Source organism: Myotis yumanensis, unplaced genomic scaffold (genome assembly GCF_028538775.1).
Source record: "Myotis yumanensis isolate MYYU_CA2020_CCGP unplaced genomic scaffold, mMyoYum1.0.hap1 SCAF_2, whole genome shotgun sequence".
NCBI lineage: Eukaryota > Metazoa > Chordata > Mammalia > Chiroptera > Vespertilionidae > Myotis > Myotis yumanensis.
This window is the reverse complement of record NW_027223753.1, coordinates 106,095,296-106,239,474: the sequence shown is the minus strand read 5'-3', so window position 1 is coordinate 106,239,474 and position 144,179 is coordinate 106,095,296.

Below are 144,179 nucleotides of genomic sequence, written 5' to 3'. Positions count from 1 at the left end.
GACATATCTGGGCAATTTCAGGGACAATCTTTGTGAAATCTAAGACGACTAAACACATTCCCATATTGTTCTGAGCTCTAGAAGCGTGAATTGTTGAGTTTTATGATTAGATTCATTTAGAAACAATGGTCTTGAAACCGCAATTTTACCTGTAAACTGTATGCTCATCATTTCACAGCTCTATGATTGTGAGTTCTCAGTGTATTTACACTCTCCTTTAGATAATAAGGATCCATTTACTTTTAATTCAAGGGTTCCATAGCCGTATCTAGAAAATTTTAGGGACTATCAGTGAATTCTCAGACTAGTAACCACATTCCTATTCTGTTTTGAACTGTATAAGCTGAATTCTTGAAATTTTAACTAGAATCCTGTAGCAGTCTAGTCAGTGAACCGGAGTTTTAAATATAAACAGTGTACTCCGCATTTCCCAGCTGTTTGAAAGTGAGTTTTCAGGGCATTTGCACTCTGCTTTAGATATTACTGCTCCACTTACTTGTAATTCAACGGTTTCATAGACATATCTGGGCAATTTCACGGACAATCATTGTAAAATCTCAGACTAGTGAAGACATTCCCATTCTCTTCTAAACTCTATAAGCTGAATTCTTGAAGATTTTAACTAGAATCCTTAAGAAGTCTAGTCATTTAACTGGATTTTTAAGTGTATACAGTATACACCGCATTTCCCAGCTGCTTGAAAGTGAGTTTTCAGGGCATTTGAACTCTGCTTTAGATATTTCTGCTCAATTTACTTGTAATTCAAGGGTTTCATAGACATATCTGGGCAATTTCAGGGACAATCTTTGTGAAATCTAAGACGACTAAACACATTCCCATATTGTTCTGAGCTCTAGAAGCGTGAATTGTTGAGTTTTATGATTCGATTCATTTAGAAACAATGGTCTTGAAACCGCAATTTTACCTGTAAACTGTATGCTCATCATTTCACAGCTCTATGATTGTGAGTTCTCAGTGTATTTACACTCTCCTTTAGATAATAAGGATCCATTTACTTTTAATTCAAGGGTTCCATAGCCATATCTAGAAAATTTTAGGGACTATCAGTGAATTCTCAGACTAGTAACCACATTCCTATTCTGTTTTGAACTGTATAAGCTGAATTCTTGAAATTTTAACTAGAATCCTGTAGCAGTCTAGTCAGTGAACCGGAGTTTTAAATATGAACAGTGTACTCCGCATTTCCCAGCTGTTTGAAAGTGAGTTTTCAGGGCATTTGCACTCTGCTTTAGATATTACTGCTCCACTTACTTGTAATTCAACGGTTTCATAGACATATCTGGGCAATTTCATGGACAATCATTGTGAAATATCAGACTAGTGAAGACATTCCCATTCTCTTCTAAACTCTATAAGCTGAATTCTTGAAGATTTTAACTAGAATCCTTTAGAAGTCTAGTCATTTAACTGGATTTTTAAGTGTATACAGTATACACCGCATTTCCCAGCTGCTTGAAAGTGAGTTTTCAGGGCATTTGAACTCTGCTTTAGATATTTCTGCTCCACTTACTTGTAATTAAACGGTTTCATAGACATATCTGGGCAATTTCAGGGACAATCTTTGTGAAATCTAAGACGACTAAACACATTCCCATATTGTTCTGAGCTCTAGAAGCGTGAATTGTTGAGTTTTATGATTAGATTCATTTAGAATCAATGGTCTTGAAACCGCAATTTTACCTGTAAACTGTATGCTCATCATTTCACAGCTCTATGATTGTGAGTTCTCAGTGTATTTACACTCTCCTTTAGATAATAAGGATCCATGTACTTTTAATTCAAGGGTTCCATAGCCGTATCTAGAAAATTTTAGGGACTATCAGTGAATTCTCAGACTAGTAACCACATTCCTATTCTGTTTTGAACTGTATAAGCTGAATTCTTGAAATTTTAACTAGAATCCTGTAGCAGTCTAGTCAGTGAACCGGAGTTTTAAACATAAACAGTGTACTCCGCATTTCCCAGCTGTTTGAAAGTGAGTTTTCAGGGCATTTGCACTCTGCTTTAGATATTACTGCTCCACTTACTTGTAATTCAAGTGTTCCATAGACATATCTAGCAAACTCCAAGGTCTATCCTTATGACTTCTCATACTAATAACCACATTCTCATTCTCTTCTAAACTCTATCAGCTGAATTCTTGAAGATTTTAACTAGAATCCTTTAGAAGTCTAGTCATTTAACTGGATTTTTAAGTGTATACAGTATACACCGCATTTCCCAGCTGCTTGAAAGTGAGTTTTCAGGGCATTTGAACTCTGCTTTAGATATTTCTGCTCAATTTACTTGTAATTCAAGGGTTTCATAGACATATCTGGGCAATTTCAGGGACAATCTTTGCGAAATCTAAGACGACTAAACACATTCCCATATTGTTCTGAGCTCTAGAAGCCTGAATTGTTGAGTTTTATGATTAGATTCATTTAGAAACAATGGTCTTGAAACTGCAATTTTACCTGTAAACTGTATGCTCATCATTTCACAGCTCTATGATTGTGAGTTCTCAGTGTATTTACACTCTCCTTTAGATAATAAGGATCCATTTACCTTTAATTCAAGGGTTCCATAGCCGTATCTAGAAAATTTTAGGGACTATCAGTGAATTCTCAGACTAGTAACCACATTCCTATTCTGTTTTGAACTGTATAAGCTGAATTCTTGAAATTTTAACTAGAATCCTGTAGCAGTCTAGTCAGTGAACCGGAGTTTTAAATATAAACAGTGTACTCCGCATTTCCCAGCTGTTTGAAAGTGAGTTTTCAGGGCATTTGCACTCTGCTTTAGATATTACTGCTCCACTTACTTGTAATTCAACGGTTTCATACACATATCTGGGCAATTTCATGGACAATCATTGTGAAATCTCAGCCTAGTGAAGACATTCCCATTCTCTTCTAAACTCTATCAGCTGAATTCTTGAAGATTTTAACTAGAATCCTTTAGAAGTCTAGTCATTTAACTGGATTTTTAAGTGTATACAGTATACACCGCATTTCCCAGCTGCTTGAAAGTGAGTTTTCAGGGCATTTGAACTCTGCTTTAGATATTTCTCCTCAATTTACTTGTAATTCAAGGGTTTCATAGACATATCTGGGCAATTTCAGGGACAATCTTTGTGAATTCTAAGACGACTAAACACATTCCCATATTGTTCTGAGCTCTAGAAGCGTGAATTGTTGAGTTTTATGATTAGATTCATTTAGAAACAATGGTCTTGAAACCGCAATTTTACCTGTAAACTGTATGCTCATCATTTCACAGCTCTATGATTGTGAGTTCTCAGTGTATTTACACTCTCCTTTAGATAATAAGGATCCATTTACTTTTAATTCAAGGGTTCCATAGCCGTATCTAGAAAATTTTAGGGACTATCAGTGAATTCTCAGACTAGTAACCACATTCCTATTCTGTTTTGAACTGTATAAGCTGAATTCTTGAAATTTTAACTAGAATCCTGTAGCAGTCTAGTCAGTGAACCGGAGTTTTAAATATAAACAGTGTACTCCGCATTTCCCAGCTGTTTGAAAGTGAGTTTTCAGGGCATTTGCACTCTGCTTTAGATATTACTGCTCCACTTACTTGTAATTCAACGGTTTCATACACATATCTGGGCAATTTCATGGACAATCATTGTGAAATCTCAGCCTAGTGAAGACATTCCCATTCTCTTCTAAACTCTATCAGCTGAATTCTTGAAGATTTTAACTAGAATCCTTTAGAAGTCTAGTCATTTAACTGGATTTTTAAGTGTATACAGTATACACCGCATTTCCCAGCTACTTTAAAGTGAGTTTTCAGGGCATTTGAACTCTGCTTTAGATATTTCTCCTCAATTTACTTGTAATTCAAGGGTTTCATAGACATATCTGGGCAATTTCAGTGACAATCTTTGTGAATTCTAAGACGACTAAACACATTCCCATATTGTTCTGAGCTCTAGAAGCGTGAATTGTTGAGTTTTATGATTAGATTCATTTAGAAACAATGGTCTTGAAACCGCAATTTTACCTGTAAACTGTATGCTCATCATTTCACAGCTCTATGATTGTGAGTTCTCAGTGTATTTACACTCTCCTTTAGATAATAAGGATCCATTTACTTTTAATTCAAGGGTTCCATAGCCGTATCTAGAAAATTTTAGGGACTATCAGTGAATTCTCAGACTAGTAACCACATTCCTATTCTGTTTTGAACTGTATAAGCTGAATTCTTGAAATTTTAACTAGAATCCTGTAGCAGTCTAGTCAGTGAACCGGAGTTTTAAATATAAACAGTGTACTCCGCATTTCCCAGCTGTTTGAAAGTGAGTTTTCAGGGCATTTGCACTCTGCTTTAGATATTACTGCTCTACTTACTTGTAATTCAACGGTTTCATAGACATATCTGGGCAATTTCATGGACAATCATTGTGAAATCTCAGACTAGTGAAGACATTCCCATTCTCTTCTAAACTCTATCAGCTGAATTCTTGAAGATTTTAACTAGAATCCTTTAGAAGTCTAGTCATTTAACTGGATTTTTAAGTGTATACAGTATACACCGCATTTCCCAGCTGCTTGAAAGTGAGTTTTCAGGGCATTTGCACTCTGCTTTAGATATTACTGCTCCACTTACTTGTAATTCAACGGTTTCATAGACATATCTGGGCAATTTCATGGACAATCATTGTGAAATCTCAGACTAGTGAAGACATTCCCATTCTCTTCTAAACTCTATAAGCTGAATTCTGGAATATTTTAACTAGAATCCTTTAGAAGTCTAGTCATTTAACTGGATTTTTAAGTGTATACAGTATACACCGCATTTCCCAGCTGCTTGAAAGTGAGTTTTCAGGGCATTTGAACTCTGCTTTAGATATTTCTGCTCCACTTACTTGTAATTGAACGGTTTCATAGACATATCTGGGCAATTTCAGGGACAATCTTTGTGAAATCTAAGACGACTAAACACATTCCCATATTGTTCTGAGCTCTAGAAGCGTGAATTGTTGAGTTTTATGATTAGATTCATTTAGAATCAATGGTCTTGAAACCGCAATTTTACCTGTAAACTGTATGCTCATCATTTCACAGCTCTATGATTGTGAGTTCTCAGTGTATTTACACTCTCCTTTAGATAATAAGGATCCATATACTTTTAATTCAAGGGTTCCATAGCCGTATCTAGAAAATTTTAGGGACTATCAGTGAATTCTCAGACTAGTAACCACATTCCTATTCTGTTTTGAACTGTATAACCTGAATTCTTGAAATTTTAACTAGAATCCTGTAGCAGTCTAGTCAGTGAACCGGAGTTTTAAACATAAACAGTGTACTCCGCATTTCCCAGCTGTTTGAAAGTGAGTTTTCAGGGCATTTGCACTCTGCTTTAGATATTACTGCTCCACTTACTTGTAATTCAAGTGTTCCATAGACATATCTAGCAAACTCCAAGGTCTATCCTTATGACTTCTCATACTAATAACCACATTCTCATTCTCTTCTAAACTCTATCAGCTGAATTCTTGAAGATTTTAACTAGAATCCTTTAGAAGTCTAGTCATTTAACTGGATTTTTAAGTGTATACAGTATACACCGCATTTCCCAGCTGCTTGAAAGTGAGTTTTCAGGGCATTTGAACTCTGCTTTAGATATTTCTGCTCAATTTACTTGTAATTCAAGGGTTTCATAGACATATCTGGGCAATTTCAGGGACAATCTTTGCGAAATCTAAGACGACTAAACACATTCCCATATTGTTCTGAGTTCTAGAAGCCTGAATTGTTGAGTTTTATGATTAGATTCATTTAGAAACAATGGTCTTGAAACCGCAATTTTACCTGTAAACTGTATGCTCATCATTTCACAGCTCTATGATTGTGAGTTCTCAGTGTATTTACACTCTCCTTTAGATAATAAGGATCCATTTACTTTTAATTCAAGGGTTCCATAGCCGTATCTAGAAAATTTTAGGGACTATCAGTGAATTCTCAGACTAGTAACCACATTCCTATTCTGTTTTGAACTGTATAAGCTGAATTCTTGAAATTTTAACTAGAATCCTGTAGCAGTCTAGTCAGTGAACCGGAGTTTTAAATATAGTGTACTCCGCATTTCCCAGCTGTTTGAAAGTGAGTTTTCAGGGCATTTGCACTCTGCTTTAGATATTACTGCTCCACTTACTTGTAATTCAACGGTTTCATAGACATATCTGGGCAATTTCTTGGACAATCATTGTGAAATCTCAGACTAGTGAAGACATTCCCATTCTCTTCTAAACTCTATCAGCTGAATTCTTGAAGATTTTAACTAGAATCCTTTAGAAGTCTAGTCATTTAACTGGATTTTTAAGTGTATACAGTATACACCGCATTTCCCAGCTGCTTGAAAGTGAGTTTTCAGGACATTTGAACTCTGCTTTAGATATTTCTGCTCAATTTACTTGTAATTCAAGGGTTTCATAGACATATCTGGGCAATTTCAGGGACAATCTTTGTGAAATCTAAGTCGACTAAACACATTCCCATATTGTTCTGAGCTCTAGAAGCGTGAATTGTTGAGTTTTATGATTAGATTCATTTAGAACCAATGGTCTTGAAACCGCAAATTTACCTGTAAACTGTATGCTCATCATTTCACAGCTCTATGATTGTGAGTTCTCAGTGTATTTACACTCTCCTTTAGATAATAAGGATCCATTTACTTTTAATTCAAGGGTTCCATAGCCATATCTAGAAAATTTTAGGGACTATCAGTGAATTCTCAGACTAGTAACCACATTCCTATTCTGTTTTGAACTGTATAAGCTGAATTCTTGAAATTTTAACTAGAATCCTGTAGCAGTCTAGTCAGTGAACCGGAGTTTTAAACATAAACAGTGTACTCCGCATTTCCCAGCTGTTTGAAAGTGAGTTTTCAGGGCATTTGCACTCTGCTTTAGATATTACTGCTCCACTTACTTGTAATTCAACGGTTTCATAGACATATCTGGGCAATTTCATGGACAATCATTGTGAAATCTCAGACTAGTGAAGACATTCCCATTCTCTTCTAAACTCTATAAGCTGAATTCTTGAAGATTTTAACTAGAATCCTTAAGAAGTCTAGTCATTTAACTGGATTTTTAAGTGTATACAGTATACACCGCATTTCCCAGCTGCTTGAAAGTGAGTTTTCAGGGCATTTGAACTCTGCTTTAGATATTTCTGCTCAATTTACTTGTAATTCAAGGGTTTCATAGACATATCTGGGCAATTTCAGGGACAATCTTTGTGAAATCTAAGACGACTAAACACATTCCCATATTGTTCTGAGCTCTAGAAGCCTGAATTGTTGAGTTTTATGATTAGATTCATTTAGAAACAATGGTCTTGAAACTGCAATTTTACCTGTAAACTGTATGCTCATCATTTCACAGCTCTATGATTGTGAGTTCTCAGTGTATTTACACTCTCCTTTAGATAATAAGGATCCATTTACCTTTAATTCAAGGGTTCCATAGCCGTATCTAGAAAATTTTAGGGACTATCAGTGAATTCTCAGACTAGTAACCACATTCCTATTCTGTTTTGAACTGTATAAGCTGAATTCTTGAAATTTTAACTAGAATCCTGTAGCAGTCTAGTCAGTGAACCGGAGTTTTAAACATAAACAGTGTACTCCGCATTTCCCAGCTGTTTGAAAGTGAGTTTTCAGGGCATTTGCACTCTGCTTTAGATATTACTGCTCCACTTACTTGTAATTCAACGGTTTCATAGACATATCTGGGCAATTTCATGGACAATCATTGTGAAATCTCAGACTAGTGAAGACATTCCCATTCTTTTCTAAACTCTATAAGCTGAATTCTTGAAGATTTTAACTAGAATCCTTAAGAAGTCTAGTCATTTAACTGGATTTTTAAGTGTATACAGTATACACCGCATTTCCCAGCTGCTTGAAAGTGAGTTTTCAGGGCATTTGAACTCTGCTTTAGATATTTCTGCTCAATTTACTTGTAATTCAAGGGTTTCATAGACATATCTGGGCAATTTCAGGGACAATCTTTGCAAAATCTAAGACGACTAAACACATTCCCATATTGTTCTGAGCTCTAGAAGCCTGAATTGTTGAGTTTTATGATTAGATTCATTTAGAAACAATGGTCTTGAAACTGCAATTTTACCTGTAAACTGTATGCTCATCATTTCACAGCTCTATGATTGTGAGTTCTCAGTGTATTTACACTCTCCTTTAGATAATAAGGATCCATTTACCTTTAATTCAAGGGTTCCATAGCCGTATCTAGAAAATTTTAGGGACTATCAGTGAATTCTCAGACTAGTAACCACATTCCTATTCTGTTTTGAACTGTATAAGCTGAATTCTTGAAATTTTAACTAGAATCCTGTAGCAGTCTAGTCAGTGAACCGGAGTTTTAAATATAAACAGTGTACTCCGCATTTCCCACCTGTTTGAAAGTGAGTTTTCAGGGCATTTGCACTCTGCTTTAGATATTACTGCTCCACTTACTTGTAATTCAACGGTTTCATAGACATATCTGGGCAATTTCATGGACAATCATTGTGAAATCTCAGACTAGTGAAGACATTCCCATTCTCTTCTAAACTCTATCAGCTGAATTCTTGAAGATTTTAACTAGAATCCTTTAGAAGTCTAGTCATTTAACTGGATTTTTAAGTGTATACAGTATACACCGCATTTCCCAGCTGCTTGAAAGTGAGTTTTCAGGACATTTGAACTCTGCTTTAGATATTTCTGCTCAATTTACTTGTAATTCAAGGGTTTCATAGACATATCTGGGCAATTTCAGGGACAATCTTTGTGAAATCTAAGACGACTAAACACATTCCCATATTGTTCTGAGCTCTAGAAGCGTGAATTGTTGAGTTTTATGATTAGATTCATTTAGAAACAATGGTCTTGAAACCGCAAATTTACCTGTAAACTGTATGCTCATCATTTCACAGCTCTATGATTGTGAGTTCTCAGTGTATTTACACTCTCCTTTACATAATAAGGATCCATTTACTTTTAATTCAAGGGTTCCATAGCCATATCTAGAAAATTTTAGGGACTATCAGTGAATTCTCAGACTAGTAACCACATTCCTATTCTGTTTTGAACTGTATAAGCTGAATTCTTGAAATTTTAACTAGAATCCTGTAGCAGTCTAGTCAGTGAACCGGAGTTTTAAATATAAACAGTGTACTCCGCATTTCCCAGCTGTTTGAAAGTGAGATTTCAGGGCATTTGCACTCTGCTTTAGATATTACTGCTCCACTTACTTGTAATTCAACGGTTTCATAGACATATCTGGGCAATTTCATGGACAATCATTGTGAAATCTCAGACTAGTGAAGACATTCCCATTCTCTTCTAAACTCTATCAGCTGAATTCTTGAAGATTTTAACTAGAATCCTTTAGAAGTCTAGTCATTTAACTGGATTTTTAAGTGTATACAGTATACACCGCATTTCCCAGCTGCTTGAAAGTGAGTTTTCAGGGCATTTGAACTCTGCTTTAGATATTTCTGCTCAATTTACTTGTAATTCAAGGGTTTCATAGACATATCTGGGCAATTTCAGGGACAATCTTTGCGAAATCTAAGACGACTAAACACATTCCCATATTGTTCTGAGCTCTAGAAGCCTGAATTGTTGAGTTTTATGATTAGATTCATTTAGAAACAATGGTCTTGAAACTGCAATTTTACCTGTAAACTGTATGCTCATCATTTCACAGCTCTATGATTGTGAGTTCTCAGTGTATTTACACTCTCCTTTAGATAATAAGGATCCATTTACCTTTAATTCAAGGGTTCCATAGCCGTATCTAGAAAATTTTAGGGACTATCAGTGAATTCTCAGACTAGTAACCACATTCCTATTCTGTTTTGAACTGTATAAGCTGAATTCTTGAAATTTTAACTAGAATCCTGTAGCAGTCTAGTCAGTGAACCGGAGTTTTAAATATAAACAGTGTACTCCGCATTTCCCAGCTGTTTGAAAGTGAGTTTTCAGGGCATTTGCACTCTGCTTTAGATATTACTGCTCCACTTACTTGTAATTCAACGGTTTCATAGACATATCTGGGCAATTTCATGGACAATCATTGTGAAATCTCAGACTAGTGAAGACATTCCCATTCTCTTCTAAACTCTATCAGCTGAATTCTTGAAGATTTTAACTAGAATCCTTTAGAAGTCTAGTCATTTAACTGGATTTTTAAGTGTATACAGTATACACCGCATTTCCCAGCTGCTTGAAAGTGAGTTTTCAGGGCATTTGAACTCTGCTTTAGATATTTCTGCTCAATTTACTTGTAATTCAAGGGTTTCATAGACATATCTGGGCAATTTCAGGGACAAACTTTGCGAAATCTAAGACGACTAAACACATTCCCATATTGTTCTGAGCTCTAGAAGCCTGAATTGTTGAGTTTTATGATTAGATTCATTTAGAAACAATGGTCTTGAAACTGCAATTTTACCTGTAAACTGTATGCTCATTATTTCACAGCTCTATGATTGTGAGTTCTCAGTGTATTTACACTCTCCTTTAGATAATAAGGATCCATTTACCTTTAATTCAAGGGTTCCATAGCCGTATCTAGAAAATTTTAGGGACTATCAGTGAATTCTCAGACTAGTAACCACATTCCTATTCTGTTTTGAACTGTATAAGCTGAATTCTTGAAATTTTAACTAGAATCCTGTAGCAGTGTAGTCAGTGAACCGGAGTTTTAAATATAAACAGTGTACTCCGCATTTCCCAGCTGTTTGAAAGTGAGTTTTCAGGGCATTTGCACTCTGCTTTAGATATTACTGCTCCACTTACTTGTAATTCAACGGTTTCATAGACATATCTGGGCAATTTCATGGACAATCATTGTGAAATCTCAGACTAGTGAAGATATTCCCATTCTCTTCTAAACTCTATCAGCTGAATTCTTGAAGATTTTAACTAGAATCCTTTAGAAGTCTAGTCATTTAACTGGATTTTAAGTGTATACAGTATACACCGCATTTCCCAGCTGCTTGAAAGTGAGTTTGCAGGACATTTGAACTCTGCTTTAGATATTTCTGCTCAATTTACTTGTAATTCAAGGGTTTCATAGACATATCTGGGCAATTTCAGGGACAATCTTTGTGAAATCTAAGACGACTAAACACATTCCCATATTGTTCTGAGCTCTAGAAGCGTGAATTGTTGAGTTTTATGATTAGATTCATTTAGAAACAATGGTCTTGAAACTGCAATTTTACCTGTAAACTGTATGCTCATCATTTCACAGCTCTATGATTGTGAGTTCTCAGTGTATTTACACTCTCCTTTAGATAATAAGGATCCATTTACTTTTAATTCAAGGGTTCCATAGCCGTATCTAGAAAATTTTAGGGACTATCAGTGAATTCTCAGACTAGTAACCACATTCCTATTCTGTTTTGAACTGTATAAGCTGAATTCTTGAAATTTTAACTAGAATCCTGTAGCAGTCTAGTCAGTGAACCGGAGTTTTAAATATAAACAGTGTACTCCGCATTTCCCAGCTGTTTGAAAGTGAGTTTTCAGGGCATTTGCACTCTGCTTTAGATATTACTGCTCCACTTACTTGTAATTCAAGTGTTCCATAGACATATCTAGCAAACTCCAAGGTCTATCCTTATGACTTCTCATACTAATAACCACATTCCCATTCTCTTCTAAACTCTATAAGCTGAATTCTTGAAGATTTTAACAAGAATCCTTTAGAAGTCTAGTCATTTAACTGGATTTTTAAGTGTATACAGTATACACCGCATTTCCCAGCTGCTTGAAAGTGAGTTTTCAGGGCATTTGAACTCTGCTTTAGATATTTCTGCTCAATTTACTTGTAATTCAAGGGTTTCATAGACATATCTGGGCAATTTCAGGGACAATCTTTGTGAAATCTAAGACGACTAAACACATTCCCATATTGTTCTGAGCTCTAGAAGCGTGAATTGTTGAGTTTGATGATAAGATTCATTTAGAAACAATGGTCTTGAAACCGCAATTTTACCTGTAAACTGTATGCTCATCATTTCACAGCTCTATGATTGTGAGTTCTCAGTGTATTTACACTCTCCTTTAGATAATAAGGATCCATTTACTGTTAATTCAAGGGTTCCATAGCCGTATCTAGAAAATTTTAGGGACTATCAGTGAATTCTCAGACTAGTAACCACATTCCTATTCTGTTTTGAACTGTATAAGCTGAATTCTTGAAATTTTAACTAGAATCCTGTAGCAGTCTAGTCAGTGAACCGGAGTTTTAAATATAAACAGTGTACTCCGCATTTCCCAGCTGTTTGAAAGTGAGTTTTCAGGGCATTTGCACTCTGCTTTAGATATTACTGCTCCACTTACTTGTAATTCAACGGTTTCATAGACATATCTGGGCAATTTCATGGACAATCATTGTGAAATCTCAGACTAGTGAAGACATTCCCATTCTCTTCTAAACTCTATAAGCTGAATTCTTGAAGATTTTAACTAGAATCCTTTAGAAGTCTAGTCATTTAACTGGATTTTTAAGTGTATACAGTATACACCGCATTTCCCAGCTGCTTGAAAGTGAGTTTTCAGGGCATTTGAACTCTGCTTTAGATATTTCTGCTCCACTTACTTGTAATTCAACGGTTTCATAGACATATCTGGGCAATTTCATGGACAATCATTGTGAAATCTCAGACTAGTGAAGACATTCCCATTCTCTTCTAAACTCTATAAGCTGGATTCTTGAAGATTTTAACTAGAATCCTTTAGAAGTCTAGTCATTTAACTGGATTTTTAAGTGTATACAGTATACACCGCATTTCCCAGCTGCTTGAAAGTGAGTTTTCAGGGCATTTGAACTCTGCTTTAGATATTTCTGCTCAATTTACTTGTAATTCAAGGGTTTCATAGACATATCTGGGCAATTTCAGGGACAAACTTTGCGAAATCTAAGACGACTAAACACATTCCCATATTGTTCTGAGCTCTAGAAGCCTGAATTGTTGAGTTTTATGATTAGATTCATTTAGAAACAATGGTCTTGAAACTGCAATTTTACCTGTAAACTGTATGCTCATCATTTCACAGCTCTATGATTGTGAGTTCTCAGTGTATTTACACTCTCCTTTAGATAATAAGGATCCATTTACCTTTAATTCAAGGGTTCCATAGCCGTATCTAGAAAATTTTAGGGACTATCAGTGAATTCTCAGACTAGTAACCACATTCCTATTCTGTTTTGAACTGTATAAGCTGAATTCTTGAAATTTTAACGAGAATCCTGTAGCAGTGTAGTCAGTGAACCGGAGTTTTAAATATAAACAGTGTACTCCGCATTTCCCAGCTGTTTGAAAGTGAGTTTTCAGGGCATTTGCACTCTGCTTTAGATATTACTGCTCCACTTACTTGTAATTCAACGGTTTCATAGACATATCTGGGCAATTTCATGGACAATCATTGTGAAATCTCAGACTAGTGAAGACATTCCCATTCTCTTCTAAACTCTATCAGCTGAATTCTTGAAGATTTTAACTAGAATCCTTTAGAAGTCTAGTCATTTAACTGGATTTTTAAGTGTATACAGTATACACCGCATTTCCCAGCTGCTTGAAAGTGAGTTTGCAGGACATTTGAACTCTGCTTTAGATATTTCTGCTCAATTTACTTATAATTCAAGGGTTTCATAGACATATCTGGGCAATTTCAGGGACAATCTTTGTGAAATCTAAGACGACTAAACACATTCCCATATTGTTCTGAGCTCTAGAAGCGTGAATTGTTGAGTTTTATGATTAGATTCATTTAGAAACAATGGTCTTGAAACCGCAAATTTACCTGTAAACTGTATGCTCATCATTTCACAGCTCTATGATTGTGAGTTCTCAGTGTATTTACACTCTCCTTTAGATAATAAGGATCCATTTACTTTTAATTCAAGGGTTCCATAGCCATATCTAGAAAATTTTAGGGACTATCAGTGAATTCTCAGACTAGTAACCACATTCCTATTCTGTTTTGAACTGTATAAGCTGAATTCTTGAAATTTTAACTAGAATCCTGTAGCAGTCTAGTCAGTGAACCGGAGTTTTAAATATAAACAGTGTACTCCGCATTTCCCAGCTGTTTGAAAGTGAGTTTTCAGGGCATTTGCACTCTGCTTTAGATATTACTGCTCCACTTACTTGTAATTCAAGTGTTCCATAGACATATCTAGCAAACTCCAAGGTCTATCCTTATGACTTCTCATACTAATAACCACATTCCCATTCTCTTCTAAACTCTATAAGCTGAATTCTTGAAGATTTTAACTAGAATCCTTTAGAAGTCTAGTCATTTAACTGGATTTTTAAGTGTATACAGTATACACCGCATTTCCCAGCTGCTTGAAAGTGAGTTTTCAGGGCATTTGAACTCTGCTTTAGATATTTCTGCTCAATTTACTTGTAATTCAAGGGTTTCATAGACATATCTGGGCAATTTCAGGGACAATCTTTGTGAAATCTAAGACGACTAAACACATTCCCATATTTTTCTGAGCTCTAGAAGCGTGAATTGTTGAGTTTTATGATTAGATTCATTTAGAAACAATGGTCTTGAAACCGCAATTTTACCTGTAAACTGTATGCTCATCATTTCACAGCTCTATGATTGTGAGTTCTCAGTGTATTTACACTCTCCTTTAGATAATAAGGATCCATTTACTGTTAAATCAAGGGTTCCATAGCCGTATCTAGAAAATTTTAGGGACTATCAGTGAATTCTCAGACTAGTAACCACATTCCTATTCTGTTTTGAACTGTATAAGCTGAATTCTTGAAATTTTAACTAGAATCCTGTAGCAGTCTAGTCAGTGAACCGGAGTTTTAAATATAAACAGTGTACTCCGCATTTCCCAGCTGTTTGAAAGTGAGTTTTCAGGGCATTTGCACTCTGCTTTAGATATTACTGCTCCACTTACTTGTAATTCAATGGTTTCATAGACATATCTGGGCAATTTCATGGACAATCATTGTGAAATCTCAGACTAGTGAAGACATTCCCATTCTCTTCTAAACTCTATAAGCTGAATTCTTGAAGATTTTAACTAGAATCCTTTAGAAGTCTAGTCATTTAACTGGATTTTTAAGTGTATACAGTATACACCGCATTTCCCAGCTGCTTGAAAGTGAGTTTTCAGGGCATTTGAACTCTGCTTTAGATATTTCTGCTCCACTTACTTGTAATTCAACGGTTTCATAGACATATCTGGGCAATTTCATGGACAATCATTGTGAAATCTCAGACTAGTGAAGACATTCCCATTCTCTTCTAAACTCTATAAGCTGGATTCTTGAAGATTTTAACTAGAATCCTTTAGAAGTCTAGTCATTTAACTGGATTTTTAAGTGTATACAGTATACACCGCATTTCCCAGCTGCTTGAAAGTGAGTTTTCAGGGCATTTGAACTCTGCTTTAGATATTTCTGCTCAATTTACTTGTAATTCAAGGGTTTCATAGACATATCTGGGCAATTTCAGGGACAATCTTTGTGAAATCTAAGACGACTAAACACATTCCCATATTGTTCTGAGCTCTAGAAGCGTGAATTGTTGAGTTTTATGATTAGATTCATTTAGAAACAATGGTCTTGAAACTGCAATTTTACCTGTAAACTGTATGCTCATCATTTCACAGCTCTATGATTGTGAGTTCTCAGTGTATTTACACTCTCCTTTAGATAATAAGGATCCATTTACTTTTAATTCAAGGGTTCCATAGCCGTATCTAGAAAATTTTAGGGACTATCAGTGAATTCTCAGACTAGTAACCACATTCCTATTCTGTTTTGAACTGTATAAGCTGAATTCTTGAAATTTTAACTAGAATCCTGTAGCAGTCTAGTCAGTGAACCGGAGTTTTAAATATAAACAGTGTACTCCGCATTTCCCAGCTGTTTGAAAGTGAGTTTTCAGGGCATTAGCACTCTGCTTTAGATATTACTGCTCCACTTACTTGTAATTCAACGGTTTCATAGACATATCTGGGCAATTTCATGGACAATCATTGTGAAATCTCAGACTAGTGAAGACATTCCCATTCTCTTCTAAACTCTATCAGCTCAATTCTTGAAGATTTTAACTAGAATCCTTTAGAAGTCTAGTCATTTAACTGGATTTTTAAGTGTATACAGTATACACCGCATTTCCCAGCTGCTTGAAAGTGAGTTTTCAGGACATTTGAACTCTGCTTTAGATATTTCTGCTCAATTTACTTGTAATTCAAGGGTTTCATAGACATATCTGGGCAATTTCAGGGACAATCTTTGTGAAATCTAAGACGACTAAACACATTCCCATATTGTTCTGAGCTCTAGAATCGTGAATTGTTGAGTTTTATGATTAGATTCATTTAGAATCAATGGTCTTGAAACCGCAATTTTACCTGTAAACTGTATGCTCATCATTTCACAGCTCTATGATTGTGAGTTCTCAGTGTATTTACACTCTCCTTTAGATAATAAGGATCCATGTACTTTTAATTCAAGGGTTCCATAGCCCTATCTAGAAAATTTTAGGGACTATCAGTGAATTCTCAGACTAGTAACCACATTCCTATTCTGTTTTGAACTGTATAAGCTGAATTCTTGAAATTTTAACTAGAATCCTGTAGCAGTCTAGTCAGTGAACCGGAGTTTTAAACATAAACAGTGTACTCCGCATTTCCCAGCTGTTTGAAAGTGAGTTTTCAGGGCATTTGCACTCTGCTTTAGATATTACTGCTCCACTTACTTGTAATTCAAGTGTTCCATAGACATATCTAGCAAACTCCAAGGTCTATCCTTATGACTTCTCATACTAATAACCACATTCTCATTCTCTTCTAAACTCTATCAGCTGAATTCTTGAAGATTTTAACTAGAATCCTTTAGAAGTCTAGTCATTTAACTGGATTTTTAAGTGTATACAGTATACACCGCATTTCCTAGCTGCTTGAAAGTGAGTTTTCAGGGCATTTGAACTCTGCTTTAGATATTTCTGCTCAATTTACTTGTAATTCAAGGGTTTCATAGACATATCTGGGCAATTTCAGGGACAATCTTTGTGAAATGTAAGACGACTAAACACATTCCCATATTGTTCTGAGCTCTAGAAGCGTGAATTGTTGAGTTTTATGATTCGATTCATTTAGAAACAATGGTCTTGAAACCGCAATTTTACCTGTAAACTGTATGCTCATCATTTCACAGCTCTATGATTGTGAGTTCTCAGTGTATTTACACTCTCCTTTAGATAATAAGGATCCATTTACTTTTAATTCAAGGGTTCCATAGCCATATCTGGAAAATTTTAGGGACTATCAGTGAATTCTCAGACTAGTAACCACATTCCTATTCTGTTTTGAACTGTATAAGCTGAATTCTTGAAATTTTAACTAGAATCCTGTAGCAGTCTAGTCAGTGAACCGGAGTTTTAAATATAAACAGTGTACTCCGCATTTCCCAGCTGTTTGAAAGTGAGTTTTCAGGGCATTTGCACTCTGCTTTAGATATTACTGCTCCACTTACTTGTAATTCAACGGTTTCATAGACATATCTGGGCAATTTCATGGACAATCATTGTGAAATCTCAGACTAGTGAAGACATTCCCATTCTCTTCTAAACTCTATAAGCTGAATTCTTGAAGATTTTAACTAGAATCCTTAAGAAGTCTAGTCATTTAACTGGATTTTTAAGTGTATACAGTATACACCGCATTTCCCAGCTGCTTGAAAGTGAGTTTTCAGGGCATTTGAACTCTGCTTTAGATATTTCTGCTCAATTTACTTGTAATTCAAGGGTTTCATAGACATATCTGGGCAATTTCAGGGACAATCTTTGCGAAATCTAAGACGACTAAACACATTCCCATATTGTTCTGAGCTCTAGAAGCCTGAATTGTTGAGTTTTATGATTAGATTCATTTAGAAACAATGGTCTTGAAACTGCAATTTTACCTGTAAACTGTATGCTCATCATTTCACAGCTCTATGATTGTGAGTTCTCAGTGTATTTACACTCTCCTTTAGATAATAAGGATCCATTTACCTTTAATTCAAGGGTTCCATAGCCGTATCTAGAAAATTTTAGGGACTATCAGTGAATTCTCAGACTAGTAACCACATTCCTATTCTGTTTTGAACTGTATAAGCTGAATTCTTGAAATTTTAACTAGAATCCTGTAGCAGTCTAGTCAGTGAACCGGAGTTTTAAATATAAACAGTGTACTCCGCATTTCCCAGCTGTTTGAAAGTGAGTTTTCAGGGCATTTGCACTCTGCTTTAGATATTACTGCTCCACTTACTTGTAATTCAACGGTTTCATAGACATATCTGGGCAATTTCATGGACAATCATTGTGAAATCTCAGACTAGTGAAGACATTCCCATTCTCTTCTAAACTCTATAAGCTGAATTCTTGAAGATTTTAACTAGAATCCTTAAGAAGTCTAGACATTTAACTGGATTTTTAAGTGTATACAGTATACACCGCATTTCCCAGCTGCTTGAAAGTGAGTTTTCAGGGCATTTGAACTCTGCTTTAGATATTTCTGCTCCACTTACTTGTAATTCAACGGTTTCATAGACATATCTGGGCAATTTCATGGACAATCATTGTGAAATCTCAGACTAGTGAAGACATTCCCATTCTCTTCTAAACTCTATAAGCTGAATTCTTGAAGATTTTAACTAGAATCCTTTAGAAGTCTAGTCATTTAACCTGATTTTTAAGTGTATACAGTATACACCGCATTTGCCAGCTGCTTGAAAGTGAGTTTTCAGGGCATTTGAACTATGCTTTAGATATTTCTGCTCAATTTACTTGTAATTCAAGGGTTTCATAGACATATCTGGGCAATTTCAGGGACAATCTTTGTGAAATCTAAGACGACTAAACACATTTCCATATTGTTCTGAGCTCTAGAAGCGTGAATTGTTGAGTTTTATGATTAGATTCATTTAGAAACAATGGTCTTGAAACCGCAATTTTACCTGTAAACTGTATGCTCATCATTTCACAGCTCTATGATTGTGAGTTCTCAGTGTATTTACACTCTCCTTTAGATAATAAGCATCCATTTACTTTTAATTCAAGGGTTCCATAGCCGTATCTAGAAAATTTTAGGGACTATCAGTGAATTCTCAGACTAGTAACCACATTCCTATTCTGTTTTGAACTGTATAAGCTGAATTCTTGAAATTTTAACTAGAATCCTGTAGCAGTCTAGTCAGTGAACCGGAGTTTTAAATATAAACAGTGTACTCCGCATTTCCCAGCTGTTTGAAAGTGAGTTTTCAGGGCATTTGCACTCTGCTTTAGATATTACTGCTCCACTTACTTGTAATTCAACGGTTTCATAGACATATATGGGCAATTTCATGGACAATCATTGTGAAATCTCAGACTAGTGAAGACATTCCCATTCTCTTCTAAACTCTATAAGCTGAATTCTTGAAGATTTTAACTAGAATCCTTTAGAAGTCTAGTCATTTAACTGGATTTTTAAGTGTATACAGTATACACCGCATTTCCCAGCTGCTTGAAAGTGAGTTTTCAGGGCATTTGAACTCTGCTTTAGATATTTCTGCTCAATGTACTTGTAATTCAAGGGTTTCATAGACATATCTGGGCAATTTCATGGACAATCATTTTGAAATCTCAGACTAGTGAAGACATTCCCATTCTCTTCTAAACTCTATAAGCTGAATTCTTGAAGATTTTAACTAGAATCCTTTAGAAGTCTAGTCATTTAACTGGATTTTTAAGTGTATACAGTATACACCGCATTTCCCAGCTGCTTGAAAGTGAGTTTTCAGGGCATTTGAACTCTGCTTTAGATATTTCTGCTCCACTTACTTGTAATTCAACGGTTTCATAGACATATCTGGGCAATTTCATGGACAATCATTGTGAAATCTCAGACTAGTGAAGACATTCCCATTCTCTTCTAAACTCTATAAGCTGAATTCTTGAAGATTTTAACTAGAATCCTTTAGAAGTCTAGTCATTTAACTGGATTTTTAAGTGTATACAGTATACACCGCCTTTCCCAGCTGCTTGAAAGTGAGTTTTCAGGGCATTTGAACTATGCTTTAGATATTTCTGCTCAATTTACTTGTAATTCAAGGGTTTCATAGACATATCTGGGCAATTTCAGGGACAATCTTTGTGAAATCTAAGACGACTAAACACATTCCCATATTGTTCTGAGCTCTAGAAGCGTGAATTGTTGAGTTTTATGATTAGATTCATTTAGAAACAATGGTCTTGAAACTGCAATTTTACCTGTAAACTGTATGCTCATCATTTCACAGCTCTATGATTGTGAGTTCTCTGTGTATTTACACTCTCCTTTAGATAATAAGGATCCATTTACTTTTAATTCAAGGGTTCCATAGCCGTATCTAGAAAATTTTAGGGACTATCAGTGAATTCTCAGACTAGTAACCACATTCCTATTCTGTTTTGAACTGTATAAGCTGAATTCTTGAAATTTTAACTAGAATGCTGTAGCAGTCTAGTCAGTGAACCGGAGTTTTAAATATAAACAGTGTACTCCGCATTTCCGAGCTGTTTGAAAGTGAGTTTTCAGGGCATTTGCACTCTGCTTTATATATTTCTGCTCAATTTACTTGTAATTCAAGGGTTTCATAGACATATCTGGGCAATTTCAGGGACAATCTTTGCGAAATCTAAGACGACTAAACACATTCCCATATTGTTCTGAGCTCTAGAAGCGTGAATTGTTGAGTTTTATGATTAGATTCATTTAGAAACAATGGTCTTGAAACCGCAATTTTACCTGTAAACTGTATGCTCTTCATTTCACAGCTCTATGATTGTGAGTTCTCAGTGTTTTTACACTCTCCTTTAGATAATAAGGATCCATTTACTGTTAATTCAAGGGTTCCATAGCCGTATCTAGAAAATTTTAGGGACTATCAGTGAATTCTCAGACTAGTAACCACATTCCTATTCTGTTTTGAACTGTATAAGCTGAATTCTTGAAATTTTAACTAGAATCCTGTAGCAGTCTAGTCAGTGAACCGGAATTTTAAATATAAACAGTGTACTCCGCATTTCCCAGCTGTTTGAAAGTGAGTTTTCAGGGCATTTGCACTCTGCTTTAGATATTACTGCTCCACTTACTTGTAATTCAACGGTTTCATAGACATATCTGGGCAATTTTATGGACAATCATTGTGAAATCTCAGACTAATGAAGACATTCCCATTCTCTTCTAAACTCTATAAGCTGAATTCTTGAAGATTTTAACTAGAATTCTTTAGAAGTCTAGTCATTTAACTGGATTTTTAAGTGTATACAGTATACACCGCATTTCCCAGCTGCTTGAAAGTGAGTTTTCAGGGCATTTGAACTCTGCTTTAGATATTTCTGCTCCACTTACTTGTAATTCAACGGTTTCATAGACATATCTGGGCAATTTCATGGACAATCATTGTGAAATCTCAGACTAGTGAAGACATTCCCATTCTCTTCTAAACTCTATAAGCTGAATTCTTGAAGATTTTAACTAGAATCCTTTAGAAGTCTAGTCATTTAACCTGATTTTTAAGTGTATACAGTATACACCGCATTTCCCAGCTGCTTGAAAGTGAGTTTTCAGGGCATTTGAACTATGCTTTAGATATTTCTGCTCAATTTACTTGTAATTCAATGGTTTCATAGACATATCTGGGCAATTTCAGGGACAATCTTTGTGAAATCTAAGACGACTAAACACATTCCCATATTGTTCTGAGCTCTAGAAGCGTGAATTGTTGAGTTTTATGATTAGATTCATTTAGAAACAATGGTCTTGAAACTGCAATTTTACCTGTAAACTGTATGCTCATCATTTCACAGCTCTATGATTGTGAGTTCTCAGTGTATTTACACTCTCCTTTAGATAATAAGGATCCATTTACTTTTAATTCAAGGGTTCCATAGCCGTATCTAGAAAATTTTAGGGACTATCAGTGAATTCTCAGACTAGTAACCACATTCCTATTCTGTTTTGAACTGTATAAGCTGAATTCTTGAAATTTTAACTAGAATCCTGTAGCAGTCTAGTCAGTGAACCGGAGTTTTAAATATAAACAGTGTACTCCGCATTTCCCAGCTGTTTGAAAGTGAGTTTTCAGGGCATTTGCACTCTGCTTTAGATATTACTGCTCCACTTACTTGTAATTCAACGGTTTCATAGACATATATGGGCAATTTCATGGACAATCATTGTGAAATCTCAGACTAGTGAAGACATTCCCATTCTCTTCTAAACTCTATAAGCTGAATTCTTGAAGATTTTAACTAGAATCCTTTAGAAGTCTAGTCATTTAACTGGATTTTTAAGTGTATACAGTATACACCGCATTTCCCAGCTGCTTGAAAGTGAGTTTTCAGGGCATTTGAACTCTGCTTTAGATATTTCTGCTCAATGTACTTGTAATTCAAGGGTTTCATAGACATATCTGGGCAATTTCATGGACAATCATTTTGAAATCTCAGACTAGTGAAGACATTCCCATTCTCTTCTAAACTCTATAAGCTGAATTCTTGAAGATTTTAACTAGAATCCTTTAGAAGTCTAGTCATTTAACTGGATTTTTAAGTGTATACAGTATACACCGCCTTTCCCAGCTGCTTGAAAGTGAGTTTTCAGGGCATTTGAACTATGCTTTAGATATTTCTGCTCAATTTACTTGTAATTCAAGGGTTTCATAGACATATCTGGGCAATTTCAGGGACAATCTTTGTGAAATCTAAGACGACTAAACACATTCCCATATTGTTCTGAGCTCTAGAAGCGTGAATTGTTGAGTTTTATGATTAGATTCATTTAGAAACAATGGTCTTGAAACTGCAATTTTACCTGTAAACTGTATGCTCATCATTTCACAGCTCTATGATTGTGAGTTCTCTGTGTATTTACACTCTCCTTTAGATAATAAGGATCCATTTACTTTTAATTCAAGGGTTCCATAGCCGTATCTAGAAAATTTTAGGGACTATCAGTGAATTCTCAGACTAGTAACCACATTCCTATTCTGTTTTGAACTGTATAAGCTGAATTCTTGAAATTTTAACTAGAATGCTGTAGCAGTCTAGTCAGTGAACCGGAGTTTTAAATATAAACAGTGTACTCCGCATTTCCGAGCTGTTTGAAAGTGAGTTTTCAGGGCATTTGCACTCTGCTTTATATATTTCTGCTCAATTTACTTGTAATTCAAGGGTTTCATAGACATATCTGGGCAATTTCAGGGACAATCTTTGCGAAATCTAAGACGACTAAACACATTCCCATATTGTTCTGAGCTCTAGAAGCGTGAATTGTTGAGTTTTATGATTAGATTCATTTAGAAACAATGGTCTTGAAACCGCAATTTTACCTGTAAACTGTATGCTCATCATTTCACAGCTCTATGATTGTGAGTTCTCAGTGTATTTACACTCTCCTTTAGATAATAAGGATCCATTTACTTTTAATTCAAGGGTTCCATAGCCGTATCTAGAAAATTTTAGGGACTATCAGTGAATTCTCAGACTAGTAACCACATTCCTATTCTGTTTTGAACTGTATAAGCTGAATTCTTAAAATTTTAACTAGAATCCTGTAGCAGTCTAGTCAGTGAACCGGAGTTTTAAATATAAACAGTGTACTCCGAAATCCCAGCTGTTTGAAAGTGAGTTTTCAGGGCATTTGCACTCTGCTTTAGATATTACTGCTCCACTTACTTGTAATTCAACGGTTTCATAGACATATCTGGGCAATTTCATGGACAATCATTGTGAAATCTCAGACTAGTGAAGACATTCCCATTCTCTTCTAAACTCTATAAGCTGAATTCTTGAAGATTTTAACTAGAATCCTTTAGAAGTCTAGTCATTTAACTGGATTTTTAAGTGTATACAGTATACACCGCATTTCCCAGCTGCTTGAAAGTGAGTTTTCAGGACATTTGAACTCTGCTTTAGATATTTCTGCTCAATTTACTTGTAATTCAAGGGTTTCATAGACATATCTGGGCAATTTCAGGGACAATCTTTGTGAAATCTAAGACGACTAAACACATTCCCATATTGTTCTGAGCTCTAGAAGCGTGAATTGTTGAGTTTTATGATTAGATTCATTTAGAAACAATGGTCTTGAAACCGCAAATTTACCTGTAAACTGTATGCTCATCATTTCACAGCTCTATGATTGTGAGTTCTCAGTGTATTTACACTCTTCTTTAGATAATAAGGATCCATTTACTTTTAATTCAAGGGTTCCATAGCCGTATCTAGAAAATTTTAGGGACTATCAGTGAATTCTCAGACTAGTAACCACATTCCTATTCTGTTTTGAACTGTATAAGCTGAATTCTTGAAATTTTAACTAGAATCCTGTAGCAGTCTAGTCAGTGAACCGGAGTTTTAAATATAAACAGTGTACTCCGCATTTCCCAGCTGTTTGAAAGTGAGTTTTCAGGGCATTTGCACTCTGCTTTAGATATTACTGCTCCACTTACTTGTAATTCAAGTGTTCCATAGACATATCTAGCAAACTCCAAGGTCTATCCTTATGACTTCTCATACTAATAACCACATTCCCATTCTCTTCTAAACTCTATCAGCTGAATTCTTGAAGATTTTAACTAGAATCCTTTAGAAGTCTAGTCATTTAACTGGATTTTTAAGTGTATACAGTATACACCGCATTTCCCAGCTGCTTGAAAGTGAGTTTTCAGGGCATTTGAACTCTGCTTTAGATATTTCTGCTCAATTTACTTGTAATTCAAGGGTTTCATAGACATATCTGGGCAATTTCAGGGACAATCTTTGTGAAATCTAAGACGACTAAACACATTCCCATATTGTTCTGAGCTCTAGAAGCGTGAATTGTTGAGTTTTATGATTCGATTCATTTAGAAACAATGGTCTTGAAACCGCAATTTTACCTGTAAACTGTATGCTCTTCATTTCACAGCTCTATGATTGTGAGTTCTCAGTGTTTTTACACTCTCCTTTAGATAATAAGGATCCATTTACTGTTAATTCAAGGGTTCCATAGCCGTATCTAGAAAATTTTAGGGACTATCAGTGAATTCTCAGACTAGTAACCACATTCCTATTCTGTTTTGAACTGTATAAGCTGAATTCTTGAAATTTTAACTAGAATCCTGTAGCAGTCTAGTCAGTGAACCGGAATTTTAAATATAAACAGTGTACTCCGCATTTCCCAGCTGTTTGAAAGTGAGTTTTCAGGGCATTTGCACTCTGCTTTAGATATTACTGCTCCACTTACTTGTAATTCAACGGTTTCATAGACATATCTGGGCAATTTCATGGACAATCATTGTGAAATCTCAGACTAATGAAGACATTCCCATTCTCTTCTAAACTCTATAAGCTGAATTCTTGAAGATTTTAACTAGAATTCTTTAGAAGTCTAGTCATTTAACTGGATTTTTAAGTGTATACAGTATACACCGCATTTCCCAGCTGCTTGAAAGTGAGTTTTCAGGGCATTTGAACTCTGCTTTAGATATTTCTGCTCCACTTACTTGTAATTCAACGGTTTCATAGACATATCTGGGCAATTTCATGGACAATCATTGTGAAATCTCAGACTAGTGAAGACATTCCCATTCTCTTCTAAACTCTATAAGCTGAATTCTTGAAGATTTTAACTAGAATCCTTTAGAAGTCTCGTCATTTAACTGGATTTTTAAGTGTATACAGTATACACCGCATTTCCCAGCTGCTTGAAAGTGAGTTTTCAGGGCATTTGAACTCTGCTTTAGATATTTCTGCTCAATTTACTTGTAATTCAAGGGTTTCATAGACATATCTGGGCAATTTCAGGGACAATCTTTGCGAAATCTAAGACGACTAAACACATTCCCATATTGTTCTGAGCTCTAGAAGCCTGAATTGTTGAGTTTTATGATTAGATTCATTTAGAAACAATGGTCTTGAAACTGCAATTTTACCTGTAAACTGTATGCTCATCATTTCACAGCTCTATGATTGTGAGTTCTCAGTGTATTTACATTCTCTTTAGATAATAAGGATCCATTTACCTTTAATTCAAGGGTTCCATAGCCGTATCTAGAAAATTTTAGGGACTATCAGTGAATTCTCAGACTAGTAACCACATTCCTATTCTGTTTTGAACTGTATAAGCTGAATTCTTGAAATTTTAACTAGAATCCTGTAGCAGTCTAGTCAGTGAACCGGAGTTTTAAATATAAACAGTGTACTCCGCATTTCCCAGCTGTTTGAAAGTGAGTTTTCAGGACATTTGAACTCTGCTTTAGATATTTCTGCTCAATTTACTTGTAATTCAAGGGTTTCATAGACATATCTGGGCAATTTCAGGGACAATCTTTGTGAAATCTAAGACGACTAAACACATTCCCATATTGTTCTGAGCTCTAGAAGAGTGAATTGTTGAATTTTATGATTAGATTCATTTAGAAACAATGGTCTTGAAACCGCAAATTTACCTGTAAACTGTATGCTCATCATTTCACAGCTCTATGATTGTGAGTTCTCAGTGTATTTACACTCTCCTTTAGATAATAAGGATCCATTTACTTTTAATTCAAGGGTTCCATAGCGATATCTAGAAAATTTTAGGGACTATCAGTGAATTCTCAGACTAGTAACCACATTCCTATTCTGTTTTGAACTGTATAAGCTGAATTCTTGAAATTTTAACTAGAATCCTGTAGCAGTCTAGTCAGTGAACCGGAGTTTTAAATATAAACAGTGTACTCCGCATTTCCCAGCTGTTTGAAAGTGAGTTTTCAGGGCATTTGCACTCTGCTTTAGATATTACTGCTCCACTTACTTGTAATTCAAGTGTTCCATAGACATATCTAGCAAACTCCAAGGTCTATCCTTATGACTTCTCATACTAATAACCACATTCTCATTCTCTTCTAAACTCTATCAGCTGAATTCTTGAAGATTTTAACTAGAATCCTTTAGAAGTCTAGTCATTTAACTGGATTTTTAAGTGTATACAGTATACACCGCATTTCCCAGCTGCTTGAAAGTGAGTTTTCAGGGCATTTGAACTCTGCTTTAGATATTTCTGCTCAATTTACTTGTAATTCAAGGGTTTCATAGACATATCTGGGCAATTTCAGGGACAATCTTTGTGAAATCTAAGACGACTAAACACATTCCCATATTGTTCTGAGCTCTAGAAGCGTGAATTGTTGAGTTTTATGATTAGATTCATTTAGAAACAATGGTCTTGAAACCGCAATTTTACCTGTAAACTGTATGCTCATCATTTCACAGCTCTATGATTGTGAGTTCTCAGTGTTTTTACACTCTCCTTTAGATAATAAGGATCCATTTACTTTTAATTCAAGGGTTCCATAGCCGTATCTAGAAAATTTTAGGGACTATCAGTGAATTCTCAGACTAGTAACCACATTCCTATTCTGTTTTGAACTGTATAAGCTGAATTCTTGAAATTTTAACTAGAATCCTGTAGCAGTCTATTCAGTGAACCGGAGTTTTAAATATAAACAGTGTACTCCGCATTTCCCAGCTGTTTGAAAGTGAGTTTTCAGGGCATTTGCACTCTGCTTTAGATATTACTGCTCCACTTACTTGTAATTCAACGGTTTCATAGACATATCTGGGCAATTTCATGGACAATCATTGTGAAATCTCAGACTAGTGAAGACATTCCCATTCTCTTCTAAACTCTATAAGCTGAATTCTTGAAGATTTTAACTAGAATCCTTTAGAAGTCTAGTCATTTAACTGGATTTTTAAGTGTATACAGTATACACCGCATTTCCCAGCTGCTTGAAAGTGAGTTTTCAGGACATTTGAACTCTGCTTTAGATATTTCTGCTCAATTTACTTGTAATTCAAGGGTTTCATAGACATATCTGGGCAATTTCAGGGACAATCTTTGTGAAATCTAAGACGACTAAACACATTCCCATATTGTTCTGAGCTCTAGAAGCGTGAATTGTTGAGTTTTATGATTAGATTCATTTAGAAACAATGGTCTTGAAACCGCAAATTTACCTGTAAACTGTATGCTCATCATTTCACAGCTCTATGATTGTGAGTTCTCAGTGTATTTACACTCTTCTTTAGATAATAAGGATCCATTTACTTTTAATTCAAGGGTTCCATAGCCGTATCTAGAAAATTTTAGGGACTATCAGTGAATTCTCAGACTAGTAACCACATTCCTATTCTGTTTTGAACTGTATAAGCTGAATTCTTGAAATTTTAACTAGAATCCTGTAGCAGTCTAGTCAGTGAACCGGAGTTTTAAATATAAACAGTGTACTCCGCATTTCCCAGCTGTTTGAAAGTGAGTTTTCAGGGCATTTGCACTCTGCTTTAGATATTACTGCTCCACTTACTTGTAATTCAAGTGTTCCATAGACATATCTAGCAAACTCCAAGGTCTATCCTTATGACTTCTCATACTAATAACCACATTCCCATTCTCTTCTAAACTCTATCAGCTGAATTCTTGAAGATTTTAACTAGAATCCTTTAGAAGTCTAGTCATTTAACTGGATTTTTAAGTGTATACAGTATACACCGCATTTCCCAGCTGCTTGAAAGTGAGTTTTCAGGGCATTTGAACTCTGCTTTAGATATTTCTGCTCAATTTACTTGTAATTCAAGGGTTTCATAGACATATCTGGGCAATTTCAGGGACAATCTTTGTGAAATCTAAGACGACTAAACACATTCCCATATTGTTCTGAGCTCTAGAAGCGTGAATTGTTGAGTTTTATGATTCGATTCATTTAGAAACAATGGTCTTGAAACCGCAATTTTACCTGTAAACTGTATGCTCTTCATTTCACAGCTCTATGATTGTGAGTTCTCAGTGTTTTTACACTCTCCTTTAGATAATAAGGATCCATTTACTGTTAATTCAAGGGTTCCATAGCCGTATCTAGAAAATTTTAGGGACTATCAGTGAATTCTCAGACTAGTAACCACATTCCTATTCTGTTTTGAACTGTATAAGCTGAATTCTTGAAATTTTAACTAGAATCCTGTAGCAGTCTAGTCAGTGAACCGGAATTTTAAATATAAACAGTGTACTCCGCATTTCCCAGCTGTTTGAAAGTGAGTTTTCAGGGCATTTGCACTCTGCTTTAGATATTACTGCTCCACTTACTTGTAATTCAACGGTTTCATAGACATATCTGGGCAATTTCATGGACAATCATTGTGAAATCTCAGACTAATGAAGACATTCCCATTCTCTTCTAAACTCTATAAGCTGAATTCTTGAAGATTTTAACTAGAATTCTTTAGAAGTCTAGTCATTTAACTGGATTTTTAAGTGTATACAGTATACACCGCATTTCCCAGCTGCTTGAAAGTGAGTTTTCAGGGCATTTGAACTCTGCTTTAGATATTTCTGCTCCACTTACTTGTAATTCAACGGTTTCATAGACATATCTGGGCAATTTCATGGACAATCATTGTGAAATCTCAGACTAGTGAAGACATTCCCATTCTCTTCTAAACTCTATAAGCTGAATTCTTGAAGATTTTAACTAGAATCCTTTAGAAGTCTCGTCATTTAACTGGATTTTTAAGTGTATACAGTATACACCGCATTTCCCAGCTGCTTGAAAGTGAGTTTTCAGGGCATTTGAACTCTGCTTTAGATATTTCTGCTCAATTTACTTGTAATTCAAGGGTTTCATAGACATATCTGGGCAATTTCAGGGACAATCTTTGCGAAATCTAAGACGACTAAACACATTCCCATATTGTTCTGAGCTCTAGAAGCCTGAATTGTTGAGTTTTATGATTAGATTCATTTAGAAACAATGGTCTTGAAACTGCAATTTTACCTGTAAACTGTATGCTCATCATTTCACAGCTCTATGATTGTGAGTTCTCAGTGTATTTACATTCTCTTTAGATAATAAGGATCCATTTACCTTTAATTCAAGGGTTCCATAGCCGTATCTAGAAAATTTTAGGGACTATCAGTGAATTCTCAGACTAGTAACCACATTCCTATTCTGTTTTGAACTGTATAAGCTGAATTCTTGAAATTTTAACTAGAATCCTGTAGCAGTCTAGTCAGTGAACCGGAGTTTTAAATATAAACAGTGTACTCCGCATTTCCCAGCTGTTTGAAAGTGAGTTTTCAGGACATTTGAACTCTGCTTTAGATATTTCTGCTCAATTTACTTGTAATTCAAGAGTTTCATAGACATATCTGGGCAATTTCAGGGACAATCTTTGTGAAATCTAAGACGACTAAACACATTCCCATATTGTTCTGAGCTCTAGAAGCGTGAATTGTTGAATTTTATGATTAGATTCATTTAGAAACAATGGTCTTGAAACCGCAAATTTACCTGTAAACTGTATGCTCATCATTTCACAGCTCTATGATTGTGAGTTCTCAGTGTATTTACACTCTCCTTTAGATAATAAGGATCCATTTACTTTTAATTCAAGGGTTCCATAGCGATATCTAGAAAATTTTAGGGACTATCAGTGAATTCTCAGACTAGTAACCACATTCCTATTCTGTTTTGAACTGTATAAGCTGAATTCTTGAAATTTTAACTAGAATCCTGTAGCAGTCTAGTCAGTGAACCGGAGTTTTAAATATAAACAGTGTACTCCGCATTTCCCAGCTGTTTGAAAGTGAGTTTTCAGGGCATTTGCACTCTGCTTTAGATATTACTGCTCCACTTACTTGTAATTCAAGTGTTCCATAGACATATCTAGCAAACTCCAAGGTCTATCCTTATGACTTCTCATACTAATAACCACATTCTCATTCTCTTCTAAACTCTATCAGCTGAATTCTTGAAGATTTTAACTAGAATCCTTTAGAAGTCTAGTCATTTAACTGGATTTTTAAGTGTATACAGTATACACCGCATTTCCCAGCTGCTTGAAAGTGAGTTTTCAGGGCATTTGAACTCTGCTTTAGATATTTCTGCTCAATTTACTTGTAATTCAAGGGTTTCATAGACATATCTGGGCAATTTCAGGGACAATCTTTGTGAAATCTAAGACGACTAAACACATTCCCATATTGTTCTGAGCTCTAGAAGCGTGAATTGTTGAGTTTTATGATTAGATTCATTTAGAAACAATGGTCTTGAAACCGCAATTTTACCTGTAAACTGTATGCTCATCATTTCACAGCTCTATGATTGTGAGTTCTCAGTGTTTTTACACTCTCCTTTAGATAATAAGGATCCATTTACTTTTAATTCAAGGGTTCCATAGCCGTATCTAGAAAATTTTAGGGACTATCAGTGAATTCTCAGACTAGTAACCACATTCCTATTCTGTTTTGAACTGTATAAGCTGAATTCTTGAAATTTTAACTAGAATCCTGTAGCAGTCTATTCAGTGAACCGGAGTTTTAAATATAAACAGTGTACTCCGCATTTCCCAGCTGTTTGAAAGTGAGTTTTCAGGGCATTTGCACTCTGCTTTAGATATTACTGCTCCACTTACTTGTAATTCAACGGTTTCATAGACATATCTGGGTAATTTCATGGACAATCATTGTGAAATCTCAGACTAGTGAAGACATTCCCATTCTCTTCTAAACTCTATAAGCAGAATTCTTGAAGATTTTAACTGGAATCCTTTAGAAGTCTAGTCATTTAACTGGATTTTTAAGTGTATACAGTATACACTGCATTTCCCAGCTGCTTGAAAGTGAGTTTTCAGGGCATTTGAACTCTGCTTTAGATATTTCTGCTCAATTTACTTGTAATTCAAGGGTTTCATAGACATATCTGGGCAATTTCAGGGACAATCTTTGTGAAATCTAAGACGACTAAACACATTCCCATATTGTTCTGAGCTCTAGAAGCGTGAATTGTTGAGTTTTATGATTAGATTCATTTAGAAACAATGGTCTTGAAACCGCAATTTTACCTGTAAACTGTATACTCATCATTTCACAGCTCTATGATTGTGAGTTCTCAGTGTATTTACACTCTCCTTTAGATAATAAGGATCCATTTACTTTTAATTCAAGGGTTCCATAGCCATATCTAGAAAATTTTAGGGACTATCAGTGAATTCTCAGACTAGTAACCACATTCCTATTCTGTTTTGAACTGTATAAGCTGAATTCTTGAAATTTTAACTAGAATCCTGTAGCAGTCTAGTCAGTGAACCGGAGTTTTAAATATAAACAGTGTACTCCGCATTTCCCAGCTGTTTGAAAGTGAGTTTTCAGGGCATTTGCACTCTGCTTTAGATATTACTGCTCCACTTACTTGTAATTCAACGGTTTCATAGACATATCTGGGCAATTTCATGGACAATCATTGTGAAATCTCAGACTAGTGAAGACATTCCCATTCTCTTCTAAACTCTATAAGCTGAATTCTTGAAGATTTTAACTAGAATCCTTAAGAAGTCTAGTCATTTAACTGGATTTTTAAGTGTATACAGTATACACCGCATTTCCCAGCTGCTTGAAAGTGAGTTTTCAGGGCATTTGAACTCTGCTTTAGATATTTCTGCTCCACTTACTTGTAATTCAACGGTTTCATAGACATATCTGGGCAATTTCATGGACAATTATTGTGAAATCTCAGACTAGTGAAGACATTCCCATTCTCTTCTAAACTCTATAAGCTGAATTCTTGAAGATTTTAACTAGAATCCTTTAGAAGTCTAGTCATTTAACCTGATTTTTAAGTGTATACAGTATACACCGCATTTCCCAGCTGCTTGAAAGTGAGTTTTCAGGGCATTTGAACTATGCTTTAGATATTTCTGCTCAATTTACTTGTAATTCAAGGGTTTCATAGACATATCTGGGCAATTTCAGGGACAATCTTTGTGAAATCTAAGACGACTAAACACATTCCCATATTGTTCTGAGCTCTAGAAGCGTGAATTGTTGAGTTTTATGATTAGATTCATTTAGAAACAATGGTCTTGAAACTGCAATTTTACCTGTAAACTGTATGCTCATCATTTCACAGCTCTATGATTGTGAGTTCTCAGTGTATTTACACTCTCCTTTAGATAATAAGGATCCATTTACTTTTAATTCAAGGGTTCCATAGCCGTATCTAGAAAATTTTAGGGACTATCAGTGAATTCTCAGACTAGTAACCACATTCCTATTCTGTTTTGAACTGTATAAGCTGAATTCTTGAAATTTTAACTAGAATCCTGTAGCAGTCTAGTCAGTGAACCGGAGTTTTAAATATAAACAGTGTACTCCGCATTTCCCAGCTGTTTGAAAGTGAGTTTTCAGGGCATTTGCACTCTGCTTTAGATATTACTGCTCCACTTACTTGTAATTCAACGGTTTCATAGACATATATGGGCAATTTCATGGACAATCATTGTGAAATCTCAGACTAGTGAAGACATTCCCATTCTCTTCTAAACTCTATAAGCTGAATTCTTGAAGATTTTAACTAGAATCCTTTAGAAGTCTAGTCATTTAACTGGATTTTTAAGTGTATACAGTATACACCGCATTTCCCAGCTGCTTGAAAGTGAGTTTTCAGGGCATTTTAACTCTGCTTTAGATATTTCTGCTCAATGTACTTGTAATTCAAGGGTTTCATAGACATATCTGGGCAATTTCATGGACAATCATTTTGAAATCTCAGACTAGTGAAGACATTCCCATTCTCTTCTAAACTCTATAAGCTGAATTCTTGAAGATTTTAACTAGAATCCTTTAGAAGTCTAGTCATTTAACTGGATTTTTAAGTGTATACAGTATACACCGCATTTCCCAGCTGCTTGAAAGTGAGTTTTCAGGGCATTTGAACTCTGCTTTAGATATTTCTGCTCAATTTACTTGTAATTCAAGGGTTTCATATACATATCTGGGCAATTTCAGTGACAATCTTTGCGAAATCTAAGACGACTAAACACATTCCCATATTGTTCTGAGCTCTAGAAGCGTGAATTGTTGAGTTTTATGATTAGATTCATTTAGAAACAATGGTCTTGAAACCGCAATTTTACCTGTAAACTGTATGCTCATCATTTCACAGCTCTATGATTGTGAGTTCTCAGTGTATTTACACTCTCCTTTAGATAATAAGGATCCATGTACTTTTAATTCAAGGGTTCCATAGCCGTATCTAGAAAATTTTAGGGACTATCAGTGAATTCTCAGACTAGTAACCACATTGCTATTCTGTTTTGAACTGTATAAGCTGAATTCTTGAAATTTTAACTAGAATCCTGTAGCAGTCTTGTCAGTGAACCGGAGTTATAAACATAAACAGTGTACTCCGCATTTCCCAGCTGTTTGAAAGTGAGTTTTCAGGGCATTTGCACTCTGCTTTAGATATTACTGCTCCACTTACTTGTAATTCAAGTGTTCCATAGACATATCTAGCAAACTCCAAGGTCTATCCTTATGACTTCTCATACTAATAACCACATTCTCATTCTCTTCTAAACTCTATCAGCTGAATTCTTGAAGATTTTAACTAGAATCCTTTAGAAGTCTAGTCATTTAACTGGATTTTTAAGTGTATACAGTATACACCGCATTTCCCAGCTGCTTGAAAGTGAGTTTTCAGGGCATTTGAACTCTGCTTTAGATATTTCTGCTCAATTTACTTGTAATTCAAGGGTTTCATAGACATATCTGGGCAATTTCAGGGACAATCTTTGTGAAATCTAAGACGACTAAACACATTCCCATATTGTTCTGAGCTCTAGAAGCGTGAATTGTTGAGTTTTATGATTAGATTCATTTAGAAACAATGGTCTTGAAACCGCAATTTTACCTGTAAACTGTATACTCATCATTTCACAGCTCTATGATTGTGAGTTCTCAGTGTATTTACACTCTCCTTTAGATAATAAGGATCCATTTACTTTTAATTCAAGGGTTCCATAGCCATATCTAGAAAATTTTAGGGACTATCAGTGAATTCTCAGACTAGTAACCACATTCCTATTCTGTTTTGAACTGTATAAGCTGAATTCTTGAAATTTTAACTAGAATCCTGTAGCAGTCTAGTCAGTGAACCGGAGTTTTAAATATAAACAGTGTACTCCGCATTTCCCAGCTGTTTAAAAGTGAGTTTTCAGGGCATTTGCACTCTGCTTTAGATAATACTGCTCCACTTACTTGTAATTCAACGGTTTCATAGACATATATGGGCAATTTCATGGACAATCATTGTGAAATCTCAGACTAGTGAAGACATTCCCATTCTCTTCTAAACTCTATAAGCTGAATTCTTGAAGATTTTAACTAGAATCCTTAAGAAGTCTAGTCATTTAACTGGATTTTTAAGTGTATACAGTATACACCGCATTTCCCAGCTGCTTGAAAGTGAGTTTTCAGGGCATTTGAACTCTGCTTTAGATATTTCTGCTCAATGTACTTGTAATTCAAGGGTTTCATAGACATATCTGGGTAATTTCATGGACAATCATTGTGAAATCTCAGACTAGTGAAGACATTCCCATTCTCTTCTAAACTCTATAACCTGAATTCTTGAAGATTTTAACTAGAATCCTTTAGAAGTCTAGTCATTTAACTGGATTTTTAAGTGTATACAGTATACACCGCATTTCCCAGCTGCTTGAAAGTGAGTTTTCAGGGCATTTGAACTATGCTTTAGATATTTCTGCTAAATTTACTTGTAATTCAAGGGTTTCATAGACATATCGAGGCAATTTCAGGGACAATCTTTGTGAAATCTAAGACGACTAAACACATTCCCATATTGTTCTGAGCTCTAGAAGCGTGAATTGTTGAGTTTTATGATTAGATTCATTTAGAAACAATGGTCTTGAAACTGCAATTTTACCTGTAAACTGTATGCTCATCATTTCACAGCTCTATGATTGTGAGTTCTCAGTGTATTTACACTCTCCTTTAGATAATAAGGATCCATTTACTTTTAATTCAAGGGTTCCATAGCCGTATCTAGAAAATTTTAGGGACTATCAGTGAATTCTCAGACTAGTAACCACATTCCTATTCTGTTTTGAACTGTATAAGCTGAATTCTTGAAATTTTAACTAGAATCCTGTAGCAGTCTAGTCAGTGAACCGGAGTTTTAAATATAAACAGTATACTCCGCATTTCCCAGCTGTTTGAAAGTGAGTTTTCAGGGCATTTGCACTCTGCTTTAGATATTACTGCTCCACTTACTTGTAATTCAACGGTTTCATAGACATATCTGGGCAATTTCATGGACAATCATTGTGAAATCTCAGACTAGTGAAGACATTCCCATTCTCTTCTAAACTCTATAAGCTGAATTCTTGAAGATTTTAACTAGAATCCTTTAGAAGTCTAGTCATTTAACTGGATTTTTAAGTGTATACAGTATACACCGCATTTCAGAGCTGCTTGAAAGTGAGTTTTCAGGGCATTTGAACTCTGCTTTAGATATTTCTGCTCAATGTACTTGTAATTCAAGGGTTTCATAGACATATCTGGGCAATTTCAGGGACAATCTTTGTGAAATCTAAGACGACTAAACACATTCCCATATTGTTCTGAGCTACGGAAGCGTGAATTGTTGAGTTTTATGATTAGATTCATTTAGAAACAATGGTCTTGAAACTGCAATTTTACCTGTAAACTGTATGCTCATCATTTCACAGCTCTATGATTGTGAGTTCTCAGTGTATTTACACTCTCCTTTAGATAATAAGGATCCATTTACCTTTAATTCAAGGGTTCCATAGCCGTATCTAGAAAATTTTAGGGACTATCAGTGAATTCTCAGACTAGTAACCACATTCCTATTCTGTTTTGAACTGTATAAGCTGAATTCTTGAAATTTTAACTAGAATCCTGTAGCAGTCTAGTCAGTGAACCGGAGTTTTAAATATAAACAGTGTACTCCGCATTTCCCAGCTGTTTGAAAGTGAGTTTTCAGGGCATTTGCACTCTGCTTTAGATATTACTGCTCCACTTACTTGTAATTCAACGGTTTCATAGACATATCTGGGCAATTTCATGGACAATCATTGTGAAATCTCAGACTAGTGAAGACATTCCCATTCTCTTCTAAACTCTATAAGCTGAATTCTTGAAGATTTTAACTAGAATCCTTTAGAAGTCTAGTCATTTAACTGGATTTTTAAGTGTATACAGTATACACCGCATTTCCCAGCTGCTTGAAAGTGAGTTTTCAGGGCATTTGAACTCTGCTTTAGATATTTCTGCTCAATGTACTTGTAATTCAAGGGTTTCATAGACATATCTGGGCAATTTCAGGGACAATCTTTGTGAAATCTAAGACGACTAAACACATTCCCATATTGTTCTGAGCTCCGGAAGCGTGAATTGTTGAGTTTTATGATTAGATTCATTTAGAAACAATGGTCTTGAAACTGCAATTTTACCTGTAAACTGTATGCTCATCATTTCACAGCTCTATGATTGTGAGTTCTCAGTGTATTTACACTCTCCTTTAGATAATAAGGATCCATTTACCTTTAATTCAAGGGTTCCATAGCCGTATCTAGAAAATTTTAGGGACTATCAGTGAATTCTCAGACTAGTAACCACATTCCTATTCTGTTTTGAACTGTATAAGCTGAATTCTTGAAATTTTAACTAGAATCCTGTAGCAGTCTAGTCAGTGAACCGGAGTTTTAAATATAAACAGTGTACTCCGCATTTCCCAGCTGTTTGAAAGTGAGTTTTCAGGGCATTTGCACTCTGCTTTAGATATTACTGCTCCACTTACTTGTAATTCAACGGTTTCATAGACATATCTGGGCAATTTCATGGACAATCATTGTGAAATCTCAGACTAGTGAAGACATTCCCATTCTCTTCTAAACTCTATAAGCTGAATTCTTGAAGATTTTAACTAGAATCCTTTAGAAGTCTAGTCATTTAACTGGATTTTTAAGTGTATACAGTATACACCGCATTACCCAGCTGCTTGAAAGTGAGTTTTCAGGGCATTTGAACTCTGCTTTAGATATTTCTGCTCAATGTACTTGTAATTCAAGGGTTTCATAGACATATCTGGGCAATTTCAGGGACAATCTTTGTGAAATCTAAGACGACTAAACACATTCCCATATTGTTCTGAGCTCCGGAAGCGTGAATTGTTGAGTTTTATGATTAGATTCATTTAGAAACAATGGTCTTGAAACTGCAATTTTACCTGTAAACTGTATGCTCATCATTTCACAGCTCTATGATTGTGAGTTCTCAGTGTATTTACACTCTCCTTTAGATAATAAGGATCCACTTACCTTTAATTCAAGGGTTCCATAGCCGTATCAAAAAATTTTAGGGACTATCAGTGAATTCTCAGACTAGTAACCACATTCCTATTCTGTTTTGAACTGTATAAGCTGAATTCTTGAAATTTTAACTAGAATCCTGTAGCAGTCTAGTCAGTGAACCGGAGTTTTCAATATAAACAGTGTACTCCGCATTTCCCAGCTGTTTGAAAGTGAGTTTTCAGGGCATTTGCACTCTGCTTTAGATATTTCTGCTCAATTTACTTGTAATTCAAGGGTTTCATAGACATAACTGGGCAATTTCAGGGACAATCTTTGCGAAATCTAAGACGACTAAACACATTCCCATATTGTTCTGAGCTCTAGAAGCGTGAATTGTTGAGTTTTATGATTAGATTCATTTAGAAACAATGGTCTTGAAACCGCAATTTTACCTGTAAACTGTATGCTCATCATTTCACAGCTCTATGATTGTGAGTTCTCAGTGTATTTACACTCTCCTTTAGATAATAAGGATCCATTTACTTTTAATTCAAGGGTTCCATAGCCGTATCTAGAAAATTTTAGGGACTATCAGTGAATTCTCAGACTAGTAACCACATTCCTATTCTGTTTTGAACTGTATAAGCTGAATTCTTAAAATTTTAACTAGAATCCTGTAGCAGTCTAGTCAGTGAACCGGAGTTTTAAATATAAACAGTGTACTCCGCATTTCCCAGCTGTTTGAAAGTGAGTTTTCAGGGCATTTGCACTCTGCTTTAGATATTACTGCTCCACTTACTTGTAATTCAACGGTTTCATAGACATATCTGGGCAATTTCATGGACAATCATTGTGAAATCTCAGACTAGTGAAGACATTCCCATTCTCTTCTAAACTCTATAAGCTGAATTCTTGAAGATTTTAACTAGAATCCTTTAGAAGTCTAGTCATTTAACTGGATTTTTAAGTGTATACAGTATACACCGCCTTTCCCAGCTGCTTGAAAGTGAGTTTTCAGGGTATTTGAACTCTGCTTTAGATATTTCTGCTCCACTTACTTGTAATTCAACGGTTTCATAGACATATCTGGGCAATTTCATGGACAATCATTGTGAAATCTCAGACTAGTGAAGACATTCCCATTCTCTTCTAAACTCTATAAGCTGAATTCTTGAAGATTTTAACTAGAATCCTTTAGAAGTCTCGTCATTTAACTGGATTTTTAAGTGTATACAGTATACACCGCATTTCCCAGCTGCTTGAAAGTGAGTTTTCAGGGCATTTGAACTATGCTTTAGATATTTCTGCTCAATTTACTTGTAATTCAAGGGTTTCATAGACATATCTGGGCAATTTCAGGGACAATCTTTGTGAAATCTAAGACGACTAAACACATTCCCATATTGTTCTGAGCTCTAGAAGCGTGAATTGTTGAGTTTTATGATTAGATTCATTTAGAAACAATGGTCTTGAAACTGCAATTTTACCTGTAAACTGTATGCTCATCATTTCACAGCTCTATGATTGTGAGTTCTCTGTGTATTTACACTCTCCTTTAGATAATAAGGATCCATTTACTTTTAATTCAAGGGTTCCATAGCCGTATCTAGAAAATTTTAGGGACTATCAGTGAATTCTCAGACTAGTAACCACATTCCTATTCTGTTTTGAACTGTATAAGCTGAATTCTTGAAATTTTAACTAGAATCCTGTAGCAGTCTAGTCAGTGAACCGGAGTTTTAAATATAAACAGTGTACTCCGCATTTCCCAGCTGTTTGAAAGTGAGTTTTCAGGGCATTTGCACTCTGCTTTAGATATTTCTGCTCAATTTACTTGTAATTCAAGGGTTTCATAGACATATCTGGGCAATTTCAGGGACAATCTTTGCGAAATCTAAGACGACTAAACACATTCCCATATTGTTCTGAGCTCTAGAAGCGTGAATTGTTGAGTTTTATGATTAGATTCATTTAGAAACAATGGTCTTGAAACCGCAATTTTACCTGTAAACTGTATGCTCATCATTTCACAGCTCTATGATTGTGAGTTCTCAGTGTATTTACACTCTCCTTTAGATAATAAGGATCCATTTACTTTTAATTCAAGGGTTCCATAGCCGTATCTAGAAAATTTTAGGGACTATCAGTGAATTCTCAGACTAGTAACCACATTCCTATTCTGTTTTGAACTGTATAAGCTGAATTCTTAAAATTTTAACTAGAATCCTGTAGCAGTCTAGTCAGTGAACCGGAGTTTTAAATATAAACAGTGTACTCCGAATTTCCCAGCTGTTTGAAAGTGAGTTTTCAGGGCATTTGCACTCTGCTTTAGATATTACTGCTCCACTTACTTGTAATTCAACGGTTTCATAGACATATCTGGGCAATTTAATGGACAATCATTGTGAAATCTCAGACTAGTGAAGACATTCCCATTCTCTTCTAAACTCTATAAGCTGAATTCTTGAAGATTTTAACTAGAATCCTTTAGAAGTCTAGTCATTTAACTGGATTTTTAAGTGTATACAGTATACACCTCATTTCCCAGCTGCTTGAAAGTGAGTTTTCAGGGCATTTGAACTCTGCTTTAGATATTTCTGCTCAATTTACTTGTAATTCAAGGGTTTCATAGACATGTCTGGGCAATTTCAGTGACAATCTTTGCGAAATCTAAGACGACTAAACACATTCCCATATTGTTCTGAGCTCTAGAAGCGTGAATTGTTGAGTTTTATGATCAGATTCATTTAGAAACAATGGTCTTGAAACCGCAATTTTACCTGTAAACTGTATGCTCATCATTTCACAGCTCTATGATTGTGAGTTCTCAGTGTATTTACACTCTCCTTTAGATAATAAGGATCCATTTACTTTTAATTCAAGGGTTCCATAGCCGTATCTAGAAAATTTTAGGGACTATCAGTGAATTCTCAGACTAGTAACCACATTCCTATTCTGTTTTGAACTGTATAAGCTGAATTCTTGAAATTTTAACTAGAATCCTGTAGCAGTCTAGTCAGTGAACCGGAGTTTTAAATATAAACAGTGTACTCCGAAATCCCAGCTGTTTGAAAGTGAGTTTTCAGGGCATTTGCACTCTGCTTTAGATATTACTGCTCCACTTACTTGTAATTCAACGGTTTCATAGACATATCTGGGCAATTTCATGGACAATCATTGTGAAATCTCAGACTAGTGAAGACATTCCCATTCTCTTCTAAACTCTATAAGCTGAATTCTTGAAGATTTTAACTAGAATCCTTTAGAAGTCTAGTCATTTAACTGGATTTTTAAGTGTATACAGTATACGCCGCATTTCCCAGCTGCTTGAAAGTGAGTTTTCAGGGCATTTGAACTCTGCTTTAGATATTTCTGCTCAATGTACTTGTAATTCAAGGGTTTCATAGACATATCTGGGCAATTTCAGGGACAATCTTTGTGAAATCTAAGACGACTAAACACATTCCCATATTGTTCTGAGCTCCGGAAGCGTGAATTGTTGAGTTTTATGATTAGATTCATTTAGAAACAATGGTCTTGAAACTGCAATTTTACATGTAAACTGTATGCTCATCATTTCACAGCTCTATGATTGTGAGTTCTCAGTGTATTTACACTCTCCTTTAGATAATAAGGATCCATTTACCTTTAATTCAAGGGTTCCATAGCCGTATCTAGAAAATTTTAGGGACTATCAGTGAATTCTCAGACTAGTAACCACATTCCTATTCTGTTTTGAACTGTATAAGCTGAATTCTTGAAATTTTAACTAGAATCCTGTAGCAGTCTAGTCAGTGAACCGGAGTTTTAAATATAAACAGTGTACTCCGCATTTCCCAGCTGTTTGAAAGTGAGTTTTCAGGGCATTTGCACTCTGCTTTAGATATTACTGCTCCACTTACTTGTAATTCAACGGTTTCATAGACATATCTGGGCAATTTCATGGACAATCATTGTGAAATCTCAGACTAGTGAAGACATTCCCATTCTCTTCTAAACTCTATAAGCTGAATTCTTGAAGATTTTAACTAGAATCCTTTAGAAGTCTAGTCATTTAACTGGATTTTTAAGTGTATACAGTATACACCGCATTTCCCAGCTGCTTGAAAGTGAGTTTTCAGGGCATTTGAACTCTGCTTTAGATATTTCTGCTCAATGTACTTGTAATTCAAGGGTTTCATAGACATATCTGGGCAATTTCAGGGACAATCTTTGTGAAATCTAAGACGACTAAACACATTCCCATATTGTTCTGAGCTCCGGAAGCGTGAATTGTTGAGTTTTATGATTAGATTCATTTAGAAACAATGGTCTTGAAACTGCAATTTTACCTGTAAACTGTATGCTCATCATTTCACAGCTCTATGATTGTGAGTTCTCAGTGTATTTACACTCTCCTTTAGATAATAAGGATCCATTTACCTTTAATTCAAGGGTTCCATAGCCGTATCAAAAAATTTTAGGGACTATCAGTGAATTCTCAGACTAGTAACCACATTCCTATTCTGTTTTGAACTGTATAAGCTGAATTCTTGAAATTTTAACTAGAATCCTGTAGCAGTCTAGTCAGTGAACCGGAGTTTTCAATATAAACAGTGTACTCCGCATTTCCCAGCTGTTTGAAAGTGAGTTTTCAGGGCATTTGCACTCTGCTTTAGATATTTCTGCTCAATTTACTTGTAATTCAAGGGTTTCATAGACATATCTGGGCAATTTCAGGGACAATCTTTGCGAAATCTAAGACGACTAAACACATTCCCATATTGTTCTGAGCTCTAGAAGCGTGAATTGTTGAGTTTTATGATTAGATTCATTTAGAAACAATGGTCTTGAAACCGCAATTTTTCCTGTAAACTGTATGCTCATCATTTCACAGCTCTATGATTGTGAGTTCTCAGTGTATTTACACTCTCCTTTAGATAATAAGGATCCATTTACTTTTAATTCAAGGGTTCCATAGCCGTATCTAGAAAATTTTAGGGACTATCAGTGAATTCTCAGACTAGTAACCACATTCCTATTCTGTTTTGAACTGTATAAGCTGAATTCTTGAAATTTTAACTAGAATCCTGTAGCAGTCTAGTCAGTGAACCGGAGTTTTAAATATAAACAGTGTACTCCGCATTTCCCAGCTGTTTGAAAGTGAGTTTTCAGGGCATTTGCACTCTGCTTTAGATATTACTGCTCCACTTACTTGTAATTCAACGGTTTCATAGACATATCTGGGCAATTTCATGGACAATCATTGTGAAATCTCAGACTAGTGAAGACATTCCCATTCTCTTCTAAACTCTATAAGCTGAATTCTTGAAGATTTTAACTAGAATCCTTTAGAAGTCTAGTCATTTAACTGGATTTTTAAGTGTATACAGTATACACCGCCTTTCCCAGCTGCTTGAAAGTGAGTTTTCAGAGCATTTGAACTCTGCTTTAGATATTTCTGCTCCACTTACTTGTAATTCAACGGTTTCATAGACATATCTGGGCAATTTCATGGACAATCATTGTGAAATCTCAGACTAGTGAAGACATTCCCATTCTCTTCTAAACTCTATAAGCTGAATTCTTGAAGATTTTAACTAGAATCCTTTAGAAGTCTAGTCATTTAACTGGATTTTTAAGTGTATACAGTATACACCGCATTTCCCAGCTGCTTGAAAGTGAGTTTTCAGGGCATTTGAACTATGCTTTAGATATTTCTGCTCAATTTACTTGTAATTCAAGGGTTTCATAGACATATCTGGGCAATTTCAGGGACAATCTTTGTGAAATCTAAGACGACTAAACACATTCCCATATTGTTCTGAGCTCTAGAAGCGTGAATTGTTGAGTTTTATGATTAGATTCATTAGAAACAATGGTCTTGAAACTGCAATTTTACCTGTAAACTGTATGCTCATCATTTCACAGCTCTATGATTGTGAGTTCTCTGTGTATTTACACTCTCCTTTAGATAATAAGGATCCATTTACTTTTAATTCAAGGGTTCCATAGCCGTATCTAGAAAATTTTAGGGACTATCAGTGAATTCTCAGACTAGTAACCACATTCCTATTCTGTTTTGAACTGTATAAGCTGAATTCTTGAAATTTTAACTAGAATCCTGTAGCAGTCTAGTCAGTGAACCGGAGTTTTAAATATAAACAGTGTACTCCGCATTTCCCAGCTGTTTGAAAGTGAGTTTTCAGGGCATTTGCACTCTGCTTTAGATATTTCTGCTCAATTCACTTGTAATTCAAGGGTTTCATAGACATATCTGGGCAATTTCAGGGACAATCTTTGCGAAATCTAAGACGACTAAACACATTCCATATTGTTCTGAGCTCTAGAAGCGTGAATTGTTGAGTTTTATGATTAGATTCATTTAGAAACAATGGTCTTGAAACCGCAATTTTACCTGTAAACTGTATGCTCATCATTTCACAGCTCTATGATTGTGAGTTCTCAGTGTATTTACACTCTCCTTTAGATAATAAGGATCCATTTACTTTTAATTCAAGGGTTCCATAGCCGTATCTAGAAAATTTTAGGGACTATCAGTGAATTCTCAGACTAGTAACCACATTCCTATTCTGTTTTGAACTGTATAAGCTGAATTCTTAAAATTTTAACTAGAATCCTGTAGCAGTCTAGTCAGTGAACCGGAGTTTTAAATATAAACAGTGTACTCCGAATTTCCCAGCTGTTTGAAAGTGAGTTTTCAGGGCATTTGCACTCTGCTTTAGATATTACTGCTCCACTTACTTGTAATTCAACGGTTTCATAGACATATCTGGGCAATTTAATGGACAATCATTGTGAAATCTCAGACTAGTGAAGACATTCCCATTCTCTTCTAAACTCTATAAGCTGAATTCTTGAAGATTTTAACTAGAATCCTTTAGAAGTCTAGTCATTTAACTGGATTTTTAAGTGTATACAGTATACACCTCATTTCCCAGCTGCTTGAAAGTGAGTTTTCAGGGCATTTGAACTCTGCTTTAGATATTTCTGCTCAATTTACTTGTAATTCAAGGGTTTCATAGACATATCTGGGCAATTTCAGTGACAATCTTTGCGAAATCTAAGACGACTAAACACATTCCCATATTGTTCTGAGCTCTAGAAGCGTGAATTGTTGAGTTTTATGATTAGATTCATTTAGAAACAATGGTCTTGAAACCGCAATTTTACCTGTAAACTGTATGCTCATCATTTCACAGCTCTATGATTGTGAGTTCTCAGTGTATTTACACTCTCCTTTAGATAATAAGGATCCATTTACTTTTAATTCAAGGGTTCCATAGCCGTATCTAGAAAATTTTAGGGACTATCAGTGAATTCTCAGACTAGTAACCACATTCCTATTCTGTTTTGAACTGTATAAGCTGAATTCTTGAAATTTTAACTAGAATCCTGTAGCAGTCTAGTCAGTGAACCGGAGTTTTCAATATAAACAGTGTACCCCGCATTTCCCAGCTGTTTGAAAGTGAGTTTTCAGGGCATTTGCACTCTGCTTTAGATATTACTGCTCCACTTACTTGTAATTCAACGGTTTCATAGACATATCTGGGCAATTTCATGGACAATCATTGTGAAATCTCAGACTAGTGAAGACATTCCCATTCTCTTCTAAACTCTATAAGCTGAATTCTTGAAGATTTTAACTAGAATCCTTTAGAAGTCTAGTCATTTAACTGGATTTTTAAGTGTATACAGTATACACCGCATTTCACAGCTGCTTGAAAGTGAGTTTTCAGGGCATTTGAACTCTGCTTTAGATATTTCTGCTCAATTTACTTGTAATTCAAGGGTTTCATAGACATATCTGGGCAATTTCAGGGACAATCTTTGTGAAATCTAAGACGACTAAACACATTCCCATATTGTTCTGAGCTCCGGAAGCGTGAATTGTTGAGTTTTATGATTAGATTCATTTAGAAATAATGGTCTTGAAACTGCAATTTTACCTGTAAACTGTATGCTCATCATTTCACAGCTCTATGATTGTGAGTTCTCAGTGAATTTACACTCTCCTTTAGATAATAAGGATCCATTTACCTTTAATTCAAGGGTTCCATAGCCGTATCAAAAAATTTTAGGGACTATCAGTGAATTCTCAGACTAGTAACCACATTCCTATTCTGTTTTGAACTGTATAAGCTGAATTCTTGAAATTTTAACTAGAATCCTGTAGCAGTCTAGTCAGTGAACCGGAGTTTTCAATATAAACAGTGTACTCCGCATTTCCCAGCTGTTTGAAAGTGAGTTTTCAGGGCATTTGCACTCTGCTTTAGATATTTCTGCTCAATTTACGTGTAATTCAAGGGTTTCATAGACATATCTGGGCAATTTCAGGGACAATCTTTGCGAAATCTAAGACGACTAAACACATTCCCATATTGTTCTGAGCTCTAGAAGCGTGAATTGTTGAGTTTTATGATTAGATTCATTTAGAAACAATGGTCTTGAAACCGCAATTTTACCTGTAAACTGTATGCTCATCATTTCACAGCTCTATGATTGTGAGTTCTCAGTGTATTTACACTCTCCTTTAGATAATAAGGATCCATTTACTTTTAATTCAAGGGTTCCATAGCCGTATCTAGAAAATTTTAGGGACTATCAGTGAATTCTCAGACTAGTAACCACATTCCTATTCTGTTTTGAACTGTATAAGCTGAATTCTTAAAATTTTAACTAGAATCCTGTAGCAGTCTAGTCAGTGAACCGGAGTTTTAAATATAAACAGTGTACTCCGCATTTCCCAGCTGTTTGAAAGTGAGTTTTCAGGGCATTTGCACTCTGCTTTAGATATTACTGCTCCACTTACTTGTAATTCAACGGTTTCATAGACATATCTGGGCAATTTCATGGACAATCATTGTGAAATCTCAGACTAGTGAAGACATTCCCATTCTCTTCTAAACTCTATAAGCTGAATTCTTGAAGATTTTAACTAGAATCCTTTAGAAGTCTAGTCATTTAACTGGATTTTTAAGTGTATACAGTATACACCGCCTTTCCCAGCTGCTTGAAAGTGAGTTTTCAGGGCATTTGAACTCTGCTTTAGATATTTCTGCTCCACTTACTTGTAATTCAACGGTTTCATAGACATATCTGGGCAATTTCATGGACAATCATTGTGAAATCTCAGACTAGTGAAGACATTCCCATTCTCTTCTAAACTCTATAAGCTGAATTCTTGAAGATTTTAACTAGAATCCTTTAGAAGTCTAGTCATTTAACTGGATTTTTAAGTGTATACAGTATACACCGCATTTCCCAGCTGCTTGAAAGTGAGTTTTCAGGGCATTTGAACTATGCTTTAGATATTTCTGCTCAATTTACTTGTAATTCAAGGGTTTCATAGACATATCTGGGCAATTTCAGGGACAATCTTTGTGAAATCTAAGACGACTAAACACATTCCCATATTGTTCTGAGCTCTAGAAGCGTGAATTGTTGAGTTTTATGATTAGATTCATTTAGAAACAATGGTCTTGAAACTGCAATTTTACCTGTAAACTGTATGCTCATCATTTCACAGCTCTATGATTGTGAGTTCTCTGTGTATTTACACTCTCCTTTAGATAATAAGGATCCATTTACTTTTAATTCAAGGGTTCCATAGCCGTATCTAGAAAATTTTAGGGACTATCAGTGAATTCTCAGACTAGTAACCACATTCCTATTCTGTTTTGAACTGTATAAGCTGAATTCTTGAAATTTTAACTAGAATCCTGTAGCAGTCTAGTCAGTGAACCGGAGTTTTAAATATAAACAGTGTACTCCGCATTTCCCAGCTGTTTGAAAGTGAGTTTTCAGGGCATTTGCACTCTGCTTTAGATATTTCTGCTCAATTTACTTGTAATTCAAGGGTTGCATAGACATATCTGGGCAATTTCAGGGACAATCTTTGCGAAATCTAAGACGACTAAACACATTCCCATATTGTTCTGAGCTCTAGAAGCGTGAATTGTTGAGTTTTATGATTAGATTCATTTAGAAACAATGGTCTTGAAACCGCAATTTTACCTGTAAACTGTATGCTCATCATTTCACAGCTCTATGATTGTGAGTTCTCAGTGTATTTACACTCTCCTTTAGATAATAAGGATCCATTAACTTTTAATTCAAGGGTTCCATAGCCGTATCTAGAAAATTTTAGGGACTATCAGTGAATTCTCAGACTAGTAACCACATTCCTATTCTGTTTTGAACTGTATAAGCTGAATTCTTAAAATTTTAACTAGAATCCTGTAGCAGTCTAGTCAGTGAACCGGAGTTTTAAATATAAACAGTGTACTCCGAATTTCCCAGCTGTTTGAAAGTGAGTTTTCAGGGCATTTGCACTCTGCTTTAGATATTACTGCTCCACTTACTTGTAATTCAACGGTTTCATAGACATATCTGGGCAATTTAATGGACAATCATTGTGAAATCTCAGACTAGTGAAGACATTCCCATTCTCTTCTAAACTCTATAAGCTGAATTCTTGAAGATTTTAACTAGAATCCTTTAGAAGTCTAGTCATTTAACTGGATTTTTAAGTGTATACAGTATACACCTCATTTCCCAGCTGCTTGAAAGTGAGTTTTCAGGGCATTTGAACTCTGCTTTAGATATTTCTGCTCAATTTACTTGTAATTCAAGGGTTTCATAGACATATCTGGGCAATTTCAGTGACAATCTTTGCGAAATCTAAGACGACTAAACACATTCCCATATTGTTCTGAGCTCTAGAAGCGTGAATTGTTGAGTTTTATGATTAGATTCATTTAGAAACAATGGTCTTGAAACCGCAATTTTACCTGTAAACTGTATGCTCATCATTTCACAGCTCTATGATTGTGAGTTCTCAGTGTATTTACACTCTCCTTTAGATAATAAGGATCCATTTACTTTTAATTCAAGGGTTCCATAGCCGTATCTAGAAAATTTTAGGGACTATCAGTGAATTCTCAGACTAGTAACCACATTCCTATTCTGTTTTGAACTGTATAAGCTGAATTCTTGAAATTTTAACTAGAATCCTGTAGCAGTCTAGTCAGTGAACCGGAGTTTTAAATATAAACAGTGTACCCCGCATTTCCCAGCTTTTTGAAAGTGAGTTTTCAGGGCATTTGCACTCTGCTTTAGATATTACTGCTCCACTTACTTGTAATTCAACGGTTTCATAGACATATCTGGGCAATTTCATGGACAATCATTGTGAAATCTCAGACTAGTGAAGACATTCCCATTCTCTTCTAAACTCTATAACCTGAATTCTTGAAGATTTTAACTAGAATCCTTTAGAAGTCTAGTCATTTAACTGGATTTTTAAGTGTATACAGTATACACCGCATTTCCCAGCTGCTTGAAAGTGAGTTTTCAGGGCATTTGAACTCTGCTTTAGATATTTCTGCTCAATGTACTTGTAATTCAAGGGTTTCATAGACATATCTGGGCAATTTCAGGGACAATCTTTGTGAAATCTAAGACGACTAAACACATTCCCATATTGTTCTGAGCTCAAGAAGCGTGAATTGTTGAGTTTTATGATTAGATTCATTTAGAAACAATGGTCTTGAAACTGCAATTTTACCTGTAAACTGTATGCTCATCATTTCACAGCTCTATGATTGTGTGTTCTCAGTGTATTTACACTCTCCTTTAGATAATAAGGATCCATTTACATTTAATTCAAGGGTTCCATAGCCGTATCTAGAAAATTTTAGGGACTATCAGTGAATTCTCAGACTAGTAACCACATTCCTATTCTGTTTTGAACTGTATAAGCTGAATTCTTGAAATTTTAACTAGAATCCTGTAGCAGTCTAGTCAGTGAACCGGAGTTTTAAATATAAACAGTGTACTCCGCATTTCCCAGCTGTTTGAAAGTGAGTTTTCAGGGCATTAGCACTCTGCTTTAGATATTACTGCTCCACTTACTTGTAATTCAACGGTTTCATAGACATATCTGGGCAATTTCATGGACAATCATTGTGAAATCTCAGACTAGTGAAGACATTCCCATTCTCTTCTAAACTCTATAAGCTGAATTCTTGAAGATTTTAACTAGAATCCTTTAGAAGTCTAGTCATTTAACTGGATTTTTAAGTGTATACCGTATACACCGCATTTCCCAGCTGCTTGAAAGTGAGTTTTCAGGGCATTTGAACTATGCTTTAGATATTTCTGCTCAATTTACTTGTAATTCAAGGGTTTCATAGACATATCTGGGCAATTTCAGGGACAATCTTTGTGAAATCTAAGACGACTAAACACATTCCCATATTGTTCTGAGCTCTAGAAGCGTGATTTGTTGAGTTTTATGATTAGATTCATTTAGAAACAATGGTCTTGAAACTGCAATTTTACCTGTAAACTGTATGCTCATCATTTCACAGCTCTATGATTGTGTGTTCTCAGTGTATTTACACTCTCCTTTAGATAATAAGGATCCATTTACATTTAATTCAAGGGTTCCATAGCCGTATCTAGAAAATTTTAGGGACTATCAGTGAATTCTCAGACTAGTAACCACATTCCTATTCTGTTTTGAACTGTATAAGCTGAATTCTTGAAATTTTAACTAGAATCCTGTAGCAGTCTACTCAGTGAACCGGAGTTTTAAATATAAACAGTGTACTCCGCATTTCCCAGCTGTTTGAAAGTGAGTTTTCAGGGCATTTGCACCCTGTTTAGATATTACTGCTCCACTTACTTGTAATTCAACGGTTTCATAGACATATCTGGGCAATTTCATGGACAATCATTGTGAAATCTCAGACTAGTGAAGACATTCCCATTCTCTTCTAAACTCTATCAGCTGAATTCTTGAAGATTTTAACTAGAATCCTTTAGAAGTCTAGTCATTTAACTGGATTTTTAAGTGTATACAGTATACACCGCATTTCCCAGCTGCTTGAAAGTGAGTTTTCAGGACATTTGAACTCTGCTTTAGATATTTCTGCTCAATTTACTTGTAATTCAAGGGTTTCATAGACATATTTGGGCAATTTCAGGGACAATCTTTGCGAAATCTAAGACGACTAAACACATTCCCATATTGTTCTGAGCTCTAGAAGCGTGAATTGTTGAGTTTTATGATTAGATTCATTTAGAAACAATGGTCTTGAAACCGCAATTTTACCTGTAAACTGTATGCTCATCATTTCACAGCTCTATGATTGTGAGTTCTCAGTGTATTTACACTCTCCTTTAGATAATAAGGATCCATTTACCTTTAATTCAAGGGTTCCATAGCCGTATCAAAAAATTTTAGGGACTATCAGTGAATTCTCAGACTAGTAACCACATTCCTATTCTGTTTTGAACTGTATAAGCTGAATTCTTGAAATTTTAACTAGAATCCTGTAGCAGTCTAGTCAGTGAACCGGAGTTTTCAATATAAACAGTGTACTCCGCATTTCCCAGCTGTTTGAAAGTGAGTTTTCAGGGCATTTGCACTCTGCTTTAGATATTTCTGCTCAATTTACGTGTAATTCAAGGGTTTCATAGACATATCTGGGCAATTTCAGGGACAATCTTTGCGAAATCTAAGACGACTAAACACATTCCCATATTGTTCTGAGCTCTAGAAGCGTGAATTGTTGAGTTTTATGATTAGATTCATTTAGAAACAATGGTCTTGAAACCGCAATTTTACCTGTAAACTGTATGCTCATCATTTCACAGCTCTATGATTGTGAGTTCTCAGTGTATTTACACTCTCCTTTAGATAATAAGGATCCATTTACTTTTAATTCAAGGGTTCCATAGCCGTATCTAGAAAATTTTAGGGACTATCAGTGAATTCTCAGACTAGTAACCACATTCCTATTCTGTTTTGAACTGTATAAGCTGAATTCTTAAAATTTTAACTAGAATCCTGTAGCAGTCTAGTCAGTGAACCGGAGTTTTAAATATAAACAGTGTACTCCGCATTTCCCAGCTGTTTGAAAGTGAGTTTTCAGGGCATTTGCACTCTGCTTTAGATATTACTGCTCCACTTACTTGTAATTCAACGGTTTCATAGACATATCTGGGCAATTTCATGGACAATCATTGTGAAATCTCAGACTAGTGAAGACATTCCCATTCTCTTCTAAACTCTATAAGCTGAATTCTTGAAGATTTTAACTAGAATCCTTTAGAAGTCTAGTCATTTAACTGGATTTTTAAGTGTATACAGTATACACCGCCTTTCCCAGCTGCTTGAAAGTGAGTTTTCAGGGCATTTGAACTCTGCTTTAGATATTTCTGCTCCACTTACTTGTAATTCAACGGTTTCATAGACATATCTGGGCAATTTCATGGACAATCATTGTGAAATCTCAGACTAGTGAAGACATTCCCATTCTCTTCTAAACTCTATAAGCTGAATTCTTGAAGATTTTAACTAGAATCCTTTAGAAGTCTAGTCATTTAACTGGATTTTTAAGTGTATACAGTATACACCGCATTTCCCAGCTGCTTGAAAGTGAGTTTTCAGGGCATTTGAACTATGCTTTAGATATTTCTGCTCAATTTACTTGTAATTCAAGGGTTTCATAGACATATCTGGGCAATTTCAGGGACAATCTTTGTGAAATCTAAGACGACTAAACACATTCCCATATTGTTCTGAGCTCTAGAAGCGTGAATTGTTGAGTTTTATGATTAGATTCATTTAGAAACAATGGTCTTGAAACTGCAATTTTACCTGTAAACTGTATGCTCATCATTTCACAGCTCTATGATTGTGAGTTCTCTGTGTATTTACACTCTCCTTTAGATAATAAGGATCCATTTACTTTTAATTCAAGGGTTCCATAGCCGTATCTAGAAAATTTTAGGGACTATCAGTGAATTCTCAGACTAGTAACCACATTCCTATTCTGTTTTGAACTGTATAAGCTGAATTCTTGAAATTTTAACTAGAATCCTGTAGCAGTCTAGTCAGTGAACCGGAGTTTTAAATATAAACAGTGTACTCCGCATTTCCCAGCTGTTTGAAAGTGAGTTTTCAGGGCATTTGCACTCTGCTTTAGATATTTCTGCTCAATTTACTTGTAATTCAAGGGTTGCATAGACATATCTGGGCAATTTCAGGGACAATCTTTGCGAAATCTAAGACGACTAAACACATTCCCATATTGTTCTGAGCTCTAGAAGCGTGAATTGTTGAGTTTTATGATTAGATTCATTTAGAAACAATGGTCTTGAAACCGCAATTTTACCTGTAAACTGTATGCTCATCATTTCACAGCTCTATGATTGTGAGTTCTCAGTGTATTTACACTCTCCTTTAGATAATAAGGATCCATTAACTTTTAATTCAAGGGTTCCATAGCCGTATCTAGAAAATTTTAGGGACTATCAGTGAATTCTCAGACTAGTAACCACATTCCTATTCTGTTTTGAACTGTATAAGCTGAATTCTTAAAATTTTAACAAGAATCCTGTAGCAGTCTAGTCAGTGAACCGGAGTTTTAAATATAAACAGTGTACTCCGAATTTCCCAGCTGTTTGAAAGTGAGTTTTCAGGGCATTTGCACTCTGCTTTAGATATTACTGCTCCACTTACTTGTAATTCAACGGTTTCATAGACATATCTGGGCAATTTAATGGACAATCATTGTGAAATCTCAGACTAGTGAAGACATTCCCATTCTCTTCTAAACTCTATAAGCTGAATTCTTGAAGATTTTAACTAGAATCCTTTAGAAGTCTAGTCATTTAACTGGATTTTTAAGTGTATACAGTATACACCTCATTTCCCAGCTGCTTGAAAGTGAGTTTTCAGGGCATTTGAACTCTGCTTTAGATATTTCTGCTCAATTTACTTGTAATTCAAGGGTTTCATAGACATATCTGGGCAATTTCAGTGACAATCTTTGCGAAATCTAAGACGACTAAACACATTCCCATATTGTTCTGAGCTCTAGAAGCGTGAATTGTTGAGTTTTATGATTAGATTCATTTAGAAACAATGGTCTTGAAACCGCAATTTTACCTGTAAACTGTATGCTCATCATTTCACAGCTCTATGATTGTGAGTTCTCAGTGTATTTACACTCTCCTTTAGATAATAAGGATCCATTTACTTTTAATTCAAGGGTTCCATAGCCGTATCTAGAAAATTTTAGGGACTATCAGTGAATTCTCAGACTAGTAACCACATTCCTATTCTGTTTTGAACTGTATAAGCTGAATTCTTGAAATTTTAACTAGAATCCTGTAGCAGTCTAGTCAGTGAACCGGAGTTTTAAATATAAACAGTGTACCCCGCATTTCCCAGCTTTTTGAAAGTGAGTTTTCAGGGCATTTGCACTCTGCTTTAGATATTACTGCTCCACTTACTTGTAATTCAACGGTTTCATAGACATATCTGGGCAATTTCATGGACAATCATTGTGAAATCTCAGACTAGTGAAGACATTCCCATTCTCTTCTAAACTCTATAACCTGAATTCTTGAAGATTTTAACTAGAATCCTTTAGAAGTCTAGTCATTTAACTGGATTTTTAAGTGTATACAGTATACACCGCATTTCCCAGCTGCTTGAAAGTGAGTTTTCAGGGCATTTGAACTCTGCTTTAGATATTTCTGCTCAATGTACTTGTAATTCAAGGGTTTCATAGACATATCTGGGCAATTTCAGGGACAATCTTTGTGAAATCTAAGACGACTAAACACATTCCCATATTGTTCTGAGCTCAAGAAGCGTGAATTGTTGAGTTTTATGATTAGATTCCTTTAGAAACAATGGTCTTGAAACTGCAATTTTACCTGTAAACTGTATGCTCATCATTTCACAGCTCTATGATTGTGTGTTCTCAGTGTATTTACACTCTCCTTTAGATAATAAGGATCCATTTACATTTAATTCAAGGGTTCCATAGCCGTATCTAGAAAATTTTAGGGACTATCAGTGAATTCTCAGACTAGTAACCACATTCCTATTCTGTTTTGAACTGTATAAGCTGAATTCTTGAAATTTTAACTAGAATCCTGTAGCAGTCTAGTCAGTGAACCGGAGTTTTAAATATAAACAGTGTACTCCGCATTTCCCAGCTGTTTGAAAGTGAGTTTTCAGGGCATTTGCACTCTGCTTTAGATATTACTGCTCCACTTACTTGTAATTCAACGGTTTCATAGACATATCTGGGCAATTTCATGGACAATCATTGTGAAATCTCAGACTAGTGAAGACATTCCCATTCTCTTCTAAACTCTATAAGCTGAATTCTTGAAGATTTTAACTAGAATCCTTTAGAAGTCTAGTCATTTAACTGGATTTTTAAGTGTATACCGTATACACCGCATTTCCCAGCTGCTTGAAAGTGAGTTTTCAGGGCATTTGAACTATGCTTTAGATATTTCTGCTCAATTTACTTGTAATTCAAGGGTTTCATAGACATATCTGGGCAATTTCAGGGACAATCTTTGTGAAATCTAAGACGACTAAACACATTCCCATATTGTTCTGAGCTCTAGAAGCGTGATTTGTTGAGTTTTATGATTAGATTCATTTAGAAACAATGGTCTTGAAACTGCAATTTTACCTGTAAACTGTATGCTCATCATTTCACAGCTCTATGATTGTGAGTTCTCAGTGTATTTACACTCTCCTTTAGATAATAAGGATCCATTTACTTTTAATTCAAGGGTTCCATAGCCGTATCTAGAAAATTTTAGGGACTATCAGTGAATTCTCAGACTAGTAACCACATTCCTATTCTGTTTTGAACTGTATAAGCTGAATTCTTGAAATTTTAACTAGAATCCTGTAGCAGTCTACTCAGTGAACCGGAGTTTTAAATATAAACAGTGTACTCCGCATTTCCCAGCTGTTTGAAAGTGAGTTTTCAGGGCATTTGCACCCTGTTTAGATATTACTGCTCCACTTACTTGTAATTCAACGGTTTCATAGACATATCTGGGCAATTTCATGGACAATCATTGTGAAATCTCAGACTAGTGAAGACATTCCCATTCTCTTCTAAACTCTATCAGCTGAATTCTTGAAGATTTTAACTAGAATCCTTTAGAAGTCTAGTCATTTAACTGGATTTTTAAGTGTATACAGTATACACCGCATTTCCCAGCTGCTTGAAAGTGAGTTTTCAGGACATTTGAACTCTGCTTTAGATATTTCTGCTCAATTTACTTGTAATTCAAGGGTTTCATAGACATATTTGGGCAATTTCAGGGACAATCTTTGCGAAATCTAAGACGACTAAACACATTCCCATATTGTTCTGAGCTCTAGAAGCGTGAATTGTTGAGTTTTATGATTAGATTCATTTAGAAACAATGGTCTTGAAACCGCAATTTTACCTGTAAACTGTATGCTCATCATTTCACAGCTCTATGATTGTGAGTTCTCAGTGTATTTACACTCTCCTTTAGATAATAAGGATCCATTTACTTTTAATTCAAGGGTTCCATAGCCGTATCTAGAAAATTTTAGGGACTATCAGTGAATTCTCAGACTAGTAACCACATTCCTATTCTGTTTTGAACTGTATAAGCTGAATTCTTGAAATTTTAACTAGAATCCTGTAGCAGTCTAGTCAGTGAACCGGAGTTTTAAATATTAACAGTGTACCCGGCATTTCCCAGCTTTTTGAAAGTGAGTTTTCAGGGCATTTGCACTCTGCTTTAGATATTACTGCTCCACTTACTTGTAATTCAACGGTTTCATAGACATATCTGGGCAATTTCATGGACAATCATTGTGAAATCTCAGACTAGTGAAGACATTCCCATTCTCTTCTAAACTCTATAAGCTGAATTCTTGAAGATTTTAACTAGAATCCTTTAGAAGTCTAGTCATTTAACTGGATTTTTAAGTGTATACAGTATACACCGCATTTCCCAGCTGCTTGAAAGTGAGTTTCCGGGCATTTGAACTCTGCTTTAGATATTTCTGCTCAATGTACTTGTAATTCAAGGGTTTCATAGACATATCTGGGCAATTTCAGGGACAATCTTTGTGAAATCTAAGACGACTAAACACATTCCCATATTGTTCTGAGCTCTGGAAGCGTGAATTGTTGAGTTTTATGATTAGATTCATTTAGAAACAATGGTCTTGAAACTGCAATTTTACCTGTAAACTGTATGCTCATCATTTCACAGCTCTATGATTGTGAGTTCTCATTGTATTTACACTCTCCTTTAGATAATAAGGATCCATTTACCTTTAATTCAAGGGTTCCATAGCCTTATCTAGAAAATTTTAGGGACTATCAGTGAATTCTCAAACTAGTAACCACATTCCTATTCTGTTTTGAACTGTATAAGCTGAATTCTTGAAATTTTAACTAGAATCCTGTAGCAGTCTAGTCAGTGAACCGGAGTTTTAAATATAAACAGTGTACTCCGCATTTCCCAGCTGTTTGAAAGTGAGTTTTCAGGGCATTTGCACTCTGCTTTAGATATTACTGCTCCACTTACTTGTAATTCAACGGTTTCATAGACATATCTGGGCAATTTCATGGACAATCATTGTGAAATCTCAGACTAGTGAAGACATTCCCATTCTCTTCTAAAATCTATAAGCTGAATTCTTGAAGATTTTAACTAGAATCCTTTAGAAGTCTAGTCATTTAACTGGATTTTTAAGTGTATACAGTATACACCGCATTTCCCAGCTGCTTGAAAGTGAGTTTTCAGGGCATTTGAACTCTGCTTTAGATATTTCTGCTCCACTTACTTGTAATTCAACGGTTTCATAGACATATCTGGGCAATTTCATGGACAATCATTGTGAAATCTCAGACTAGTGAAGACATTCCCATTCTCTTCTAAACTCTATTAGCTGAATTCTTGAAGATTTTAACTAGAATCCTTTAGAAGTCTAGTCATTTAACTGGATTTTTAAGTGTATACAGTATACACCCGCATTTCCCAGCTGCTTGAAAGTGAGTTTTCAGGGCATTTGAACTCTGCTTTAGATATTTCTGCTCAATTTACTTGTAATTCAAGGGTTTCATAGACATATCTGGGCAATTTCAGGGACAATCTTTGTGAAATCTAAGACGACTAAACACATTCCCATATTGTTCTGAGCTCTAGAAGCGTGAATTGTTGAGTTTTATGATTTGATTCATTTAGAAACAATGGTCTTGAAACTGCAATTTTACCTGCAAACTGTATGCTCATCATTTCACAGCTCTATGATTGTGAGTTCTCAGTGTATTTACACTCTCCTTTAGATAATAAGGATCCATTTACTTTTAATTCAAGGGTTCCATAGCCGTATCATAAAAATTTTAGGGACTATCAGTGAATTCTCAGACTAGTAACCACATTCCTATTCTGTTTTGAACTGTATAAGCTGAATTCTTGAAATTTTAACTAGAATCCTGTAGCAGTCAAGTCACTGAACCGGAGTTTTATATATAAACAGTGTACTCCGCATTTCCCAGCTGTTTGAAAGTGAGTTTTCAGGGCATTAGCACTCTGCTTTAGATATTACTGCTCCACTTACTTGTAATTCAACGGTTTCATAGACATATCTGGGCAATTTCATGGACAATCATTGTGAAATCTCAGACTAGTGAAGACATTCCCATTCTCTTCTAAACTCTATCAGCTGAATTCTTGAAGATTTTAACAAGAATCCTTTAGAAGTCTAGTCATTTAACTGGATTTTTAAGTGTATACAGTATACACCGCATTTCCCAGCTGCTTGAAAGTGAGTTTTCAGGACATTTGAACTCTGCTTTAGATATTTATGCTCAATTTACTTGTAATTCAAAGGTTTCATAGACATATCTGGGCAATTTCAGGGACAATCTTTGTGAAATCTAAGACGACTAAACACATTCCCATATTGTTCTGAGCTCTAGAAGGGTGAATTGTTGAGTTTTATGATTAGATTCATTTAGAAACAATGGTCTTGAAACCGCAATTTTACCTGTAAACTGTATGCTCATCATTTCACAGCTCTATGATTGTGAGTTCTCAGTGTATTTACACTCTCCTTTAGATAATAAGGATCCATTTACTGTTAATTCAAGGGTTCCATAGCCGTATCTAGAAAATTTTAGGGACTATCAGTGAATTCTCAGACTAGTAACCACATTCCTATTCTGTTTTGAACTGTATAAGCTGAATTCTTGAAATTTTAACTAGAATCCTGTAGCAGTCTAGTCAGTGAACCGGAGTTTTAAATATAAACAGTGTACTCCGCATTTCCCAGCTGTTTGAAAGTGAGTTTTCAGGGCATTTGCACTCTGCTTTAGATATTACTGCTCCACTTTCTTGTAATTCAACGGTTTCATAGACATATCTGGGCAATTTCATGGACAATCATTGTGAAATCTCAGACTAGTGAAGACATTCCCATTCTCTTCTAAACTCTATCAGCTGAATTCTTGAAGATTTTAACTAGAATCCTTTAGAAGTCTAGTCATTTAACTGGATTTTTAAGTGTATACAGTATACACCGCATTTCCCAGCTGCTTGAAAGTGAGTTTTCAGGGCATTTGAACTATGCTTTAGATATTTCTGCTCAATGTACTTGTAATTCAAGGGTTTCATAGACATATCTGGGCAATTTCAGGGACAATCTTTGTGAAATCTAAGACGACTAAACACATTCCCATATTGTTCTGAGCTCTAGAAGCGTGAATTGTTGAGTTTTATGATTAGATTCATTTAGAAACAATGGTCTTGAAACCGCAAATTTACCTGTAAACTGTATGCTCATCATTTCACAGCTCTATGATTGTGAGTTCTCAGTGTATTTACACTCTCCTTTAGATAATAAGGATCCATTTACTTTTAATTCAAGGGTTCCATAGCCGTATCTAGAAAATTTTAGGGACTATCAGTGAATTCTCAGACTAGTAACCACATTCCTATTCTGTTTTGAACTGTATAAGCTGAATTCTTGAAATTTTAACTAGAATCCTGTAGCAGTCTAGTCAGTGAACCGGAGTTTTAAATATAAACAGTGTACTCCGCATTTCCCAGCTGTTTGAAAGTGAGTTTTCAGGGCATTTGCACTCTGCTTTAGATATTACTGCTCCACTTACTTCTAATTCAACGGTTTCAAAGACATATCTGGGCAATTTCATGGACAATCATTGTGAAATCTCAGACTAGTGAAGACATTCCCATTCTCTTCTAAACTCTATAAGCTGAATTCTTGAAGATTTTAACTAGAATCCTTAAGAAGTCTAGTCATTTTACTGGATTTTTAAGTGTATACAGTATACACCTCATTTCCCAGCTGCTTGAAAGTGAGTTTTCAGGGCATTTGAACTCTGCTTTAGATATTTCTGCTCAATTTACTTGTAATTCAAGGGTTTCATAGACATATCTGGGCAATTTCAGTGACAATCTTTGCGAAATCTAAGACGACTAAACACATTCCCATATTGTTCTGAGCTCTAGAAGCGTGAATTGTTGAGTTTTATGATTAGATTCATTTAGAAACAATGGTCTTGAAACCGCAATTTTACCTGTAAACTGTATGCTCATCATTTCACAGCTCTATGATTGTGAGTTCTCAGTGTATTTACACTCTCCTTTAGATAATAAGGATCCATTTACTTTTAATTCAAGGGTTCCATAGCCGTATCTAGAAAATTTTAGGGACTATCAGTGAATTCTCAGACTAGTAACCACATTCCTATTCTGTTTTGAACTGTATAAGCTGAATTCTTGAAATTTTAACTAGAATCCTGTAGCAGTCTAGTCAGTGAACCGGAGTTTTAAATATAAACAGTGTACCCCCGCATTTCCCAGCTTTTTGAAAGTGAGTTTTCAGGGCATTTGCACTCTGCTTTAGATATTACTGCTCCACTTACTTGTAATTCAACGGTTTCATAGACATATCTGGGCAATTTCATGGACAATCATTGTGAAATCTCAGACTAGTGAAGACATTCCCATTCTCTTCTAAACTCTATCAGCTGAATTCTTGAAGATTTTAACTAGAGTCCTTTAGAAGTCTAGTCATTTAACTGGATTTTTAAGTGTATACAGTATACACCGCATTTCCCAGCTGCTTGAAAGTGAGTTTTCAGGGCATTTGAACTCTGCTTTAGATATTTCTGCTCAATTTACTTGTAATTCAAGGGTTTCATAGACATATCTGGGCAATTTCAGGGACAATCTTTGTGAAATCTAAGACGACTAAACACATTCCCATATTGTTCTGAGCTCTAGAAGCGTGAATTGTTGAGTTTTATGATTAGATTCATTTAGAAACAATGGTCTTGAAACCGCAATTTTACCTGTAAACTGTATGCTCATCATTTCACAGCTCTATGATTGTGAGTTCTCAGTGTATTTACACTCTCCTTTAGATAATAAGCATCCATTTACTGTTAATTCAAGGGTTCCATAGCCGTATCAAGAAAATTTTAGGGACTATCAGTGAATTCTCAGACTAGTAACCACATTCCTATTCTGTTTTGAACTGTATAAGCTGAATTCTTGAAATTTTAACTAGAATCCTGTAGCAGTCTAGTCAGTGAACCGGAGTTTTAAATATAAACAGTGTACTCCGCATTTCCCAGCTGTTTGAAAGTGAGTTTTCAGGGCATTTGCACTCTGCTTTAGATATTACTGCTCCACTTACTTGTAATTCAACGGTTTCATAGACATATCTGGGCAATTTCATGGACAATCATTGTGAAATCTCAGACTAGTGAAGACGTTCCCATTCTCTTCTAAACTCTATAAGCTGAATTCTTGAAGATTTTAACTAGAATCCTTTAGAAGTCTAGTCATTTAACTGGATTTTTAAGTGTATACAGTATACACCGCATTTCCCAGCTGCTTGAAAGTGAGTTTTCAGGGCATTTGAACTCTGCTTTAGATATTTCTGCTCAATTTAGTTGTAATTCAAGGGTTTCATAGACATATCTGGGCAATTTCAGGGACAATCTTTGTGAAATCTAAGACGACTAAACACATTCCCTTATTGTTCTGAGCTCTAGAAGCGTGAATTGTTGAGTTTTATGATTAGATTCATTTAGAAACAATGGTCTTGAAACCGCAATTTTACCTGTAAACTGTATGCTCATCATTTCACAGCTCTATGATTGTGAGTTCTCAGTGTATTTACACTCTCCTTTAGATAATAAGGATCCATTTACTTTTAATTCAAGGGTTCCATAGCTATATCTAGAAAATTTTAGGGACTATCAGTGAATTCTCAGACTAGTAACCACATTCCTATTCTGTTTTGAACTGTATAAGCTGAATTCTTGAAATTTTAACTAGAATCCTGTAGCAGTCTAGTCAGTGAACCGGAGTTTTAAATATAAACAGTGTACTCCGCATTTCCCAGCTGTTTGAAAGTGAGTTTTCAGGGCATTTGCACTCTGCTTTAGATATTACTGCTCCACTTACTTGTAATTCAACGGTTTCATAGACATATCTGGGCAATTTCATGGACAATCATTGTGAAATCTCAGACTAGTGAAGACATTCCCATTCTCTTCTAAACTCTATAAGCTGAATTCTTGAAGATTTTAACTAGAATCCTTTAGAAGTCTAGTCATTTAACTGGATTTTTAAGTGTATACAGTATACACCGCATTTCCCAGCTGCTTGAAAGTGAGTTTTCAGGGCATTTGAACTCTGCTTTAGATATTTCTGCTCAATTTACTTGTAATTCAAGGGTTTCATAGACATATCTGGGCAATTTCAGGGACAATCTTTGTGAAATCTAAGACGACTAAACACATTCCCATATTGTTCTGAGCTCTAGAAGCGTGAATTGTTGAGTTTTATGATTAGATTCATTTAGAAACAATGGTCTTCAAACCGCAATTTTACCTGTAAACTGTATGCTCATCTTTTCACAGCTCTATGATTGTGAGTTCTCAGTGTATTTACACTCTCCTTTAGATAATAAGGATCCATTTACTTTTAATTCAAGGATTCCAGAGCCGTATCTAGAAAATTTTAGGGACTATCAGTGAATTCTCAGACTAGTAACCACATTCCTATTCTGTTTTGAACTGTATAAGCTGAATTCTTGAAATTTTAACTAGAATCCTGTAGCAGTCTAGTCAGTGAACCGGAGTTTTAAATATAAACAGTGTACTCCGCATTTCCCAGCTGTTTGAAAGTGAGTTTTCAGGGCATTTGCACTCTGCTTTAGATATTACTGCTCCACTTACTTGTAATTCAAGTGTTCCAAAGACATATCTAGCAAACTCCAAGGTCTATCCTTATGACTTCTCATACTAATAACCATATTCCCATTCTCTTCTAAACTCTATAAGCTGAATTCTTGAAGATTTTAACTAGAATCCTTTAGAAGTCTAGTCATTTAACCGGATTTTTAAGTGTATACAGTATACACCGCATTTCCCAGCTGCTTGAAAGTGAGTTTTCAGGGCATTTGAACTCTGCTTTAGATATTTCTGCTCAATTTACTTGTAATTCAAGGGTTTCATAGACATATCTGGGCAATTTCAGGGACAATCTTTGTGAAATCTAAGACGACTAAACACATTCCCATATTGTTCTGAGCTCTAGAAGCGTGAATTGTTGAGTTTTATGATTAGATTCATTTAGATACAATGGTCTTGAAACTGCAATTTTACCTGTAAACTGTATGCTCATCATTTCACAGCTCTATGATTGTGAGTTCTCAGTGTATTTACACTCTCCTTTAGATAATAAGGATCCATTTACTTTTAATTCAAGGGTTCCAGAGCCGTATCTAGAAAATTTTAGGGACTATCAGTGAATTCTCAGACTAGTAACCACATTCCTATTCTGTTTTGAACTGTATAAGCTGAATTCTTGAAATTTTAACTAGAATCCTGTAGCAGTCTAGTCAGTGAACCGGAGTTTTAAATATAAACAGTGTACTCCGCATTTCCCAGCTGTTTGAAAGTGAGTTTTCAGGGCATTTGCACTCTGCTTTAGATATTACTGCTCCACTTCCTTGTAATTCAACGGTTTCATAGACATATCTGGGCAATTTCATGGACAATCATTGTGAAATCTCAGACTAGTGAAGACATTCCCATTCTCTTCTAAACTCTATAAGCTGAATTCTTGAAGATTTTAACTAGAATCCTTAAGAAGTCTAGTCATTTAACTGGATTTTTAAGTGTATACAGTATACACCGCATTTCCCAGCTGCTTGAAAGTGAGCTTTCAGGGCATTTGAACTCTGCTTTAGATATTTCTGCTCAATTTACTTGTAATTCAAGGGTTTCATAGACATATCTGGGCAATTTCAGGGACAATCTTTGTGAAATCTAAGACGACTAAACACATTCCCATATTGTTCTGAGCTCTAGAAGCGTGAATTGTTGAGTTTTATGATTAGATTCATTTAGAAACAATGGTCTTGAAACCGCAATTTTACCTGTAAACTGTATGCTCATCATTTCACAGCTCTATGATTGTGAGTTCTCAGTGTATTTACACTCTCCTTTAGATAATAAGGATCCATTTACTTTTAATTCAAGGGTTCCAGAGCCGTATCTAGAAAATTTTAGGGACTATCAGTGAATTCTCAGACTAGTAACCACATTCCTATTCTGTTTTGAACTGTATAAGCTGAATTCTTGAAATTTTAACTAGAATCCTGTAGCAGTCTAGTCAGTGAACCGGAGTTTTAAATATAAACAGTGTACTCCGCATTTCCCAGCTGTTTGAAAGTGAGTTTTCAGGGCATTTGCACTCTGCTTTAGATATTACTGCTCCACTTACTTGTAATTCAAGTGTTCCATAGACATATCTAGCAAACTCCAAGGTCTATCCTTATGACTTCTCATACTAATAACCATATTCCCATTCTCTTCTAAACTCTATAAGCTGAATTCTTGAAGATTTTAACTAGAATCCTTTAGAAGTCTAGTCATTTAACTGGATTTTTAAGTGTATACAGTATACACCGCATTTCCCAGCTGCTTGAAAGTGAGTTTTCAGGGCATTTGAACTCTGCTTTAGATATTTCTGCTCAATTTACTTGTAATTCAAGGGTTTCATAGACATATCTGGGCAATTTCAGGGACAATCTTTGTGAAATCTAAGACGACTAAACACATTCCCATATTGTTCTGAGCTCTAGAAGCGTGAATTGTTGAGTTTTATGATTAGATTCATTTAGATACAATGGTCTTGAAACTGCAATTTTACCTGTAAACTGTATGCTCATCATTTCACAGCTCTATGATTGTGAGTTCTCAGTGTATTTACACTCTCCTTTAGATAATAAGGATCCATTTACTTTTAATTCAAGGGTTCCATAGCCGTATCTAGAAAATTTTAGGGACTATCAGTGAATTCTCAGACTAGTAACCACATTCCTATTCTGTTTTGAACTGTATAAGCTGAATTCTTGAAATTTTAACTAGAATCCTGTAGCAGTCTAGTCAGTGAACCGGAGTTTTAAATATAAACAGTGTACTCCGCATTTCCCAGCTGTTTGAAAGTGAGTTTTCAGGGCATTTGCACTCTGCTTTAGATATTACTGCTCCACTTACTTGTAATTCAAGTGTTCCATAGACATATCTAGCAAACTCCAAGGTCTATCCTTATGATTTCTCATACTAATAACCATATTCCCATTCTCTTCTAAACTCTATAAGCTGAATTCTTGAAGATTTTAACTAGAATCCTTTAGAAGTCTAGTCATTTAACTGGATTTTTAAGTGTATACAGAATACACCGCATTTCTCAGCTACTTGAAAGTGAGTTTTCAGGGCATTTGAACTCTGCTTTAGATATTTCTGCTCAATTTACTTGTAATTCAAGGGTTTCATAGACATATCTGGGCAATTTCAGGGACAATCTTTGTGAAATCTAAGACGACTAAACACATTCCCATATTGTTCTGAGCTCTAGAAGCGTGAATTGTTGAGTTTTATGATTAGATTCATTTAGAAACAATGGTCTTGAAACTGCAATTTTACCTGTAAACTGTATGCTCATCATTTCACAGCTCTATGATTGTGAGTTCTCAGTGTATTTACACTCTCCTTTAGATAATAAGGATCCATTTACTTTTAATTCAAGGGTTCCATAGCCGTATCTAGAAAATTTTAGGGACTATCAGTGAATTATCAGACTAGTAACCACATTCCTATTCTGTTTTGAACTGTATAAGCTGAATTCTTGAAATTTTAACTAGAATCCTGTAGCAGTCTAGTCAGTGAACCGGAGTTTTAAATATAAACAGTGTACTCCGCATTTCCCAGCTGTTTGAAAGTGAGTTTTCAGGGCATTTGCACTCTGCTTTAGATATTACTGCTCCACTTACTTGTAATTCAACGGTTTCATAGACATATCTGGGCAATTTCACGGACAATCATTGTAAATCTAAGACTAGTGAAGACATTCCTATTCTCTTCTAAACACTATAAGCTGAATTCTTGAAGATTTGAACTAGAATCCTTTAGAAGTCTAGTCATTTAACTGGATTTTTAAGTGTATACAGTATACACCGCATTTCCCAGCTGCTTGAAAGTGAGTTTTCAGGGCATTTGAACTCTGCTTTAGATATTTCTGCTCAATTTCTTGTAATTCAAGGGTTTCATAGACATATCAGGGCAATTTCAGGGACAATCTTTGTGAAATCTAAGACGACTAAACACATTCCCATATTGTTCTGAGCTCTAGAAGCGTGAATTGTTGAGTTTTATGATTAGATTCATTTAGAAACAATGGTCTTGAAACCGCAATTTTACCTGTAAACTATATGCTCATCATTTCACAGCTCTATGATTGTGAGTTCTCAGTGTATTTACACTCTCCTTTAGATAATAAGGATCCATTTACTTTTAATTCAAGGGTTCCAGAGCCATATCTAGAAAATTTTAGGGACTATCAGTGAATTCTCAGACTAGTAACCACATTCCTATTCTGTTTTGAACTGTATAAGCTGAATTCTTGAAATTTTAACTAGAATCCTGTAGCAGTCTAGTCAGTGAACCGGAGTTTTAAATATAAACAGTGTACTCCGCATTTCCCAGCTGTTTGAAAGTGAGTTTTCAGGGCATTTGCACTCTGCTTTAGATATTACTGCTCCACTTACTTCTAATTCAAGTGTTCCAAAGACATATCTAGCAAACTCCAAGGTCTATCCTTATGACTTCTCATACTAATAACCGCATTCCGATTCTCTTCTAAACTCTATAAGCTGAATTCTTGAAGATTTTAACTAGAATCCTTTAGAAGTCTAGTCATTTAACTGGATTTTTAAGTGTATACAGTATACACCGCATTTCCCAGCTGCTTGAAAGTGAGTTTTCAGGGCATTTGAACTCTGCTTTAGATATTTCTGCTCAATTTACTTGTAATTCAAGGGTTTCATAGACATATCTGGGCAATTTCACGGACAATCTTTGTGAAATCTAAGACGACTAAACACATTCCCATATTGTTCTGAGCTCTAGAAGCGTGAATTGTTGAGTTTTATGATTAGATTCATTTAGAAACAATGGTCTTGAAACCGCAATTTTACCTGTAAACTGTATGCTCATCATTTCACAGCTCTATGATTGTGAGTTCTCAGTGTATTTACACTCTCCTTTAGATAATAAGGATCCATTTACTTTTAATTCAAGGATTCCAGAGCCGTATCTAGAAAATTTTAGGGACTATCAGTGAATTCTCAGACTAGTAACCACATTCCTATTCTGTTTTGAACTGTATAAGCTGAATTCTTGAAATTTTAACTAGAATCCTGTAGCAGTCTAGTCAGTGAACCGGAGTTTTAAATATAAACAGTGTACTCCGCATTTCCCAGCTGTTTGAAAGTGAGTTTTCAGGGCATTTGCACTCTGCTTTAGATATTACTGCTCCACTTACTTGTAATTCAAGTGTTCCATAGACATATCTAGCAAACTCCAAGGTCTATCCTTATGACTTCTCATACTAATAACCATATTCCCATTCTCTTCTAAACTCTATAAGCTGAATTCTTGAAGATTTTAACTAGAATCCTTTAGAAGTCTAGTCATTTAACTGGATTTTTAAGTGTATACAGTATACACCGCATTTCCCAGCTCCTTGAAAGTGAGTTTTCAGGGCATTTGAACTCTGCTTTAGATATTTCTGCTCAATTTACTTGTAATTCAAGGGTTTCATAGACATATATGGGCAATTTCAGGGACAATCTTTGTGAAATCTAAGACGACTAAACACATTCCCATATTGTTCTGAGCTCTAGAGGCGTGAATTGTTGAGTTTTATGATTAGATTCATTTAGATACAATGGTCTTGAAACTGCAATTTTACCTGTAAACTGTATGCTCATCATTTCACAGCTCTATGATTGTGAGTTCTCAGTGTATTTACACTCTCCTTTAGATAATAAGGATCCATTTACTTTTAATTCAAGGGTTCCATAGCCGTATCTAGAAAATTTTAGGGACTATCAGTGAATTCTCAGACTAGTAACCACATTCCTATTCTGTTTTGAACTGTATAAGCTGAATTCTTGAAATTTTAACTAGAATCCTGTAGCAGTCTAGTCAGTGAACCGGAGTTTTAAATATAAACAGTGTACTCCGCATTTCCCAGCTGTTTGAAAGTGAGTTTTCAGGGCATTTGCACTCTGCTTTAGATATTACTGCTCCACTTACTTGTATTTCAAGTGTTCCATAGACATATCTAGCAAACTCCAAGGTCTATCCTTATGACTTCTCATACTAATAACCACATTCTCATTCTGTTCTAAACTCTATCAGCTGAATTCTTGAAGATTTTAACTAGAATCCTGTAGCAGTCTAGTCAGTGAACCGGAGTTTTAAATATAAACAGTGTACTCCGCATTTCACAGCTGTTTGAAAGTGAGTTTTCAGGGCATTTGCACTCTGCTTTAGATATTACTGCTCCACTTACTTGTAATTCAAGGGTTTCATAGACATATCTGGGAAATTTCAGGGACAATCTTTGTGAAATCTAAGACGACTAAACACATTCGCATATTGTTCTGAGCTCTAGAAGCTTGAATTGTTGAGTTTTATGATTAGATTCATTTAGAAACAATGGTCTTGAAACCGCAATTTTACCTGTAAACTGTATGCTCATCTTTTCACAGCTCTATGATTGTGAGTTCTCAGTGTATTTACACTCTCCTTTAGATAATAAGGATCCATTTACTTTTAATTCAAGGGTTCCAGAGCCGTATCTAGAAAATTTTAGGGACTATCAGTGAATTCTCAGACTAGTAACCACATTCCTATTCTGTTTTGAACTGTATAAGCTGAATTCTTGAAATTTTAACTAGAATCCTGTAGCAGTCTAGTCAGTGAACCGGAGTTTTAAATATAAACAGTGTACTCCGCATTTCCCAGCTGTTTGAAAGTGAGTTTTCAGGGCATTTGCACTCTGCTTTAGATATTACTGCTCCACTTACTTGTAATTCAATGGTTTCATAGACATATCTGGGCAATTTCATGGACAATCATTGTGAAATCTCAGACTAGTGAAGACATTCCCATTCTCTTCTAAACTCTATAAGCTGAATTCTTGAAGATTTTAACTAGAATCCTTTAGAAGTCTAGTCATTTAACTGGATTTTTAAGTGTATACAGTATACACCGCATTTCCCAGCTGCTTGAAAGTGAGTTTTCAGGGCATTTGAACTCTGCTTTAGATATTTCTGCTCAATTTACTTGTAATTCAAGGGTTTCATAGACATATCTGGGCAATTTCAGGGACAATCTTTGTGAAATCTAAGACGACTAAACACATTCCCATATTGTTCTGAGCTCTAGAAGCGTGAATTGTTGAATTTTATGATTAGATTCATTTAGATACAATGGTCTTGAAACTGCAATTTTACCTGTAAACTGTATGCTCATCATTTCACAGCTCTATGATTGTGAGTTCTCAGTGTATTTACACTCTCCTTTAGATAATAAGAATCCATTTACCTTTAATTCAAGGGTTCCATAGCCGTATCTAGAAAATTTTAGGGACTATCAGTGAATTCTCAGACTAGTAACCACATTCCTATTCTGTTTTGAACTGTATAAGCTGAATTCTTGAAATTTTAACTAGAATCCTGTAGCAGTCTAGTCAGTGAACCGGAGTTTTAAATATAAACAGTGTACTCCGCATTTCCCAGCTGTTTGAAAGTGAGTTTTCAGGGCATTTGCACTCTGCTTTAGATATTACTGCTCCACTTACTTGTAATTCAACGGTTTCATAGACATATCTGGGCAATTTCACGGACAATCATTGTAAATCTAAGACTAGTGAAGACATTCCTATTCTCTTCTAAACACTATAAGCTGAATTCTTGAAGATTTGAACTAGAATCCTTTAGAAGTCTAGTCATTTAACTGGATTTTTAAGTGTATACAGTATACACCGCATTTCCCAGCTGCTTGAAAGTGAGTTTTCAGGGCATTTGAACTCTGCTTTAGATATTTCTGCTCAATTTCTTGTAATTCAAGGGTTTCATAGACATATCTGGGCAATTTCAGGGACAATCTTTGTGAAATCTAAGACGACTAAACACATTCCCATATTGTTCTGAGCTCTAGAAGCGTGAATTGTTGAGTTTTATGATTAGATTCATTTAGAAACAATGGTCTTGAAACCGCAATTTTACCTGTAAACTATATGCTCATCATTTCACAGCTCTATGATTGTGAGTTCTCAGTGTATTTACACTCTCCTTTAGATAATAAGGATCCATTTACTTTTAATTCAAGGGTTCCAGAGCCATATCTAGAAAATTTTAGGGACTATCAGTGAATTCTCAGACTAGTAACCACATTCCTATTCTGTTTTGAACTGTATAAGCTGAATTCTTGAAATTTTAACTAGAATCCTGTAGCAGTCTAGTCAGTGAACCGGAGTTTTAAATATAAACAGTGTACTCCGCATTTCCCAGCTGTTTGAAAGTGAGTTTTCAGGGCATTTGCACTCTGCTTTAGATATTACTGCTCCACTTACTTCTAATTCAAGTGTTCCATAGACATATCTAGCAAACTCCAAGGTCTATCCTTATGACTTCTCATACTAATAACCGCATTCCGATTCTCTTCTAAACTCTATAAGCTGAATTCTTGAAGATTTTAACTAGAATCCTTTAGAAGTCTAGTCATTTAACTGGATTTTTAAGTGTATACAGTATACACCGCATTTCCCAGCTGCTTGAAAGTGAGTTTTCAGGGCATTTGAACTCTGCTTTAGATATTTCTGCTCAATTTACTTGTAATTCAAGGGTTTCATAGACATATCTGGGCAATTTCACGGACAATCTTTGTGAAATCTAAGACGACTAAACACATTCCCATATTGTTCTGAGCTCTAGAAGCGTGAATTGTTGAGTTTTATGATTAGATTCATTTAGAAACAATGGTCTTGAAACCGCAATTTTACCTGTAAACTGTATGCTCATCATTTCACAGCTCTATGATTGTGAGTTCTCAGTGTATTTACACTCTCCTTTAGATAATAAGGATCCATTTACTTTTAATTCAAGGGTTCCATAGCCGTATCTAGAAAATTTTAGGGACTATCAGTGAATTCTCAGACTAGTAACCACATTCCTATTCTGTTTTGAACTGTATAAGCTGAATTCTTGAAATTTTAACTAGAATCCTGTAGCAGTCTAGTCAGTGAACCGGAGTTTTAAATATAAACAGTGTACTCCGCATTTCCCAGCTGTTTGAAAGTGAGTTTTCAGGGCATTTGCACTCTGCTTTAGATATTACTGCTCCACTTACTTGTAATTCAAGTGTTCCATAGACATATCTAGCAAACTCCAAGGTCTATCCTTATGACTTCTCATACTAATAACCATATTCCCATTCTCTTCTAAACTCTATAAGCTGAATTCTTGAAGATTTTAACTAGAATCCTTTAGAAGTCTAGTCATTTAACTGGATTTTTAAGTGTATACAGTATACACCGCATTTCCCAGCTCCTTGAAAGTGAGTTTTCAGGGCATTTGAACTCTGCTTTAGATATTTCTGCTCAATTTACTTGTAATTCAAGGGTTTCATAGACATATATGGGCAATTTCAGGGACAATCTTTGTGAAATCTAAGACGACTAAACACATTCCCATATTGTTCTGAGCTCTAGAGGCGTGAATTGTTGAGTTTTATGATTAGATTCATTTAGATACAATGGTCTTGAAACTGCAATTTTACCTGTAAACTGTATGCTCATCATTTCACAGCTCTATGATTGTGAGTTCTCAGTGTATTTACACTCTCCTTTAGATAATAAGGATCCATTTACTTTTAATTCAAGGGTTCCATAGCCGTATCTAGAAAATTTTAGGGACTATCAGTGAATTCTCAGACTAGTAACCACATTCCTATTCTGTTTTGAACTGTATAAGCTGAATTCTTGAAATTTTAACTAGAATCCTGTAGCAGTCTAGTCAGTGAACCGGAGTTTTAAATATAAACAGTGTACTCCGCATTTCCCAGCTGTTTGAAAGTGAGTTTTCAGGGCATTTGCACTCTGCTTTAGATATTACTGCTCCACTTACTTGTATTTCAAGTGTTCCATAGACATATCTAGCAAACTCCAAGGTCTATCCTTATGACTTCTCATACTAATAACCACATTCTCATTCTGTTCTAAACTCTATCAGCTGAATTCTTGAAGATTTTAACTAGAATCCTGTAGCAGTCTAGTCAGTGAACCGGAGTTTTAAATATAAACAGTGTACTCCGCATTTCACAGCTGTTTGAAAGTGAGTTTTCAGGGCATTTGCACTCTGCTTTAGATATTACTGCTCCACTTACTTGTAATTCAAGGGTTTCATAGACATATCTGGGAAATTTCAGGGACAATCTTTGTGAAATCTAAGACGACTAAACACATTCGCATATTGTTCTGAGCTCTAGAAGCTTGAATTGTTGAGTTTTATGATTAGATTCATTTAGAAACAATGGTCTTGAAACCGCAATTTTACCTGTAAACTGTATGCTCATCTTTTCACAGCTCTATGATTGTGAGTTCTCAGTGTATTTACACTCTCCTTTAGATAATAAGGATCCATTTACTTTTAATTCAAGGGTTCCAGAGCCGTATCTAGAAAATTTTAGGGACTATCAGTGAATTCTCAGACTAGTAACCACATTCCTATTCTGTTTTGAACTGTATAAGCTGAATTCTTGAAATTTTAACTAGAATCCTGTAGCAGTCTAGTCAGTGAACCGGAGTTTTAAATATAAACAGTGTACTCCCCATTTCCCAGCTGTTTGAAAGTGAGTTTTCAGGGCATTTGCACTCTGCTTTAGATATTACTGCTCCACTTACTTGTAATTTAACGGTTTCATAGACATATCTGGGCAATTTCATGGACAATCATTGTGAAATCTCAGACTAGTGAAGACATTCCCATTCTCTTCTAAACTCTATAAGCAGAATTCTTGAAGATTTTAACTAGAATCCTTTAGAAGTCTAGTCATTTAACTGGATTTTTAAGTGTATACAGTATACACCGCATTTCCCAGCTGCTTGAAAGTGAGTTTTCAGGGCATTTGAACTCTGCTTTAGATATTTCTGCTCAATTTACTTGTAATTCAAGGGTTTCATAGACATATCTGGGCAATTTCAGGGACAATCTTTGTGAAATCTAAGACGACTAAACACATTCCCATATTGTTCTGAGCTCTAGAAGCGTGAATTGTTGAGTTTTATGATTAGATTCATTTAGAAACAATGGTCTTGAAACCGCAATTTTACCTGTAAACTGTATGCTCATCATTTCACAGCTCTATGATTGTGAGTTCTCAGTGTATTTACACTCTCCTTTAGATAATAAGGATCCATTTACTTTTAATTCAAGGGTTCCATAGCCGTATCTAGAAAATTTTAGGGACTATCAGTGAATTCTCAGACTAGTAACCACATTCCTATTCTGTTTTGAACTGTATAAGCTGAATTCTTGAAATTTTAACTAGAATCCTGTAGCAGTCTAGTCAGTGAACCGGAGTTTTAAATATAAACAGTGTACTCCGCATTTCCCAGCTGTTTGAAAGTGAGTTTTCAGGGCATTTGCACTCTGCTTTAGATATTACTGCTCCACTTACTTGTAATTCAACGGTTTCATAGACATATCTGGGCAATTTCACGGACAATCATTGTAAAATCTCAGACTAGTGAAGACATTCCCATTCTCTTCTAAACTCTATAAGCTGAATTCTTGAAGATTTTAACTAGAATCCTTTAGAAGTCTAGTCATTTAACTGGATTTTTAAGTGTATACAGTATACACCGCATTTCCCAGCTGCTTGAAAGTGAGTTTTCAGGGCATTTGAACTTTGCTTTAGATATTTCTGCTCAATTTACTTGTAATTCAAGGGTTTCATAGACATATCTGGGCAATTTCAGGGACAATCTTTGTGAAATCTAAGACGACTAAACACATTCCCATATTGTTCTGAGCTCTAGAAGCGTGAATTGTTGAGTTTTATGATTCGATTCATTTAGAAACAATGGTCTTGAAACCGCAATTTTACCTGTAAACTGTATGCTCATCATTTCACAGCTCTATGATTGTGAGTTCTCAGTGTATTTACACTCTCCTTTAGATAATAAGGATCCATTTACTTTTAATTCAAGGGTTCCATAGCCGTATCTAGAAAATTTTAGGGACTATCAGTGAATTCTCAGACTAGTAACCACATTCCTATTCTGTTTTGAACTGTATAAGCTGAATTCTTGAAATTTTAACTAGAATCCTGTAGCAGTCTAGTCAGTGAACCGGAGTTTTAAATATAAACAGTGTACTCCGCATTTCCCAGGTGTTTGAAAGTGAGTTTTCAGGGCATTTGCACTCTGCTTTAGATATTACTGCTCCACTTACTTGTAATTCAACGGTTTCATAGACATATCTAGCAAACTCCAAGGTCTATCCTTATGACTTCTCATACTAATAACCACATTCTCATTCTCTTCTAAAATTATCAGCTGAATTCTTGAAGATTTTAACTGGAATCCTTTAGAAGTCTAGTCATTTTACTGGATTTTTAAGTGTATACAGTATACACCACATTTCCCAGCTGCTTGAAAGTGAGTTTTCAGGGCATTTGAACTCTGCTTTAGATATTTCTGCTCAATTTACTTGTAATTCAAGGGTTTCATAGACAGATCTGGGCAATTTCAGGGACAATCTTTGTGAAATCTAAGACGACTAAACACATTCCCATATTGTTCTGAGCTCTAGAAGCGTGAATTGTTGAGTTTTATGATTAGATTCATTTAGAAACAATGGTCTTGAAACCGCAATTTTACCTGTAAACTGTATGCTCATCATTTCACAGCTCTATGATTGTGAGTTCTCAGTGTATTTACACTCTCCTTTAGATAATAAGGATCCATTTACTTTTAATTCAAGGGTTCCATAGCCGTATCTAGAAAATTTTAGGGACTATCAGTGAATTCTCAGACTAGTAACCACATTCCTATTCTGTTTTGAACTGTATAAGCTGAATTCTTGAAATTTTAACTAGAATCCTGTAGCAGTCTAGTCAGTGAACCGGAGTTTTAAATATAAACAGTGTACTCCGCATTTCCCAGCTGTTTGAAAGTGAGTTTTCAGGGCATTTGCACTCTGCTTTAGATATTACTGCTCCACTTACTTGTAATTCAACGGTTTCATAGACATATCTGGGCAATTTCACGGACAATCATTGTAAAATCTCAGACTAGTGAAGACATTCCCATTCTCTTCTAAACTCTATCAGCTGAATTCTTGAAGATTTTAACTAGAATCCTTTAGAAGTCTAGTCATTTAACTGGATTTTTAAGTGTATACAGTATACACCGCATTTCCCAGCTGCTTGAAAGTGAGTTTTCAGGGCATTTGAACTCTGCTTTAGATATTTCTGCTCAATTTACTTGTAATTCAAGGGTTTCATAGACATATCTGGGCAATTTCAGGGACAATCTTTGTGAAATCTAAGACGACTAAACACATTCCCATATTGTTCTGAGCTCTAGAAGCGTGAATTGTTGAGTTTTATGATTAGATTCATTTAGAAACAATGGTCTTGAAACCGCAATTTTACCTGTAAACTGTATGCTCATCATTTCACAGCTCTATGATAGTGAGTTCTCAGTGTATTTACACTCTCCTTTAGATAATAAGGATCCATTTACTTTTAATTCAAGGGTTCCATAGCCGTATCTAGAAAATTTTAGGGACTATCAGTGAATTCTCAGACTAGTAACCACATTCCTATTCTGTTTTGAACTGTATAAGCTGAATTCTTGAAATTTTAACTAGAATCCTGTAGCAGTCTAGTCAGTGAACCGGAGTTTTAAATATAAACAGTGTACTCCGCATTTCCCAGCTGTTTGAAAGTGAGTTTTCAGGGCATTTGCACTCTGCTTTAGATATTACTGCTCCACTTACTTGTAATTCAACGGTTTCATAGACATATCTGGGCAATTTCACGGACAATCATTGTAAAATCTCAGACTAGTGAAGACATTCCCATTCTCTTCTAAACTCTATAAGCTGAATTCTTGAAGATTTTAACTAGAATCCTTTAGAAGTCTAGTCATTTAACTGGATTTTTAAGTGTATACAGTATACACCGCATTTCACAGCTGCTTGAAAGTGAGTTTTCAGGGCATTTGAACTTTGCTTTAGATATTTCTGCTCAATTTACTTGTAATTCAAGGGTTTCATAGACATATCTGGGCAATTTCAGGGACAATCTTTGTGAAATCTAAGACGACTAAACACATTCCCATATTGTTCTGAGCTCTAGAAGCGTGAATTGTTGAGTTTTATGATTCGATTCATTTAGAAACAATGGTCTTGAAACCGCAATTTTACCTGTAAACTGTATGCTCATCATTTCACAGCTCTATGATTGTGAGTTCTCAGTGTATTTACACTCTCCTTTAGATAATAAGGATCCATTTACTTTTAATTCAAGGGTTCCATAGCCGTATCTAGAAAATTTTAGGGACTATCAGTGAATTCTCAGACTAGTAACCACATTCCTATTCTGTTTTGAACTGTATAAGCTGAATTCTTGAAATTTTAACTAGAATCCTGTAGCAGTCTAGTCAGTGAACCGGAGTTTTAAATATAAACAGTGTACTCCGCATTTCCCAGGTGTTTGAAAGTGAGTTTTCAGGGCATTTGCACTCTGCTTTAGATATTACTGCTCCACTTACTTGTAATTCAACGGTTTCATAGACATATCTAGCAAACTCCAAGGTCTATCCTTATGACTTCTCATACTAATAACCACATTCTCATTCTCTTCTAAAATTATCAGCTGAATTCTTGAAGATTTTAACTGGAATCCTTTAGAAGTCTAGTCATTTTACTGGATTTTTAAGTGTATACAGTATACACCACATTTCCCAGCTGCTTGAAAGTGAGTTTTCAGGGCATTTGAACTCTGCTTTAGATATTTCTGCTCAATTTACTTGTAATTCAAGGGTTTCATAGACAGATCTGGGCAATTTCAGGGACAATCTTTGTGAAATCTAAGACGACTAAACACATTCCCATATTGTTCTGAGCTCTAGAAGCGTGAATTGTTGAGTTTTATGATTAGATTCATTTAGAAACAATGGTCTTGAAACCGCAATTTTACCTGTAAACTGTATGCTCATCATTTCACAGCTCTATGATTGTGAGTTCTCAGTGTATTTACACTCTCCTTTAGATAATAAGGATCCATTTACTTTTAATTCAAGGGTTCCATAGCCGTATCTAGAAAATTTTAGGGACTATCAGTGAATTCTCAGACTAGTAACCACATTCCTATTCTGTTTTGAACTGTATAAGCTGAATTCTTGAAATTTTAACTAGAATCCTGTAGCAGTCTAGTCAGTGAACCGGAGTTTTAAATATAAACAGTGTACTCCGCATTTCCCAGCTGTTTGAAAGTGAGTTTTCAGGGCATTTGCACTCTGCTTTAGATATTACTGCTCCACTTACTTGTAATTCAACGGTTTCATAGACATATCTGGGCAATTTCACGGACAATCATTGTAAAATCTCAGACTAGTGAAGACATTCCCATTCTCTTCTAAACTCTATAAGCTGAATTCTTGAAGATTTTAACTAGAATCCTTTAGAAGTCTAGTCATTTAACTGGATTTTTAAGTGTATACAGTATACACCGCATTTCACAGCTGCTTGAAAGTGAGTTTTCAGGGCATTTGAACTCTGCTTTAGATATTTCTGCTCAATTTACTTGTAATTCAAGGGTTTCATAGACATATCTGGGCAATTTCAGGGACAATCTTTGTGAAATCTAAGACGACTAAACACATTCCCATATTGTTCTGAGCTCTAGAAGCGTGAATTGTTGAGTTTTATGATTAGATTCATTTAGAAACAATGGTCTTGAAACCGCAATTTTACCTGTAAACTGTATGCTCATCATTTCACAGCTCTATGATTGTGAGTTCTCAGTGTATTTACACTCTCCTTTAGATAATAAGGATCCATTTACTTTTAATTCAAGGGTTCCATAGCCGTATCTAGAAAATTTTAGGGACTATCAGTGAATTCTCAGACTAGTAACCACATTCCTATTCTGTTTTGAACTGTATAAGCTGAATTCTTGAAATTTTAACTAGAATCCTGTAGCAGTCTAGTCAGTGAACCGGAGTTTTAAATAGAAACAGTGTACTCGGCATTTCCCAGCTGTTTGAAAGTGAGTTTTCAGGGCATTTGCACTCTGCTTTAGATATTACTGCTCCACTTACTTGTAATTCAACGGTTTCATAGACATATCTGGGCAATTTCACGGACAATCATTGTATAATCTCAGACTAATGAAGACATTCCCATTCTCTTCTAAACTCTATAAGCTGAATTCTTGAAGATTTGAACTAGAATCCTTTAGAAGTCTAGTCATTTAACTGGATTTTTAAGTGTATACAGTATACACCGCATTTCACAGCTGCTTGAAAGTGAGTTTTCAGGGCATTTGAACTCTGCTTTAGATATTTCTGCTCAATTTACTTGTAATTCAAGGGTTTCATAGACATATCTGGGCAATTTCAGGGACAATCTTTGTGAAATCTAAGACGACTAAACACATTCCCATATTGTTCTGAGCTCTAGAAGCGTGAATTGTTGAGTTTTATGATTAGATTCATTTAGAAACAATGGTCTTGAAACCGCAATTTTACCTGTAAACTGTATGCTCATCATTTCACAGCTCTATGATTGTGAGTTCTCAGTGTATTTACACTCTCCTTTAGATAATAAGGATCCGTTTACTTTTAATTCAAGGGTTCCATAGCCGTATCTAGAAAATTTTAGGGACTATCAGTGAATTCTCAGACTAGTAACCACATTCCTATTCTGTTTTGAACTGTATAAGCTGAATTCTTGAAATTTTAACTAGAATCCTGTAGCAGTCTAGTCAGTGAACCGGAGTTTTAAATATAAACAGTGTACTCCGCATTTCCCAGCTGTTTGAAAGTGAGTTTTCAGGGCATTTGCACTCTGCTTTAGATATTACTGCTCCACTTACTTGTAATTCAACGGTTTCATAGACATATCTGGGCAATTTCACGGACAATCATTGTAAAATCTCAGACTAGTGAAGACATTCCCATTCTCTTCTAAACTCTATAAGCTGAATTCTTGAAGATTTGAACTAGAATCCTTTAGAAGTCTAGTCATTTAACTGGATTTTTAAGTGTATACAGTATACACCGCATTTCACAGCTGCTTGAAAGTGAGTTTTCAGGGCATTTGAACTCTGCTTTAGATATTTCTGCTCAATTTACTTGTAATTCAAGGGTTTCATAGACATATCTGGGCAATTTCAGGGACAATCTTTGTGAAATCTAAGACGACTAAACACACTCCCATATTGTTCTGAGCTCTAGAAGCGTGAATTGTTGAGTTTTATGATTCGATTCATTTAGAAACAATGGTCTTGAAACCGCAATTTTACCTGTAAACTGTATGCTCATCATTTCACAGCTCTATGATTGTGAGTTCTCAGTGTATTTACACTCTCCTTTAGATAATAAGGATCCATTTACTTTTAATTCAAGGGTTCCATAGCCGTATCTAGAAAATTTTAGGGACTATCAGTGAATTCTCAGACTAGTAACCACATTCCTATTCTGTTTTGAACTGTATAAGCTGAATTCTTGAAATTTTAACTAGAATCCTGTAGCAGTCTAGTCAGTGAACCGGAGTTTTAAATATAAACAGTGTACTCCGCATTTCCCAGGTGTTTGAAAGTGAGTTTTCAGGGCATTTGCACTCTGCTTTAGATATTACTGCTCCACTTACTTGTAATTCAACGGTTTCATAGACATATCTAGCAAACTCCAAGGTCTATCCTTATGACTTCTCATACTAATAACCACATTCTCATTCTCTTCTAAAATTATCAGCTGAATTCTTGAAGATTTTAACTGGAATCCTTTAGAAGTCTAGTCATTTTACTGGATTTTTAAGTGTATACGGTATACACCACATTTCCCAGCTGCTTGAAAGTGAGTTTTCAGGGCATTTGAACTCTGCTTTAGATATTTCTGCTCAATTTACTTGTAATTCAAGGGTTTCATAGACAGATCTGGGCAATTTCAGGGACAATCTTTGTGAAATCTAAGACGACTAAACACATTCCCATATTGTTCTGAGCTCTAGAAGCGTGAATTGTTGAGTTTTATGATTAGATTCATTTAGAAACAATGGTCTTGAAACCGCAATTTTACCTGTAAACTGTATGCTCATCATTTCACAGCTCTATGATTGTGAGTTCTCAGTGTATTTACACTCTCCTTTAGATAATAAGGATCCATTTACTTTTAATTCAAGGGTTCCATAGCCGTATCTAGAAAATTTTAGGGACTATCAGTGAATTCTCAGACTAGTAACCACATTCCTATTCTGTTTTGAACTGTATAAGCTAAATTCTTGAAATTTTAACTAGAATCCTGTAGCAGTCTAGTCAGTGAACCGGAGTTTTAAATATAAACAGTGTACTCCGCATTTCCCAGGTGTTTGAAAGTGAGTTTTCAGGGCATTTGCACTCTGCTTTAGATATTACTGCTCCACTTACTTGTAATTCAAGTGTTCCATAGACATATCTAGCAAACTCCAAGGTCTATCCTTATGACTTCTCATACTAATAACCACATTCCCATTCTCTTCTAAACTCTATAAGCAGAATTCTTGAAGATTTTAACTAGAATCCTTTAGAAGTCTAGTAATTTAACTGGATTTTTAAGTGTATACAGTATACACCGCATTTCCCAGCTGCTTGAAAGTGAGTTTTCAGGGCATTTGAACTCTGCTTTAGATATTTCTGCTCAATTTACTTGTAATTCAAGGGTTTCATAGACATATCTGGGCAATTTCAGTGACAATCTTTGCGAAATCTAAGACGACTAAACACATTCCCATATTGTTCTGAGCTCTAGAAGCGTGAATTGTTGAGTTTTATGATTAGATTCATTTAGAAGCAATGGTCTTGAAACCGCAATTTTACCTGTAAACTGTATGCTCATCATTTCACAGCTCTATGATTGTGAGTTCTCAGTGTATTTACACTCTCCTTTAGATAATAAGGATCCATTTACTTTTAATTCAAGGGTTCCATAGCCGTATCTAGAAAATTTTAGGGACTATCAGTGAATTCTCAGACTAGTAACCACATTCCTATTCTGTTTTGAACTGTATAAGCTGAATTCTTGAAATTTTAACTAGAATCCTGTAGCAGTCTAGTCAGTGAACCGGAGTTTTAAATATAAACAGTGTACTCCGCATTTCCCAGCTGTTTGAAAGTGAGTTTTCAGGGCATTTGCACTCTGCTTTAGATATTACTGCTCCACTTACTTGTAATTCAACGGTTTCATAGACATATCTGGGCAATTTCATGGACAATCATTGTGAAATCTCAGACTAGTGAAGACATTCCCATTCTCTTCTAAACTCTATCAGCTGAATTCTTGAAGATTTTAACTAGAATCCTTTAGAAGTCTAGTCATTTAACTGGATTTTTAAGTGTATACAGTATACACCGCATCCCAGCTGCTTGAAAGTGAGTTTTCAGGGCATTTGAACTCTGCTTTAGATATTTCTGCTCAATTTACTTGTAATTCAAGGGTTTCATAGACATATCTGGGCAATTTCAGTGACAATCTTTGCGAAATCTAAGACGACTAAACACATTCCCATATTGTTCTGAGCTCTAGGAGCGTGAATTGTTGAGTTTTATGATTAGATTCATTTAGAAACAATGGTCTTGAAACTGCAATTTTACCTGTAAACTGTATGCTCATCATTTCACAGCTCTATGATTGTGAGTTCTCAGTGTATTTACACTCTCCTTTAGATAATAAGGATCCATTTACTTTTAATTCAAGGGTTCCATAGCCGTATCTAGAAAATTTTAGGGACTATCAGTGAATTCTCAGACTAGTAACCACATTCCTATTCTGTTTTGAACTGTATAAGCTGAATTCTTGAAATTTTAACTAGAATCCTGTAGCAGTCTAGTCAGTGAACCGGAGTTTTAAATATAAACAGTGTACTCCGCATTTCCCAGCTGTTTGAAAGTGAGTTTTCAGGGCATTTGCACTCTGCTTTAGATATTACTGCTCCACTTACTTGTAATTCAAGTGTTCCAAAGACATATCTAGCAAACTCCAAGGTCTATCCTTATGACTTCTCATACTAATAACCACATTCCCATTCTCTTCTAAACTCTATAGGCAGAATTCTTGAAGATTTTAACTAGAATCCTTTAGAAGTCTAGTAATTTAACTGGATTTTTAAGTGTATACAGTATACACCGCATTTCCCAGCTGCTTGAAAGTGAGTTTTCAGGGCATTTGAACTCTGCTTTAGATATTTCTGCTCAATTTACTTGTAATTCAAGGGTTTCATAGACATATCTGGGCAATTTCAGTGACAATCTTTGCGAAATCTAAGACGACTAAACACATTCCCATATTGTTCTGAGCTCTAGAAGCGTGAATTGTTGAGTTTTATGATTAGATTCATTTAGAAGCAATGGTCTTGAAACCGCAATTTTACCTGTAAACTGTATGCTCATCATTTCACAGCTCTATGATTGTGAGTTCTCAGTGTATTTACACTCTCCTTTAGATAATAAGGATCCATTTACTTTTAATTCAAGGGTTCCATAGCCGTATCTAGAAAATTTTAGGGACTATCAGTGAATTCTCAGACTAGTAACCACATTCCTATTCTGTTTTGAACTGTATAAGCTGAATTCTTGAAATTTTAACTAGAATCCTGTAGCAGTCTAGTCAGTGAACCGGAGTTTTAAATATAAACAGTGTACTCCGCATTTCCCAGCTGTTTGAAAGTGAGTTTTCAGGGCATTTGCACTCTGCTTTAGATATTACTGCTCCACTTACTTGTAATTCAACGGTTTCATAGACATATCTGGGCAATTTCATGGACAATCATTGTGAAATCTCAGACTAGTGAAGACATTCCCATTCTCTTCTAAACTCTATAAGCTGAATTCTTGAAGATTTTAACTAGAATCCTTAAGAAGTCTAGTCATTTAACTGGATTTTTAAGTGTATACAGTATACACCGCATTCCCAGCTGCTTGAAAGTGAGTTTTCAGGGCATTTGAACTCTGCTTTAGATATTTCTGCTCAATTTACTTGTAATTCAAGGGTTTCATAGACATATCTGGGCAATTTCAGTGACAATCTTTGCGAAATCTAAGATGACTAAACACATTCCCATATTGTTCTGAGCTCTAGAAGCGTGAATTGTTGAGTTTTATGATTAGATTCATTTAGAAACAATGGTCTTGAAACCGCAATTTTACCTGTAAACTGTATGCTCATCATTTCACAGCTCTATGATTGTGAGTTCTCAGTGTATTTACACACTCCTTTAGATAATAAGGATCCATTAACTTTTAATTCAAGGGTTCCATAGCCGTATCTAGAAAATTTTAGGGACTATCAGTGAATTCTCAGACTAGTAACCACATTCCTATTCTGTTTTGAACTGTATAAGCTGAATTCTTGACATTTTAACTAGAATCCTGTAGCAGTCTAGTCAGTGACCGGAGTTTTAAATATAAACAGTGTACCCCGCATTTCCCAGCTGTTTGAAAGTGAGTTTTCAGGGCATTTGCACTCTGCTTTAGATATTACTGCTCCACTTACTTGTAATTCAACGGTTTCATAGACATATCTGGGCAATTTCATGGACAATCATTGTGAAATCTCAGATTAGTGAAGACATTCCCATTCTCTTCTAAACTCTATAACCTGAATTCTTGAAGATTTTAACTAGAATCCTTTAGAAGTCTAGTCATTTAACTGGATTATTAAGTGTATACAGTATACACCGCATTTCCCAGCTCCTTGAAAGTGAGTTTTCAGGGCATTTGAACTCTGCTTTAGATATTTCTGCTCAATTTACTTGTAATTCAAGGGTTTCATAGACATATCTGGGCAATTTCAGGGACAATCTTTGTGAAATCTAAGATGACTAAACACATTCCCATATTGTTCTGACCTCTAGAAGGGTGAATTGTTGAGTTTTATGATTAGAATCATTTAGAAACAATGGTCTTGAAACCGCAATTTTACCTGTAAACTGTATGCTCATCATTTCACAGCTCTATGATTGTGAGTTCTCAGTGTATTTACACTCTCCTTTAGATAATAAGGATCCATTTACTTTTAATTCAAGGGTTCCATAGCCGTATCTAGAAAATTTTAGGGACTATCAGTGAATTCTCAGACTAGTTACCACATTCCTATTCTGTTTTGAACTGTATAAGCTGAATTCTTGAAATTTTAACTAGAATCCTGTAGCAGTCTAGTCAGTGAACCGGAGTTTTAAATATAAACAGTGTACTCCGCATTTCCCAGCTGTTTGAAAGTGAGTTTTCAGGGCATTTGCACTCTGCTTTAGATATTACTGCTCCACTTACTTGTAATTAAACGGTTTCATAGACATATCTGGGCAATTTCATGGACAATCATTGTGAAATCTCAGACTAGTGAAGAAATTCCCATTCTCTTCTAAACTCTATAAGCTGAATTCTTGAAGATTTTAACTAGAATCCTTAAGAAGTCTAGTCATTTAACTGGATTTTTAAGTGTATACAGTATACACCGCATTCCCAGCTGCTTGAAAGTGAGTTTTCAGGGCATTTGAACTCTGCTTTAGATATTTCTGCTCAATTTACTTGTAATTCAAGGGTTTCATAGACATATCTGGGCAATTTCAGTGACAATCTTTGCGAAATCTAAGACGACTAAACACATTCCCATATTGTTCTGAGCTCTAGAAGCGTGAATTGTTGAGTTTTATGATTAGATTCATTTAGAAACAATGGTCTTGAAACCGCAATTTTACCTGTAAACTGTATGCTCATCATTTCACAGCTCTATGATTGTGAGTTCTCAGTGTATTTACACTCTCCTTTAGATAATAAGGATCCATTAACTTTTAATTCAAGGGTTCCATAGCCGTATCTAGAAAATTTTAGGGACTATCAGTGAATTCTCAGACTAGTAACCACATTCCTATTCTGTTTTGAACTGTATAAGCTGAATTCTTGAAATTTTAACTAGAATCCTGTAGCAGTCTAGTCAGTGACCGGAGTTTTAAATATAAACAGTGTACCCCGCATTTCCCAGCTGTTTGAAAGTGAGTTTTCAGGGCATTTGCACTCTGCTTTAGATATTACTGCTCCACTTACTTGTAATTCAACGGTTTCATAGACATATCTGGGCAATTTCATGGACAATCATTGTGAAATCTCAGATTAGTGAAGACATTCCCATTCTCTTCTAAACTCTATAACCTGAATTCTTGAAGATTTTAACTAGAATCCTTTAGAAGTCTAGTCATTTAACTGGATTTTTAAGTGTATACAGTATACACCGCATTTCCCAGCTCCTTGAAAGTGAGTTTTCAGGGCATTTGAACTCTGCTTTAGATATTTCTGCTCAATTTACTTGTAATTCAAGGGTTTCATAGACATATCTGGGCAATTTCAGTGACAATCTTTGCGAAATCTAAGACGACTAAACACATTCCCATATTGTTCTGAGCTCTAGAAGCGTGAATTGTTGAGTTTTATGATTAGATTCATTTAGAAACAATGGTCTTGAAACCGCAATTTTACCTGTAAACTGTATGCTCATCATTTCACAGCTCTATGATTGTGAGTTCTCAGTGTATTTACACTCTCCTTTAGATAATAAGGATCCATTTACTTTTAATTCAAGGGTTCCATAGCCGTATCTAGAAAATTTTAGGGACTATCAGTGAATTCTCAGACTAGTAACCACATTCCTATTCTGTTTTGAACTGTATAAGCTGAATTCTTGAAATTTTAACTAGAATCCTGTAGCAGTCTAGTCAGTGAACCGGAGTTTTAAATATAAACAGTGTACCCCGCATTTCCCAGCTGTTTGAAAGTGAGTTTTCAGGGCATTTGCACTCTGCTTTAGATATTACTGCTCCACTTACTTGTAATTCAACGGTTTCATAGACATATCTGGGCAATTTCATGGACAATCATTGTGAAATCTCAGACTAGTGAAGACATTCCCATTCTCTTCTAAACTCTATCAGCTGAATTCTTGAAGATTTTAACTAGAATCCTTTAGAAGTCTAGTCATTTAACTGGATTTTTAAGTGTATACAGTATACACCGCATTTCCCAGCTGCTTGAAAGGGAGTTTTCAGGGCATTTGAACTCTGCTTTAGATATTTCTGCTCAATTTACTTGTAATTCAAGGGTTTCATAGACATATCTGGGCAATTTCAGGGACAATCTTTGTGAAATCTAAGACGACTAAACACATTCCCATATTGTTCTGAGCTCTAGAAGCGTGAATTGTTGAGTTTTATGATTAGATTCATTTAGAAACAATGGTCTTGAAACCGCAATTTTACCTGTAAACTGTATGCTCATCATTTCACAGCTCTATGATTGTGAGTTCTCAGTGTATTTACACTCTCCTTTAGATAATAAGGATCCATGTACTTTTAATTCAAGGGTTCCATAGCCGTATCTAGAAAATTTTAGGGACTATCAGTGAATTCTCAGACTAGTTACCACATTCCTATTCTGTTTTGAACTGTATAAGCTGAATTCTTGAAATTTTAACTAGAATCCTGTAGCAGTCTAGTCAGTGAACCGGAGTTTTAAATATAAACAGTGTACTCCGCATTTCCCAGCTGTTTGAAAGTGAGTTTTCAGGGCATTTGAACTCTGCTTTAGATATTACTGCTTCACTTACTTGTAATTCAAGTGTTCCATAGACATATCTAGCAAACTCCAAGGTCTATCCTTATGACTTCTCATACTAATAACCACATTCCCATTCTCTTCTAAACTCTATAAGCAGAATTCTTGAAGATTTTAACTAGAATCCTTTAGAAGTCTAGTAATTTAACTGGATTTTTAAGTGTATACAGTATACACCGCATTTCCCAGCTGCTTGAAAGTGAGTTTTCAGGGCATTTGAACTCTGCTTTAGATATTTCTGCTCAATTTACTTGTAATTCAAGGGTTTCATAGACATATCTGGGCAATTTCAGTGACAATCTTTGCGAAATCTAAGACGACTAAACACATTCCCATATTGTTCTGAGCTCTAGAAGCGTGAATTGTTGAGTTTTATGATTAGATTCATTTAGAAGCAATGGTCTTGAAACCGCAATTTTACCTGTAAACTGTATGCTCATCATTTCACAGCTCTATGATTGTGAGTTCTCAGTGTATTTACACTCTCCTTTAGATAATAAGGATCCATTTACTTTTAATTCAAGGGTTCCATAGCCGTATCTAGAAAATTTTAGGGACTATCAGTGAATTCTCAGACTAGTAACCACATTCCTATTCTGTTTTGAACTGTATAAGCTGAATTCTTGAAATTTTAACTAGAATCCTGTAGCAGTCTAGTCAGTGAACCGGAGTTTTAAATATAAACAGTGTACTCCGCATTTCCCAGCTGTTTGAAAGTGAGTTTTCAGGGAATTTGCACTCTGCTTTAGATATTACTGCTCCACTTACTTGTAATTCAACGGTTTCATAGACATATCTGGGCAATTTCATGGACAATCATTGTGAAATCTCAGACTAGTGAAGACATTCCCATTCTCTTCTAAACTCTATAAGCTGAATTCTTGAAGATTTTAACTAGAATCCTTAAGAAGTCTAGTCATTTAACTGGATTTTTAAGTGTATACAGTATACACCGCATTCCCAGCTGCTTGAAAGTGAGTTTTCAGGGCATTTGAACTCTGCTTTAGATATTTCTGCTCAATTTACTTGTAATTCAAGGGTTTCATAGACATATCTGGGCAATTTCAGTGACAATCTTTGCGAAATCTAAGACGACTAAACACATTCCCATATTGTTCTGAGCTCTAGAAGGGTGAATTGTTGAGTTTTATGATTAGAATCATTTAGAAACAATGGTCTTGAAACCGCAATTTTACCTGTAAACTGTATGCTCATCATTTCACAGCTCTATGATTGTGAGTTCTCAGTGTATTTACACTCTCCTTTAGATAATAAGGATCCATTTACTTTTAATTCAAGGGTTCCATAGCCGTATCTAGAAAATTTTAGGGACTATCAGTGAATTCTCAGACTAGTTACCACATTCCTATTCTGTTTTGAACTGTATAAGCTGAATTCTTGAAATTTTAACTAGAATCCTGTAGCAGTCTAGTCAGTGAACCGGAGTTTTAAATATAAACAGTGTACTCCGCATTTCCCAGCTGTTTGAAAGTGAGTTTTCAGGGCATTTGCACTCTGCTTTAGATATTACTGCTCCACTTACTTGTAATTCAAGTGTTCCATAGACATATCTAGCAAACTCCAAGGTCTATCCTTATGAATTCTCATACTAATAACCACATTCCCATTCTCTTCTAAACTCTATAAGCAGAATTCTTGAAGATTTTAACTAGAATCCTTTAGAAGTCTAGTAATTTAACTGGATTTTTAAGTGTATACAGTATACACCGCATTTCCCAGCTGCTTGAAAGTGAGTTTTCAGGACATTTGAACTCTGCTTTAGATATTTCTGCTCAATTTACTTGTAATTCAAGGGTTTCATAGACATATCTGGGCAATTTCAGTGACAATCTTTGCGAAATCTAAGACGACTAAACACATTCCCATATTGTTCTGAGCTCTAGAAGCGTGAATTGTTGAGTTTTATGATTAGATTCATTTAGAAACAATGGTCTTGAAACTGCAATTTTACCTGTAAACTGTATGCTCATCATTTCACAGCTCTATGATTGTGAGTTCTCAGTGTATTTACACTCTCCTTTAGATAATAAGGATCCATTTACTTTTAATTCAAGGGTTCCATAGCCGTATCTAGAAAATTTTAGGGACTATCAGTGAATTCTCAAACTAGTAACCACATTCCTATTCTGTTTTGAACTGTATAAGCTGAATTCTTGAAATTTTAACTAGAATCCTGTAGCAGTCTAGTCAGTGAACTGGAGTTTTAAATATAAACAGTGTACTCCGCATTTCCCAGCTGTTTGAAAGTGAGTTTTCAGGGCATTTGCACTCTGCTTTAGATATTACTGCTCCACTTACTTGTAATTCAACGGTTTCATAGACATATCTGGGCAATTTCATGGACAATCATTGTGAAATCTCAGACTAGTGAAGACATTCCCATTCTCTTCTAAACTCTATAAGCAGAATTCTTGAAGATTTTAACTGGAATCCTTTAGAAGTCTAGTCATTTAACTGGATTTTTAAGTGTATACAGTATACACCCGCATTTCCCAGCTCCTTGAAAGTGAGTTTTCAGGGCATTTGAACTCTGCTTTAGATATTTCTGCTCAATTTACTTGTAATTCAAGGGTTTCATAGACATATCTGGGCAATTTCAGGGACAATCCTTGTGAAATCTAAGACGACTAAACACATTCCCATATTGTTCTGAGCTCTAGAAGCGTGAATTGTTGAGTTTTATGATTAGATTCATTTAGAAACAATGGTCTTGAAACCGCAATTTTACCTGTAAACTGTATGCTCATCATTTCACAGCTCTATGATTGTGAGTTCTCAGTGTATTTACACTCTCCTTTAGATAATAAGGATCCATTTACTTTTAATTCAAGGGTTCCATAGCCGTATCTAGAAAATTTTAGGGACTATCAGTGAATTCTCAGACTAGTAACCACATTCCTATTCTGTTTTGAACTGTATAAGCTGAATTCTTGAAATTTTAACTAGAATCCTGTAGCAGTCTAGTCAGTGAACCGGAGTTTTAAATATAAACAGTGTACTCCGCATTTCCCAGGTGTTTGAAAGTGAGTTTTCAGGGCATTTGCACTCTGCTTTAGATATTACTGCTCCACTTACTTGTAATTCAAGTGTTCCATAGACATATCTAGCAAACTCCAAGGTCTATCCTTATGACTTCTCATACTAATAACCATATTCCCATTCTCTTCTAAACTCTATAAGCTGAATTCTTGAAGATTTTAACTAGAATCCTTAAGAAGTCTAGTCATTTAACTGGATTTTTAAGTGTATACAGTATACACCGCATTTCCCAGCTGCTTGAAAGTGAGTTTTCAGGGCATTTGAACTCTGCTTTAGATATTTCTGCTCAATTTACTTGTAATTCAAGGGTTTCATAGACATATCTGGGCAATTTCAGGGACAATCTTTGTGAAATCTAAGACGACTAAACACATTCCCATATTGTTCTGAGCTCTAGAAGCGTGAATTGTTGAGTTTTATGATTAGATTCATTTAGAAACAATGGTCTTGAAACCGCAATTTTTCCTGTAAACTGTATGCTCATCATTTCACAGCTCTATGATTGTGAGTTCTCAGTGTATTTACACTCTCCTTTAGATAATAAGGATCCATTTACTTTTAATTCAAGGGTTCCAGAGACATATCTAGAAAATTTTAGGGACTATCAGTGAATTCTCAGACTAGTAACCACATTCCTATTCTGTTTTGAACTGTATAAGCTGAATTCTTGAAATTTTAACTAGAATCCTGTAGCAGTCTAGTCAGTGAACCGGAGTTTTAAATATAAACAGTGTACTCCGCATTTCCCAGGTGTTTGAAAGTGAGTTTTCAGGGCATTTGCACTCTGCTTTAGATATTACTGCTCCACTTACTTGTAATTCAAGTGTTCCATAGACATATCTAGCAAACTCCAAGGTCTATCCTTATGACTTCTCATACTAATAACCATATTCCCATTCTCTTCTAAACTCTATAAGCTGAATTCTTGAAGATTTTAACTAGAATCCTTAAGAAGTCTAGTCATTTAACTGGATTTTTAAGTGTATACAGTATACACCGCATTTCCCAGCTGCTTGAAAGTGAGTTTTCAGGGCATTTGAACTCTGCTTTAGATATTTCTGCTCAATTTACTTGTAATTCAAGGGTTTCATAGACATATCTGGGCAATTTCAGGGACAATCTTTGTGAAATCTAAGACGACTAAACACATTCCCATATTGTTCTGAGCTCTAGAAGCGTGAATTGTTGAGTTTTATGATTAGATTCATTTAGAAACAATGGTCTTGAAACCGCAATTTTTCCTGTAAACTGTATGCTCATCATTTCACAGCTCTATGATTGTGAGTTCTCAGTGTATTTACACTCTCCTTTAGATAATAAGGATCCATTTACTTTTAATTCAAGGGTTCCAGAGACATATCTAGAAAATTTTAGGGACTATCAGTGAATTCTCAGACTAGTAACCACATTCCTATTCTGTTTTGAACTGTATAAGCTGAATTCTTGAAATTTTAACTAGAATCCTGTAGCAGTCTAGTCAGTGAACCGGAGTTTTAAATATAAACAGTGTACTCCGCATTTCCCAGGTGTTTGAAAGTGAGTTTTCAGGGCATTTGCACTCTGCTTTAGATATTACTGCTCCACTTACTTCTAATTCAAGTGTTCCATAGACATATCTAGCAAACTCCAAGGTCTATACTTATGACTTCTCATACTAATAACCACATTCCCATTCTCTTCTAAACTCTATAAGCTGAATTCTTGAAGATTTTAACTAGAATCCTTTAGAAGTCTAGTCATTTAACTGGATTTTTAAGTGTATACAGTATACACCACATTTCCCAGGTGCTTGAAAGTGAGTTTTCAGGGCATTTGAACTCTGCTTTAGATATTTCTGCTCAATATACTTGTAATTCAAGGGTTTCATAGACATATCTGGGCAATTTCAGAGACAATCTTTGTGAAATCTAAGACGACTAAACACATTCCCATATTGTTCTGAGCTCTAGAAGCGTGAATTGTTGAGTTTTATGATTAGATTCATGTAGAAACAATGGTCTTGAAACCGCAATTTTACCTGTAAACTGTATGCTCATCATTTCTCAGCTCTATGATTGTGAGTTCTCAGTGTATTTACACTCTCCTTTAGATAATAAGGATCCATTTACTTTTAATTCAAGGGTTCCATAGCCGTATTTAGAAAATTTTAGGGACTATCAGTGAATTCTCAGACTAGTAACCACATTCCTATTCTGTTTTGAACTGTATAAGCTGAATTCTTGAAATTTGAACTAGAATCCTGTAGCAGTCTATTCAGTGAACCGGAGTTTAAATATAAACAGTGTACTCCGCATTTCCCAGCTGTTTGAAAGTGAGTTTTCAGGGCATTTGCACTCTGCTTTAGATATTACTGCTCCACTTACTTGTAATTCAACGGTTTCATAGACATATCTGGGCAATTTCATGGACAATCATTGTGAAATCTCAGACTAGTGAAGACATTCCCATTCTCTTCTAAACTCTATAAGCAGAATTCTTGAAGATTTTAACTGGAATCCTTTAGAAGTCTAGTCATTTAACTGGATTTTTAAGTGTATACAGTATACACCGCATTTCCCAGCTGCTTGAAAGTGAGTTTTCAGGGCATTTGAACTCTGCTTTAGATATTTCTGCTCAATTTACTTGTAATTCAAGGGTTTCATAGACATATCTGGGCAATTTCAGGGACAATCTTTGTGAAATCTAAGACGACTAAACACATTCCCATATTGTTCTGAGCTCTAGAAGCGTGAATTGTTGAGTTTTATGATTAGATTCATTTAGAAACAATGGTCTTGAAACCGCAATTTTTCCTGTAAACTGTATGCTCATCATTTCACAGCTCTATGATTGTGAGTTTTCAGTGTATTTACACTCTCCTTTAGATAATAAGGATCCATTTACTTTTAATTCAAGGGTTCCATAGCCGTATCTAGAAAATTTTAGGGACTATCAGTGAATTCTCAGACTAGTAACCACATTCCTATTCTGTTTTGAACTGTATAAGCTGAATTCTTGAAATTTTAACTAGAATCCTGTAGCAGTCTAGTCAGTGAACCGGAGTTTTATATATAAACAGTGTACTCCGCATTTCCCAGCTGTTTGAAAGTGAGTTTTCAGGGCATTTGCACTCTGCTTTAGATATTACTGCTCCACTTACTTGTAATTCAACGGTTTCATAGACATATCTGGGCAATTTCATGGACAATCATTGTGAAATCTCAGACTAGTGAAGACATTCCCATTCGCTTCTAAACTCTATAAGCAGAATTCTTGTAGATTTTAACTGGAATCCTTTAGAAGTCTAGTCATTTAACTGGATTTTTAAGTGTATACAGTATACACCGCATTTCCCAGCTCCTTGAAAGTGAGTTTTCAGGGCATATGAACTCTGCTTTAGATATTTCTGCTCAATTTACTTGTAATTCAAGGGTTTCATAGACATATCTGGGCCAATTCAGGGACAATCTTTGTGAAATCTAAGACGACTAAACACATTCCCATATTGTTCTGAGCTCTAGAAGCGTGAATTGTTGAGTTTTATGATTAGATTCATTTAGAAACAATGGTCTTGAAACCGCAATTTTACCTGTAAACTGTATGCTCATCATTTCACAGCTCTATGATTGTGAGTTCTCAGTGTATTTACCCTCTCCTTTAGATAATAAGGATCCATTTACTTTTAATTCAAGGGTTCCATAGCCGTATCTAGAAAATTTTAGGGACTATCAGTGAATTCTCAGACTAGTAACCACATTCCTATTCTGTTTTGAACTGTATAAGCTGAATTCTTGAAATTTTAACTAGAATCCTGTAGCAGTCTAGTCAGTGAACCGGAGTTTTAAATATAAACAGTGTACTCCGCATTTCCCAGGTGTTTGATAGTGAGTTTTCAGGGCATTTGCACTCTGCTTTAGATATTACTGCTCCACTTACTTGTAATTCAAGTGTTCCATAGACATATCTAGCAAACTCCAAGGTCTATCCTTATGACTTCTCATACTAGTAACCATATTCCCATTCTCTTCTAAACTCTATAAGCTGAATTCTTGAAGATTTTAACTAGAATCCTTTAGAAGTCTAGTCATTTAACTGGATTTTTAAGTGTATACAGTATACACCGCATTTTCCAGCTGCTTGAAAGTGAGTTTTCAGGGCATTTGAACTCTGCTTTAGATATTTCTGCTCAATTTCTTGTAAATCAAGGGTTTCATAGACATATCTGGGCAATTTCAGGGACAATCTTTGTGAAATCTAAGACGACTAAACACATTCCCATATTGTTCTGAGCTCTAGAAGCGTGAATTGTTGAGTTTTATGATTAGATTCATTTAGAAACAATGGTCTTGAAACCGCAATTTTACCTGTAAACTGTATGCTCATCATTTCACAGCTCTATGATTGTGAGTTCTCAGTGTATTTACACTCTCCTTTAGATAATAAGGATCCATTTACTTTTAATTCAAGGGTTCCAGAGCCGTATCTAGAAAATTTTAGGGACTATCAGTGAATTCTCAGACTAGTAACCACATTCCTATTCTGTTTTGAACTGTATAAGCTGAATTCTTGAAATTTTAACTAGAATCCTGTAGCAGTCTAGTCAGTGAACCGGAGTTTTAAATATAAACAGTGTACTCCGCATTTCCCAGGTGTTTGAAAGTGAGTTTTCAGGGCATTTGCACTCTGCTTTAGATATTACTGCTCCACTTACTTCTAATTCAAGTGTTCCATAGACATATCTAGCAAACTCCAAGGTCTATACTTATGACTTCTCATACTAATAACCACATTCCCATTCTCTTCTAAACTCTATAAGCTGAATTCTTGAAGATTTTAACTAGAATCCTTTAGAAGTCTAGTCATTTAACTGGATTTTTAAGTGTATACAGTATACACCGCATTTCCCAGGTGCTTGAAAGTGAGTTTTCAGGGCATTTGAACTCTGCTTTAGATATTTCTGCTCAATATACTTGTAATTCAAGGGTTTCATAGACATATCTGGGCAATTTCAGAGACAATCTTTGTGAAATCTAAGACGACTAAACACATTCCCATATTGTTCTGAGCTCTAGAAGCGTGAATTGTTGAGTTTTATGATTAGATTCATGTAGAAACAATGGTCTTGAAACCGCAATTTTACCTGTAAACTGTATGCTCATCATTTCTCAGCTCTATGATTGTGAGTTCTCAGTGTATTTACACTCTCCTTTAGATAATAAGGATCCATTTACTTTTAATTCAAGGGTTCCATAGCCGTATTTAAAAAATTTTAGGGACTATCAGTGAATTCTCAGACTAGTAACCACATTCCTATTCTGTTTTGAACTGTATAAGCTGAATTCTTGAAATTTTAACTAGAATCCTGTAGCAGTCTAGTCAGTGAACCGGAGTTTTATATATAAACAGTGTACTCCGCATTTCCCAGCTGTTTGAAAGTGAGTTTTCAGGGCATTTGCACTCTGCTTTAGATATTACTGCTCCACTTACTTGTAATTCAACGGTTTCATAGACATATCTGGGCAATTTCATGGACAATCATTGTGAAATCTCAGACTAGTGAAGACATTCCCATTCTCTTCTAAACTCTATAAGCAGAATTCTTGAAGATTTTAACTGGAATCCTTTAGAAGTCTAGTCATTTAACTGGATTTTTAAGTGTATACAGTATACACCGCATTTCCCAGCCCCTTGAAAGTGAGTTTTCAGGGCATTTGAACTCTGCTTTAGATATTTCTGCTCAATTTACTTGTAATTCAAGGGTTTCATAGACATATCTGGGCAATTTCAGGGACAATCTTTGTGAAATCTAAGACGACTAAACACATTCCCATATTGTTCTGAGCTCTAGAAGCGTGAATTGTTGAGTTTTATGATTAGATTCATTTAGAAACAATGGTCTTGAAACCGCAATTTTACCTGTAAACAGTATGCTCATCATTTCACAGCTCTATGATTGTGAGTTCTCAGTGTATTTACACTCTCCTTTAGATAATAAGGATCCATTTACTTTTAATTCAAGGGTTCCATAGCCGTATCTAGAAAATTTTAGGGACTATCAGTGAATTCTCAGACTAGTAACCACATTCCTATTCTGTTTTGAACTGTATAAGCTGAATTCTTTAAATTTTAACTAGAATCCTGTAGCAGTCTAGTCAGTGAACCGGAGTTTTAAATATAAACAGTGTACTCCGCATTTCCCAGCTGTTTGAAAGTGAGTTTTCAGGGCATTTGCACTCTGCTTTAGATATTACTGCTCCACTTACTTGTAATTCAAGTGTTCAATAGACATATCTAGCAAACTCCAAGGTCTATCCTTATGACTTCTCATACTAATAACCATATTCCCATTCTCTTCTAAACTCTATAAGCTGAATTCTTGAAGATTTTAACTAGAATCCTTTAGAAGTCTAGTCATTTAACTGGATTTTTAAGTGTATACAGTATACACCGCATTTCCCAGCTGCATGAAAGTGAGTTTTCAGGGCATTTGAACTCTGCTTTAGATATTTCTGCTCAATTTACTTGTAATTCAAGGGTTTCATAGACATATCTGGGCAATTTCAGGGACAATCTTTGTGAAATCTAAGACGACTAAACACATTCCCATATTTTTCTGAGCTCTAGAAGCGTGAATTGTTGAGTTTTATGATTAGATTCATTTAGAAACAATGGTCTTGAAACCGAAATTTTACCTGTAAACTGTATGCTCATCATTTCACAGCTCTATGATTGTGAGTTCTCAGTGTATTTACACTCTCCTTTAGATAATAAGGATCCATTTACTTTTAATTCAAGGGTTCCATAGCCGTATCTAGAAAATTTTAGGGACTATCAGTGAATTCTCAGACTAGTAACCACATTCCTATTCTGTTTTGAACTGTATAAGCTGAATTCTTGAAATTTTAACTAGAATCCTGTAGCAGTCTAGTCAGTGAACCGGAGTTTTATATATAAACAGTGTACTCCGCATTTCCCAGCTGTTTGAAAGTGAGTTTTCAGGGCATTTGCACTCTGCTTTAGATATTACTGCTCCACTTACTTGTAATTCAACGGTTTCATAGACATATCTGGGCTATTTCATGGACAATCATTGTGAAATCTCAGACTAGTGAAGACATTCCCATTCTCTTCTAAACTCTATAAGCAGAATTCTTGAAGATTTTAACTGGAATCCTTTAGAAGTCTAGTCATTTAACTGGATTTTTAAGTGTATACAGTATACACCGCATTTCCCAGCCCCTTGAAAGTGAGTTTTCAGGGCATTTGAACTCTGCTTTAGATATTTCTGCTCAATTTACTTGTAATTCAAGGGTTTCATAGACATATCTGGGCAATTTCAGGGACAATCTTTGTGAAATCTAAGACGACTAAACACATTCCCATATTGTTCTGAGCTCTAGAAGCATGAATTGTTGAGTTTTATGATTAGATTCATTTAGAAACAATGGTCTTGAAACCGCAATTTTACCTGTAAACAGTATGCTCATCATTTCACAGCTCTATGATTGTGAGTTCTCAGTGTATTTACACTCTCCTTTAGATAATAAGGATCCATTTACTTTTAATTCAAGGGTTCCATAGCCGTATCTAGAAAATTTTAGGGACTATCAGTGAATTCTCAGACTAGTAACCACATTCCTATTCTGTTTTGAACTGTATAAGCTGAATTCTTGAAATTTTAACTAGAATCCTGTAGCAGTCTAGTCAGTGAACAGGAGTTTTAAATATAAACAGTGTACTCCGCATTTCCCAGCTGTTTGAAAGTGAGTTTTCAGGGCATTTGCACTCTGCTTTAGATATTACTGCTCCACTTACTTGTAATTCAAGTGTTCAATAGACATATCTAGCAAACTCCAAGGTCTATCCTTATGACTTCTCATACTAATAACCATATTCCCATTCTCTTCTAAACTCTATAAGCTGAATTCTTGAAGATTTTAACTAGAATCCTTTAGAAGTCTAGTCATTTAACTGGATTTTTAAGTGTATACAGTATACACCGCATTTCCCAGCTGCATGAAAGTGAGTTTTCAGGGCATTTGAACTCTGCTTTAGATATTTCTGCTCAATTTACTTGTAATTCAAGGGTTTCATAGACATATCTGGGCAATTTCAGGGACAATCTTTGTGAAATCTAAGACGACTAAACACATTCCCATATTGTTCTGAGCTCTAGAAGCGTGAATTGTTGAGTTTTATGATTAGATTCATTTAGAAACAATGGTCTTGAAACCGAAATTTTACCTGTAAACTGTATGCTCATCATTTCACAGCTCTATGATTGTGAGTTCTCAGTGTATTTACACTCTCCTTTAGATAATAAGGATCCATTTACTTTTAATTCAAAGGTTCCATAGCCGTATCTAGAAAATTTTAGGGACTATCAGTGAATTCTCAGACTAGTAACCATATTCCTATTCTGTTTTGAACTGTATAAGCTGAATTCTTGAAATTTTAACTAGAATCCTGTAGCAGTCTAGTCAGTGAACCGGAGTTTTATATATAAACAGTGTACTCCGCATTTCCCAGCTGTTTGAAAGTGAGTTTTCAGGGCATTTGCACTCTGCTTTAGATATTACTGCTCCACTTACTTGTAATTCAACGGTTTCATAGACATATCTGGGCAATTTCATGGACAATCATTGTGAAATCTCAGACTAGTGAAGACATTCCCATTCTCTTCTAAACTCTATAAGCAGAATTCTTGAAGATTTTAACTGGAATCCTTTAGAAGTCTAGTCATTCAACTGGATTTTTAAGTGTATACAGTATACACCGCATTTCCCAGCCCCTTGAAAGTGAGTTTTCAGGGCATTTGAACTCTGCTTTAGATATTTCTGCTCAATTTACTTGTAATTCAAGGGTTTCTTAGACATATCTGGGCAATTTCAGGGACAATCTTTGTGAAATCTAAGACGACTAAACACATTCCCATATTGTTCTGAGCTCTAGAAGCGTGAATTTTTGAGTTTTATGATTAGATTCATTTAGAAACAATGGTCTTGAAACCGCAATTTTACCTGTAAACAGTATGCTCATCATTTCTCAGCTCTATGATTGTGAGTTCTCAGTGTATTTACACTCTCCTTTAGATAATAAGGATCCATTTACTTTTAATTCAAGGGTTCCATAGCCGTATCTAGAAAATTTTAGGGACTATCAGTGAATTCTCAGACTAGTAACCACATTCCTATTCTGTTTTGAACTGTATAAGCTGAATTCTTTAAATTTTAACTAGAATCCTGTAGCAGTCTAGTCAGTGAACCGGAGTTTTAAATATAAACAGTGTACTCCGCATTTCCCAGCTGTTTGAAAGTGAGTTTTCAGGGCATTTGCACTCTGCTTTAGATATTACTGCTCCACTTACTTGTAATTCAAGTGTTCAATAGACATATCTAGCAAACTCCAAGGTCTATCCTTATGACTTCTCATACTAATAACCATATTCCCATTCTCTTCTAAACTCTATAAGCTGAATTCTTGAAGATTTTAACTAGAATCCTTTAGAAGTCTAGTCATTTAACTGGATTTTTAAGTGTATACAGTATACACCGCATTTCCCAGCTGCTTGAAAGTGAGTTTTCAGGGCATTTGAACTCTGCTTTAGATATTTCTGCTCAATTTACTTGTAATTCAAGGGTTTCATAGACATATCTGGGCAATTTCAGGGACAATCTTTGTGAAATCTAAGACGACTAAACACATTCCCATATTGTTCTGAGCTCTAGAAGCGTGAATTGTTGAGTTTTATGATTAGATTCATTTAGAAACAATGGTCTTGAAACCGAAATTTTACCTGTAAACTGTATGCTCATCATTTCACAGCTCTATGATTGTGAGTTCTCAGTGTATTTACACTCTCCTTTAGATAATAAGGATCCATTTACTTTTAATTCAAGGGTTCCATAGCCGTATCTAGAAAATTTTAGGGACTATCAGTGAATTCTCAGACTAGTAACCACATTCCTATTCTGTTTTGAACTGTATAAGCTGAATTCTTGAAATTTTAACTAGAATCCTGTAGCAGTCTAGTCAGTGAACCGGAGTTTTATATATAAACAGTGTACTCCGCATTTCCCAGCTGTTTGAAAGTGAGTTTTCAGGGCATTTGCACTCTGCTTTAGATATTACTGCACCACTTACTTGTAATTCAACGGATTCATAGACATATCTGGGCAATTTCATGGACAATCATTGTGAAATCTCAGACCTGTGAAGACATTCCCATTCTCTTCTAAACTCTATAAGCAGAATTCTTGAAGATTTTAACTGGAATCCTTTAGAAGTCTAGTCATTTAACTGGATTTTTAAATGTATACAGTATACACCGCATTTCCCAGCTCCTTGAAAGTGAGTTTTCAGGGCATTTGAACTCTGCTTTAGATATTTCTGCTCAATTTACTTGTAATTCAAGGGTTTCATAGACATATCTGGGCAATTTCAGGGACAATCTTTGTGAAATCTAAGACGACTAAACACATTCCCATATTGTTCTGAGCTCTAGAAGCGTGAATTGTTGAGTTTTATGATTAGATTCATTTAGAAACAATGGTCTTGAAACCGCAATTTTACCTGTAAACTGTATGCTCATCATTTCACAGCTCTATGATTGTGAGTTCTCAGTGTATTTACACTCTCCTTTAGATAATAAGGATCCATTTACTTTTAATTCAAGGGTTCCATAGCCGTATCTAGAAAATTTTAGGGACTATCAGTGAATTCTCAGACTAGTAACCACATTCCTATTCTGTTTTGAACTGTATAAGCTGAATTCTTGAAATTTTAACTAGAATCCTGTAGCAGTCTAGTCAGTGAACCGGAGTTTTAAATATAAACAGTGTACTCCGCAATTCCCAGCTGTTTGAAAGTGAGTTTTCAGGGCATTTGCACTCTGCTTTAGATATTACTGCTCCACTTACTTGTAATTCAAGTGTTCCATAGACATATCTAGCAAACTCCAAGGTCTATCCTTATGACTTCTCATACTAATAACCATATTCCCATTCTCTTCTAAACTTTATAAGCTGAATTCTTGAAGATTTTAACTAGAATCCTTTAGAAGTCTAGTCATTTAACTGGATTTTTAAGTGTATACAGTATACACCGCATTTCCCAGCTGCTTGAATGTGAGTTTTCAGGGCATTTGAACTCTGCTTTAGATATTTCTGCTCAATTTACTTGTAATTCAAGGATTTCATAGACATATCTGGGCAATTTCAGGAACAATCTTTGTGAAATCTAAGACGACTAAACACATTCCCATATTGTTCTGAGCTTTAGAAGCGTGAATTGTTGAGTTTTATGATTAGATTCATTTAGATACAATGGTCTTGAAACTGCAATTTTACCTGTAAACTGTATGCTCATCATTTCACAGCTCTATGATTGTGAGTTCTCAGTGTATTTACACTCTCCTTTAGATAATAAGGATCCATTTACTTTTAATTCAAGGGTTCCATAGCCGTATCTAGAAAATTTTAGGGACTATCAGTGAATTCTCAGACAAGTAACCACATTCCTATTCTGTTTTGAACTGTATAAGCTGAATTCTTGAAATTTTAACTAGAATCCTGTAGCAGTCTAGTCAGTGAACCGGAGTTTTAAATATAAACAGTGTACTCCGCATTTCCCAGGTGTTTGAAAGTGAGTTTTCAGGGCATTTGCACTCTGCTTTAGATATTACTGCTCCACTTACTTGTAATTCAACGGATTCATAGACATATCTGGGCAATTTCATGGACAATCATTGTGAAATCTCAGACTAGTGAAGACATTCCCATTCTCTTCTAAACTCTACAAGCAGAATTCTTGAAGATTTTAACTGGAATCCTTTAGAAGTCTAGTCATTTAACTGGATTTTTAAATGTATACAGTATACACCGCATTTCCCAGCTCCTTGAAAGTGAGTTTTCAGGGCATTTGAACTCTGCTTTAGATATTTCTGCTCAATTTACTTGTAATTCAAGGGTTTCATAGACATATCTGGGCAATTTCAGGGACAATCTTTGTGAAATCTAAGACGACTAAACACATTCCCATATTGTTCTGAGCTCTAGAAGCGTGAATTGTTGAGTTTTATGATTAGATTCATTTAGAAACAATGGTCTTGAAACCGCAATTTTACCTGTAAACTGTATGCTCATCATTTCACAGCTCTATGATTGTGAGTTCTCAGTGTATTTACACTCTCCTTTAGATAATAAGGATCCATTTACTTTTAATTCAAGGGTTCCATAGCCGTATCTAGAAAATTTTAGGGACTATCAGTGAATTCTCAGACTAGTAACCACATTCCTATTCTGTTTTGAACTGTATAAGCTGAATTCTTGAAATTTTAACTAGAATCCTGTAGCAGTCTTGTCAGTGAACCGGAGTTTTAAATATAAACAGTGTACTCCGCATTTCCCAGCTGTTTGAAAGTGAGTTTTCAGGGCATTTGCACTCTGCTTTAGATATTACTGCTCCACTTACTTGTAATTCAAGGGTTCCATAGACATATCTAGCAAACTCCAAGGTCTATCCTTATGACTTCTCATACTAATAACCATATTCCCATTCTCTTCTAAACTTTATAAGCTGAATTCTTGAAGATTTTAACTAGAATCCTTTAGAAGTCAAGTCATTTAACTGGATTTTTAAGTGTATACAGTATACACCGCATTTCCCAGCTGCTTGAATGTGAGTTTTCAGGGCATTTGAACTCTGCTTTAGATATTTCTGCTCAATTTACTTGTAATTCAAGGGTTTCATAGACATATCTGGGCAATTTCAGGAACAATCTTTGTGAAATCTAAGACGACTAAACACATTCCCATATTGTTCTGAGCTTTAGAAGCGTGAATTGTTGAGTTTTATGATTAGATTCATTTAGATACAATGGTCTTGAAACTGCAATTTTACCTGTAAACTGTATGCTCATCATTTCACAGCTCTATGATTGTGAGTTCTCAGTGTATTTACACTCTCCTTTAGATAATAAGGATCCATTTACTTTTAATTCAAGGGTTCCATAGCCGTATCTAGAAAATTTTAGGGACTATCAGTGAATTCTCAGACAAGTAACCACATTCCTATTCTGTTTTGAACTGTATAAGCTGAATTCTTGAAATTTTAACTAGAATCCTGTAGCAGTCTAGTCAGTGAACCGGAGTTTTAAATATAAACAGTGTACTCCGCATTTCCCAGCTGTTTGAAAGTGAGTTTTCAGGGCATTTGCACTCTGCTTTAGATATTACTGCTCCACTTACTTGTAATTCAACGGTTTCATAGACATATCTGGGCAATTTCATGGACAATCATTGTGAAATCTCAGACTAGTGAAGACATTCCCATTCTCTTCTAAACTCTATAAGCTGAATTCTTGAAGATTTTAACTAGAATCCTTAAGAAGTCTAGTCATTTAACTGGATTTTTAAGTGTATACAGTATACACCGCATTTCCCAGCTGCTTGAAAGTGAGTTTTCAGGGCATTTGAACTCTGCTTTAGATATTTCTGCTCAATTTACTTGTAATTCAAGGGTTTCATAGACATATCTGGGCAATTTCAGGGACAATCTTTGTGAAATCTAAGACGACTAAACACATTCCCATATTGTTCTGAGCTCTAGAAGCGTGAATTGTTGAGTTTTATGATTAGATTCATTTAGAAACAATGGTCTTGAAACCGAAATTTTACCTGTAAACTGTATGCTCATCATTTCACAGCTCTATGATTGTGAGTTCTCAGTGTATTTACACTCTCCTTTAGATAATAAGGATCCATTTACTTTTAATTCAAGGGTTCCATAGCCGTATCTAGAAAATTTTAGGGACTATCAGTGAATTCTCAGACTAGTAACCACATTCCTATTCTGTTTTGAACTGTATAAGCTGAATTCTTGAAATTTTAACTAGAATCCTGTAGCAGTCTAGTCAGTGAACCGGAGTTTTATATATAAACAGTGTACTCCGCATTTCCCAGCTGTTTGAAAGTGAGTTTTCAGGGCATTTGCACTCTGCTTTAGATATTACTGCACCTCTTACTTGTAATTCAACGGATTCATAGACATATCTGGGCAATTTCATGGACAATCATTGTGAAATCTCAGACCTGTGAAGACATTCCCATTCTCTTCTAAACTCTATAAGCAGAATTCTTGAAGATTTTAACTGGAATCCTTTAGAAGTCTAGTCATTTAACTGGATTTTTAAATGTATACAGTATACACCGCATTTCCCAGCTCCTTGAAAGTGAGTTTTCAGGGCATTTGAACTCTGCTTTAGATATTTCTGCTCAATTTACTTGTAATTCAAGGGTTTCATAGACATATCTGGGCAATTTCAGGGACAATCTTTGTGAAATCTAAGACGACTAAACACATTCCCATATTGTTCTGAGCTCTAGAAGCGTGAATTGTTGAGTTTTATGATTAGATTCATTTACAAACAATGGTCTTGAAACCGCAATTTTACCTGTAAACTGTATGCTCATCATTTCACAGCTCTATGATTGTGAGTTCTCAGTGTATTTACACTCTCCTTTAGATAATAAGGATCCATTTACTTTTAATTCAAGGGTTCCATAGCCGTATCTAGAAAATTTTAGGGACTATCAGTGAATTCTCAGACTAGTAACCACATTCCTATTCTGTTTTGAACTGTATAAGCTGAATTCTTGAAATTTTAACTAGAATCCTGTAGCAGTCTAGTCAGTGAACCGGAGTTTTAAATATAAACAGTGTACTCCGCAATTCCCAGCTGTTTGAAAGTGAGTTTTCAGGGCATTTGCACTCTGCTTTAGATATTACTGCTCCACTTACTTGTAATTCAAGTGTTCCATAGACATATCTAGCAAACTCCAAGGTCTATCCTTATGACTTCTCATACTAATAACCATATTCCCATTCTCTTCTAAACTCTATAAGCTGAATTCTTGAAGATTTTAACTAGAATCCTTTAGAAGTCTAGTCATTTAACTGGATTTTTAAGTGTATACAGTATACACCGCATTTCCCAGCTGCATGAAAGTGAGTTTTCAGGGCATTTGAACTCTGCTTTAGATATTTCTGCTCAATTTACTTGTAATTCAAGGGTTTCATAGACATATCTGGGCAATTTCAGGGACAATCTTTGTGAAATCTAAGACGACTAAACACATTCCCATATTGTTCTGAGCTCTAGAAGCGTGAATTGTTGAGTTTTATGATTAGATTCATTTAGAAACAATGGTCTTGAAACCGAAATTTTACCTGTAAACTGTATGCTCATCATTTCACAGCTCTATGATTGTGAGTTCTCAGTGTATTTACACTCTCCTTTAGATAATAAGGATCCATTTACTTTTAATTCAAAGGTTCCATAGCCGTATCTAGAAAATTTTAGGGACTATCAGTGAATTCTCAGACTAGTAACCACATTCCTATTCTGTTTTGAACTGTATAAGCTGAATTCTTGAAATTTTAACTAGAATCCTGTAGCAGTCTAGTCAGTGAACCGGAGTTTTATATATAAACAGTGTACTCCGCATTTCCCAGCTGTTTGAAAGTGAGTTTTCAGGGCATTTGCACTCTGCTTTAGATATTACTGCTCCACTTACTTGTAATTCAACGGTTTCATAGACATATCTGGGCAATTTCATGGACAATCATTGTGAAATCTCAGACTAGTGAAGACATTCCCATTCTCTTCTAAACTCTATAAGCAGAATTCTTGAAGATTTTAACTGGAATCCTTTAGAAGTCTAGTCATTTAACTGGATTTTTAAGTGTATACAGTATACACCGCATTTCCCAGCCCCTTGAAAGTGAGTTTTCAGGGCATTTGAACTCTGCTTTAGATATTTCTGCTCAATTTACTTGTAATTCAAGGGTTTCATAGACATATCTGGGCAATTTCAGGGACAATCTTTGTGAAATCTAAGACGACTAAACACATTCCCATATTGTTCTGAGCTCTAGAAGCGTGAATTGTTGAGTTTTATGATTAGATTCATTTAGAAACAATGGTCTTGAAACCGCAATTTTACCTGTAAACAGTATGCTCATCATTTCTCAGCTCTATGATTGTGAGTTCTCAGTGTATTTACACTCTCCTTTAGATAATAAGGATCCATTAACTTTTAATTCAAGGGTTCCATAGCCGTATCTAGAAAATTTTAGGGACTATCAGTGAATTCTCAGACTAGTAACCACATTCCTATTCTGTTTTGAACTGTATAAGCTGAATTCTTGAAATTTTAACTAGAATCCTGTAGCAGTCTAGTCAGTGACCGGAGTTTTAAATATAAACAGTGTACCCCGCATTTCCCAGCTGTTTGAAAGTGAGTTTTCAGGGCATTTGCACTCTGCTTTAGATATTACTGCTCCACTTACTTGTAATTCAACGGTTTCATAGACATATCTGGGCAATTTCATGGACAATCATTGTGAAATCTCAGACTAGTGAAGACATTCCCATTCTCTTCTAAACTCTATAACCTGAATTCTTGAAGATTTTAACTAGAATCCTTTAGAAGTCTAGTCATTTAACTGGATTTTTAAGTGTATACAGTATACACCGCATTTCCCAGCTCCTTGAAAGTGAGTTTTCAGGGCATTTGAACTCTGCTTTAGATATTTCTGCTCAATTTACTTGTAATTCAAGGGTTTCATAGACATATCTGGGCAATTTCAGGGACAATCTTTGTGAAATCTAAGATGACTAAACACATTCCCATATTGTTCTGAGCTCTAGAAGGGTGAATTGTTGAGTTTTATGATTAGAATCATTTAGAAACAATGGTCTTGAAACCGCAATTTTACCTGTAAACTGTATGCTCATCATTTCACAGCTCTATGATTGTGAGTTCTCAGTGTATTTACACTCTCCTTTAGATAATAAGGATCCATTTACTTTTAATTCAAGGGTTCCATAGCCGTATCTAGAAAATTTTAGGGACTATCAGTGAATTCTCAGACTAGTTACCACATTCCTATTCTGTTTTGAACTGTATAAGCTGAATTCTTGAAATTTTAACTAGAATCCTGTAGCAGTCTAGTCAGTGAACCGGAGTTTTAAATATAAACAGTGTACTCCGCATTTCCCAGCTGTTTGAAAGTGAGTTTTCAGGGCATTTGCACTCTGCTTTAGATATTACTGCTCCACTTACTTGTAATTCAAGTGTTCCATAGACATATCTAGCAAACTCCAAGGTCTATCCTTATGACTTCTCATACTAATAACCACATTCCCATTCTCTTCTAAACTCTATAAGCAGAATTGTTGAAGATTTTAACTAGAATCCTTTAGAAGTCTAGTAATTTAACTGGATTTTTAAGTGTATACAGTATACACCGCATTTCCCAGCTGCTTGAAAGTGAGTTTTCAGGGCATTTGAACTCTGCTTTAGATATTTCTGCTCAATTTACTTGTAATTCAAGGGTTTCATAGACATATCTGGGCAATTTCAGTGACAATCTTTGCGAAATCTAAGACGACTAAACACATTCCCATATTGTTCTGAGCTCTAGAAGCGTGAATTGTTGAGTTTTATGATTAGATTCATTTAGAAGCAATGGTCTTGAAACCGCAATTTTACCTGTAAACTGTATGCTCATCATTTCACAGCTCTATGATTGTGAGTTCTCAGTGTATTTACACTCTCCTTTAGATAATAAGGATCCATTTACTTTTAATTCAAGGGTTCCATAGCCGTATCTAGAAAATTTTAGGGACTATCAGTGAATTCTCAGACTAGTAACCACATTCCTATTCTGTTTTGAACAGTATAAGCTGAATTCTTGAAATTTTAACTAGAATCCTGTAGCAGTCTAGTCAGTGAACCGGAGTTTTAAATATAAACAGTGTACTCCGCATTTCCCAGCTGTTTGAAAGTGAGTTTTCAGGGCATTTGCACTCTGCTTTAGATATTACTGCTCCACTTACTTGTAATTCAATGGTTTCATAGACATATCTGGGCAATTTCATGGACAATCATTGTGAAATCTCAGACTAGTGAAGACATTCCCATTCTCTTCTAAACTCTATAAGCTGAATTCTTGAAGATTTTAACTAGAATCCTTAAGAAGTCTAGTCATTTAACTGGATTTTTAAGTGTATACAGTATACACCGCATTTCCCAGCTGCTTGAAAGTGAGTTTTCAGGGCATTTGAACTCTGCTTTAGATATTTCTGCTCAATTTACTTGTAATTCATGGGTTTCATAGACATATCTGGGCAATTTCAGTGACAATCTTTGCGAAATCTAAGACGACTAAACACATTCCCATATTGTTCTGAGCTCTAGAAGCGTGAATTGTTGAGTTTTATGATTAGATTCATTTAGAAACAATGGTCTTGAAACCGCAATTTTACCTGTAAACTGTATGCTCATCATTTCACAGCTCTATGATTGTGAGTTCTCAGTGTATTTACACTCTCCTTTAGATAATAAGGATCCATTAACTTTTAATTCAAGGGTTCCATAGCCGTATCTAGAAAATTTTAGGGACTATCAGTGAATTCTCAGACTAGTAACCCACATTCCTATTCTGTTTTGAACTGTATAAGCTGAATTCTTGAAATTTTAACTAGAATCCTGTAGCAGTCTAGTCAGTGACCGGAGTTTTAAATATAAACAGTGTACCCCGCATTTCCCAGCTGTTTGAAAGTGAGTTTTCAGGGCATTTGCACTCTGCTTTAGATATTACTGCTCCACTTACTTGTAATTCAACGGTTTCATAGACATATCTGGGCAATTTCATGGACAATCATTGTGAAATCTCAGATTAGTGAAGACATTCCCATTCTCTTCTAAACTCTATAACCTGAATTCTTGAAGATTTTAACTAGAATCCTTTAGAAGTCTAGTCATTTAACTGGATTTTTAAGTGTATACAGTATACACCGCATTTCCCAGCTCCTTGAAAGTGAGTTTTCAGGGCATTTGAACTCTGCTTTAGATATTTCTGCTCAATTTACTTGTAATTCAAGGGTTTCAAAGACATATCTGGGCAATTTCAGGGACAATCTTTGTGAAATCTAAGATGACTAAACACATTCCCATATTGTTCTGAGCTCTAGAAGGGTGAATTGTTGAGTTTTATGATTAGAATCATTTAGAAACAATGGTCTTGAAACCGCAATTTTACCTGTAAACTGTATGCTCATCATTTCACAGCTCTATGATTGTGAGTTCTCAGTGTATTTACACTCTCCTTTAGATAATAAGGATCCATTAACTTTTAATTCAAGGGTTCCATAGCCGTATCTAGAAAATTTTAGGGACTATCAGTGAATTCTCAGACTAGTTACCACATTCCTATTCTGTTTTGAACTGTATAAGCTGAATTCTTGAAATTTTAACTAGAATCCTGTAGCAGTCTAGTCAGTGAACCGGAGTTTTAAATATAAACAGTGTACTCCGCATTTCCCAGCTGTTTGAAAGTGAGTTTTCAGGGCATTTGCACTCTGCTTTAGATATTACTGCTCCACTTACTTGTAATTCAAGTGTTCCATAGACATATCTAGCAAACTCCAAGGTCTATCCTTATGACTTCTCATACTAATAACCACATTCCCATTCTCTTCTAAACTCTATAAGCAGAATTCTTGAAGATTTTAACTAGAATCCTTTAGAAGTCTAGTCATTTAACTGGATTTTTAAGTGTATACAGTATACACCGCATTTCCCAGCTGCTTGAAAGTGAGTTTTCAGGGCATTTGAACTCTGCTTTAGATATTTCTGCTCAATTTACTTGTAATTCAAGGGTTTCATAGACATATCAGGGCAATTTCAGTGACAATCTTTGCGAAATCTAAGACGACTAAACACATTCCCATATTGTTCTGAGCTCTAGAAGCGTGAATTGTTGAGTTTTATGATTAGATTCATTTAGAAGCAATGGTCTTGAAACCGCAATTTTACCTGTAAACTGTATGCTCATCATTTCACAGCTCTATGATTGTGAGTTCTCAGTGTATTTACACTCTCCTTTAGATAATAAGGATCCATTTACTTTTAATTCAAGGGTTCCATAGCCGTATCTAGAAAATTTTAGGGACTATCAGTGAATTCTCAGACTAGTAACCACATTCCTATTCTGTTTTGAACTGTATAAGCTGAATTCTTGAAATTTTAACTAGAATCCTGTAGCAGTCTAGTCAGTGAACCGGAGTTTTAAATATAAACAGTGTACTCCGCATTTCCCAGCTGTTTGAAAGTGAGTTTTCAGGGCATTTGCACTCTGCTTTAGATATTACTGCTCCACTTACTTGTAATTCAACGGTTTCATAGACATATCTGGGCAATTTCATGGACAATCATTGTGAAATCTCAGACTAGTGAAGACATTCCCATTCTCTTCTAAACTCTATAAGCTGAATTCTTGAAGATTTTAACTAGAATCCTTAAGAAGTCTAGTCATTTAACTGGATTTTTAAGTGTATACAGTATACACCGCATTCCCAGCTGCTTGAAAGTGAGTTTTCAGGGCATTTGAACTCTGCTTTAGATATTTCTGCTCAATTTACTTGTAATTCAAGGGTTTCATAGACATATCTGGGCAATTTCAGTGACAATCTTTGCGAAATCTAAGACGACTAAACACATTCCCATATTGTTCTGAGCTCTAGAAGCGTGAATTGTTGAGTTTTATGATTAGATTCATTTAGAAACAATGGTCTTGAAACCGCAATTTTACCTGTAAACTGTATGCTCATCATTTCACAGCTCTATGATTGTGAGTTCTCAGTGTATTTACACTCTCCTTTAGATAATAAGGATCCATTAACTTTTAATTCAAGGGTTCCATAGCCGTATCTAGAAAATTTTAGGGACTATCAGTGAATTCTCAGACTAGTAACCACATTCCTATTCTTTTTTGAACTGTATAAGCTGAATTCTTGAAATTTTAACTAGAATCCTGTAGCAGTCTAGTCAGTGACCGGAGTTTTAAATATAAACAGTGTACCCCGCATTTCCCAGCTGTTTGAAAGTGAGTTTTCAGGGCATTTGCACTCTGCTTTAGATATTACTGCTCCACTTACTTGTAATTCAACGGTTTCATAGACATATCTGGGCAATTTCATGGACAATCATTGTGAAATCTCAGATTAGTGAAGACATTCCCATTCTCTTCTAAACTCTATAACCTGAATTCTTGAAGATTTTAACTAGAATCCTTTAGAAGTCTAGTCATTTAACTGGATTTTTAAGTGTATACAGTATACACCCGCATTTCCCAGCTCCTTGAAAGTGAGTTTTCAGGGCATTTGAACTCAGCTTTAGATATTTCTGCTCAATTTACTTGTAATTCAAGGGTTTCATAGACATATCTGGGCAATTTCAGGGACAATCTTTGTGAAATCTAAGATGACTAAACACATTCCCATATTGTTCTGAGCTCTAGAAGGGTGAATTGTTGAGTTTTATGATTAGAATCATTTAGAAACAATGGTCTTGAAACCGCAATTTTACCTGTAAACTGTATGCTCATCATTTCACAGCTCTATGATTGTGAGTTCTCAGTGTATTTACACTCTCCTTTAGATAATAAGGATCCATTAACTTTTAATTCAAGGGTTCCATAGCCGTATCTAGAAAATTTTAGGGACTATCAGTGAATTCTCAGACTAGTTACCACATTCCTATTCTGTTTTGAACTGTATAAGCTGAATTCTTGAAATTTTAACTAGAATCCTGTAGCAGTCTAGTCAGTGAACCGGAGTTTTAAATATAAACAGTGTACTCCGCATTTCCCAGCTGTTTGAAAGTGAGTTTTCAGGGCATTTGCACTCTGCTTTAGATATTACTGCTCCACTTACTTGTAATTCAAGTGTTCCATAGACATATCTAGCAAACTCCAAGGTCTATCCTTATGACTTCTCATACTAATAACCACATTCCCATTCTCTTCTAAACTCTATAAGCAGAATTCTTGAAGATTTTAACTAGAATCCTTTAGAAGTCTAGTCATTTAACTGGATTTTTAAGTGTATACAGTATACACCGCATTCCCAGCTGCTTGAAAGTGAGTTTTCAGGGCATTTGAACTCTGCTTTAGGTATTTCTGCTCAATTTACTTGTAATTCAAGGGTTTCATAGACATATCTGGGCAATTTCAGTGACAATCTTTGCGAAATCTAAGACGACTAAACACATTCCCATATTGTTCTGAGCTCTAGAAGCGTGAATTGTTGAGTTTTATGATTAGATTCATTTAGAAGCAATGGTCTTGAAACCGCAATTTTACCTGTAAACTGTATGCTCATCATTTCACAGCTCTATGATTGTGAGTTCTCAGTGTATTTACACTCTCCTTTAGATAATAAGGATCCATTTACTTTTAATTCAAGGGTTCCATAGCCGTATCTAGAAAATTTTAGGGACTATCAGTGAATTCTCAGACTAGTAACCACATTCCTATTCTGTTTTGAACTGTATAACTGAATTCTTGAAATTTTAACTAGAATCCTGTAGCAGTCTAGTCAGTGAACCGGAGTTTTAAATATAAACAGTGTACTCCGCATTTCCCAGCTGTTTGAAAGTAAGTTTTCAGGGCATTTGCACTCTGCTTTAGATATTACTGCTCCACTTACTTGTAATTCAACGGTTTCATAGACATATCTGGGCAATTTCATGGACAATCATTGTGAAATCTCAGACTAGTGAAGACATTCCCATTCTCTTCTAAACTCTATAAGCTGAATTCTTGAAGATTTTAACTAGAATCCTTAAGAAGTCTAGTCATTTAACTGGATTTTTAAGTGTATACAGTATACACCGCATTCCCAGCTGCTTGAAAGTGAGTTTTCAGGGCATTTGAACTCTGCTTTAGATATTTCTGCTCAATTTACTTGTAATTCAAGGGTTTCATAGACATATCTGGGCAATTTCAGTGACAATCTTTGCGAAATCTAAGACGACTAAACACATTCCCATATTGTTCTGAGCTCTAGAAGCGTGAATTGTTGAGTTTTATGATTAGATTCATTTAGAAACAATGGTCTTGAAACCGCAATTTTACCTGTAAACTGTATGCTCATCATTTCACAGCTCTATGATTGTGAGTTCTCAGTGTATTTACACTCTCCTTTAGATAATAAGGATCCATTAACTTTTAATTCAAGGGTTCCATAGCCGTATCTAGAAAATTTTAGGGACTATCAGTGAATTCTCAGACTAGTAACCACATTCCTATTCTGTTTTGAACTGTATAAGCTGAATTCTTGAAATTTTAACTAGAATCCTGTAGCAGTCTAGTCAGTGACCGGAGTTTTAAATATAAACAGTGTACCCCGCATTTCCCAGCTGTTTGAAAGTGAGTTTTCAGGGCATTTGCACTCTGCTTTAGATATTACTGCTCCACTTACTTGTAATTCAACGGTTTCATAGACATATCTGGGCAATTTCATGGACAATCATTGTGAAATCTCAGATTAGTGAAGACATTCCCATTCTCTTCTAAACTCTATCAGCTGAATTCTTGAAGATTTTAACTAGAATCCTTTAGAAGTCTAGTCATTTAACTGGATTTTTAAGTGTATACAGTATACACCGCATTTCCCAGCTCCTTGAAAGTGAGTTTTCAGGGCATTTGAACTCTGCTTTAGATATTTCTGCTCAATTTACTTGTAATTCAAGGGTTTCATAGACATATCTGGGCAATTTCAGGGACAATCTTTGTGAAATCTAAGATGACTAAACACATTCCCATATTGTTCTGAGCTCTAGAAGGGTGAATTGTTGAGTTTTATGATTAGAATCATTTAGAAACAATGGTCTTGAAACCGCAATTTTACCTGTAAACTGTATGCTCATCATTTCACAGCTCTATGATTGTGAGTTCTCAGTGTATTTACACTCTCCTTTAGATAATAAGGATCCATTTACTTTTAATTCAAGGGTTCCATAGCCGTATCTAGAAAATTTTAGGGACTATCAGTGAATTCTCAGACTAGTTACCACATTCCTATTCTGTTTTGAACTGTATAAGCTGAATTCTTGAAATTTTAACTAGAATCCTGTAGCAGTCTAGTCAGTGAACCGGAGTTTTAAATATAAACAGTGTACTCCGCATTTCCCAGCTGTTTGAAAGTGAGTTTTCAGGGCATTTGCACTCTGCTTTAGATATTACTGCTCCACTTACTTGTAATTCAAGTGTTCCATAGACATATCTAGCAAACTCCAAGGTCTATCCTTATGACTTCTCATACTAATAACCACATTCCCATTCTCTTCTAAACTCTATAAGCAGAATTCTTGAAGATTTTAACTAGAATCCTTTAGAAGTCTAGTAATTTAACTGGATTTTTAAGTGTATACAGTATACACCGCATTTCCCAGCTGCTTGAAAGTGAGTTTTCAGGGCATTTGAACTCTGCTTTAGATATTTCTGCTCAATTTACTTGTAATTCAAGGGTTTCATAGACATATCTGGGCAATTTCAGTGACAATCTTTGCGAAATCTAAGACGACTAAACACATTCCCATATTGTTCTGAGCTCTAGAATCGTGAATTGTTGAGTTTTATGATTAGATTCATTTAGAAGCAATGGTCTTGAAACCGCAATTTTACCTGTAAACTGTATGCTCATCATTTCACAGCTCTATGATTGTGAGTTCTCAGTGTATTTACACTCTCCTTTAGATAATAAGGATCCATTTACTTTTAATTCAAGGGTTCCATAGCCGTATCTAGAAAATTTTAGGGACTATCAGTGAATTCTCAGACTAGTAACCACATTCCTATTCTGTTTTGAACTGTATAAGCTGAATTCTTGAAATTTTAACTAGAATCCTGTAGCAGTCTAGTCAGTGAACCGGAGTTTTAAATATAAACAGTGTACTCCGCATTTCCCAGCTGTTTGAAAGTGAGTTTTCAGGGCATTTGCACTCTGCTTTAGATATTACTGCTCCACTTGTTTGTAATTCAACGGTTTCATAGACATATCTGGGCAATTTCATGGACAATCATTGTGAAATCTCAGACTAGTGAAGACATTCCCATTCTCTTCTAAACTCTATAAGCTGAATTCTTGAAGATTTTAACTAGAATCCTTAAGAAGTCTAGTCATTTAACTGGATTTTTAAGTGTATACAGTATACACCGCATTCCCAGCTGCTTGAAAGTGAGTTTTCAGGGCATTTGAACTCTGCTTTAGATATTTCTGCTCAATTTACTTGTAATTCAAGGGTTTCATAGACATATCTGGGCAATTTCAGTGACAATCTTTGCGAAATCTAAGACGACTAAACACATTCCCATATTGTTCTGAGCTCTAGAAGCGTGAATTGTTGAGTTTTATGATTAGATTCATTTAGAAACAATGGTCTTGAAACCGCAATTTTACCTGTAAACTGTATGCTCATCATTTCACAGCTCTATGATTGTGAGTTCTCAGTGTATTTACACTCTCCTTTAGATAATAAGGATCCATTAACTTTTAATTCAAGGGTTCCATAGCCGTATCTAGAAAATTTTAGGGACTATCAGTGAATTCTCAGACTAGTAACCACATTCCTATTCTGTTTTGAACTGTATAAGCTGAATTCTTGAAATTTTAACTAGAATCCTGTAGCAGTCTAGTCAGTGACCGGAGTTTTAAATATAAACAGTGTACCCCGCATTTCCCAGCTGTTTGAAAGTGAGTTTTCAGGGCATTTGCACTCTGCTTTAGATATTACTGCTCCACTTACTTGTAATTCAACGGTTTCATAGACATATCTGGGCAATTTCATGGACAATCATTGTGAAATCTCAGACTAGTGAAGACATTCCCATTCTCTTCTAAACTCTATAACCTGAATTCTTGAAGATTTTAACTAGAATCCTTTAGAAGTCTAGTCATTTAACTGGATTTTTAAGTGTATACAGTATACACCGCATTTCCCAGCTCCTTGAAAGTGAGTTTTCAGGGCATTTGAACTCTGCTTTAGATATTTCTGCTCAATTTACTTGTAATTCAAGGGTTTCATAGACATATCTGGGCAATTTCAGGGACAATCTTTGTGAAATCTAAGATGACTAAACACATTCCCATATTGTTCTGAGCTCTAGAAGGGTGAATTGTTGAGTTTTATGATTAGAATCATTTAGAAACAATGGTCTTGAAACCGCAATTTTACCTGTAAACTGTATGCTCATCATTTCACAGCTCTATGATTGTGAGTTCTCAGTGTATTTACACTCTCCTTTAGATAATAAGGATCCATTTACTTTTAATTCAAGGGTTCCATAGCCGTATCTAGAAAATTTTAGGGACTATCAGTGAATTCTCAGACTAGTTACCACATTCCTATTCTGTTTTGAACTGTATAAGCTGAATTCTTGAAATTTTAACTAGAATCCTGTAGCAGTCTAGTCAGTGAACCGGAGTTTTAAATATAAACAGTGTACTCCGCATTTCCCAGCTGTTTGAAAGTGAGTTTTCAGGGCATTTGCACTCTGCTTTAGATATTACTGCTCCACTTACTTGTAATTCAAGTGTTCCATAGACATATCTAGCAAACTCCAAGGTCTATCCTTATGACTTCTCATACTAATAACCACATTCCCATTCTCTTCTAAACTCTATAAGCAGAATTCTTGAAGATTTTAACTAGAATCCTTTAGAAGTCTAGTAATTTAACTGGATTTTTAAGTGTATACAGTATACACCGCATTTCCCAGCTGCTTGAAAGTGAGTTTTCAGGGCATTTGAACTCTGCTTTAGATATTTCTGCTCAATTTACTTGTAATTCAAGGGTTTCATAGACATATCTGGGCAATTTCAGTGACAATCTTTGCGAAATCTAAGACGACTAAACACATTCCCATATTGTTCTGAGCTCTAGAAGCGTGAATTGTTGAGTTTTATGATTAGATTCATTTAGAAGCAATGGTCTTGAAACCGCAATTTTACCTGTAAACTGTATGCTCATCATTTCACAGCTCTATGATTGTGAGTTCTCAGTGTATTTACACTCTCCTTTAGATAATAAGGATCCATTTACTTTTAATTCAAGGGTTCCATAGCCGTATCTAGAAAATTTTAGGGACTATCAGTGAATTCTCAGACTAGTAACCACATTCCTATTCTGTTTTGAACTGTATAAGCTGAATTCTTGAAATTTTAACTAGAATCCTGTAGCAGTCTAGTCAGTGAACCGGAGTTTTAAATATAAACAGTGTACTCCGCATTTCCCAGCTGTTTGAAAGTGAGTTTTCAGGGCATTTGCACTCTGCTTTAGATATTACTGCTCCACTTACTTGTAATTCAACGGTTTCATAGACATATCTGGGCAATTTCATGGACAATCATTGTGAAATCTCAGACTAGTGAAGACATTCCCATTCTCTTCTAAACTCTATCAGCTGAATTCTTGAAGATTTTAACTAGAATCCTTTAGAAGTCTAGTCATTTAACTGGATTTTTAAGTGTATACAGTATACACCGCATTTCCCAGCTGCTTGAAAGTGAGTTTTCAGGGCATTTGAACTCTGCTTTAGATATTTCTGCTCAATTTACTTGTAATTCAAGGGTTTCATAGACATATCTGGGCAATTTCAGTGACAATCTTTGCGAAATCTAAGACGACTAAACACATTCCCATATTGTTCTGAGCTCTAGGAGCGTGAATTGTTGAGTTTTATGATTAGATTCATTTAGAAACAATGGTCTTGAAACTGCAATTTTACCTGTAAACTGTATGCTCATCATTTCACAGCTCTATGATTGTGAGTTCTCAGTGTATTTACACTCTCCTTTAGATAATAAGGATCCATTTACTTTTAATTCAAGGGTTCCATAGCCGTATCTAGAAAATTTTAGGGACTATCAGTGAATTCTCAGACTAGTAACCACATTCCTATTCTGTTTTGAACTGTATAAGCTGAATTCTTGAAATTTTAACTAGAATCCTGTAGCAGTCTAGTCAGTGAACCGGAGTTTTAAATATAAACAGTGTACTCCGCATTTCCCAGCTGTTTGAAAGTGAGTTTTCAGGGCATTTGCACTCTGCTTTAGATATTACTGCTCCCCTTACTTGTAATTCAAGTGTTCCAAAGACATATCTAGCAAACTCCAAGGTCTATCCTTATGACTTCTCATACTAATAACCACATTCCCATTCTCTTCTAAACTCTATAGGCAGAATTCTTGAAGATTTTAACTAGAATCCTTTAGAAGTCTAGTAATTTAACTGGATTTTTAAGTGTATACAGTATACACCGCATTTCCCAGCTGCTTGAAAGTGAGTTTTCAGGGCATTTGAACTCTGCTTTAGATATTTCTGCTCAATTTACTTGTAATTCAAGGGTTTCATAGACATATCTGGGCAATTTCAGTGACAATCTTTGCGAAATCTAAGACGACTAAACACATTCCCATATTGTTCTGAGCTCTAGAAGCGTGAATTGTTGAGTTTTATGATTAGATTCATTTAGAAGCAATGGTCTTGAAACCGCAATTTTACCTGTAAACTGTATGCTCATCATTTCACAGCTCTATGATTGTGAGTTCTCAGTGTATTTACACTCTCCTTTAGATAATAAGGATCCATTTACTTTTAATTCAAGGGTTCCATAGCCGTATCTAGAAAATTTTAGGGACTATCAGTGAATTCTCAGACTAGTAACCACATTCCTATTCTGTTTTGAACTGTATAAGCTGAATTCTTGAAATTTTAACTAGAATCCTGTAGCAGTCTAGTCAGTGAACCGGAGTTTTAAATATAAACAGTGTACTCCGCATTTCCCAGCTGTTTGAAAGTGAGTTTTCAGGGCATTTGCACTCTGCTTTAGATATTACTGCTCCACTTACTTGTAATTCAACGGTTTCATAGACATATCTGGGCAATTTCATGGACAATCATTGTGAAATCTCAGACTAGTGAAGACATTCCCATTCTCTTCTAAACTCTATAAGCTGAATTCTTGAAGATTTTAACTAGAATCCTTAAGAAGTCTAGTCATTTAACTGGATTTTTAAGTGTATACAGTATACACCGCATTCCCAGCTGCTTGAAAGTGAGTTTTCAGGGCATTTGAACTCTGCTTTAGATATTTCTGCTCAATTTACTTGTAATTCAAGGGTTTCATAGACATATCTGGGCAATTTCAGTGACAATCTTTGCGAAATCTAAGATGACTAAACACATTCCCATATTGTTCTGAGCTCTAGAAGCGTGAATTGTTGAGTTTTATGATTAGATTCATTTAGAAACAATGGTCTTGAAACCGCAATTTTACCTGTAAACTGTATGCTCATCATTTCACAGCTCTATGATTGTGAGTTCTCAGTGTATTTACACACTCCTTTAGATAATAAGGATCCATTAACTTTTAATTCAAGGGTTCCATAGCCGTATCTAGAAAATTTTAGGGACTATCAGTGAATTCTCAGACTAGTAACCACATTCCTATTCTGTTTTGAACTGTATAAGCTGAATTCTTGACATTTTAACTAGAATCCTGTAGCAGTCTAGTCAGTGACCGGAGTTTTAAATATAAACAGTGTACCCCGCATTTCCCAGCTGTTTGAAAGTGAGTTTTCAGGGCATTTGCACTCTGCTTTAGATATTACTGCTCCACTTACTTGTAATTCAACGGTTTCATAGACATATCTGGGCAATTTCATGGACAATCATTGTGAAATCTCAGATTAGTGAAGACATTCCCATTCTCTTCTAAACTCTATAACCTGAATTCTTGAAGATTTTAACTAGAATCCTTTAGAAGTCTAGTCATTTAACTGGATTATTAAGTGTATACAGTATACACCGCATTTCCCAGCTCCTTGAAAGTGAGTTTTCAGGGCATTTGAACTCTGCTTTAGATATTTCTGCTCAATTTACTTGTAATTCAAGGGTTTCATAGACATATCTGGGCAATTTCAGGGACAATCTTTGTGAAATCTAAGATGACTAAACACATTCCCATATTGTTCTGACCTCTAGAAGGGTGAATTGTTGAGTTTTATGATTAGAATCATTTAGAAACAATGGTCTTGAAACCGCAATTTTACCTGTAAACTGTATGCTCATCATTTCACAGCTCTATGATTGTGAGTTCTCAGTGTATTTACACTCTCCTTTAGATAATAAGGATCCATTTACTTTTAATTCAAGGGTTCCATAGCCGTATCTAGAAAATTTTAGGGACTATCAGTGAATTCTCAGACTAGTTACCACATTCCTATTCTGTTTTGAACTGTATAAGCTGAATTCTTGAAATTTTAACTAGAATCCTGTAGCAGTCTAGTCAGTGAACCGGAGTTTTAAATATAAACAGTGTACTCCGCATTTCCCAGCTGTTTGAAAGTGAGTTTTCAGGGCATTTGCACTCTGCTTTAGATATTACTGCTCCACTTACTTGTAATTAAACGGTTTCATAGACATATCTGGGCAATTTCATGGACAATCATTGTGAAATCTCAGACTAGTGAAGAAATTCCCATTCTCTTCTAAACTCTATAAGCTGAATTCTTGAAGATTTTAACTAGAATCCTTAAGAAGTCTAGTCATTTAACTGGATTTTTAAGTGTATACAGTATACACCGCATTCCCAGCTGCTTGAAAGTGAGTTTTCAGGGCATTTGAACTCTGCTTTAGATATTTCTGCTCAATTTACTTGTAATTCAAGGGTTTCATAGACATATCTGGGCAATTTCAGTGACAATCTTTGCGAAATCTAAGACGACTAAACACATTCCCATATTGTTCTGAGCTCTAGAAGCGTGAATTGTTGAGTTTTATGATTAGATTCATTTAGAAACAATGGTCTTGAAACCGCAATTTTACCTGTAAACTGTATGCTCATCATTTCACAGCTCTATGATTGTGAGTTCTCAGTGTATTTACACTCTCCTTTAGATAATAAGGATCCATTAACTTTTAATTCAAGGGTTCCATAGCCGTATCTAGAAAATTTTAGGGACTATCAGTGAATTCTCAGACTAGTAACCACATTCCTATTCTGTTTTGAACTGTATAAGCTGAATTCTTGAAATTTTAACTAGAATCCTGTAGCAGTCTAGTCAGTGACCGGAGTTTTAAATATAAACAGTGTACCCCGCATTTCCCAGCTGTTTGAAAGTGAGTTTTCAGGGCATTTGCACTCTGCTTTAGATATTACTGCTCCACTTACTTGTAATTCAACGGTTTCATAGACATATCTGGGCAATTTCATGGACAATCATTGTGAAATCTCAGATTAGTGAAGACATTCCCATTCTCTTCTAAACTCTATAACCTGAATTCTTGAAGATTTTAACTAGAATCCTTTAGAAGTCTAGTCATTTAACTGGATTTTTAAGTGTATACAGTATACACCGCATTTCCCAGCTCCTTGAAAGTGAGTTTTCAGGGCATTTGAACTCTGCTTTAGATATTTCTGCTCAATTTACTTGTAATTCAAGGGTTTCATAGACATATCTGGGCAATTTCAGTGACAATCTTTGCGAAATCTAAGACGACTAAACACATTCCCATATTGTTCTGAGCTCTAGAAGCGTGAATTGTTGAGTTTTATGATTAGATTCATTTAGAAACAATGGTCTTGAAACCGCAATTTTACCTGTAAACTGTATGCTCATCATTTCACAGCTCTATGATTGTGAGTTCTCAGTGTATTTACACTCTCCTTTAGATAATAAGGATCCATTTACTTTTAATTCAAGGGTTCCATAGCCGTATCTAGAAAATTTTAGGGACTATCAGTGAATTCTCAGACTAGTAACCACATTCCTATTCTGTTTTGAACTGTATAAGCTGAATTCTTGAAATTTTAACTAGAATCCTGTAGCAGTCTAGTCAGTGAACCGGAGTTTTAAATATAAACAGTGTACCCCGCATTTCCCAGCTGTTTGAAAGTGAGTTTTCAGGGCATTTGCACTCTGCTTTAGATATTACTGCTCCACTTACTTGTAATTCAACGGTTTCATAGACATATCTGGGCAATTTCATGGACAATCATTGTGAAATCTCAGACTAGTGAAGACATTCCCATTCTCTTCTAAACTCTATCAGCTGAATTCTTGAAGATTTTAACTAGAATCCTTTAGAAGTCTAGTCATTTAACTGGATTTTTAAGTGTATACAGTATACACCGCATTTCCCAGCTGCTTGAAAGGGAGTTTTCAGGGCATTTGAACTCTGCTTTAGATATTTCTGCTCAATTTACTTGTAATTCAAGGGTTTCATAGACATATCTGGGCAATTTCAGGGACAATCTTTGTGAAATCTAAGACGACTAAACACATTCCCATATTGTTCTGAGCTCTAGAAGCGTGAATTGTTGAGTTTTATGATTAGATTCATTTAGAAACAATGGTCTTGAAACCGCAATTTTACCTGTAAACTGTATGCTCATCATTTCACAGCTCTATGATTGTGAGTTCTCAGTGTATTTACACTCTCCTTTAGATAATAAGGATCCATTTACTTTTAATTCAAGGGTTCCATAGCCGTATCTAGAAAATTTTAGGGACTATCAGTGAATTCTCAGACTAGTTACCACATTCCTATTCTGTTTTGAACTGTATAAGCTGAATTCTTGAAATTTTAACTAGAATCCTGTAGCAGTCTAGTCAGTGAACCGGAGTTTTAAATATAAACAGTGTACTCCGCATTTCCCAGCTGTTTGAAAGTGAGTTTTCAGGGCATTTGAACTCTGCTTTAGATATTACTGCTTCACTTACTTGTAATTCAAGTGTTCCATAGACATATCTAGCAAACTCCAAGGTCTATCCTTATGACTTCTCATACTAATAACCACATTCCCATTCTCTTCTAAACTCTATAAGCAGAATTCTTGAAGATTTTAACTAGAATCCTTTAGAAGTCTAGTAATTTAACTGGATTTTTAAGTGTATACAGTATACACCGCATTTCCCAGCTGCTTGAAAGTGAGTTTTCAGGGCATTTGAACTCTGCTTTAGATATTTCTGCTCAATTTACTTGTAATTCAAGGGTTTCATAGACATATCTGGGCAATTTCAGTGACAATCTTTGCGAAATCTAAGACGACTAAACACATTCCCATATTGTTCTGAGCTCTAGAAGCGTGAATTGTTGAGTTTTATGATTAGATTCATTTAGAAGCAATGGTCTTGAAACCGCAATTTTACCTGTAAACTGTATGCTCATCATTTCACAGCTCTATGATTGTGAGTTCTCAGTGTATTTACACTCTCCTTTAGATAATAAGGATCCATTTACTTTTAATTCAAGGGTTCCATAGCCGTATCTAGAAAATTTTAGGGACTATCAGTGAATTCTCAGACTAGTAACCACATTCCTATTCTGTTTTGAACTGTATAAGCTGAATTCTTGAAATTTTAACTAGAATCCTGTAGCAGTCTAGTCAGTGAACCGGAGTTTTAAATATAAACAGTGTACTCCGCATTTCCCAGCTGTTTGAAAGTGAGTTTTCAGGGAATTTGCACTCTGCTTTAGATATTACTGCTCCACTTACTTGTAATTCAACGGTTTCATAGACATATCTGGGCAATTTCATGGACAATCATTGTGAAATCTCAGACTAGTGAAGACATTCCCATTCTCTTCTAAACTCTATAAGCTGAATTCTTGAAGATTTTAACTAGAATCCTTAAGAAGTCTAGTCATTTAACTGGATTTTTAAGTGTATACAGTATACACCGCATTCCCAGCTGCTTGAAAGTGAGTTTTCAGGGCATTTGAACTCTGCTTTAGATATTTCTGCTCAATTTACTTGTAATTCAAGGGTTTCATAGACATATCTGGGCAATTTCAGTGACAATCTTTGCGAAATCTAAGACGACTAAACACATTCCCATATTGTTCTGAGCTCTAGAAGCGTGAATTGTTGAGTTTTATGATTAGATTCATTTAGAAACAATGGTCTTGAAACCGCAATTTTACCTGTAAACTGTATGCTCATCATTTCACAGCTCTATGATTGTGAGTTCTCAGTGTATTTACACTCTCCTTTAGATAATAAGGATCCATTAACTTTTAATTCAAGGGTTCCATAGCCGTATCTAGAAAATTTTAGGGACTATCAGTGAATTCTCAGACTAGTAACCACATTCCTATTCTGTTTTGAACTGTATAAGCTGAATTCTTGAAATTTTAACTAGAATCCTGTAGCAGTCTAGTCAGTGACCGGAGTTTTAAATATAAACAGTGTACCCCGCATTTCCCACCTGTTTGAAAGTGAGTTTTCAGGGCATTTGCACTCTGCTTTAGATATTACTGCTCCACTTACTTGTAATTCAACGGTTTCATAGACATATCTGGGCAATTTCATGGACAATCATTGTGAAATCTCAGATTAGTGAAGACATTCCCATTCTCTTCTAAACTCTATAACCTGAATTCTTGAAGATTTTAACTAGAATCCTTTAGAAGTCTAGTCATTTAACTGGATTTTTAAGTGTATACAGTATACACCGCATTTCCCAGCTCCTTGAAAGTGAGTTTTCAGGGCATTTGAACTCTGCTTTAGATATTTCTGCTCAATTTACTTGTAATTCAAGGGTTTCATAGACATATCTGGGCAATTTCAGGGACAATCTTTGTGAAATCTAAGATGACTAAACACATTCCCATATTGTTCTGAGCTCTAGAAGGGTGAATTGTTGAGTTTTATGATTAGAATCATTTAGAAACAATGGTCTTGAAACCGCAATTTTACCTGTAAACTGTATGCTCATCATTTCACAGCTCTATGATTGTGAGTTCTCAGTGTATTTACACTCTCCTTTAGATAATAAGGATCCATTTACTTTTAATTCAAGGGTTCCATAGCCGTATCTAGAAAATTTTAGGGACTATCAGTGAATTCTCAGACTAGTTACCACATTCCTATTCTGTTTTGAACTGTATAAGCTGAATTCTTGAAATTTTAACTAGAATCCTGTAGCAGTCTAGTCAGTGAACCGGAGTTTTAAATATAAACAGTGTACTCCGCATTTCCCAGCTGTTTGAAAGTGAGTTTTCAGGGCATTTGCACTCTGCTTTAGATATTACTGCTCCACTTACTTGTAATTCAAGTGTTCCATAGACATATCTAGCAAACTCCAAGGTCTATCCTTATGAATTCTCATACTAATAACCACATTCCCATTCTCTTCTAAACTCTATAAGCAGAATTCTTGAAGATTTTAACTAGAATCCTTTAGAAGTCTAGTAATTTAACTGGATTTTTAAGTGTATACAGTATACACCGCATTTCCCAGCTGCTTGAAAGTGAGTTTTCAGGACATTTGAACTCTGCTTTAGATATTTCTGCTCAATTTACTTGTAATTCAAGGGTTTCATAGACATATCTGGGCAATTTCAGTGACAATCTTTGCGAAATCTAAGACGACTAAACACATTCCCATATTGTTCTGAGCTCTAGAAGCGTGAATTGTTGAGTTTTATGATTAGATTCATTTAGAAACAATGGTCTTGAAACTGCAATTTTACCTGTAAACTGTATGCTCATCATTTCACAGCTCTATGATTGTGAGTTCTCAGTGTATTTACACTCTCCTTTAGATAATAAGGATCCATTTACTTTTAATTCAAGGGTTCCATAGCCGTATCTAGAAAATTTTAGGGACTATCAGTGAATTCTCAAACTAGTAACCACATTCCTATTCTGTTTTGAACTGTATAAGCTGAATTCTTGAAATTTTAACTAGAATCCTGTAGCAGTCTAGTCAGTGAACTGGAGTTTTAAATATAAACAGTGTACTCCGCATTTCCCAGCTGTTTGAAAGTGAGTTTTCAGGGCATTTGCACTCTGCTTTAGATATTACTGCTCCACTTACTTGTAATTCAACGGTTTCATAGACATATCTGGGCAATTTCATGGACAATCATTGTGAAATCTCAGACTAGTGAAGACATTCCCATTCTCTTCTAAACTCTATAAGCAGAATTCTTGAAGATTTTAACTGGAATCCTTTAGAAGTCTAGTCATTTAACTGGATTTTTAAGTGTATACAGTATACACCGCATTTCCCAGCTCCTTGAAAGTGAGTTTTCAGGGCATTTGAACTCTGCTTTAGATATTTCTGCTCAATTTACTTGTAATTCAAGGGTTTCATAGACATATCTGGGCAATTTCAGGGACAATCCTTGTGAAATCTAAGACGACTAAACACATTCCCATATTGTTCTGAGCTCTAGAAGCGTGAATTGTTGAGTTTTATGATTAGATTCATTTAGAAACAATGGTCTTGAAACCGCAATTTTACCTGTAAACTGTATGCTCATCATTTCACAGCTCTATGATTGTGAGTTCTCAGTGTATTTACACTCTCCTTTAGATAATAAGGATCCATTTACTTTTAATTCAAGGGTTCCATAGCCGTATCTAGAAAATTTTAGGGACTATCAGTGAATTCTCAGACTAGTAACCACATTCCTATTCTGTTTTGAACTGTATAAGCTGAATTCTTGAAATTTTAACTAGAATCCTGTAGCAGTCTAGTCAGTGAACCGGAGTTTTAAATATAAACAGTGTACTCCGCATTTCCCAGGTGTTTGAAAGTGAGTTTTCAGGGCATTTGCACTCTGCTTTAGATATTACTGCTCCACTTACTTGTAATTCAAGTGTTCCATAGACATATCTAGCAAACTCCAAGGTCTATCCTTATGACTTCTCATACTAATAACCATATTCCCATTCTCTTCTAAACTCTATAAGCTGAATTCTTGAAGATTTTAACTAGAATCCTTAAGAAGTCTAGTCATTTAACTGGATTTTTAAGTGTATACAGTATACACCGCATTTCCCAGCTGCTTGAAAGTGAGTTTTCAGGGCATTTGAACTCTGCTTTAGATATTTCTGCTCAATTTACTTGTAATTCAAGGGTTTCATAGACATATCTGGGCAATTTCAGGGACAATCTTTGTGAAATCTAAGACGACTAAACACATTCCCATATTGTTCTGAGCTCTAGAAGCGTGAATTGTTGAGTTTTATGATTAGATTCATTTAGAAACAATGGTCTTGAAACCGCAATTTTTCCTGTAAACTGTATGCTCATCATTTCACAGCTCTATGATTGTGAGTTCTCAGTGTATTTACACTCTCCTTTAGATAATAAGGATCCATTTACTTTTAATTCAAGGGTTCCAGAGACATATCTAGAAAATTTTAGGGACTATCAGTGAATTCTCAGACTAGTAACCACATTCCTATTCTGTTTTGAACTGTATAAGCTGAATTCTTGAAATTTTAACTAGAATCCTGTAGCAGTCTAGTCAGTGAACCGGAGTTTTAAATATAAACAGTGTACTCCGCATTTCCCAGGTGTTTGAAAGTGAGTTTTCAGGGCATTTGCACTCTGCTTTAGATATTACTGCTCCACTTACTTGTAATTCAAGTGTTCCATAGACATATCTAGCAAACTCCAAGGTCTATCCTTATGACTTCTCATACTAATAACCATATTCCCATTCTCTTCTAAACTCTATAAGCTGAATTCTTGAAGATTTTAACTAGAATCCTTAAGAAGTCTAGTCATTTAACTGGATTTTTAAGTGTATACAGTATACACCGCATTTCCCAGCTGCTTGAAAGTGAGTTTTCAGGGCATTTGAACTCTGCTTTAGATATTTCTGCTCAATTTACTTGTAATTCAAGGGTTTCATAGACATATCTGGGCAATTTCAGGGACAATCTTTGTGAAATCTAAGACGACTAAACACATTCCCATATTGTTCTGAGCTCTAGAAGCGTGAATTGTTGAGTTTTATGATTAGATTCATTTAGAAACAATGGTCTTGAAACCGCAATTTTTCCTGTAAACTGTATGCTCATCATTTCACAGCTCTATGATTGTGAGTTCTCAGTGTATTTACACTCTCCTTTAGATAATAAGGATCCATTTACTTTTAATTCAAGGGTTCCAGAGACATATCTAGAAAATTTTAGGGACTATCAGTGAATTCTCAGACTAGTAACCACATTCCTATTCTGTTTTGAACTGTATAAGCTGAATTCTTGAAATTTTAACTAGAATCCTGTAGCAGTCTAGTCAGTGAACCGGAGTTTTAAATATAAACAGTGTACTCCGCATTTCCCAGGTGTTTGAAAGTGAGTTTTCAGGGCATTTGCACTCTGCTTTAGATATTACTGCTCCACTTACTTCTAATTCAAGTGTTCCATAGACATATCTAGCAAACTCCAAGGTCTATACTTATGACTTCTCATACTAATAACCACATTCCCATTCTCTTCTAAACTCTATAAGCTGAATTCTTGAAGATTTTAACTAGAATCCTTTAGAAGTCTAGTCATTTAACTGGATTTTTAAGTGTATACAGTATACACCACATTTCCCAGGTGCTTGAAAGTGAGTTTTCAGGGCATTTGAACTCTGCTTTAGATATTTCTGCTCAATATACTTGTAATTCAAGGGTTTCATAGACATATCTGGGCAATTTCAGAGACAATCTTTGTGAAATCTAAGACGACTAAACACATTCCCATATTGTTCTGAGCTCTAGAAGCGTGAATTGTTGAGTTTTATGATTAGATTCATGTAGAAACAATGGTCTTGAAACCGCAATTTTACCTGTAAACTGTATGCTCATCATTTCTCAGCTCTATGATTGTGAGTTCTCAGTGTATTTACACTCTCCTTTAGATAATAAGGATCCATTTACTTTTAATTCAAGGGTTCCATAGCCGTATTTAGAAAATTTTAGGGACTATCAGTGAATTCTCAGACTAGTAACCACATTCCTATTCTGTTTTGAACTGTATAAGCTGAATTCTTGAAATTTGAACTAGAATCCTGTAGCAGTCTATTCAGTGAACCGGAGTTTAAATATAAACAGTGTACTCCGCATTTCCCAGCTGTTTGAAAGTGAGTTTTCAGGGCATTTGCACTCTGCTTTAGATATTACTGCTCCACTTACTTGTAATTCAACGGTTTCATAGACATATCTGGGCAATTTCATGGACAATCATTGTGAAATCTCAGACTAGTGAAGACATTCCCATTCTCTTCTAAACTCTATAAGCAGAATTCTTGAAGATTTTAACTGGAATCCTTTAGAAGTCTAGTCATTTAACTGGATTTTTAAGTGTATACAGTATACACCGCATTTCCCAGCTGCTTGAAAGTGAGTTTTCAGGGCATTTGAACTCTGCTTTAGATATTTCTGCTCAATTTACTTGTAATTCAAGGGTTTCATAGACATATCTGGGCAATTTCAGGGACAATCTTTGTGAAATCTAAGACGACTAAACACATTCCCATATTGTTCTGAGCTCTAGAAGCGTGAATTGTTGAGTTTTATGATTAGATTCATTTAGAAACAATGGTCTTGAAACCGCAATTTTTCCTGTAAACTGTATGCTCATCATTTCACAGCTCTATGATTGTGAGTTTTCAGTGTATTTACACTCTCCTTTAGATAATAAGGATCCATTTACTTTTAATTCAAGGGTTCCATAGCCGTATCTAGAAAATTTTAGGGACTATCAGTGAATTCTCAGACTAGTAACCACATTCCTATTCTGTTTTGAACTGTATAAGCTGAATTCTTGAAATTTTAACTAGAATCCTGTAGCAGTCTAGTCAGTGAACCGGAGTTTTATATATAAACAGTGTACTCCGCATTTCCCAGCTGTTTGAAAGTGAGTTTTCAGGGCATTTGCACTCTGCTTTAGATATTACTGCTCCACTTACTTGTAATTCAACGGTTTCATAGACATATCTGGGCAATTTCATGGACAATCATTGTGAAATCTCAGACTAGTGAAGACATTCCCATTCGCTTCTAAACTCTATAAGCAGAATTCTTGTAGATTTTAACTGGAATCCTTTAGAAGTCTAGTCATTTAACTGGATTTTTAAGTGTATACAGTATACACCGCATTTCCCAGCTCCTTGAAAGTGAGTTTTCAGGGCATATGAACTCTGCTTTAGATATTTCTGCTCAATTTACTTGTAATTCAAGGGTTTCATAGACATATCTGGGCCAATTCAGGGACAATCTTTGTGAAATCTAAGACGACTAAACACATTCCCATATTGTTCTGAGCTCTAGAAGCGTGAATTGTTGAGTTTTATGATTAGATTCATTTAGAAACAATGGTCTTGAAACCGCAATTTTACCTGTAAACTGTATGCTCATCATTTCACAGCTCTATGATTGTGAGTTCTCAGTGTATTTACCCTCTCCTTTAGATAATAAGGATCCATTTACTTTTAATTCAAGGGTTCCATAGCCGTATCTAGAAAATTTTAGGGACTATCAGTGAATTCTCAGACTAGTAACCACATTCCTATTCTGTTTTGAACTGTATAAGCTGAATTCTTGAAATTTTAACTAGAATCCTGTAGCAGTCTAGTCAGTGAACCGGAGTTTTAAATATAAACAGTGTACTCCGCATTTCCCAGGTGTTTGAAAGTGAGTTTTCAGGGCATTTGCACTCTGCTTTAGATATTACTGCTCCACTTACTTGTAATTCAAGTGTTCCATAGACATATCTAGCAAACTCCAAGGTCTATCCTTATGACTTCTCATACTAGTAACCATATTCCCATTCTCTTCTAAACTCTATAAGCTGAATTCTTGAAGATTTTAACTAGAATCCTTTAGAAGTCTAGTCATTTAACTGGATTTTTAAGTGTATACAGTATACACCGCATTTTCCAGCTGCTTGAAAGTGAGTTTTCAGGGCATTTGAACTCTGCTTTAGATATTTCTGCTCAATTTCTTGTAAATCAAGGGTTTCATAGACATATCTGGGCAATTTCAGGGACAATCTTTGTGAAATCTAAGACGACTAAACACATTCCCATATTGTTCTGAGCTCTAGAAGCGTGAATTGTTGAGTTTTATGATTAGATTCATTTAGAAACAATGGTCTTGAAACCGCAATTTTACCTGTAAACTGTATGCTCATCATTTCACAGCTCTATGATTGTGAGTTCTCAGTGTATTTACACTCTCCTTTAGATAATAAGGATCCATTTACTTTTAATTCAAGGGTTCCAGAGCCGTATCTAGAAAATTTTAGGGACTATCAGTGAATTCTCAGACTAGTAACCACATTCCTATTCTGTTTTGAACTGTATAAGCTGAATTCTTGAAATTTTAACTAGAATCCTGTAGCAGTCTAGTCAGTGAACCGGAGTTTTAAATATAAACAGTGTACTCCGCATTTCCCAGGTGTTTGAAAGTGAGTTTTCAGGGCATTTGCACTCTGCTTTAGATATTACTGCTCCACTTACTTCTAATTCAAGTGTTCCATAGACATATCTAGCAAACTCCAAGGTCTATACTTATGACTTCTCATACTAATAACCACATTCCCATTCTCTTCTAAACTCTATAAGCTGAATTCTTGAAGATTTTAACTAGAATCCTTTAGAAGTCTAGTCATTTAACTGGATTTTTAAGTGTATACAGTATACACCGCATTTCCCAGGTGCTTGAAAGTGAGTTTTCAGGGCATTTGAACTCTGCTTTAGATATTTCTGCTCAATATACTTGTAATTCAAGGGTTTCATAGACATATCTGGGCAATTTCAGAGACAATCTTTGTGAAATCTAAGACGACTAAACACATTCCCATATTGTTCTGAGCTCTAGAAGCGTGAATTGTTGAGTTTTATGATTAGATTCATGTAGAAACAATGGTCTTGAAACCGCAATTTTACCTGTAAACTGTATGCTCATCATTTCTCAGCTCTATGATTGTGAGTTCTCAGTGTATTTACACTCTCCTTTAGATAATAAGGATCCATTTACTTTTAATTCAAGGGTTCCATAGCCGTATTTAAAAAATTTTAGGGACTATCAGTGAATTCTCAGACTAGTAACCACATTCCTATTCTGTTTTGAACTGTATAAGCTGAATTCTTGAAATTTTAACTAGAATCCTGTAGCAGTCTAGTCAGTGAACCGGAGTTTTATATATAAACAGTGTACTCCGCATTTCCCAGCTGTTTGAAAGTGAGTTTTCAGGGCATTTGCACTCTGCTTTAGATATTACTGCTCCACTTACTTGTAATTCAACGGTTTCATAGACATATCTGGGCAATTTCATGGACAATCATTGTGAAATCTCAGACTAGTGAAGACATTCCCATTCTCTTCTAAACTCTATAAGCAGAATTCTTGAAGATTTTAACTGGAATCCTTTAGAAGTCTAGTCATTTAACTGGATTTTTAAGTGTATACAGTATACACCGCATTTCCCAGCCCCTTGAAAGTGAGTTTTCAGGGCATTTGAACTCTGCTTTAGATATTTCTGCTCAATTTACTTGTAATTCAAGGGTTTCATAGACATATCTGGGCAATTTCAGGGACAATCTTTGTGAAATCTAAGACGACTAAACACATTCCCATATTGTTCTGAGCTCTAGAAGCGTGAATTGTTGAGTTTTATGATTAGATTCATTTAGAAACAATGGTCTTGAAACCGCAATTTTACCTGTAAACAGTATGCTCATCATTTCACAGCTCTATGATTGTGAGTTCTCAGTGTATTTACACTCTCCTTTAGATAATAAGGATCCATTTACTTTTAATTCAAGGGTTCCATAGCCGTATCTAGAAAATTTTAGGGACTATCAGTGAATTCTCAGACTAGTAACCACATTCCTATTCTGTTTTGAACTGTATAAGCTGAATTCTTTAAATTTTAACTAGAATCCTGTAGCAGTCTAGTCAGTGAACCGGAGTTTTAAATATAAACAGTGTACTCCGCATTTCCCAGCTGTTTGAAAGTGAGTTTTCAGGGCATTTGCACTCTGCTTTAGATATTACTGCTCCACTTACTTGTAATTCAAGTGTTCAATAGACATATCTAGCAAACTCCAAGGTCTATCCTTATGACTTCTCATACTAATAACCATATTCCCATTCTCTTCTAAACTCTATAAGCTGAATTCTTGAAGATTTTAACTAGAATCCTTTAGAAGTCTAGTCATTTAACTGGATTTTTAAGTGTATACAGTATACACCGCATTTCCCAGCTGCATGAAAGTGAGTTTTCAGGGCATTTGAACTCTGCTTTAGATATTTCTGCTCAATTTACTTGTAATTCAAGGGTTTCATAGACATATCTGGGCAATTTCAGGGACAATCTTTGTGAAATCTAAGACGACTAAACACATTCCCATATTGTTCTGAGCTCTAGAAGCGTGAATTGTTGAGTTTTATGATTAGATTCATTTAGAAACAATGGTCTTGAAACCGAAATTTTACCTGTAAACTGTATGCTCATCATTTCACAGCTCTATGATTGTGAGTTCTCAGTGTATTTACACTCTCCTTTAGATAATAAGGATCCATTTACTTTTAATTCAAGGGTTCCATAGCCGTATCTAGAAAATTTTAGGGACTATCAGTGAATTCTCAGACTAGTAACCACATTCCTATTCTGTTTTGAACTGTATAAGCTGAATTCTTGAAATTTTAACTAGAATCCTGTAGCAGTCTAGTCAGTGAACCGGAGTTTTATATATAAACAGTGTACTCCGCATTTCCCAGCTGTTTGAAAGTGAGTTTTCAGGGCATTTGCACTCTGCTTTAGATATTACTGCTCCACTTACTTGTAATTCAACGGTTTCATAGACATATCTGGGCAATTTCATGGACAATCATTGTGAAATCTCAGACTAGTGAAGACATTCCCATTCTCTTCTAAACTCTATAAGCAGAATTCTTGAAGATTTTAACTGGAATCCTTTAGAAGTCTAGTCATTTAACTGGATTTTTAAGTGTATACAGTATACACCGCATTTCCCAGCCCCTTGAAAGTGAGTTTTCAGGGCATTTGAACTCTGCTTTAGATATTTCTGCTCAATTTACTTGTAATTCAAGGGTTTCATAGACATATCTGGGCAATTTCAGGGACAATCTTTGTGAAATCTAAGACGACTAAACACATTCCCATATTGTTCTGAGCTCTAGAAGCGTGAATTGTTGAGTTTTATGATTAGATTCATTTAGAAACAATGGTCTTGAAACCGCAATTTTACCTGTAAACAGTATGCTCATCATTTCACAGCTCTATGATTGTGAGTTCTCAGTGTATTTACACTCTCCTTTAGATAATAAGGATCCATTTACTTTTAATTCAAGGGTTCCATAGCCGTATCTAGAAAATTTTAGGGACTATCAGTGAATTCTCAGACTAGTAACCACATTCCTATTCTGTTTTGAACTGTATAAGCTGAATTCTTGAAATTTTAACTAGAATCCTGTAGCAGTCTAGTCAGTGAACAGGAGTTTTAAATATAAACAGTGTACTCCGCATTTCCCAGCTGTTTGAAAGTGAGTTTTCAGGGCATTTGCACTCTGCTTTAGATATTACTGCTCCACTTACTTGTAATTCAAGTGTTCAATAGACATATCTAGCAAACTCCAAGGTCTATCCTTATGACTTCTCATACTAATAACCATATTCCCATTCTCTTCTAAACTCTATAAGCTGAATTCTTGAAGATTTTAACTAGAATCCTTTAGAAGTCTAGTCATTTAACTGGATTTTTAAGTGTATACAGTATACACCGCATTTCCCAGCTGCATGAAAGTGAGTTTTCAGGGCATTTGAACTCTGCTTTAGATATTTCTGCTCAATTTACTTGTAATTCAAGGGTTTCATAGACATATCTGGGCAATTTCAGGGACAATCTTTGTGAAATCTAAGACGACTAAACACATTCCCATATTGTTCTGAGCTCTAGAAGCGTGAATTGTTGAGTTTTATGATTAGATTCATTTAGAAACAATGGTCTTGAAACCGAAATTTTACCTGTAAACTGTATGCTCATCATTTCACAGCTCTATGATTGTGAGTTCTCAGTGTATTTACACTCTCCTTTAGATAATAAGGATCCATTTACTTTTAATTCAAAGGTTCCATAGCCGTATCTAGAAAATTTTAGGGACTATCAGTGAATTCTCAGACTAGTAACCATATTCCTATTCTGTTTTGAACTGTATAAGCTGAATTCTTGAAATTTTAACTAGAATCCTGTAGCAGTCTAGTCAGTGAACCGGAGTTTTATATATAAACAGTGTACTCCGCATTTCCCAGCTGTTTGAAAGTGAGTTTTCAGGGCATTTGCACTCTGCTTTAGATATTACTGCTCCACTTACTTGTAATTCAACGGTTTCATAGACATATCTGGGCAATTTCATGGACAATCATTGTGAAATCTCAGACTAGTGAAGACATTCCCATTCTCTTCTAAACTCTATAAGCAGAATTCTTGAAGATTTTAACTGGAATCCTTTAGAAGTCTAGTCATTCAACTGGATTTTTAAGTGTATACAGTATACACCGCATTTCCCAGCCCCTTGAAAGTGAGTTTTCAGGGCATTTGAACTCTGCTTTAGATATTTCTGCTCAATTTACTTGTAATTCAAGGGTTTCTTAGACATATCTGGGCAATTTCAGGGACAATCTTTGTGAAATCTAAGACGACTAAACACATTCCCATATTGTTCTGAGCTCTAGAAGCGTGAATTGTTGAGTTTTATGATTAGATTCATTTAGAAACAATGGTCTTGAAACCGCAATTTTACCTGTAAACAGTATGCTCATCATTTCTCAGCTCTATGATTGTGAGTTCTCAGTGTATTTACACTCTCCTTTAGATAATAAGGATCCATTTACTTTTAATTCAAGGGTTCCATAGCCGTATCTAGAAAATTTTAGGGACTATCAGTGAATTCTCAGACTAGTAACCACATTCCTATTCTGTTTTGAACTGTATAAGCTGAATTCTTTAAATTTTAACTAGAATCCTGTAGCAGTCTAGTCAGTGAACCGGAGTTTTAAATATAAACAGTGTACTCCGCATTTCCCAGCTGTTTGAAAGTGAGTTTTCAGGGCATTTGCACTCTGCTTTAGATATTACTGCTCCACTTACTTGTAATTCAAGTGTTCAATAGACATATCTAGCAAACTCCAAGGTCTATCCTTATGACTTCTCATACTAATAACCATATTCCCATTCTCTTCTAAACTCTATAAGCTGAATTCTTGAAGATTTGAACTAGAATCCTTTAGAAGTCTAGTCATTTAACTGGATTTTTAAGTGTATACAGTATACACCGCATTTCCCAGCTGCTTGAAAGTGAGTTTTCAGGGCATTTGAACTCTGCTTTAGATATTTCTGCTCAATTTACTTGTAATTCAAGGGTTTCATGGACATATCTGGGCAATTTCAGGGACAATCTTTGTGAAATCTAAGACGACTAAACACATTCCCATATTGTTCTGAGCTCTAGAAGCGTGAATTGTTGAGTTTTATGATTAGATTCATTTAGAAACAATGGTCTTGAAACCGAAATTTTACCTGTAAACTGTATGCTCATCATTTCACAGCTCTATGATTGTGAGTTCTCAGTGTATTTACACTCTCCTTTAGATAATAAGGATCCATTTACTTTTAATTCAAGGGTTCCATAGCCGTATCTAGAAAATTTTAGGGACTATCAGTGAATTCTCAGACTAGTAACCACATTCCTATTCTGTTTTGAACTGTATAAGCTGAATTCTTGAAATTTTAACTAGAATCCTGTAGCAGTCTAGTCAGTGAACCGGAGTTTTATATATAAACAGTGTACTCCGCATTTCCCAGCTGTTTGAAAGTGAGTTTTCAGGGCATTTGCACTCTGCTTTAGATATTACTGCACCACTTACTTGTAATTCAACGGATTCATAGACATATCTGGGCAATTTCATGGACAATCATTGTGAAATCTCAGACCTGTGAAGACATTCCCATTCTCTTCTAAACTCTATAAGCAGAATTCTTGAAGATTTTAACTGGAATCCTTTAGAAGTCTAGTCATTTAACTGGATTTTTAAATGTATACAGTATACACCGCATTTCCCAGCTCCTTGAAAGTGAGTTTTCAGGGCATTTGAACTCTGCTTTAGATATTTCTGCTCAATTTACTTGTAATTCAAGGGTTTCATAGACATATCTGGGCAATTTCAAGGACAATCTTTGTGAAATCTAAGACGACTAAACACATTCCCATATTGTTCTGAGCTCTAGAAGCGTGAATTGTTGAGTTTTATGATTAGATTCATTTACAAACAATGGTCTTGAAACCGCAATTTTACCTGTAAACTGTATGCTCATCATTTCACAGCTCTATGATTGTGAGTTCTCAGTGTATTTACACTCTCCTTTAGATAATAAGGATCCATTTACTTTTAATTCAAGGGTTCCATAGCCGTATCTAGAAAATTTTAGGGACTATCAGTGAATTCTCAGACTAGTAACCACATTCCTATTCTGTTTTGAACTGTATAAGCTGAATTCTTGAAATTTTAACTAGAATCCTGTAGCAGTCTAGTCAGTGAACCGGAGTTTTAAATATAAACAGTGTACTCCGCAATTCCCAGCTGTTTGAAAGTGAGTTTTCAGGGCATTTGCACTCTGCTTTAGATATTACTGCTCCACTTACTTGTAATTCAAGTGTTCCATAGACATATCTAGCAAACTCCAAGGTCTATCCTTATGACTTCTCATACTAATAACCATATTCCCATTCTCTTCTAAACTTTATAAGCTGAATTCTTGAAGATTTTAACTAGAATCCTTTAGAAGTCTAGTCATTTAACTGGATTTTTAAGTGTATACAGTATACACCGCATTTCCCAGCTGCTTGAATGTGAGTTTTCAGGGCATTTGAACTCTGCTTTAGATATTTCTGCTCAATTTACTTGTAATTCAAGGATTTCATAGACATATCTGGGCAATTTCAGGAACAATCTTTGTGAAATCTAAGACGACTAAACACATTCCCATATTGTTCTGAGCTTTAGAAGCGTGAATTGTTGAGTTTTATGATTAGATTCATTTAGATACAATGGTCTTGAAACTGCAATTTTACCTGTAAACTGTATGCTCATCATTTCACAGCTCTATGATTGTGAGTTCTCAGTGTATTTACACTCTCCTTTAGATAATAAGGATCCATTTACTTTTAATTCAAGGGTTCCATAGCCGTATCTAGAAAATTTTAGGGACTATCAGTGAATTCTCAGACAAGTAACCACATTCCTATTCTGTTTTGAACTGTATAAGCTGAATTCTTGAAATTTTAACTAGAATCCTGTAGCAGTCTAGTCAGTGAACCGGAGTTTTAAATATAAACAGTGTACTCCGCATTTCCCAGGTGTTTGAAAGTGAGTTTTCAGGGCATTTGCACTCTGCTTTAGATATTACTGCTCCACTTACTTGTAATTCAACGGATTCATAGACATATCTGGGCAATTTCATGGACAATCATTGTGAAATCTCAGACTAGTGAAGACATTCCCATTCTCTTCTAAACTCTATAAGCAGAATTCTTGAAGATTTTAACTGGAATCCTTTAGAAGTCTAGTCATTTAACTGGATTTTTAAATGTATACAGTATACACCGCATTTCCCAGCTCCTTGAAAGTGAGTTTTCAGGGCATTTGAACTCTGCTTTAGATATTTCTGCTCAATTTACTTGTAATTCAAGGGTTTCATAGACATATCTGGGCAATTTCAGGGACAATCTTTGTGAAATCTAAGACGACTAAACACATTCCCATATTGTTCTGAGCTCTAGAAGCGTGAATTGTTGAGTTTTATGATTAGATTCATTTAGAAACAATGGTCTTGAAACCGCAATTTTACCTGTAAACTGTATGCTCATCATTTCACAGCTCTATGATTGTGAGTTCTCAGTGTATTTACACTCTCCTTTAGATAATAAGGATCCATTTACTTTTAATTCAAGGGTTCCATAGCCGTATCTAGAAAATTTTAGGGACTATCAGTGAATTCTCAGACTAGTAACCACATTCCTATTCTGTTTTGAACTGTATAAGCTGAATTCTTGAAATTTTAACTAGAATCCTGTAGCAGTCTTGTCAGTGAACCGGAGTTTTAAATATAAACAGTGTACTCCGCAATTCCCAGCTGTTTGAAAGTGAGTTTTCAGGGCATTTGCACTCTGCTTTAGATATTACTGCTCCACTTACTTGTAATTCAAGTGTTCCATAGACATATCTAGCAAACTCCAAGGTCTATCCTTATGACTTCTCATACTAATAACCATATTCCCATTCTCTTCTAAACTTTATAAGCTGAATTCTTGAAGATTTTAACTAGAATCCTTTAGAAGTCAAGTCATTTAACTGGATTTTTAAGTGTATACAGTATACACCGCATTTCCCAGCTGCTTGAATGTGAGTTTTCAGGGCATTTGAACTCTGCTTTAGATATTTCTGCTCAATTTACTTGTAATTCAAGGGTTTCATAGACATATCTGGGCAATTTCAGGAACAATCTTTGTGAAATCTAAGACGACTAAACACATTCCCATATTGTTCTGAGCTTTAGAAGCGTGAATTGTTGAGTTTTATGATTAGATTCATTTAGATACAATGGTCTTGAAACTGCAATTTTACCTGTAAACTGTATGCTCATCATTTCACAGCTCTATGATTGTGAGTTCTCAGTGTATTTACACTCTCCTTTAGATAATAAGGATCCATTTACTTTTAATTCAAGGGTTCCATAGCCGTATCTAGAAAATTTTAGGGACTATCAGTGAATTCTCAGACTAGTAACCATATTCCTATTCTGTTTTGAACTGTATAAGCTGAATTCTTGAAATTTTAACTAGAATCCTGTAGCAGTCTAGTCAGTGAACCGGAGTTTTATATATAAACAGTGTACTCCGCATTTCCCAGCTGTTTGAAAGTGAGTTTTCAGGGCATTTGCACTCTGCTTTAGATATTACTGCTCCACTTACTTGTAATTCAACGGTTTCATAGACATATCTGGGCAATTTCATGGACAATCATTGTGAAATCTCAGACTAGTGAAGACATTCCCATTCTCTTCTAAACTCTATAAGCAGAATTCTTGAAGATTTTAACTGGAATCCTTTAGAAGTCTAGTCATTCAACTGGATTTTTAAGTGTATACAGTATACACCGCATTTCCCAGCCCCTTGAAAGTGAGTTTTCAGGGCATTTGAACTCTGCTTTAGATATTTCTGCTCAATTTACTTGTAATTCAAGGGTTTCTTAGACATATCTGGGCAATTTCAGGGACAATCTTTGTGAAATCTAAGACGACTAAACACATTCCCATATTGTTCTGAGCTCTAGAAGCGTGAATTGTTGAGTTTTATGATTAGATTCATTTAGAAACAATGGTCTTGAAACCGCAATTTTACCTGTAAACAGTATGCTCATCATTTCTCAGCTCTATGATTGTGAGTTCTCAGTGTATTTACACTCTCCTTTAGATAATAAGGATCCATTTACTTTTAATTCAAGGGTTCCATAGCCGTATCTAGAAAATTTTAGGGACTATCAGTGAATTCTCAGACTAGTAACCACATTCCTATTCTGTTTTGAACTGTATAAGCTGAATTCTTTAAATTTTAACTAGAATCCTGTAGCAGTCTAGTCAGTGAACCGGAGTTTTAAATATAAACAGTGTACTCCGCATTTCCCAGCTGTTTGAAAGTGAGTTTTCAGGGCATTTGCACTCTGCTTTAGATATTACTGCTCCACTTACTTGTAATTCAAGTGTTCAATAGACATATCTAGCAAACTCCAAGGTCTATCCTTATGACTTCTCATACTAATAACCATATTCCCATTCTCTTCTAAACTCTATAAGCTGAATTCTTGAAGATTTGAACTAGAATCCTTTAGAAGTCTAGTCATTTAACTGGATTTTTAAGTGTATACAGTATACACCGCATTTCCCAGCTGCTTGAAAGTGAGTTTTCAGGGCATTTGAACTCTGCTTTAGATATTTCTGCTCAATTTACTTGTAATTCAAGGGTTTCATGGACATATCTGGGCAATTTCAGGGACAATCTTTGTGAAATCTAAGACGACTAAACACATTCCCATATTGTTCTGAGCTCTAGAAGCGTGAATTGTTGAGTTTTATGATTAGATTCATTTAGAAACAATGGTCTTGAAACCGAAATTTTACCTGTAAACTGTATGCTCATCATTTCACAGCTCTATGATTGTGAGTTCTCAGTGTATTTACACTCTCCTTTAGATAATAAGGATCCATTTACTTTTAATTCAAGGGTTCCATAGCCGTATCTAGAAAATTTTAGGGACTATCAGTGAATTCTCAGACTAGTAACCACATTCCTATTCTGTTTTGAACTGTATAAGCTGAATTCTTGAAATTTTAACTAGAATCCTGTAGCAGTCTAGTCAGTGAACCGGAGTTTTATATATAAACAGTGTACTCCGCATTTCCCAGCTGTTTGAAAGTGAGTTTTCAGGGCATTTGCACTCTGCTTTAGATATTACTGCACCACTTACTTGTAATTCAACGGATTCATAGACATATCTGGGCAATTTCATGGACAATCATTGTGAAATCTCAGACCTGTGAAGACATTCCCATTCTCTTCTAAACTCTATAAGCAGAATTCTTGAAGATTTTAACTGGAATCCTTTAGAAGTCTAGTCATTTAACTGGATTTTTAAATGTATACAGTATACACCGCATTTCCCAGCTCCTTGAAAGTGAGTTTTCAGGGCATTTGAACTCTGCTTTAGATATTTCTGCTCAATTTACTTGTAATTCAAGGGTTTCATAGACATATCTGGGCAATTTCAGGGACAATCTTTGTGAAATCTAAGACGACTAAACACATTCCCATATTGTTCTGAGCTCTAGAAGCGTGAATTGTTGAGTTTTATGATTAGATTCATTTACAAACAATGGTCTTGAAACCGCAATTTTACCTGTAAACTGTATGCTCATCATTTCACAGCTCTATGATTGTGAGTTCTCAGTGTATTTACACTCTCCTTTAGATAATAAGGATCCATTTACTTTTAATTCAAGGGTTCCATAGCCGTATCTAGAAAATTTTAGGGACTATCAGTGAATTCTCAGACTAGTAACCACATTCCTATTCTGTTTTGAACTGTATAAGCTGAATTCTTGAAATTTTAACTAGAATCCTGTAGCAGTCTAGTCAGTGAACCGGAGTTTTAAATATAAACAGTGTACTCCGCAATTCCCAGCTGTTTGAAAGTGAGTTTTCAGGGCATTTGCACTCTGCTTTAGATATTACTGCTCCACTTACTTGTAATTCAAGTGTTCCATAGACATATCTAGCAAACTCCAAGGTCTATCCTTATGACTTCTCATACTAATAACCATATTCCCATTCTCTTCTAAACTTTATAAGCTGAATTCTTGAAGATTTTAACTAGAATCCTTTAGAAGTCTAGTCATTTAACTGGATTTTTAAGTGTATACAGTATACACCGCATTTCCCAGCTGCTTGAATGTGAGTTTTCAGGGCATTTGAACTCTGCTTTAGATATTTCTGCTCAATTTACTTGTAATTCAAGGATTTCATAGACATATCTGGGCAATTTCAGGAACAATCTTTGTGAAATCTAAGACGACTAAACACATTCCCATATTGTTCTGAGCTTTAGAAGCGTGAATTGTTGAGTTTTATGATTAGATTCATTTAGATACAATGGTCTTGAAACTGCAATTTTACCTGTAAACTGTATGCTCATCATTTCACAGCTCTATGATTGTGAGTTCTCAGTGTATTTACACTCTCCTTTAGATAATAAGGATCCATTTACTTTTAATTCAAGGGTTCCATAGCCGTATCTAGAAAATTTTAGGGACTATCAGTGAATTCTCAGACAAGTAACCACATTCCTATTCTGTTTTGAACTGTATAAGCTGAATTCTTGAAATTTTAACTAGAATCCTGTAGCAGTCTAGTCAGTGAACCGGAGTTTTAAATATAAACAGTGTACTCCGCATTTCCCAGGTGTTTGAAAGTGAGTTTTCAGGGCATTTGCACTCTGCTTTAGATATTACTGCTCCACTTACTTGTAATTCAACGGATTCATAGACATATCTGGGCAATTTCATGGACAATCATTGTGAAATCTCAGACTAGTGAAGACATTCCCATTCTCTTCTAAACTCTATAAGCAGAATTCTTGAAGATTTTAACTGGAATCCTTTAGAAGTCTAGTCATTTAACTGGATTTTTAAATGTATACAGTATACACCGCATTTCCCAGCTCCTTGAAAGTGAGTTTTCAGGGCATTTGAACTCTGCTTTAGATATTTCTGCTCAATTTACTTGTAATTCAAGGGTTTCATAGACATATCTGGGCAATTTCAGGGACAATCTTTGTGAAATCTAAGACGACTAAACACATTCCCATATTGTTCTGAGCTCTAGAAGCGTGAATTGTTGAGTTTTATGATTAGATTCATTTAGAAACAATGGTCTTGAAACCGCAATTTTACCTGTAAACTGTATGCTCATCATTTCACAGCTCTATGATTGTGAGTTCTCAGTGTATTTACACTCTCCTTTAGATAATAAGGATCCATTTACTTTTAATTCAAGGGTTCCATAGCCGTATCTAGAAAATTTTAGGGACTATCAGTGAATTCTCAGACTAGTAACCACATTCCTATTCTGTTTTGAACTGTATAAGCTGAATTCTTGAAATTTTAACTAGAATCCTGTAGCAGTCTTGTCAGTGAACCGGAGTTTTAAATATAAACAGTGTACTCCGCAATTCCCAGCTGTTTGAAAGTGAGTTTTCAGGGCATTTGCACTCTGCTTTAGATATTACTGCTCCACTTACTTGTAATTCAAGTGTTCCATAGACATATCTAGCAAACTCCAAGGTCTATCCTTATGACTTCTCATACTAATAACCATATTCCCATTCTCTTCTAAACTTTATAAGCTGAATTCTTGAAGATTTTAACTAGAATCCTTTAGAAGTCAAGTCATTTAACTGGATTTTTAA